Genomic DNA, 142,526 nt, shown 5'->3' with positions numbered 1-142,526 from the left:
CCTTGAAAGTTGAAACCTATCAAAATGTGTTAAAATTTTACCATTAACGAGAAATTCCAATTTTTCAACAAATTTAATGTATTTTTTTTTAGCATTTCTGAAGAATTTTGAGCTCAAAATTGAGTTATAAATTTGAGATAATAATTCATAATTGAAAAAAAGTCATGCAATGCAACCTGTTGGCTGCAATGGGTCGAAATTATGCGAGGAGTTTTTCAATTATTTTAAATACCTATTTTGAATTCTATTAAAATATGTTTTGAAATTTTTTAATTTTTAGAGAATTTTGAGTTCAAAATTGAGTCCTGATTTTAAGAGATAGGTAATTGAAAAAAACTCAAACAGTCATAGGTAGGTACAACCTATTGAAATGGATCAAAATTACATGAGGAATTTGAATTTGAATATTATGACGAAAATATGTTTTGATTGAATTTGAACATATTTGGAAAATTTTGAGCTCATGAATCATGATTTTGGGATAATTGAAAAAGTGTCAGGTGACCTATCAAAATGAGGTGAAATTACATGAGAAATTCAGCTTCTACTAAACTTTTTTCAGCATTTTTGAAGAATTTCAGCATTACAATGGTGAAAACATAATTAATTAATCATCCAAAAGCTTAGCAAAGCACAATTTTCCAGCAAATTAGAACATTTTTTGCATTTTTTCAATTTATTCTACTTATTCTACTTATTCTACATATTCTACGTAGAATAAAAATTTATTCTACTTTACATATTCTACATTTATTCTACATGTTATTCTACGTTTTACATTCTACGCTGACAACCCTGCTGGTAAGGTCGTTTACTAGTAAATAGCTATTAGACCATTACTGTTCAGTAGGCAAACATGACTGTGGAGTGGTGCATTGTGTAGTAAATAATTATTGATGTGTAGTAAAAAACTACAACACATCTACTGAGTTGTAGTAAGTAACTACTGAGCCATATTATTCTGTAGGTGAACACCATTGTTGAGTGGTGCATTGAATGGTACATTGTGTGGTAAATAATTATTGATGTGTAGTAAAAAACTACAACACATCTACTGAGTTGTAGTAAGTAACTACTGAGCCATACTACTCTGTAGGTGAACACCATTGTAAGTGGTGCATTGAATGGTGAAATATTACCAATGTGTAGTTGAAAACTACTAATCTACCACTAAGCTGTAGTAAATAGCTACTGAACCACTACTACTGAATAGGTAAACACCACTGTTGAGTGGTGTATTGAATGGTGAAGTATTATTGAGTAGTAGTTAAAAACTACTACTCTACTACTAAGCTATAGTAAATTACTGCAGAAGTCATACTGCCCTGCAGTGCAACACTACTGTCCAGTAATGAATCAAGTACTGAAATCACTACTGATGTGGTGTGAATTACTACTTAGCACTACTGTTAAGTAGTGAATTACCAGTGCCCTCTGTAAGTTTTTTCTACGTGGGCAGGGCTTCTGTCTTACTAGGAACCTCGTGAAGTGTTCTTCAGGGATTTGGATGGATGATGGAAAGTGGTCTCAGTGCAGGTAGATAGCTCTTGGCCCAAGTACCATATCATTGAAATTTTAGCTGGCAGTTTTAGTTCAGCTTCAGCTTCAGCAGTAAATTTTGAATTTTAAAATTCTCACAAATCGCTACCCCAGCGCTCAGATTTTTTTTCTCACGGCGTTCTAGTGGGAAAATTCTGACCCACGCGCTTGACTAAGGAGCGTGTATCATTTTCCCTTTTAACTAAATTTTTTGTACTATACTTATCCAAGAATACATATTCTAATTCTTTATTTTTGATGAAAATTTATGTTAGTGCGATTTTCGCTTTCAATTCGCGGTCGAATAGAATGCGAAAATCGCATAAAAATCCTGTAAAAACATTCCTCTAATTTCGTATTCTATTCGAATGCGAATTGAACGCGAAAATCGCACTAAAAAATGGAAACGTTCCGCTGACAAATTCATGACAAATTCAGCGAGTAATTTTTAATAAATTTCTCGACAATTTTCAAGATAAATTTTCCATCGGTGACTTGAAATTTCATTTTTCAAATTCGATCTTCGCGATTTCAAACTGATTTAAAATTTGTTTCTCCATCGTTGAATTTCAACTATTGTTTTTGAGTAATTACAAAGAATTTTTTTTTGCGATGATTTCGAGTGCAATTTTTATTACAACTTAGAATAAACTGTCTGGCTATTGATTCTAGTTCGAAATTTTTTCGTGTAGATTTCAAATTAATTTTCTGAGGTGGGGGTCCCAAATTAATTAGATGATTTCTGATGATATGCGTTTTTGATACATAATGAATTCTAATAATTTTTCTGGGCTTATCAGTCCGGCATATGACAATAGGAGTAATCGCCCCCCCCGCCGATCCTCCGGGACAACTTTTTACTTAAACGGGACACCCTAAGGAACATTTTAAAGCAAACTTGCCCAAAAAAAAGTTGGCCTTACTTACAAAATGGCGGCCATTTTGATTGACAGGTCAGCCGAAATCGCAGATTTTGCGATTTAACGTAGGACTTGCACGAAATTTTTCAAACTTTACAAAAGTAGATCGAAAGATCATGCAAAAATTCATCACCGGTCAAAATTTCAAGTGCTAAAGTGCGTTTTTCTACTTTTGGTGAATTTTTGAAAATCGAATTTAGGCCAAAAATGAGAGAAAAAATCAAAATCTTACCAAATTGACCAAAAAAGCTGAAATTTGGGATATACCCTATTTTCGACATGCCAAATCGATTGGAAACGGTTTCAACCCGTTTTGAGCAGTTCTGGAGCCTCCAGCAGGTTTTTGAAACTCGAAATTCCCACAAAATTCCATCAAATTGGAGTTGTAAAGCTAACATTTATTCTAAAAACTAATTTCAATACGCTACGAAGTACTGCAGGAGAATTTCAAGTCGTCTTGGAGCTTCCAGCGACTTTTTGAAAATTCCTGAAGCCTCCAGCAGATTTTTGAAACTTTAAATTTTCACAAAATTTCATCAGATGGAGATGGAAAGCTGAAATTTACTCTACACTCCAATTTTAACACCCTCTGAAGACGACTTCAGGTGGGTTCAAATAATTTTGCAGACTACAGCGACTTTTTGAAAATTACTAGGGTCTCCAGTAGATTTTTGAAACTTGAAATTCCCGCAACATTTCAACAAATGGAGTTGGCAAGCTGAAATTTACTTTGCAAACTAATTTCAATGCGATATGAAGTCGATTACATGGTGGTTTCAAATGATTTTAAAGCTTCCAGCTACTTTTTGGAAATTTTAATTTTCCAAAAAACACCATACGACCTCTCAAAAAGTCGCTGGAGGCTCCAAAACGACTTGAAAGTCACCAGCAGTCGACTTCGTAGCGTATTGAAATTAGTTTGCAGAATGAATTTCGGCTTTCCATCTCCATTTGGTAGAATTTTGTGGGAATTTTGAGTTTCAAAAATCTGCTGGAGGCTCCAGAACTGCTCAAAACGGGTTGAAACAGTTTCCAATTGACCAAAAAAGCTGAAATTTTGGATATACCCTACTTTCAACATGCCAAATCGATTGGAAACGGTTTCAACCCGTTTTGAGCAGTTCTGGAGCCTCCAGCAGATTTTTGAAACTCGAAATTCCCACAAAATTCCATCACATTGGAGTTGTAAAGCTAACATTTATTCTAAAAACTAATTTCAATACGCTACGAAGTACTGCAGGAGAATTTCAAGTCGTTTTGGAGCCTCCAGCGACTTTTTGAAAATTCCTGAAACCTCCAGCAGATTTTTGAAACTTGAAATTTTCACAAAATTTCATCAAATGGAGATGGAAAGCTGAAATTTACTGTACACTCCAATTTTAACACCCTATGAATACGACTTCAAGTGGGTTCAAGTCATTTTAGAGCCTCCAGCGACTTTTTTGAAAATTACTGGAGCCTCCAGTAGATTTTTGAAACTTTAAATTTTTCCAACATTAATTTACCAAATGGAGTTGGGAAGCTGAAATTTCCTTCGCAGACTACATGGTTGTTTCAAATGGTTTTGAAGCTTTCAGCTACTTTTAGGTAATTTCAATTTTCCAAAAAAAAGTCATACTTACAACCTTTCAAAAAGTTGCTGGAGGCTCCAAAACGACTTGAAATCCACCAACAGTCAACTTCGTAGCGTATTGAAATTAGTTTGCAGAATGAATTTCGACTCTCCATCTTGGTTTGATAAAATTTTGGGGAAATTTCAATTTTCAAAAATCTACTGGAGGCTCCAGTAATTTTCAAAAAAGTCGTTGGAGGCTCTAAAATGACTTGAACCCACCTGAAGTCGTCTTCAGAGGGTGTTAAAATTGGAGTGTAGAGTAAATGTCAGCTTTCCATCTCCATTTTGATGAAATTTTGTGAAAATTTCAAGTTTCAAAAATCTGCTGGAGGTTTCATGAATTTTCAAAAAGTCGCTGGAGGCTCCAAAACGACTTGAAATTCACCTGCAGTACTTCGTAGCGTATTGAAATTAGTTTTTAGAATAAATGTTAGCTTTACAACTCCAATTTGATGGAATTTTGTGGGAATTTCGAGTTTCAAAAATCTGCTGGAGGCTCCAGAACTGCTCAAAACGGGTTGAAACCGTTTCCAATCGATTTGGCATGTCGAAAATAGGGTATATCCCAAATTTCAGCTTTTTTGGTCAATTTGGTAAGATTTTGATTTATTCCCTCATTTTTGGCCTAAATTCGATTTTCAAAAATTCACCAAAAATCGAAAAACGCACTTTAGCACTTGAAATTTTGACAGGTGATAAATTTGTGCATGATCTTTCGATCTACTTTTGTAAAGTTTGAAAAAGTTCGTGCAAGTCCTATGTTAAAACGCAAAATCTGCGATTTCGGCTGACCTGTCAATCAAAATGGCCGCCATTTTGTAAGTAAGGCCAACTTTTTTTTTTGGCAACTTTGCTTTAAAATGTTCCTTAGGATGTCCCCTTCAAGAAAAAAGTTGTCCCGGATGATCGGCGGGGGGGGGGGGTGCAATTACTCCTATTGTCATATGCCGGACTATATATTTTCGCTTTCGATCAATATCACTGGGTGAACAATTGATACAAACACTACAAATACCCCATATGTGTTGTTTTACAGAGCAAACGTTTGCGACAACCCCAACCTTGATGGACTTTGTGAAACCCATTTCTTTATTGGAATTACAGGCGAATGTGAAGAAAAACGGATAAGATTCTCAGATAATCAAACAAGTAAAAAAAACATTTTAATTTGCCGAGATGCAAATAACGAGGTTAAAGGATGCCTGTATAATAAAAACGGTACCGTTACAAAAACTAAGTATACAGGCGGTGAGTGCATCTAAAATACACTAACACAAAGAAAACTGATTTCCATCCCCAAGTATTTTGAGATAATTCTTTAAGACAGCCTCGTGTATCATATCTGCTATTTTGAACAATTATCTCAAAGTACCTATGTAGCTAGTGGAAATTGCTCCTCTTTGTATCCTTTTGAAAAATTTTAAGCTAAGTTTTATTGTTATTACCTATTTTTATTCGATTACCTATATTCATTTAAATAGTTTATATAAATTTTCACCAACGTGAAGTACGAAGTAGTTAAGTATAAGTATATTTACTATAATCAAATATTTCCTCTAAGGCCACGTTTTGTTTAGATTAATAATTAATTTTACTTGTTTAAATATATCTATAAGCGCAATTAAGTAATTTTATAATTTATTTCATCATATCATCATTTAACTGCATGTACTTACGATTTGAACGAAATGGAACTAGATCGAAAGGAAATAATCTCCTAAGACCCCCGAGACCAGAATTTCAGGTAAGAATCGGAGTTTTTTCGAGTCGAATGATCAGAAGTAGGCACAGGGACGATACCTTGTCAAAAAAACTGTGACTGTGTGAATCTTTTTGAATTTTTTTTCAAACAGCTTTTCTGTGAAATTCAAAGAAGAACTTTGGGACCAGAAAATTTGGTCTGCGTGGAGTTTTCGGGTTTATAAGTACGATTTCGTAACAATTTTCAATTTTTCATTTAGGTACAATCATAATAACCTATTAGGTACCAATATTTCAGAACCCTAATCTAATCATGATCAATTTTTGAGATATTTTGGCCTTTTTTTCATGACTATCCAGACAATAAAATATCATTATTTCTAGCAAAATTTCACTATGCAATAAATCATTAACATTATAAATTTTTCTGGATTAAAAATCGCAATCATTTTTCATAAAGTTAATACGATCAAACTCGTGTGCTGATTTTTTCAATATTTCCAAATTAAAATCACATTCCTATAGGCTCCAGTTCAATGAACTTCACTCCATTGTCACAATTTCCTCGAATCTTTCACTCGAATCTTTCAAACTGATATATAAGTACAGTATAACAATAACTTATTCATTTTTTTGTAAAACTACCTAATTCACAATATTCTCCAACTTGATTTTATTTTCACCAAGTCACAAGTCTGCCACTTTTCAAAAACCATACCCACAGACTTCTTACAAATATTCTGAAGAATAAAAGTGATATTAATATAGATAAGAGAAAGGGCTCGAAACTCTACGCCGCGCTGAAGAATAAAGTCTGAAGGAATTTCAAGGAATACATAGGACCATCAATCCATCATTAATTATTTTGCAGACACGTCAGTTGAATAAATCTCCCACACAAAAGCATAGTTCTATTTTGTATTCACGTGTCTTTCTTTCACTCATAATCAGTAATCACAAATTGATTTTCTAGAAACTAAACTCGAAACCTCGAAATGAGACATCCTACAACTTGAGTAAAAAAAATCACTGAACACTTCAAAACTTGATAAAACTTCTCCCTCTTCCTTCCACCTACCTAAAATAACACCCTGAATCTTACAAAGATCAGATATGAGATTTAAGTCATCAGTATTCGAATATCGTAGGAAATTCAAATTCTTCATATCGTGGGAGATTTCGAGGTGAAAAATGGACGCGTGGGAAAAAGGGGAAAAATGGGAAAATCGGTCAAAAATGCAAAATACGGGGAAAATTTGGGAAATATAAAAATCCATTCAAAAAAAATTTCAATTTCATGTTTTCCTTACATTTTTATTTTTTTTTATTCTTTGTTTCGGGTACTTCATCCTCTAATTAATGATCTATACTTAATCCGTGTTTTGTGTTCTTGACCACATTTTCCCACATTTGCAAAATCATAGCCAGAAAAATAGAATTTATCGTAGGTAAATTCATTGACAAATTGGAGAGGGAGGAGGGGAGATTTTTTCTCATGTCCGTCTACATAATGGTGAAATATTTCAAAAGTACGAAAATATATTTTTTAGGTTCCTATAGTTTTGTTCAAAACGGTGGCGAAATTTTATCAATAATGTTTCAGTCTCAAAATTATGGCACAAAAAATGGTATTTCTCGTCAATTCGTTGACAAATGTGGGGGGGAAGGGAGATTTTTTTTACATGTTCGTCTACACCTCTACACATTGGTACATACAATGTCTCAAAATGCAAAAATTTTCATTTTTTAGGTTTCTCTGATAGTATTTTTGCAATAAGGTGTAAAACTTGTATTTTTTTTTCTCTAAAATGAACAAAAAAAACACCAGTTCAATTTTTTGATATGTTATTCTACGACGTAAAAAGGACTAAAAGACTAAAACTAAGAATTTTTTCAGAATTTTTACTCGCCAAAGGGTCATTCCATGTCAATTCGACCAACGTTTTTGAGTCATGTCTTTAGATTTCGCTCAATTTTTTTTACCATATCTACCCACCCAGTAAGTAAGAAACCAGCAATCAGTTTGGTCCCAGCCCCCTCAAGGGGTGGGTGGGGGCCTCCATTATTTTCACATTGTCTCGAGGTACTCAACTTCAGCAGCGCATTCCTCCAAAACTATGATACATTTATCAAAACTGATTTAACAGTTCGAAAGGGTATTGAATTTTGAACTTTTTAAGCATTTTGAAAATTTCAAAAGTTGAAAGTTCGAATTTTGAAATGGCGCTGTGAGTGGGAGCTACTATTTAAATTTCTGAAAAAATCTCCATAAGATGAACCTTTTGATGCTATTTTGAAATATTCAAGTTTCGAGATGGGATCTCTTAATGGAAAGAGAGCACCCCCACCCCCGATTTTGGGCAAAACTTTTGAAAAAAATATGGGGCATGTGATATATCGAATTGCATGTTTTTGGTAACACTGAACACGAATATGACGTTAGATTTTCGATTGGGCCCCATCCACGGCCCCCAGCACCTCCCCAAATGGGGTAAAAGTTCTAAACAAAGTTTTTTTTCGTGCGACACATCAAATAGTATCTTTTTGGGGACGCTGAATACGCATATGACGTCAGATTTTTGATTGGACCCATCCACGGCCCCAGCATCTCTCCAAGGGGGTAACCTAAAAAAAAAAAATGGTTTCAATCGTGTGATACATGAAATAGTAGATATGTTTTCGATATCTCTGAACACGAATATAGCCTTAGTTTTTCAAATTGACCTCACCTGTGCCTCCCAGAACTTCCCCCAATTAGTAAAAGTCCAAAAATTTTGTTAGAGGCCGAAGATCGGGTCCAACTAAAAATCTGACGTTATATTCGTGTTCAGCGTCACCAAAAACACACTATTTGACGTGTCGTACGAAAAAAAACACATTTTGAACTTTTACCCCATTTAGGGAGGTGCTGAGGGCCGTGGATGGGGCCCAATCGAAAATCTAACGTCATATTCGTGTTCAGCGTTACCAAAAACATGTAATTCGATACATCACATGCCCCATATTTTTTTCAAAAGTTTTGCCCAAAATCAGGGGTGAGGGTGCTCCCCCTCCATTTAGAGATCCCATCTCGAAACTTGAATATTTCGAAAAAGTATCAAAAAGTTCATCTTATGGAAATTTTTTCAGAATTTTAAATGGTAGCTCCCACTCACAGCGCCATTTCAAAATTTGAACTTTCAATTTGAAAGTTCAACTTTCAACTTTTGAAATTTTCAAAATTCTTAAAAAGTTCAAAATCCAATACCCTTTCGAACTGTGAAATCAGTTTTGATCAAAGTATCATAGTTTTGGAGGAATGCGCTGCTGAAGTTGAGTACCTCGAGACAATGTGAAAATAATGGAAGCCCTCCAACCCACCCCCTGAGGGGACTGGTACCAAACTGATTGCGGGTTTCTTACTTACTGGGTGGGTAGATATTGTAAAAAAAAATTGAGCAAAATCAAAAGACATCAGACATGACTTTCAAAATCGAATTTTTTTGGTCAAATTGACATGGAATGACCACAACACTGATTTTGATATCATTCAAAATTCTATACCACGCATAACCGGAGCAATTTGCAACTGAAATTTTTCCATTTTTGGCCATTTTGAAAAACTTTGAAACCTCTGCACAGCTCCGCCAAAAAAAAAATCGAAAAAATATTCTGTTTGCGTCATTCGTCATCGTTTGATGACCTCTCTCTACACATGATCTGATTTTGAAAAAAATCGAAGACCCCTCGTGCAAAAATCAGTCGCGATTTGGCATATGAAATGACCATCCAGCTGCAATTTAATTTTCGAATGACCTTTGAGGAGCTATGAACTACTTTCATTCAATTTTTCGGCCTTTTCTACCCTAAAAAATTGTCTTTCAGCTCTTGAAGGTCATTTTCTTCTTATAGGTAATGGTTAATTGTGAGAAGATTAATTAATTACTGCACCCTCTCAAAAAATATGAATGAAGGGAGCTACGACAACGAGGTACCTAATTAAATGAATCACCCCCTACTGCAACAAAATATTGTACTACCTGTAGGTACCTACACTGATAAAAATACCCCACCTCACCTGATTATCAGTCAACTATCGTCTCTCGTCGTTGTACAAGTTCTAACTTGTAGGTCTGATCGAGTCCTTCATGCACTGTTCTTGATACGTTATCTCAGTTATCTCGTTACTCGTCAGTCGCCTCGCCTCATTCTCGTCGTTCATCCTGATCTGAACACTTCAAAAGTATAGTAAACGTGAAAGCATTTTTAAAGTTCTTAACTTAGTTCGTTATTTAACAAAAAGTGAGAAAGTTTTAATTAAGTTACATAAGTACCTTGGGCTTACCATTACCAGTCTAACGTTCGCATTTTTTTGGAATTCCTTTGTTTGGGTGCTGCTATCGGTAAATTGGAAATTCGAATTCGAATCGGAATGGCTTGTGTAATGAAAACAGCTTGTTGCGGAAAATCTCTTCTACATGTTGCTCATGTGTTGCTTTACTTCAATTTGGTGAGTACCTATAGTAACGATATCTACTTATGTTTTTTATAATGATATTTTGTCAGAAATTATTACTGGAATCGATTAATTCTGGTCTGGTAGATAATGGACTAATGGTATCTACTTCGTCATTATCTACTTATACCAGTGTTGAGAACCGTTTGGAACCACAACCGTTTGGAACCACCACAACCGCTTTTTTAGGTCAATTGAAACGGGACCCAGAACCATCAGAACCGTTTCAAAATTTGGAAAAGAGAAGTACCGAAAGAACAACCATATAAAATGATTTTGAAACAATTTAGAACCATTTAGAACCGATTGAGTTTTTTAAGGAAACTAAGGAAAGAACAACCAGAACAAGAACCAGAACAAGTTTCAAATAAGAAGAACCATCAGAACCCTTTTCAGGAATCGGTTCTTTTTGGTCCTCTCATCATTGAAACTTTGTTTTTTTTTACCAAAGTGAAATAAGAATTCATGTTTTTCATGCAAAATAAGCGAGGTAAAGGGGAATTTTTACAAATTTTCAATTTTTTGCCAATTTTTTGCACCTGGAACCATTTGGAACCATTTTTTAATTGGTGGAACCAGGGCCGGCGGAAGTCCATGTGCAAGCAGGCGCTTGCACTGGGCGAAGATTTTCACCCGGTGCAACGCACCGGGCGAAAATTTCAAAAAGTAAACCTATTTTTTGTATACAAATCAAATCAAAATCCCTCAAATTTAAAAAACATTTCAATTTTTAAAAAAATATAGCAAAACATTTCCAAAAATAACCCCATTTTTTGCATAAAAATTTCAAAAAAAATCAAAATTCGCCCCTCAAATTGAAATTTCAATTTGAAAAAAAAAATGGAAGTTTCATTTCTGTTGCATAGATTGCATAGCTGACCACTCTGTCATGTAAAGAAGTAGTAAGTAAAAAGAAAAATAATATCCTGAATTTTTATGAAAAATTGGCGACGAAAGTTGTAGGAGGTTACTCAGAAAATGAGGTCCTTTGTGTAAAAAAAAATACACAAGTTTTTATACAAACCCCTCCCCCCAAAAAAAGGCCAAAACTGATATGATGATTCGAATTATACTTTTTTGATTACGTAGTTGTAGGTAGCTCACAATATTTTTTCGGAGTTCCAGTTTTCATCATTCTCTTCTTTTAAAAATCATTCAATTCTTGTTGAAAATTGAACCTGAGTTCCTGCCTATTGAATTTTTTCGAACTTGGAAAAACTTGTTGAATGAAATCTAATGTATTATGTAATTTTTTATATTTTTGAAACGTCCCTCATGCATACTTGAGAAAGTTGTGAAAAAATTGGGCCGATCTCAACAAACAATTTCGGAAGATGGGGAGTTTGAAGCTACATTTTCAACATTTTGTATTAAATAAATTCCAAAGTGTAAAAAACTTCATAAAAAAAAACAAAAAAAACAGTTGATTAAAAACCTGATCATTTTTAGATCTTCTGAAAATTCATTAAAAATTAAGGGATCAATCGATTTTTTTCAGCTCAAAAGAAATTCTGAATTCAATTCAAAATTTTGTTCAATCCATATCAGAATTTGAAAAATCAAAACAATAGAAACATTTTCAGTTTTCTTTCCATGCTCAGGTGTTTGTATAAAAAACGCAGTGGTACTGCTGCAATCTCACCTCCTTTCCTTTCATCACAGCTAATCATCGACAAGATTTTTGTGCTTTTTGTTTACCCCCCCCCCCCCTACAAAAGTGAGTCACACTTTTCACCAAATTATGAACATTTAGAGTTTGCACTGGGCGAGAAAATGAAAAAGTGCCAGCCCTGGGTGGAACAACCAGCACCACCAGCAAAATATCAAAGAAGGAGTAAAAGGAACCACCAGAACCGTTTGAGTTTGAGAAGAACTGAGAACCATTTTGGAAGAACAATGTGAAAGGTATCTTTTGGAACCAAAACAAAACCGTTTCAAAGCCACAACTGGGAACCTTTTGAGAACCGAAACCAGAACCACTTATTTTCAAAGGTTCTGAAAACCACAACCATCACAACCAATTCAAATCCAAACGGTTCTCAACACTGACTTATACTTACCCTGTAAATTTCGCTTTATGGATATGGTGATGAGGACGAGGACTTGATAACAGTCAAATGTGAATACTTGATGAATATAAATTTGAAATTATTTTGAATTCATGTTGCCTGCCAAAGCTGTCATTCATGGGTCATTCCACGTCAATTGGACCAAAAAGTGGTAGGTGGGTTCGGCGATTTTTTTGAAATTTTTCCTGTAGAAAGACCTTCCGAAGGGATGACCAATGGCGCAAATCGCAGCCCTCTAGCCCATTTTTAACGGCAGCCAGGGGTTGTCAAAGTTTTCTTTGAACCTAAAATATCATCCATTTCAGCAGTGGATTGCTCGATTACCGCGATACCTACCGAAATGGAACTTTTCCCAATAGTTAAGGGTTTTGAAAGGCTTTTTGGTGATATCATAAAAATCAGTGTTGCCACTTTTTTTTGTACAAAAAATTAGCTCAAAAAGTTTCAAAACGTAGTTTTCATATCGTTCCGACTCTCAAAAATTCTAAAAATAATATAATGGACAACTGTTCATGCTGAACAACATATTAAAAAATTGGGATGGTAACTTGTAACAAAGTCGATTTAAAAAAATTTAAACTTTGCGAAAAAATGCGATTTTTTGATTTAAAACATGAAAAAAAGTTTTGATTGGTAAAGTTGACCCATTTGACCCCTATTTTTACGTATCCGTTGAAAAAGTTGAAAAAACCCCTTCACTCGGTGAAATTAACTTATCACAAAAAAATCAAAATTCAAAAAAAAGCAAATTTTATTTTTTTGCTGTGAGTGAGATTTTTATCAACTTTTTCATGAAATAGGTCAGAAAGTGGTCAAAATAAGACAACTGAATAACTTTAAACTTTTTTTGATGTTTGAAATTGAAAATTGAATTTTTTCAAATTTTGATTTTTTGTGATGAGTTCATTTTATTGAGTGAAAGCGGGTTTTTCAACTTTTTCAACAGATACCTAAAAATAGGGGTCAAATGGGTCAACTTTACCAATCAAAACTTTTTTTCATGTTTTAAATCAAAAAAACGCATTTTTTTCGCAAAGTTTAAATTTTTTTAAATCGACTTTGTTACAAGTTACCATCCCAATTTTTTAATATGTTGTTCAGCATGAACAGTTGTCCATAATATATTATTTTTAGAATTTTTGAGAGTCGGAACGATATGAAAACTTCGTTTTGAAACTTTTTGAGCTAATTTTTTGTACAAAAAAAAGTGGCAACACTGATTTTTATGATATCACCAAAAAGCCTTTCAAAACCCCTAACTATTGGGAAAAGTTCCATTTCGGTAGGTATCGCGATTATCGAGCAATCCACTGCTGAAATGGATGATATCTTAGGTTCACTGAAAACTTTGACACCCCCTGGCTGCCGTTAAAAATGGGCTAGAGGGCTGCGATTTGCGCCATTGGTCATCCCTTCGGAAGGTCTTTCCACAGGAAAAATTTCAAAAAAATCGCCGAACCCACCTACCACTTTTTGGTCCAATTGACGTGGAATGACCCTCATCTTATTACCTCCTCGTAGTTACCTACACCTTCCACGTTGTTATTATCAACCTTATTTTAAGCTGGTAAATCAATCCAAATGAGTAGGTAATTCAAATAATTTTTATTATGTTTTTGCAATAGATCGTCGATGTGCTGGTATTGTGGAATACGAGTACGAGTAGTGCCCGTAGTGGAGCTTCGAACTACAATCCGATTGATTCGTATCTCCTAGGTGAGTAGATGATTCATTTTTTCAACTAAAAATATATTTTGTCATAAAGACTACTTACTCGTGAAAATACCAGAACTATGTACCACTGGCAGTAAATTTTTGTTTTTTTATTTAGATTTTCTGACTTCCGATGGATATATATTAGCACAATTGTTGCATCGAATCGTAGAAATTTTTATTTTCTTTGGCGCTATTATATCGATCCGTAATGTGAGTTTGTTTGTGAAATTTTCATTCAGAAACTGCTTTAAATTAATAATTATATTCTTACGTATATCAATCATAGGTACATATGTACCTACTTACCTAACAATGTTGCTAATTTTTCATTTCGCTTTCAGAGAAAACCTTCCAGTCCTTTATTAGTCGTTTGTGTGGTATTTATAATGCTGGAAATGTTCTTTTGCATTTATGCGTTGATCGAGTTGAATTGCAAACACAGCTTTGAAGAGTTTTATCGTACTAAGCCAGAGTCGATTATGAGATTCTGGGGTCAGATCCTCTTCGGGATTCAGAATGATCGATTTGAGAATAAGTTGTATACGACAAAAAAATTGGATAAGGCTATTCGGGAATTACGTTACATCTATTTGATTACTCTATACATTTTGGACTTCTTATTCGCTTTGATCCTGAGTAAGTAATTTTCAAAAATTACGTAGATTTATCTGTATTTTTTATTCCTTGGTGAAAAAATTCTACCAAAAGCTGAAGTTGAATGCAACTTTTATGACCCGTACTGACTGTGTTCGAATCGAAATTTTATTCATTTGAGAAGCGAACGAGCTTTTAGAGTTGTTTTTTTCAAATTTTGACGGATTTTGAAAATTATCGAAATAATTCATTAGAATATTTGCCAACATATTTTTGTAACCATTTGAAGCGGTGATAAAATCTGTCAACATTTCATCAGTTTTTAATAACTTTAATTTTCAATGATTTCTTTACATAAGTAGTGTGGTTTTTTTGGATTCTTTTTTTTTTCATTTCGATGATTTTGTAACTTGGCAAAATTTTGCTGTTTAATTGATGGTTTCTCAAAATTTGTGATGGTTTCAATGCTTACCTACTTTTTTTAAAATTGTTTTTGTATCATCTTTATGTGCTTTTATCACAATGCTTTTTTTTTTTTTTTTTTGTTTTTTAACAAATTTTGAATAATTTTAATTCGATTGTTTTTACGTAACTTAAGGTTATATTTTAACATGATTGAACAACGATTTACAGGGCTCGTGCTCGGTTACTTTTCAAAAAAGTTACGGAAAGTAACTTTTGGTTATTTTTTCAAAACTTTGGTGACTAAAGTTAGTTACTTTTTTAAAATAAAACTTCAAGAATTCGACTTTTCCAAATCTTGGCCCAACTTTTTGAGAGAAAAATAGGAAAAAAATGTTTCTTAATAGGTACATACTCGTATATCATGTTTTATTCAAAAAATCGCTTTTAATAAAAGACGCTTTCTGCAAAATGTCTCAAAAATTCTCACTTTTTTTTATTATATGTACTTAGTTGTCATAAAGTTTTGCCTTTCTACTAAAAATTTCCAAAACTTCCTTTTAATGAAATTAAATATCACCTTTTTTGCGTCAAATTGTGCAAAAGGTCAGCTTTTTTGTCAATAATTGCCAAAATTGCCTATTTTTTGTCTAAAATTTCCCATAATTTTCATATTTTTTACCTAAAATTTACAATTACAAGTCTCACTTTTTTCTGGAAAATACCGAAAAGTCCTGCCTTTTTTTGAATTTGACAAAAGGTTGCTTTTTGGCCGAAAATTACTATAATCTCACCGTAAGTCAAAATTGTTGAAAAAATCTCTTTTTTGTAAAAAAATATGCTCAACATTAACTTATCGCTTTTTTGAAATTTTTTTTAAAAAAAGTTCATTTATTTATTTTTTTGAATGCCAATATTCTCGCTTACCTATTTCTAAAAATTGCTATAAAAAACTTGTTTTCTTGATACCAAAAAAAAAATTGTCAAGATCGCTTACTGTTTGTCCAAAAAGTTTCGTTTTCTACCAAAAAAATTACGAAAAAATCTCATTCTTCGACAAAAAATGAAAGTTTCGAGAAAGAGGTTTTTTGCCATTAATTGAGAAACACTTGCTTTTTACTAACATGATTTTTGAAGCAATTCCATTAATGCTTCATATTTTTGCTAAACATCGTCAAAAGATCTCACCTTTGTCACATTTTTGATCAAAAATAGCAAAAAATCTTGCCATAAGTCGAAATTATCAAAAAAATCTCGTTTTTGTCGAAGACTACTCAACATTTTCGTTTTTTTGCAAAACATTTTTTTAATGTCAAAAATTTTGCATTTCTTCAAAAATTGCTGAAAAAGTCTTGTTTTTTTTCAAATTGTCAAAATCTTACTGTTTATCCAAAAATTTCCAAAAAGTTTCGTTTTCTACTAAAAAATTGCGAAAAGGTCTCATTCTTCGACAAAAAATTCGAGAAAGTGTTTTTTTTTTTTGGTCATTAATTGAGAAAACATTTTGCTTTTTGTTAACATTATTTTTGAAGTATAAATTGTAGAAAACTTCTTTACCAAAAATTTCCAATATTGCCTAAGATTTTCGCTGAAAATTGTCAAAAGATTTCACTTTTTCACAGAAATTATAGCCAGAAGTCTCTTGTTTTGGTCAGAAGTTACCAAAAAGTCCTGCATTTAACCGCATAAGTACCTATAAAATTGTCAAAATCTGGTATTTTTTTATTCATTCATTCAATTAAAAAGTGCTAGAAATCCCATGTTTCTTCTCAAATGGGGCTGTTTTTTGTTAAACTGTCAAAGTCGTGCTTATTTTTACCAGAAATTACTCTAAGCTATTGCTTTTTAGTAAAAATTGCAAATAAATTTCACTTTTTTGCCGAAAATTTCGAAAAAGTTTCACATTTCTGTGCAAAATTCTAGTCTAGCTTTCTGCAATAAAAAAGAAATCGAAATCGAAAAGTCTCAATTTGTTCGAAAAATGCTCAAATTTTGCAAGAAATTAACAAAAAGTCCAGCCTTTCTCTAAAATTATTCGCTTCGCTTTTTGTTGTAAATTTCCAACAAAAAAAAATCCTCAATTTTTTCGAGATTTTTGGTCACCTACCAAAATCACGTTTTCTTTGAAAAAAAAACGTGAGTATGAGCCCCGAGTTTTATGAAGGTAGGTATTTGAATCATGTTTGTTGAAATATTATCAGTTTTTTTTTTTTTTTTTTTAATTCTAATAACGTTTTGTGCAATTTTTACGAGTTTCGTAATGACTGGTGTTTTGTGGTATTTTTAAAATGTTTTTAACAAGTTTTAGCAAGGCATCAACATAGTAAGTTTATCAATTAAATTTGAACGATACTTATTTGTCAAAATTTAATAAAACGTGGTTTGATACTGGTTTATTGGCACATATAAAAACACAAAAACCCCATTAAAATCATTGAAAATTACGTAAAAATCGAAGACAATTTCACTAAAATTCAGCGTTAGAATCATTTAAAATTACAGAAAACCGAATTTCCAGTAAAATTTGAAAAATTGGCAAAAATAGAATACTTATCCTTAAACACGATTAAAAATTGATTTAAAAATTAAAAGTTACAAATCTATCATTAATTCAATAGACACTAGAAATGATAAAATTTCAATCATCACATAATTATGTAGATACGATACTATTTATACATACCTACTCTTAATTATCAATTTAATCACTCCGTAAATTGGTTTCATATTTCAGTTTTTAAAGCCTACTCAGCGATGGTGATTTACAGCAGCGTTGTTGAATTGAAACAAATAACTTCTCAACATGTCCATTATAATGTTGAAAGGAATGCTGCCCAGTTCATCCAACCTCATACTCATCTCAATTCCTATCCCAATTCCCCACCATATCTTCAATATCCTGCTCACCCTTCTGTGAGTGGAGTTCGGTACAATTGATTGATTATTCGTGACTTTTCGAAGGTACATTAGTCTTTTTAGAGATTGCGGTTGAGTCTCTACGAATGTGATTTTTATTGATTTTGTTCTTAATTTCGTATAAGTATGCTGAAGATTTCCCATTTTTTTGTTTTGATTTTTTGATTTTTGTTTTTTTTTATCATTCATTTTTTTTCATGTAAATAATATCTAAGTATTTACTTAATAAATGACGTAGGTTATCTTATTAAATTGTTTCATTGTAATTTTCGTTATTTTTCATAGGTTCCTAACTTGTTTTATTTTCAAGATATTCGATGTCGTTTTGTAGAGATTGCAGTTGAATCTCTTGAGTAACTATTTTTTTGATTAGTTTTTATCGTATCATTTAAGCAATTTTCCTATTTTTTTAATTTTTTTATTAATTTGGTTGGATTTTGTTTGATCCATGCACCGAAGGTAATTTTAGTAGACTTTTTTCAATAATTTTACCTATTTGCTTTGTAATTTGGAAGTAGATCCTCTCGTTGTTTGAAAAGTCAAGATTAAAGCATAATTATTATCTACAATAAATTTTTTCAAATATAATAAATAATATACCTATTGTTGTAAATTCGTGAGTACATGTGTAACTTTTGTTTTAAAACTGTCTAGTCGAAAATATCGATCACAACGTTTTTGAAAAATTATAGGTACATAGGTGAGTATACACTTACGTAAATTCTTGGAGTAATAGATTCCCATGATTTTTTTGAAAAATATTCAGCAAAAATTTCATTTGAAATTTTTTCCATGCTCAAATGTTTCCAATATTTTGATCTGTAATTTGAAAATGTTGAAAAAATCCACGAAGCGTACATTTTTAATTTCCGTAATACTTACAACTACCTATGAGCTTTTTGTGATAAGATCTTTGAAACCATGGGGAGGTCCGAAGCCCCCAAGTTTTGTTCGAAATGCAACAAAAATGTCAAATATATTGTGACATATCATTTTGCATGTTTTCGAGGGCGCTGAATATACGAATATTAACTCATTTTTTTCGATTTGAACTCTTCAAAGCTTCCTCTCCCCCCCCCAATTGTTTTCAAAATTTTGCGAAGATTAAAAAAATTGTATGATATGAGTACCTACCTACTTATGGTTCAAACTTCACAAAAATTCAATTTTCAATTCCAAACATCAAAAAAAGTTTGAATTTATTCAGTGGTCTTATTTTGACCTCTTTCTGACGTATTTCATGAAAAAGTTGATAAAAATTACACTCATGGCAAAAAAATTAAAATTCGTTAATTTTTTCAATTCAGGGTCATTCCATGTCTATTCAACCAAAAAATTCCAATTTTGAAAGTCATGTCTCTCGATTTCACTCAAATTTGTTTTACAATATCTACTCACTCACTAAGTAAGAAAACCGCAATCAGTTTGGTCTCATCCCCTCAGAGGGCGGGTTGGGGGCTTCCATTATTTTCACATTGTCTCGAGGTACTCAACTTCAGCAGCGCATTCCTCCAAAACTATGATACTTTGATCAAAACTGACTTCACAGATCAAAAGGGCATTGAATTTTGAACTTTTCAACCATTTTCAAATCTTCAAAAATTGAAAGTTGAACGTTCAAATCGAAAGTTTAAATTTGAAAATGGCGCTGTAAACGGAATCTACAATTTAAAATCCTGAAAAAATTTTCATAGATGTGCCTTATGATGTTTTTTCGAAATATTCAATTTTCGAGATGGGATCTTCTGCCCCCTCCCCCAAAATTGGGCCAAACTTTCGAAAAAAAATCAAGGGCATGTGAGGTATCGAATTATATGTTTTTGGTGACGCTGAACACGAATATGACGTCGGATTTTTTATTGATCCCCATCAACTGCCTCCAGCACCTTTCCATCTTCAAACGATTATTTTTCTTGAAAGTGAAGAGGTAGTCGGGGGCCCGCTAAGGATCAATTGCACCCTCCTGGGATCCTCTAGGACAAATTTTTTCCTAAGGGGGAGTCCTAAGGAACATTTTTAGCCCTTGTCCTCAAGAAAAAAGTGGCCCTACTTACAAAGTGGCCGCCATTTTTTGATTGACAGGTCAGCCGAAATCGCAGATTTTGCGTTCCAACAAAGGACTTGCACGAAAATTTTCAAACTGTACAACGGTAGGTCGAATAATCAGGCAAAAATTTATCACCTGTCGAAATTTCAAGCGCTAAAGTGCGTTTTTCGATTTTGGTGAATTTTTGAAAATCAAATTTTGGCCAAAAATATGGGAAACAATCAAAATCTTACCAAATTGACTTTGAACTCTGAAATTTGGGAAGTGCCCTATTTTCGACCTGCCAAATCGATTGGAAACCGTTTCAAATCGTTTTAAACAGTTCTGGAGCCTCCAGTATATTTTTGAAACTTGAAATTTACCAAAAATTTCATCAAATGGAGTTGCACAGCCGAAATTAATTCTGCAAATTAATTTCAATACGCTAAGAAGTCGACTGCAGGCGAATTACAAGTCGTTTTGGAGCCTCCAGCAACTTTTTGAAAATTACTGGAGCCTCTAGTAGATTTTTAAAATTTGAAGTTTCCCAAAAATTTCATCAAATGGATTTGGAAAGCCGAAATTCATTCTGGAAACTAATTTCAATACGCTAAGAAGTCTACTACAGGTGAATTAAAAGTCGTTTTGGAGCCCCAGCAATTTTTTGGAAATTACTGGAGCTTTCCAGTAGATTTTTAAAACTTAAAATTTTCCCAGATTTCATTAAATGGAGTTGGAAATCCGAAATCCATTCTGCAAACTAATTTCAATACGCTAAGAAGTCGACTACAGGTGAATTAAAAGTCGTTTTGGAGCTCCGGCAATTTTTGGAAATTACTGGAGCCTTCCAAGTTCCAGTAGATTTTTAAAACTTGAAATTTCCCCCAGATTTCTTAAAATGGAGTTGGAAAGCCGAAATTTACTCTGCAAACTAATTTCAATACACTATGAAGTGGACTGCATGGTGGTTTCAAGAGGTTTTGAAGCTTCCAGCTACTTTTTGGAAATTTTAATTTCCCTAAAAGCCCCATGAAACCATTCAAAAAGTCACTAGAGGCTCTAAAATGACTCTAACCCATCTGAAGTCGTCTTCAGAGGGAAATTTATTCGGCTTTCCATCTCCATTTGATGAAATTCTTGGGAAATTTCAAGTTTCAAAAATATACTGGAGGCTCCAGAACTGCTTAAAACGGTTTGAAACAGTTTCCAATCGATTTGGCAGGTCGAAAATAGGGTATATCCCAAATTTTTCCCCATACTTACCTAAGTACCTATTTTTGGCTAAAATTTGATTTTTAAAAATTCACGAAAAGTCGAAAAAGACACTTTAGCACTTGAAATTTTGACAGGTGATAAATTTTTGCCTGCTCTCTCATTCTACCTTTGTACAGTTTAAAAATGTTTCGTGCAAGTCCTTTGTTGGAACGCAAAATCTGCGATTTCGGCTGACCTGTCAATCAAAATGGCCGCCATTTTATAAGTAGGGCCACCTTTTTTTTTTGAGGACAAGGGCTAGAAATGTTCCTTAGGACTCCTCCTTTAAGAAAAAAGTTGTCCCAGAGGATGGGTATGGGGGTGCAATTGATCCTTAAGCGAGCCCCCGACTAAAAATTCAATTTCACGACTTCACGTTTTTCAATATTTCAGAAATTTTGAAGGTCGTTGGGGGCTATATTATGGTGAAAAGAAGTTGGATCCAAAAAAAAATATGTAAGTTTATACGTGTAGCTATTCTGTATTCAGGCCATACCACATTTAACATTATTCAAGTACATACATTTGGGTCCTCCTACTCGCATCCTCTCCTCCATGGTTTTGTGAATCTCATCACGAAAAGTTCATTGTTGTGAATACCTGGATAGTGGGTACCTCTACCTACTACCTACCTACCGTAACAATGCTTGCAAGCTTTGAAGTTTTGAAAATCGAGTTTTAAAAAAGCCAAGCTTTGAACTTTTGAAATTATTGGCAAATATTTTTGAAACTATTCTCAATTGACTTTGAAATGCCCTAAATAGATGTTCTGAAGGTTGGCATATGACAATGGACGTTTTCAATTAGGTAGGTAACTGAAAAAAAAAACTTCCCCAATGATTTCGATTTCACCTACATATGTACTTGATATCCTACAGAACCCACACTGAAATCTTAAGCAACATCAGAGTACCTGAACCTGAATCTAGAATAAAACCAAGCTGCGATTTTATTTTCGAACAGCCCATTAGGAGCTCTGAACTACTTTCATTAGATTTTTCGTTGTTTTTTACCCTGATTTTTTACGAAAAAAAATCGACCTCGAAAACATATCAATTGACATAAGTAGGTATTACACATCGATGAGGGTCGAATCCTAATTATCGCCGTTTTAGGGGGGCCGGCCAGGGCCCATAGTGGGGGGGGGGATTGAATTGAGGCTAACACTATAGAGAAGGGATCTGGGACACCTACTTAAGTATACAAATGATTCCCACTTGAAATTTTCCAAAAAAATGATTTTTGTTTTTCAAAATTATGCACATCAAAATTGACCTTTTTTTTGAGAATTACTCAGGTTCCTTTTTTATATGTACTTATGTACTATTAAGTATGGGCAATTGTAAGAAGAGTAATTAATTGCTTCATTTCATCAAAAAAGGTGGGTTACAAGATTATGACTCACCGTACTACATCGATAAAGATATAAATATACCCTCCCTTGGCTCCCTTACCCGAAGATCAGTCAACTATCGTCTATCACCATGCAACTTCAAGTCCTAACCTGCAGTTACGTCTGATAATGATCGTGTGATCGAGTACTTGATACGTTGCATCGTCAATTTAATCGCCTCATTCAGTCATTCGTCATTCTCCTTGTTCATTCTGATATGAACATCAGTAGTACGAGTATATCGTTTTTTTTAAACAAAAGTGAGAATATTTTAATTAAATTATACAACTTTGATTTACGATTACTGGTCCAACGTTCGCATTTTTTGGATTTCGTGTTTTGGGTGCTCTTGCTGTTGTGTGTAAATTCGAAGAAATGGCTTGTGCAATGATAAAAGCTTGTTGCGGAAAATCTTTACTGACTGTTGCTCATGTCTTACTTTACGTTAATTTGGTGAGTACCTCTACCTCTACTGACGATACTTTTATTTTTTTTTGTTTTCATATTTTGTCGAGCATTTTATTTAGAATTTGATCAATTCTGGTAAATCTTACCCTGTAAATTTCTGTTTATGGATAGATAGATGTGGAGGACTTAATAATATACCCTAATCAAATGTAAATAAATGAATTTGAAATGACAAATTATTAATTTGAATTCATCTTTCCTTGCTTGTCAATCATCTTATTATCTACATACACTATACTATGTTATTTTAATCTCGTACCTAAGTATAAATCAATCCAAATGAGCAATTACTAATTTTTGTTATGTTTTTTCAATAGATCCTCGATGTACTGGAGTCCTGGTATAGCATAATTTCGAAAGATGACCCGATTTACTCTTATCTCTTAGGTGAGTAACTGAGTACCAAGATGATTTTTTTTCAACCTAGCAACCACCAGCAGTAAACTTTTTTTTTCTATTTAGAATATTCCATGGCTTCGAATATTTACATAGCACGCATGTCGAGTCGAGTGGTGGAAATTTTGGTATTCCTTGCTGCTACTTTAACGATCATTAAAGTGAGTTTTGTGAAATTTTCGTATACTTAGAAACTGCTTTTATTTAATTATTATTCTTATTATAGCTTATCATAGATACCTTGCAATGTTGCTAATTTTTTCCATTTCGCTTTCAGAGAAAACCTTCCAGTCCCTTATTAATAATTTGCGTGGTATTTGTACTGCTGGAAATGTTCTACTACATTTACGCGTTGATCGAATTAAATTGTGCAAATATCACCAGCTATGAGGACTTTTCTCAAGGTATGGTGACAATCGAAGACAAGGAGGAATACCCAGACAGCAATGACGAGTTTTACGACGATGAATTATTCTCAGAAAGCCCGGAGGAGTTTTTTCATAATCGTATGTTGACGATCAAAAACAAGGAGGAATTCAAAGATACCATGAAGGAGTTTATTATTCGTACGGCGATTCATAAGGCGATGATCGGAAACAAGGAGGAATACTCTGAAGAATCAGATCCACTTCAGCGCTCAGAATACTCGAGTACGACGACAGCAAATCCGGAGGACCAGTTACACAAAATTCGTATTGAGTATTCGAATACTCTGTACGGTTTGGACTTGGCATTCGGTTTGATTCTGAGTGAGTAATTTTCACAAATTCTGTACTTAGATTTATCTAAATTTATTCCTCAGTGAAAAAATTTGCCAATGCTGAAGTTGAAGACAACTTTTACGACCCGTTGACCGCGTTCGAATCGAAATTTTATCCATTTGAATCTCTGAATAGCTTTTGGAGTCGATTTTTTTAATTTTTGACGGATTTTTGAAATTATCGAAATAATTTATTAGAATATTGCCAACATATTTTCGTGACCATCGAAGCGGTGATAAATTCTGTCAACATTTCATCAGTTTTTAATAACTTCATTTTGCAATGATTCTTTTTTGACTTCTTTTTTTACATTTCGACGATTTTTTACCTTGGCAAAATTTTGTTGTTTAATTGATAGTTTCTCAAAATTTGTAAACTAAAGATACTTTTTTTTTGAAAAAATTTCAAGAATTCAATTTTTCCAAATCTTGGTCTGATTTTTTTTTTAAAACTTGTTTGGTTCCAAAAATCTCTAAAAAATTACGCTTTTTGCAAAATGTTTCAAAAATTCTTACTTTTTTTTAATAAGTTGCCATAAAATTTCCCCTTTCTACTAAAAGTTGTGCAAAAGTTCAACTTTTTTGTCAATAATTGCCAAACTACCTACCTGCTTTATGTCAAAATTGCCCATTAAAAATTTCTACTTAGGTACGTAATTTTAAGTCTCTGAAAAGACCTACCTGCCTTTTACTAAATTTGACAAAAGGTTGCTTTTTAGCCAAAAATGACTACTAATCTCATCGTAAGTCAAAATTTTCGTCAAAAATTGCTCAACATTTTGAAACTTTTTTTTAAAAAGTTCATTTCTTTTTTTAAATGCCAAAAGTCTCGCTTTTATTCCCAAAAATTGCTAAAAAAAAACTCGTTTTCTTGGTACGTAAAAAAATTGTCAAGATCTTACTGTTTGCTCAAAAAGTTTCATTTTCTACCAAAAAATTGCAAAAAGATATCATTCTTCGACAATGAAAAATTAAAAATTTCGAGAAAGTGGTTTTTTGTCATTAATTGAGAAACACTTGCTTTTTGTTAACATTATTTTTGAAGTATAAATTATAGAAAACTTCTTTACCAAAAATTTCCTTTAATGCTTCATATTTTTGTTAAAAATCGTCAAAAGATCTCACTTTTTCACAGGAGGTTGTTTTTTGACCAAAAATAGAAAAAAATCTCGTCATAAGTCAAAATTGTCAAAAAATCTCGTTTTTGCTAAAAATTGTTCAACATTTTCAATTTTTTGCAAAAAATGTTAAAAAAGATATTTTTTTGGAAAAAATGCCAAAAAGTGTCGCTTTTCCCCTCAAAAATTTCTATAAAGCTTTGTCCTTTTTTGGTGAACAAAATCGTAGAAATTTCACTGTTTGCCCAAAAATTTCCAAAAAGTTTCGTTTTTTTACCAAAAAACAGCGAAAAAATCTCATTCTTTAACAAAAATTTCGAGAAAGTTGTTTTTTTTTTTGGCATTAATTGAGAAAATACTTGAAGAGTGATATTCCAAAACTCGCTTTGTCCATTTTTATCAAAGTTGGGTTTTCAGTGGTACCTGGTAGATGAAGTATTAACTCACATTCCTACATCATCAACCTACCAAAATGAGGTGTTAAACTCACCTAAATAGCCAATTCAATAAAAATTTAAAAAAAAATAATGTTCCAAAACGCGCTTTGTTCATTTTTATTGAAATTTTTTTCAGCAGTATTTAGTGGATGAAATGTATACCTACGTCCTACACTCCTACATCATAAATCCACCCAAATAAAGTGTTAAACTCGCCTAAAAAGCCAATTTACCCGTTTAAAGGGAAACTGTTTTTCCTCTCTCCTGAAAAGTTGTGAAAATGGACAAAGCGAGTTTTGGAATATCACTCTTCACTTGCTTTTTGTTAGCATTATTTTTGAAGTACAAAATTACAGAAAACTTCTTTGCCAAAAGTTTCCAATAATGCCTCACATGTTTGCTAAAAAGTGTCAAATGATCTCTAATAGAATTTTTTTTTTGTTCAGAAGTTGCCAAAAAGTCCTGCTTTCCACCGCATACCTATAAAATTAACAAAATATTTCATTCATTTATTCAAAAAATGCGAGAAATTTCAAATTTCTTCTCAAATGGTTTTGTTTTTTACTAAATTGTCGAAGTCCTGCCTTTTTTTTTACCACAAATCACCCAAAACTCTCGCTTTCTTTCTATTAAAAACTTGCCAATAAATAGCTCACTTTCATGACGAAAATCTCGAAAAAGTTTCACATTTCTGTCCAAAATTGTTGAGAGACAATATGTCTTCTGCCAAAATTGTCGACGTCTAGCTTTCTGCAAAAAATCCAAAAGTTGCTCAAATTTTGCCAGAAAGTAACAAAAGGTCCAGCCTTTTGGCTTTTTGTTGAAAATAGCCAAAAAAGTGTGTATTTTTTTTCTGCATTTGAAACTGGTTAAATGGTATAAAAACACAGACATCCTATTAAAATCTTTAAAAGTTACATAAGACCGACGGCAATTTTACCAAAATTCAGCGTTCTAGAAGAATCATTTCAAAGTACAGAAAATCGATAAATTTCCTATAAGAATTGAAAAAATTGGCTAAAATAGAATAAAATAAAAAATGATTAAAAACTGATTTAAAAGGTATAAAACGATCATTAGGTAATTCAATAGATACTTGGGCTTACTATAGATACGATAAAATTTCATCATCACATATGTAATGTAGTAGATACGTAGGAATGTATATTATATCATCTTAGTCACTCTATATTGGTTTCTTATTTCAGTTTTTAAAGCTTACTCAGCGCTGGTGATTTACAACTCCATCGTTCAATTGAATCAAATAACTTCTAACGATTTACCACGTGCTCAGCAAGATTCCCATCGTAATGTAGAAAAGAATGTAACCGCACCTCCACCTGCCTTTAATGCTGCCCAGTTCATCCAATCTTATCCTCATGTTCATCTCTATCCAGCAGGTGTACAGTGTACTCAGCTTCATCCCAATTCTCAACCAAGTCCTCTGTATCCTGCTCAACCTTCGGTGAATGGAGTTGGGTCCAATTAATTGATTATTCGTGAATCTACGAATGTTATTTTGTATTGATTTTGGTCTTAATTTCGTACGAGTGTGCAGAAGATTTTCTATTTTTTTTTTTTAATTTTCATTATAATTTTTGTTTTTATGCAAATAATATTTAAGTACGTACCTATCTCGTACTTAATGCATATAATTTTATTAGATTGTTTCATTATAATTTTCATTAGGTATATATTTTTCAATGGGTACCTACCTAGTTTTATTGTCAAGAAATTGGAAGTATCTAATTTTGTGCAGATTGCAGTTGAACTTCTTAATGTATGTGTGTTTTTTTTTTTTTTTTTTTATTATTATTATTCATTTTTATCATCTCATATGTAACTGTGAGCAATTTTCATTTTTTTTTTTCGATTTCGTTGACTCCATGTATCGAAGGTATAATGGTTTTAGTTGACTTTTTTCAATAATTGCATTTTGCTTTGTGAGTTTGAAGAGTCAAGTTAGATATTACAATTTTATACTGAATATAATATATTGCAAATCCGTGAGCACATTGTAACTTTTGTTTTGAAACAGTGTACCTACTCGAAAGTATTCACAACGTTTTCGAAAAATTGTGCGTAAAGTCTTGGAGGAATAAATACCTATGATATTGAAGGTATCGTAATAAAACTAGTTTTGAAGATTTTATTTTAAGGAATCTTAGACCGACGATGGAGAAAAATGGTTTCGGGTATGAAATTTTGAATTCAATTTTTGCTTCGACTGAAAAAATTCATTAAGGATGGTTTTGTGGACTTTGGCCACAAATCAATGAGTTTATTTGTTTAGTGACATGAGTATTTTGCTATACCTACCTACTTGGAAATTCTCGGTCACTCATCGTCAGTCAACAGACGCAAATTTTACTCTTTTTTTTAAAATTTTTTTATTAACAAAATATGGGGAACTACTTGTATGTGAAGGTGGTTTTTAAAAAATTTCAGCTGCCCATAAACAAAAAATAATTGGTCCTGTAAGTAAGTTACGATTTTTGATCAATCACACGTTATTCTGGTCTCCAGTAAGATATTTGATGAAATTAACTTCTAAATTACTGGGTAGGTACTTTGCCATTACGAGACTCAAAATATGAGTCAAGATGAAGTGGGTATGTGTCCGTTTTTAATTACATTCAACATCGCATTTCCCATTCTTGGGGAAAAAGAAAAAAAAATATTTTTTTGATCGAACAATAAGTGCCTATAAAAAAATGGAGTAAAATGTAGAACGTGAAATTTTTAATAGATGAAGTCAGAAGTTCGGTACTTAGATTTTTTCTAAAGAGATTAATTTTCAAAGTATTTGTGACTGAGGATGAAGTTGATGGATTTTGGAACTAACTCCAAGTATAACTACATAATATGGGCAGGTAAGCACTAAAATTACTTAAGGAAGCACAAATATGCACATATATATGTAGTTGTAGGTACTTCGACAAATCGACAATAAATACGTCTCATCTTAAGAGTGGAATGTGGATGTTTAGTCATCTATTGAAATTGGACAAACTGCGGCCAGCGAGATAGGGGAAAAACATAGAAACGGACGTTTTTCGGAGAAATGTATAAAAATACACAGTGGTGTGACGCTACGTGTGCTGTATACTGTAGTGGGAGGGAGCGGTGCAGCGTACAGCCACGATATTAAAAAGTATAAAACTGACGACGATAGCGAATATTTTAATACTTATTCGAATTGTTTTTATTATCTATATTATTTTATAAAAATATATACTTTATAGTATTAAAATTGCTCGTGTCAGATAAAATCTGTAGACGAATTCACGTGCGTCTAGTTACCTACTTATAGCTACGAATGTGAAATCGAATATGATATGGATTAATCGTTTCAGCATTTTGTATTGTATATTGTATGAGGTTGGTACATGCAAGTTGTTCACTTGTTACGTCTTGTTGCAGTGCAGTGAGTGTTGACTCGGGGGTAATTTTACTTCAAGTTTGATTTAATTATTAGCTTTAAAGTTTGAATTGAAATTGACGTGGACCTTTTTTGAGTTTGTGTTTTTGTTGCTGCTGTTATAAATTATAATACTTAAATTCCAACAGTCAACCGAAATGGATCCGGATAAACTTGAAGATAAACCTTTTCCTATTTGGTTACTTTGGGGACATTTGGTGAGTACCGTAGACAGTGTTGAGTGTACCCAGACACTTGGGGTTTTTGTACTCGTATTAATTTGTGAAAAATTATTGTTTTATCGATTCGTTGATAATTGTGATAAGTGATAATTGCGAAGTTTTGATCGTCATTAACCTTATAACTTGACAAATCATGTAAAAAATTACATCAATGGTGCCAAGTTAAGGTGAGCGATGTAATCTTTACTAGTGAGAAAATGTTTTACATTTACAGTAGTAGATAAACATATTTTGCATTTATTATTAATGCGTAGACGTAGGTAGGCATTAAAACCTTCACTAAAACTAAACAAAAACCATCATTTTAGTTTGGAATTTAGCCCCATCAATATGAAGAGTCAGACATCCCACAAACACGTAACTCGAGGCATAGTAGGAGAAAAATACAGCGATAAGCCAGTTATTGAGTTGACATGTCATTCTTTTCGTCAAAAAATCAAGCAAAAATCCGAAAAATTAGTGTTTTGCAACAACTTTTTGAGTTCGCAGAATGAATTTTGGCTTTCCATCTCCTTTTGATGAAATTTTGGGGAAATTTCAAGTTTCAAAAATGTACTGGAGGCTCCAAAACGACTTAAAACCCACCTGTAGTTAACTTCGTAGCGCATTGAAATTCGTTTGCAGAATGAATTTTGGCTTTCCAACTCCATTTGATGAAATTTTGTAGAAATTTCGAGTTTCAAAAATCTGCTGGAGGCTCCAGAACGGCTCAAAACGGGTTGAAACAGTTTCCAATCGTTTTGGCATGCTGAAAATAGGGTATATCCCAAATTGCAGCTTTCTTGGTCGATTTGGTCAAATTTTGATTTTTTCGCCTCATTTTTGCCTGAATTTGATTTTCAAAAAATTCACCAAAAATCGAAAAAGGAACTTTAGCACTTGTAATTTTGACAAGTGGTGACTTTTTGCCTGATCTTTTTAACTACAGTTGTACGTTTTGAAAAATTTTGTGCAACTCCTGTATAGGAGTTGGAACGCAAAATCTGCAATTTCGGCTGTCGCGTCGTCGGCTGACCTGTCAATCAAAATGGCCACCATTTTGTAAGTAGGGCGACTTTTTTTTGAGGACAAGGGCTGTAAATGTTCCTCAGGACTCCCTCTTTCCGCGACGCGGCGGCCACTCGGACAGTTGAATGTATCAACGCAAGTGACCTGCATTTCGTGAGATAGAATGATATTATGATAGGTACCTATTGAAATAAAAGCATGTATTTTTTTCAAATCTTGGCTCCATTTTGAAAACACCTAGATACTCATTTTTTCCATCCTTTTCTAGCTGATCACTCTGCCTTTTCAGCGTTCTCTTTGTCTGAAAATGACCGAGTCTGGTTTTCTGCCAAACGTAGCAAAAAAGTTCGTTTTTTGTAAAAATAGTCAAAGTTTCATTTCTTGCCAAAAATTGCTAAAAATTTCAAGTGTTATCTATTTTATCTCTTACCTACTTATTTTACTTTGAAACTTGCTGTTTTATTTCGATGTATTGTTAGGTAGTTATATTTTATTCCCCCCCCCCAAATTTCGTTCAAATTTTCCATTAAACTTTTCAATTCGTAGGTAATAGGTATTATGTACTTTATTTTTGGCATCCGCGTTTGCTTGAAAAAAATCGTTAGATGTTTGAAGACATTGGAAACGTGAAAAATTCTAATGTAAAATTCTGCCTCGCCCATCCCTTCTCTTTTCTTGAGAAATTAATGACATTTTTGAACTGAGCTAGTATAAAAATGTTTATGGAGAGGCGATCATATAGGTAATTAAATTTTGAAAAATAAAGAGCCGAATCTTCATGGGCCCTTCAGCCTTCTTGTGAAGTTTGACAATTGATTCTCGTGCCCAAAAAATTCCTTTTGAAGTCGTAATACCTACATCACACACCATATTTCATTTTTTCTATCATAAAATGAAATTTATACCAATGCCCCTAAATTACAGTTGCCATTGGTCTATGATGTAAAAAAGTATCTACCTATGTCTCGAGAGTAAAATTTGAATTTGAGGTTTTTTAAAAATAATTTTATATAATTCATCTCACGAGCCATTCTTTTTGATACTCGATGAAGTTTGAGTAAAATCGAGTAGGTAGTTAGTGTCCATTAAAATGATTTTTTTTTGTTTCTTTTCCAATACTTAGGCTACTATCGCGGTTAAAAACCTGATGACGCATGTATTTCATTGGCTCAATACTCCGGATATTGCCCACTTCGTAGGTGAGTATGATTTGTTCGTGAGAACTTGTGATCAAGACTAAGAAGAATGATGGTACGCGAGCGAACAGTTAATGTTAATTTGTTGTTTTTGTTTAGGTGCTGATACTATGTTAGTCTATTATATAATTATGGGATTCGATTTCGTACAATTTGTGATCTTTTTGGTCGCTGTTATGTGGGTTAAAAAAGTGAGTTTGTTGTGATGTTATTATCGCACAAGACTTGAGATAATCGTAGATTTGATATTTCAACCATTGGTAATCTTTTTGCTCGTTTTCAGATTCGGGCAAAGCTTCCCAGTTCCTTGTTAATAATTTGTGAGATATGTATATTCTTGGACATATTACTCACGATTCGTACGGCTTATGAACTAAATTTTAGCGAGACAGAAATTGAAGAATCGCGTGAAGACGAAACGACTTATGAACTAAATTTTAGCGAGACAGAAATTGAAGAATCGCGTGAAGACAAAACGACTTATGAACTAAATTTTAGCGAGACAGAAATTGAAATATCGCGTAAAGACAAATACAAGCTGAGTCGTTTGTGCTTCACGAAGATAGGTATGTAAGTATTTCGTACCTATATTCTTAAAGAACATCAACAAAGGTTTTAGATTTTGCAACGTCTTAAAATTATGCATAAAAATCGCGTTCCTCTTAGAATATAGATTCTTAAAAAATTCTCATTGGAGATATCCAAATATAATCCATCATAATTGTCCAAATCTGGGAACAGGGCCATTTCGCTTAGATTGGTTCAAGAAAGTATCGTGTACAGAAAAAACTGTTTCAAATCACAAGTTTTCTTTTGCTCTCTCTTCGATTGGGAAACTTGACTTTTATTCAAAGTTTTTGAAAAATGCTTGTTCAAAAACAATGAGATACTTGAGTAGTTTTACAAAATCTGGAGCAAGGAGAGAAATTAAAATTTTGCAAATCGAATTTTTTTTAATTCAAAAAAGTAAATATACCTAGTCTAAAAATGTCTTGACTCTGGATTTCAATGATCTGTACAACCCTTGTTATAGGTTGCGTGAAATTTTTTCCACAATTCTTTCGTTCTTTTGAATGAAATTGGTGGAGAGGGGCGAGAAGACGTGATGGGGGGAGGGAGGTTAAATATGTGTAAATTTGACGACATTGACGCCGTACAAAATTTCATTTTGGGAGTACGAAAAAGGCGCGAAAAAGCTCGAAGGTAGCTCTCGTGGATTTCAGTAGACAGTAGACACTCTGTTACTACTCTTGCAATGTTCCTGGTTATAATCATTACTCACCATTGTAATGTTGTTGTCTGAATTTACTTTCAGGTATACATATAATGTCCGGATTATTAATTTATTGCTGCAATGGAGAACTACCAGCCACTCAGCGAGACGTCCATTGTGAAGAAGGGGATGTATCAGCACTTGCTTTGAATGATGTCTTCTTGACTCGCACCCATCCTCTATATCCTGTTCAACCTGAAGGGAATATATCTGCAGCTGCACCTACTTTAAATGCTCCTCAGTCCGCTGTTATCCATCCACAATATCCTGTTCAGCCTAAAAGGAATTCTGGGACCATCTTCCGGATCTGGTATCCCTTCGTATAGTCACAATAGTTGAATTCAAATGATTCGTCATTCTTCAGGAGTAGGTAAATATATGTACATAGGTGTCTGGTTTTGTAATAATTGTGGTTGAATCTTTACGCAGATAGGTATTGTTTGGTTAAATTACTATTCTCGATCATAAAAATGTGATTTTCGAGCTTTTTAGCAGTTGAATCTCTACAAATGTAATGTTTATTTTGATTTTTGTTGTTAATGTCGTAGGTATAGTATGCAGAAGATATTTTACATTTTTTTTTTCGTGTAAGTGCCTGCATTCTCAATTAATGCAATCTATAATTTATTACGTGTTGTTTCATTGTAGGTCATTTTTGTTATACATTTTTCAATACCCAGGTAGTTGTATTTTCAAGAAATGTGCTTTTCTGATTCGTTTTTATCGTCTCATAATATAACTTATAAACAATTTTCATTTTTTTTTTTTCGATTTCATTCAATCTATATATTATCCAAAGTAATTTTCAGTAGACTCAATTCAATAATTTTATTTGCTTTGTGAGTTGAATGTAGGTAGATACCTACTTCCTCTCGTTGTTTGAAGAATGAAGTTAGGTAGAGCATATTACAATATTTTAATAGGTATACATGTAAATCAGTGAGTACATTTGTAACTCTTGTTTTGAATTTTGAAACTGTGAAGCTGAAAGTATTCGCAACATTTTTTGAAAAATTGTGCCTAAATTCTTGGAGGAATAGACAATAAGACTAGTTTGAAAAATATTCGTCAGGAATTTCAAAGTTGAGATTTTTCAAGGGCTCAATTTTTAAAACGTTTCCAATATTTTGATATGTAAACTTGATTTGAAAATTTTGAAAAAATTCACGAATCGTACATTTTCATAATATTTACAACTATGAACTTTTTATTATAGGATTTGTAAAACCATGGAGAAGTAACGGAGTCCAAAACATTTGGTCAAAACGCAACAAAAATATCAAAATATTGTTTGATGTATCATTTTATATGTTTTCGAGAGCACATGAATACGAATATTAACTCAGTTTTTCGAATTGAACTCTCCAAAGCTCCATCCTCCCCCAATTGGTTCCCAAATTTTGCAAATATTGAAAAAATCGCGTGACAATGGTTTATTAGGTATTTGAGAGTTCCGTATTCGAATCTCAGCTTGCTTTTCGATGATCTCGTAGGTAGGTCCTTGTGGTTTAGCGCCGAATACGAATTTCAGCTTATTGTTTTTTCGATTCATCGCATGCTGAGACGCCATCATTGGCTTTCAAAATTCTATTGCTATAACTGAAAGAAGAAGTAAATTCGACTGATTGTGAGTCACGACTTTGGCAACTAGTCAATGAGTTTATTTGACCTCTGGGTCATTCCATGTAAATTCGACCAAAATGGTATTTTGAAAGTTGTGTCTTTCGATTTCGCTGATTTTTTTTACAATATCTACCCACCCAATAAATAAGAAACCCGCAATCAGTTCGGTCCCAGCCCCCTCAGGGGTGGTGGGTGGAGGAGCTTCCATTATTTTCACATTGTCTCGAGGTACTCTGCAACTTCAGCAGCGCATTACTCCAAAGCTATGATACTTTGGTCAAAACTGATTTCACAGTTCAAAAGGACGTTGCATTTCAAACTTTTCAAGCATTTTGAAATTTTCAATAGTTGAAAGTTGAATTTCAAAATGGCGCTGTAAGTCGAAGCTACCAACTAAAATTCTGAAAAAATTTCCATAGTTGTACCTTATGATGTTTTTTCGAAATATTCAATTATCTAGATGGGATCTTCTAATGGAAGGGGAGCACCCCCTCCCCCAAAATCGGGAAAAACTATCAAAAAAAAATCTGGGACATGTGATATATCGAATTGTATGTTTTTGGTAACGCTGAACACAAATATGACGTCAGCTTTTCGATTAGACCCTATCCACGGCCCCCAGCTGCTCCCCAGCTGGGGAGAAAATTCAAAAAAGTGTTTTGTTCGTGTGACACATGAAATAGTATGTTTTTGGGAACGCTGAACACGAATATGACGTCAGATTTTTGTTTCGATACCATCCACGGCCCTCAGAACCTCCCCAAAGGGGGTAAAAGTCCACAATATTTGTTTCATTCAGTCCAATAAAAAATATGACGTCATATTCGTGTTCAGCGATATCGAAAACATACTATTTCAATTTCATGCGTCAGTCACACGAATGAAACCATTTTTTTGCCTTTTAGCCCCTTTGAGGAGGTGCTGGGGGCCGTGGATGGGGTCCAATCAATAATCTGACATCATTTTCGTGTTCATCGTTACCAAAAACATACAAATCGATATATCACATTGCCCCAGATTTTTTTGAAAGTTTTGCCCAATTCTGGGGAGGGGGTGCTCCTCCTCCATTAAAAGATCCCATCTTGAAAATTAAGTATTTCAAAAAAACATCTAAAGGTACATCTATGGAAATTTTTTCAGAATTTTAATTGGTAGCTCCCACTTACAACGCAATTTTAAAATTTGAACTCTCAATTTGAAAGTTCAACTTTCAACTTTTGAAAATTTCAAAATGCTTGAAAAGTTTGAAACGCAATGCTCTTTTGAACTGTGAAATCAGTTTTAATCAAAGTATCATAGCTTTGGAGGAATGCGCTGTTGAAGTTGAGTATCATCTCTAGACAATGTAAAAATAATGGAAGCCTCCGGCCCCCACCCACCCCTCGAGGGGTTTGGGACCAAACTAATTGTGGGATTCTTACTTATTGGGTGGGTAGATATTGTGAAATTTTTTTTAGCTAAATCGAAAGACATGACTGAAAAACGTTGGTCGAATTAGAATTAACATGGAATGACCCCTCTGAATAATTCTTCAAACGATTATTTTTCTTGAAAGTGGAGACTGGAGACCTGTTAAGGTATTTTAAAATTCCACTTTACATTTTTTTGATTTCTTAGAAATTTTTAAAGTCGTTGGAGGCTATATTATGGTGAAGAGAAGTTGAATCAAAAAAATAAGTTGATAGCTATTCATGTACTTATTCAAGCCATACCACATTCAACATTTTTTACATTTTGTCCAGAATTTGGGTCTCCCTACTCGCACCTCCTCCTCAATAGTTTTGTGAGTCTCATCACGAAAAGTTCATTGTTGTGAATAACTGAATACATATACCTAGGTATCTAACCTACCCTAACAATGCTTCCTTACTCCTTTTTTAAATTATCGCTACAAAACTTAGTAGATCTAGGTACCTGAGGTTTTGAAAATCGTGTTTTAAAAAAACCACAGCTTTGAACTTTTGAAATTATTGGCAAATATTTTTGAAACTATTCTCAATGGGCTGCAAAATTACGACTCACCGTACTACACCGATAAAGATTTACCCTCCCTTACCCGAAGATCAGTCAACTATCGTCTATCATTGTGCAAGTCCTAACCTGCAGTTACGTCTGATACGTTGTCTCGTCAATTCAATCGCCTCATTCTCCTTGTTCATTCTGATCTGAACGGATCAATAAGTGTGTCGTGCGAGTACTTGGCGATAACGTTTAAGCATTTTGAAAGTTGATCGTTTTTTTGACAAAAAGTGAGAATATTTTAATTAAATTACCTGTACAACTTTGGTGTACGATTACCGGTCCAACGTTCGCGTTTTGGGTGCTTGTGCTGTTGTGGGTATAAATTCCAATTTCGAAGAATGGCTCGTGCAATGAGGAAAGATTGTTGCGGAAAAACTTTACTGATTGTTGTTTATGTCTTGCTGTACGTTAATTTGGTGAGTACCTCTACCTACTGACGATACTTTTGTTTTTTTTAATAGCCTATGTGTACCTATAGGTATATTTTGTCGAGAAATACATTTATTAGATAAGTACAGAGGACGAGGACTTGATAATACCGTAGCCAAATGTAAACAAATGAATTTGAAAATGAGAAATTACTAATTTGAATTCATCTTGATCGTCTTATTATCCTACATACACGATGTTATTTTAAGCTCGTACCTACCTGATCAATCCAAATGAGCAATTACTAATTTTTGTTGTTTTTTCAATAGATCGTTGATTTATTGGAGTCGTGGCTTAGTACAACTTCGAAAAATGACCCGATTTACTCTTATCTCTTAGGTGAGTACCAAGATGATTTTTTTTTTCAACTAAAATTTGTCACAAAACTTCTAGTCCGGCATATGACAATAGGAGTAATTGCACCCCCTCCCCTCCCGCCGATCCTCCGGGACAACTTTTTTCTTAAAGGGGACATCCTAAGGAACATTTTAAAGCAAACTTGCCTCAAAAAAAGTTGGCCTTACTTACAAAATGGCGGTCATTTTGATTGACAGGTCAGCCGAAATCGCAGATTTTGCGTTTCAACATAGGACCTGCACGAAATTTTTCAAACTTTACAAAGGTAGATCGAAAGATCATGCAAAAATTTATCACCTGTCAAAATTTCAAGTGCTTAAGTGCGTTTTTCGATTTTTGGTGAATATTTGAAAATCCAATTTAGGCCAAAAATGAGGGAAAAAATCAAAATTTCACCAAATTGACCAAGAAAGCTGAAATTTGGGATATACCCTATTTTCAACATGACAAATCGATTGAAAACGGTTTCAACCCGTTTTGAGAAGTTCTGGAGCCTCCAGCAGATTTTTTAAACTCGAAATTCCCACAAAATTCCATCACATTGGAGCTGTAAAGCTAACATTTATTCTAAGAACTGATTTAAAATACGCTACGAAGTACTGCAGGTGAATTTAAAGTCGTTTTGGAGCCTCCAGCGTTTTTTTGAAAATTCCTGAAGCCTCCTGCAGATTTTTGAAACTTTAAATTTACACAAGATTTCATCAAATGGAGATGGAAAGGTAAAATTTACTCTATACTCCAATTTTAACACCCTCTGAAAACGACTTCAGGTAGGTTCAAGTCATTTTAGGACCTCCAGCCACTTTTTTGAAAATTACTGGAGCCTCCAGCAAATTTTTGAAACTTTGAATTTTCACAAAATTTCATCAAATGGAGATAGAAAGCTGAAATTTACTCTACACTCCAATTTTAACACCCTCTGAAGACGACTTCAGGTGGGTTCAAGTCATTTTAGAGCCTCCAGCGACTTTTTTGAAAATTACTGGAGCCTCCAGTAGATTTTTGAAACTTGAAATTTCCCCAAAATTAATTTATCAAATGGAGTTGGCAAGCTGAAATTTACTTCGCAGACTACATGGTGGTTTCAAATGGTTTTGAAGCTTCCAGCTACTTCTAGAAAATTTCAATTTTCCAAAAAAAATGTCATACAACCTTTCAAAAAGTCGCTGGAGGCTCCAAAACGACTTGAAATCCACCGGCAGTCCACTTCGTAGCGTATTGAAATTAGTTTGCAGAATGAATTTCGATTCTCCACCTCAGTTTGATGAAATTTTGGGGAAATTTCAAGTTTCAAAAATCTGCAGGAGTATTCAGGAATTTTCAAAAAGTCGCTGGAGGCCCTAAAATGACTTGAACCCGCCTGAAGTCGTCTTCAGAGGGTGTTAAAATTGGAGTGTAGAGTAAATTTCAGCTTTCTATCTCCATTTGATGAAATTTTGTGAAAATTCAAAGTTTCAAAAATCTGCAGGAGTCTTCAGGAATTTTCAATAAGCCGCTGGAGGCTCCAAAACGACTTGAAATTCACCTGCAGTACTTCGTAGCTTGTTGAAATCAGTTTTTAGAATAAATGTTAGCTTTACAGCTCCAATGTGATGGAATTTTGTGGGAATTTCGAGTTTCAAAAATCTGCTGGAGGCTCCGGAACTGCTCAAAACGGGTTGAAACCGTTTTCAATCGATTTGGCATGTTGAAAATAGGATATATCCCAAATTTCAGCTTTCTTGGTCAATTTGGTGAAATTTTGATTTTTTCCCTCATTTTTGGTCCAAATTCGATTTTCAAAAATTCACCAAAAATCGAAAAACGCACTTGAGCACTTGAAATTTTGACAGGTGATAAATTTTTGCATGATCTTTCGATCTACCTTTGTAAGGTTTGAAAAATTTCGTGCAAGTCCTATGTTGAAACGCAAAATCTGCGATTTCGGCTGACCTGTCAATCAAAATGGCCTCCATTTTGTAAGTAAGGCCAACTTTTTTGGGGTCAAGTTTGCTTTAAAATGTTCCTTAGGATGTCCCCTTTAAGAAAAAAGTTGTCCCGGTGGATCGGCGGGGGGCGTGCAATTACTCCTATTGTCATATGCCGGACTATTCAGTAAAATAGGTACCAGAGCGACCACCAGCAGTAAAATTTTGTTTTCTATTTAGGATATTCCATGGCTTCCAATATTTACGTAGTCGTAGCACGCATGTCGATTCGAGTGGTACAAATTTTGGTATTCTTTGCTGCTACTATAACGATCATTAAGGTGAGTTTGTGAAATTTTTGTATAGGTACTTGGAAACTACTTTTAATTAATTACTTATTAGTTTTTTTATATCATACCTAGATACCTGACAATGTTGCTCATTTTTTCCATTTCGCTTTCAGAGAAAACCTTCCAGTCCCTTATTATACATTTGCGCGGTATTTGTACTCCTGGAAATGTTCTACTACATTTATGCGTTGATTTCGTTGAACTGTGAAAATATTACCAGCTTTGAGCAGTTTTCTCGTATCCGAGCAATCGAAGACAAGAAGAAATCCCCAGATAGCAATCACGAGTTACACAAAGAGAAATCCTCAGATAGCCTCGACGAGTTTATTCGTAATTTGACAATCCAAAACAAGCAGGAATTAGATAGCTGGAAAAAGTTTATTCCTAATGCGGTCATCCAAGACAAGGAGGAATCCTCAGATAGCAATAATCACGAGTTTTACAAACAGAGATCCTCAGATATCCTCGAGAAGTTTTCTCATCGTAATTTTACAATCCGAAACAATAAGGAGAAATTATCAAATAGATGGAAAAAGCTTTTGCTTAAAGCCAAAGCGGCCATTGAAGACGAAGAGGAATCCTCAGAAAACAATGACCAGTTTTACGACGAAGAAGAAACCTCAGATAGCCTTGAGGAATTTGATCGTAATTCGACAATCCAAAACGAGGAGGAATTATCAGATAACTGGAAGAAGCGTATTTTTAATTCGGTCATCGAAGACGATGAGGAGGAATCCCCAGATAGCAATGACGAGTATTACGATGAAGAAGAAACGGAAACCTCAAATGGTTTAGAGGACTTTCTTCGTATTTTGGCAATCAACAAGGAGGTCTTAGATAGCGTGAACAAGGTTTTTCGTAAGACGGTCATCGAAGTTCAGCACTCAGAATACTCGAGTACGACGACAGCAAAACCGGAGCATGAGTTTCAGAAAATTCGTATCGAGTATTCGAATACTCTGTACGGTTTGGACTTGGTATTCGCATTGATTCTGAGTAAGTAATTTTCAAGAATTATACGTTTACGAGTCCTTGATTGGTTGCGTTAGAATCGAAATTTTGTTCAAATAGCAAAAGAGGTTTTGGTGTTGGGGTTTTTTCAATTTTCGACTGATTTTGAAAATTACCGAAATAATTTACTTATTCGAATATTTCCAACATATTTTCGTGACCATCTGAAGCGGTGATAAAATTTGCCAAAATTTCATCAGTTTCTAATACTTAATTAACTAATAATTTCTTTAGTGTGTTGTTTTTTTTGGATCCTTTTTTTTTATTTCGACGATTTTTTACCTTGGCAAAATTTTGCTGTTTAATTGATTTTACGGGCATGTGCTCTTTTATTACGAGCTTTTTTTTTAAAAATAAATTTTGAATAATTTTAATGCGATTGTTTTAACGTCATTTATACTTAGTAACTTTTGGTTACTTTTCCTAAATTTTGATAACTATAAAAGTTACTTTTTTTGAAAAAATTCCAAGAATTCTATTTTTCCAAATCTTGGTTTAGTTTTTTGAGAAAAAAAAAAATAAAAAAATGTTTTTAATATCTCATTTAATTCCAAAAATCGCTGAAAAATTTCGCTTTTTGCAGAATGTCTCAAAAATCCTCACTTTTTTTTTGAATAACTTGCCATAAAATTTTGCCTTTCTACTAAAAATTTCCAAAACTTTCGTTTAATGAAATTAAATATCCCTCTTTTTATATAGGTAGAATTGTGCAAAAGTTTAACTTTTTTGCCAATAATTGCCAAACTACTGGCTTTTTGTTAAAAGTTGCCCATAATTTTCATATTTTTTTACCAAAAATTTCCAATTGTAAGTCTCAATATTTTCTGAAAAATACTGAAAAGACCTGCTTTGTGCTGAATTTCTCCTTTTTGTCATAAACTGCTCAACATTTTTTTTCAAAAAAACTTAAAAATTTTTTTTAAATGTCAAAAGTCTTTCTTTTCTCCAAAAATTGCTAAAAAACCTTGTTTTTTTTTTTAAAAAAATTTATTGTCAAAAGCATTAGGTAGGTACTGTTTGCCCAAACATTTCGTTTTCTACCAAAAAATTGCAAAAAGATCTCTCATTTTTCGAAAAAAAAAATTTCGAAAAATTGGTTTTTTGTCATTAATTTGAGAAAACACTTACTTTTTGTTTACATTATTTTTGATGTATAAAATTATAGGAAACTTCTTTAACAAAAATTTCCAAAACCTAATAGCTCACATTTTTGCTAAAAATCGTCAAAAGATTTCACTTTTTCACAGAAGGTTGTTTTTTAGCCAAAATAGTGAAAAATCTCGTCATGAGTTAAAATTGTCAAAAAATCTCTTTTTTGTCAAAAACTACTTGAATTGTCAAAATCTTACTGTTCTTTCAAAAATCCTCATAAAGTTTCATTTTTCACCATAAAATTGCGAAAAGATCTCATTTTTCGACAAAAAATTTCGAGGAAGTGGTGTTTTTTTGTATAATTAGTTGAGAAAACACGTTAACATTTTTCAAGTATAAATTACAGAAAACTTCTTTACCAAAAATTGTCTATAATGTCTCACATTTTTACTGAAAATTGTCAAAAGATCTCACTCTTTCGGGAAAATTAGACAGAAGTTTGTGTTTTTGGTAAAAGTTGTCAGAAAGCCCTGTTTTTACTGCATGTAAAATTGTCGAAATCTTGCATCTTTTTAATTCATTCATTCAAAAAGTATACTGGAAATTTCAGGTTTCTTCTCATAATGGTTTTGTTTTTCACTCAACTGTCGAAGTGTTGCTATTTTTTACCATAAATTATCCAAAACTCTCGTTTTTTTTTCTAGCAAAAATTTGTAAATAAATCTCACCTCGTTGCCAAAAATTTCGAAAAAGTTTCACATTTCTGTCCCAAATTGTTAAAAGACATGTCTTTTGCCAAAATTGTCAACGTCTAGCTTCCTGCAAAAAAAAAAAAAAAATCAAAAAGTTTCTCTTCGTTCAAAAGTTGCTCAAATTTTGCCACAATAGGTAATTCGAACAAGATTTGTCGAAATGTAGAAAAAAAATTGAATAAAAAATGGTTTAAAACTGATTAAATGGTATAAAAACACAAAAATTAAAAATTACGTAAAACTGACGAAAATTTTACCAAAATTCAGCATTAGAAGAATCATTTTGCAAAACGCAGAAAATCGACGTATATGCAATAAAAATTGAAAAAATTGTCTAAAATGGAATAAAATAAAACATAATTAAAAACTGATTTAAAAGGTACAAAACGATCATTTATTTGATAGATATATTTACATAGATACGATAAAATTTCATCATCACTCCATATAGTTAATGTATTATTGGTTTCTTATTTCAGTTCTCAAAGCTTTCTCAGTGATAGTGATTTATATCTGCATCGTCGAATTGAAACAAAGAGAAGTCCATCCATCTACCGTCAATGCTGCCCAGTTTATCCAACCTCAAGCTCATCTCTACCCCTATCCCGAAGCTGTACGGTCTACTCATCTTCATTCCAATTCCCAACCATATTCTCAATATCCTGTTCAGCCTTGTGTGAGTGGAGTTGGGTCCAATTGATTCATTAGGTATGAGGTTACGAAAAATTGTCAAGCTTTGTAGAGATTGCAGTCGAATCTGTTACGAATGTGATTTTTATTGATTTGTTCTTAATTTCGTATATTATGCAGAAGATTTTCTATTTTGTTTTGTTTTGATTTGTTATTTTTTAAAATATTTTTTTTTGAGTATTCACTTAATGCATGTAATCTTATTAAATTGTTTCACTGCAATTTTCTGTAGGTACCTATTCGTTTTTCAATACTGTACCTAGTTTTATTGTCAAGAAATTAGAAGTCATTTTGAGGAGATTGGAGTTGAATCTCATGTGTTTTTTTTTTAATTCGATTTTATCAACTCGTATAAGCAATTTTCATTTTTTTTTTCGATTTCGTTCGTCAATCCATATGCATATCAAAGGTACTTAATAATTTTAGTTGACTTTTTTCAATAATTTTATTTGTTTTGTGAGTTGATTGTAAGTACGTATACTTCCTTTCATTGTTTAGAGAGTCGAGTTAGAGCATATTATTACAATATTTTATAATTTTTATAATCTTAATATAGGTACTTGTAAATTTATGAGCGCATTTTAACTTTGTTTTAAAACTGTGTAGTCGAAAGTATTCGCATTGATTTCGATAAATTGTGGCTAAATTCTTTGAAGAATGGATACCTGATTTTGTCGCATGCGACACTCCAATTCGCTTTCAAAGTTCATACTGATACCTATTCGTATTTTAGGGCTTTCAAAAACCTGATATCTAAACCACATAAATCACACGATTTTTTTCAATCTTTACAAAATTTGAAAATCACGATCAAATGGGCTAAAATTAAAAATTCTTCAAAAACGCTCGAAAAATTTCGCGTTGAAATATGGGATTTTCTCACGAAGTTTTAGCCCATTTTTAAACGATGACGAGGTCACTTTTGAATGATGCTGCGATAGTTTATTTTTATTGTAAGTTGGAGTGGTGAGGGAAGGAGTGAGATAAACTCCAAAATTCGACTGATTGTGAGTCATATTGTGCAGCAAGCAGTTTTTCGCGAAGTCTATATTCTCTGTAGATGTTATTTCCAATAAAGTTGAAGTGACAATGGAAACAAAATATGGTCCCAAGTTTTGAATTTTGAATTCAATTTTCGCTCTGATTGAAAAAAAAAATGTAAGAGGATGGTTTTGGGGAGTGGGGACTTCGGCTACAAGCTACAAATATGTTTCAATCAGTTTAGGGTTCGTAATTGGAACCTCTCGGTACTTTGTCTTTCCGAGATCCAAAATATGAGTCCAGATGAAGTAGATAATGTGTCCGATTTCAATTATTTTCAACTTTGCATTCTCCAACTCTCGCGAAAAAAAGAAAAGAAAAAAAGGATTTTGTTGATCAAGCAAAGTAAAATTGTAGGACGTGAAATTTTTAATAGGTGAAGTCAGAAGTTGGGTATTAGTCCGGCATTTATGACAATAGGAGTAATTGCACCCCCCCCCCCGCCGATCCTCCGGGAGAACATTTTTCTTAAAGGGGACATCCTAAGGAACATTTTAATGCAAAGTTGCCAAAAAAAAGTTGGCCTTACTTACAAAATGGCGGCCATTTTGATTGACAGGTCAGCCGAAATCGCAGATTTTGCGTTTTAACATAGGACTTGCACAAACTTTTTCAAACTTTACAAAGGTAGATCGAAAGATCATGCAAAAATTTATCACCTGTCCAAATTTCAAGTGCTAAAGTGCGTTTTTCGATTTTTGGTGAATTTTTGAAAATCGAATTTAGGCCAAAAATGAGGGAAAAAATCAAAATTTTACCAAATTGACCAAGAAAGCTGAAATTTGGGATATTCCCTATTTTCGACATGCCAAATCGACTGGAAATGGTTTCAACCCGTTTTGAGCAGTTCTGGAGCCTCCAGCAGATTTTTGAAACTCGAAATTCCCACAAAACTCCATCAAATTGGAGTTGTAAAGCTAAAATCCATTCTAAAAACTAATTTCAATACGCTACGAAGTACTGCAGGTGAATTTCAAGTCGTTTTGGAGGCTCCAGCGACTTTTTAAAAATTCCTGAAACCTCCATCAGATTTTTGAATTTTTTAAATTTTCATAAAATTTCATCAAATGGAGATGGAAAGCTGAAATTTACTCTACACTCCAATTTTAACACCCTCGGAAGACGACTTTAGGTGGGTTCAAGTAATTTTAGGGCCACCAGCGACATTTTTTGAAAATTACTGGAGCCTCTAGCAGATTTTTGGAACTTTAAATTTTCACAAAATTTCATCAAATGGAGATGGAAAGCTGAAATTTATTCCACACTTCAATTTTAACACCCTCTGAAGACGATTTCAGGTGGGTTCAAGTCATTTTAGGGCCTCCAGCGACTTTTTTGAAAATTACTGGAGCCTCCAGTAGATTTTTGAAACTTGAAATTTCCCCAACATTAATTTATCAAATGGAGTTTGCAAGCTGACGTTTACTTCGCAGACTACATGGTGGTTTCAAATGGTTTTAAAGCTTCCAGCTACTTTCAGGAAATTTCAATTTTCCAAAAAAACGTCATACAACCTTTCAAAAAGTTGCTGGAGGCTCCAAGAAGACTTGAAATTCACCAGCAGTCAACTTCGTAGCGTATTGAAATTAGTGTGCAGAATGAATTTCGACTCTCCATCTTGGTTTGATAACATTTTGGGGAAATTTCAAGTTTCAAAAATCTACTGGAGGCTCCAGTAATTTTCAAAAAAGTCGTTGAAGGCTCTAAAATGACTTGAAATCCACCAGAAGTCGTTTTCAGAGGGTGTTAAAATTGGAGTCTAAAGTAAATGTTAGCTTTCCATCTCTATTTGACGAAATTTTGTGAAAATTTAAAGTTTCAAAAATCTGCTGGAGGCTTCAGGAATTTTCAAAAAGTCGCTGGAGCCTCCAAAACGACTTGAAATTCACCTGCAGTACTTCGTAGCGTATTGAAACTAGTTCTTAGAATAAATGTTAGCTTTACAGCTCCAATGTGATGGAATTTTGTGGGAATTTCGAGTTTAAAAAATCTGCTGGAGGCTCCAGAACTGCTCAAAACGGGTTGAAACCGTTTCCAGTCGATTTGGCATGTCGAAAATAGGGAATATCCCAAATTTCAGCTTTCTTGGTCAATTTGGTAAAATTTTGATTTTTTTCTCTCATTTTTGGCCTAAATTCGATTTTCAAAAATTCACCAAAAATCGAAAAACGCACTTTAGCACTTGAAATTTGGACAGGTGATAAATTTTTGCATGATCTTTCGATCTACCTTTGTAAAGTTTGAAAAAGTTTGTGCAAGTCCTATGTTAAAACGCAAAAGCTGCGATTTCGGCTGACCTGTCAATCAAAATGGTCGCCATTTTGTAAGTAAGGCCAACTTTTTTTTGGCAACTTTGCATTAAAATATTCCTTAGGATGTCTCTTTTAAGAAAAATGTTGTCCCGGAGGATCGGCGGGGGGGGTGCAATTACTCCTATTGTCATATGCCGGACTATATGTACTAAAATTTTTTCTAAAGAGGTTAATTTTCAAAATACCTATTTGTGACTGAAAATGAAGTTGATAGAACAAAAATTACTTTAGGAAGCACAAATACTTCGACAATACCTACGTCTTATCTGAAGAGTGGAATGTGGATGTTTAGTCACCGGAATTGGACAAACTGCGGCTGCGGCTTGCGACCAGCGAGACAGGAAAAAAACAGAGAATCAGACGTTTTTCGGAGAAGTATAAAAAAAATACACAGTGGTGTGTGTGAGGAGTGGTAGAGTGTACGTGTGCTGTATTCATCGATAGCTGTAAAAGTGTAAGATTCGCGCTAGACGCTAGATCATCCAGAAACTGAAACTACACTTACAATTGTGGCAAGTGTGAGTAGGGTACTGTGTGAGATGAAGAGCGAAGAGCGGAAAAGGTATTACTATAGGAAAAGGGTTCGTTCTTGCTGTGTGCACCACCGCCAGTCCATGAGTCCACCTCCACCATTGTTGAATGTTGATTGATTTCATGATTGATAAATAGAGAACTAATAAAACCTCCGCAGTTCGTGAATTTTGCCTTGGTCGTTCGCGAAGTGAATCACACACTAACACATCGATTACCTAAAATTATTAATCGTTTCAGTATCTTGTCTTTGTCATATTGTATGTATTTGGTACAAGGAAGTTGTTAGTGTTATACTAACTTACATATAGTTTTTACAGTGAGTGTTGACTCGGGGATGATCTTACTTCAAGTTTGATTTAATTAGCTTTAAAGTTTGAATTCAAATTGACGAGGACCTTTTTTGAGTTGTGTATTTGGTGCTGAAGACCTGAAGAATTAATAAATTCCAACCGTCAACCGAAATGGATCCGGATGCAGGAAAACCTTTTCTTATTTTTTTACTTGGCGTACATTTGGTGAGTACTATAGACACTTAAAAAGTATACCCAGACACTTGAGTTTTTGTACTGATATTTTGTGAAAAATTATTGTTTTGATTTATCGATTCGTTGATTATTACGAAGTTTTCCTCATAACCCTCAACTTGACAACTCGTGTAAAAAATTTCATCATGCATGGTGCCAAGTTAAGGCGAGCGATGTAATTTCTTTACAAGTATACTGTACATCATGTTCACGCTGTGGAAAATGTTTTAGAGTAGTACGCATTATAAACAAATACAAAAACCATTATTTTAGAATTTTAGCCCCATCAATATGAAGAGTATCTACTCTGAAAGAAAACAGACAAGTCACGTTTTTTTTAAATGTTGTGTTACGGCGTTTCAAAATATCTAAGTATCAAAATGCTCCAATTTTGTAGGGAATTTGAAACGAATTGGCATGTCATTCTTTTCTTGAAAAAATCAAGCAGAACCCCGAAAAATTAGTGTTTTGCAACAACTTGACTTCGATGAAAATCGATTATTATGATGTCATGACTCATGATGAAAATTATTCGAATTCTAAATGGATAGTTATAACCTAATGATGTCGACATTTTCTTCCTTTTGTCTCAGATTTGGTCTCGGACCATTTCTCTATCCCCTCCACTATTTTTTAAATGACATTTTTACCACGAAAAATCAATTTTTAAAGAAAATGTAAAATGGACTACATTTTTTCACTCCTTAGCGTAAATTTAATAATTAATTCGGCCCTAAACTCATTTTTGAAAATTTTCGACATTATCTGGTTCTTTCCGCGTGGTTTTCATAAATGTACCGAATATTCGGGGTCCGGCATAAGGATCTATTGCACCCCCCCCGTGGATCCTTGGGGACAGCTGTTTTCTTGAAGGGGAGAAGTCCTAACAAGGGAGCTACCCAAGGTCTGACACGCGGATCGAAAAACTTTTTTCACAGGTGGATAGAGCATCAAAAAATATGTTATGAGCCAAAATTTTAGCTGCTGAAGTTGAAATGGGGAGAAACCATGGGGGTTTGAATATCGAAAAATCACAAAAATACGCAAAAATATGCTGAAAAAAGTATAAAAATTGAAATCATTCGGCACCCTGTTCGCTTCAGCAGCTAATTTTTTGGCCACGATCTACCATCGATATATGACGACTTATGGTGGACAAGTCGCCGCGATCTGCGTGTCAGACCTTGGGTAGCTCCCTTGTAAGTAACATTTCTAGCCCTTGTCCTAAAAAAAAAGTGGCCCCACTTACAAAATAGAGGTCAATGATTAACAGGCCAGCCGAAATCGCAGATTTTGCGTTCCTACAGGACACTTGCACGAAATTTTTTAAACTGTAATAAAGTACCTCGAAAGGTCAGGCAAAAATTTATCACCTGTCAAAATTTCAAGTGCTCAAGTGCCTTTTTCAATTTTTGGTGAATTTTTGAAAATCAAATTTAGGTTAGAAATGAGGTAAAAAATCAAAATTTCACCAAATTGACCACGAAAGCTGAAATGTGGGATATACCCTATTTTCGACCTGCCAAATCGATTGGAAACTGTTTCAAGCCGTTTTGAGCAGTTCCGGAGCCTCCAGTAAATTTTTGAAACTTGAAAATCTTCCCAAAATTTCATCAAACAGAGATGGAAAGCCGAAATTTACTCTACACTCCAATTTTAACACCCTCTGAAGACGACTTCAGGTTTGGGTTCAAGTCTTTTTGGAGTCTCCACCAGATTTTTGAAACTTGAAATTCCCATACACAACATTTTATCAAATCGAAGCTTCCAGCTACTTTTTGGAAATTTCAACTTTCCAAAAAACGCCATACAACCTTTCAAAAAGTCACTTGGAGGCTCCAAAGCGACTTGCAATCCACCTGCAGTCGACTTCGTATAGCGTATTGAAATTATTTTGCAGAATGAATTTCGGCTTTCCATCTCCGTTTGATGATTTCAAGTTTCAAAAATCGACTGGAGGCTCCAAAACGACTTGAAATCCACCTGCAGTCGACTTCGTAGCGTATTGAAATTAGTTTGCAAAATGAATTTCGGCCTTCCATCTCCATTTTGATGAAATTTTGTAGGAATTTCGAGTTTCAAAAATCTGCTGGAGGCTCCAGAACTGCTTAAAACGGTTTGAAATAGTTTACAGCCGATTTGGCAGGTCGAAGATAGGGTATATCCCCAGTTTTCTTGGTCAATTTGGTAAAATGTTGATTTTTTCCCTCACCTTTGGCCTAAATTTGATTTTCAAAAGTTTACCAAAAATCGAAAAAGGCACTTTAGCATTGGAAATTTTGACAAGTGGTAAATTTTTGCCTGACCTTTCGATCTACGTTTGTACCTACAGTCTAAAAAATGTCGTGCAAGTCCTATGTTGGAACGCAAAATATGCGATTTTGGCTCACCTGTCAATCAAAATGACCTCCATTTTGTAAGTGGAGCCACTTTATTTTGAGAACAAGGGCTAGAAATATTCCTCAGAACTCTCATCCCTTTAACAAAACCGTTGTTCCGGAGGATCGACGGGGGAGGGGTGCAATAGATCCTTATGCCGGCCCCCGACTTAAAGATAACGTATACTCAACTGAGTTATCACCATCGCCCATTCCTGCGGCGACTCGGACAGTTGATGTATTAACGCAATTGAACTGCATTTCATGAGATGGAATGATATTATGATACCCAGAAATAGAAGCATGTATTTTTTTCAAATCTTGGCTCCATTTTGAAAGTACCAAGGTATACTCATTTTTCCATCCTTTTCTAGCTGATTATAGGTACTCTGCCTTTTCAGCGTTCTCTTTGGCTGAAAATGACCAAGTCTCGTTTTCTGCCAAAAATAGCAAAAAAGTTCGTCTTTTGTAAAAATAGTCAAAAAGTTTTATTTTTTGCCAAAAATTGCTGAAAATTCCAAGTGTCTCTTGTCGCCCCCCCCCCTCCAATAAAAAATAGCACGAACTGTCAAAAAGCCATCCTTTTCTCAAAAATTGTCAGTCTCGTTTTTTTCCCAACACTTTAAAAATAGTTTGATTTGTTCGCCAAAAGGTTGCAAAATAGTTGGTGTTTTGAAAAAAATTGCAAAAAGTACTTTTTGTTCGTGGGTAATTTTTGTTCGTCCAATTCAAATAATTCCATTGCATTAGCAAGAACTTTGTTGCTGAAAATAAAATCAAAAATTGAAATGATAGAATTATATTTTCGACATCTGCTTGCTTAAGAAAATCGTTAAGATGTTTGAAGACATTGGAAACGTGAAAAATTCTAATGTAGGTACCTACGTGAAATTTTGCCTCGCCCATTCCCTTCTCTTTTCTTGAGAAATTGATGACTTTTTGAACTCAGCAAGTATAAATGTTATGGAGAGGGTCCCATTAGCACGATCATATAATTAAATTTTGAAAAATAAGGAGCCGAATCCCCCCAGTGCCCTTCAGCTTTCTTGAGGAGTTTGACAATGATTCTCGTGCCCAAAAAATTCCTTTTGCAGTCTTAATACATATGCATACATCACACCAGATTTCATTCGTCTATCATGAAATGCAATTTGTACCTGCCAATTCTTCCTAAAATTGCAGTTTGCCATTGAACTACATATGATGTAAAATATATCTTGAGAGTAAAATTTAAATTTCAGATTTTTTAAAAATAATTTTACGTATAGGTACTTAATTTATTTCACGAGCCATTCTTTTTGATACTCGATCAAGTTTGAGTAAATTCGTGTCCATTAAAATGATTATTTTTTTTTTGTTTCTTTTTCAAATACTTATAGACTGTCGCGTTTAAAAACGTGCTGACGGATGTATTTAATCTGATTAACCATCCGGAAATTGCTGACATCTTAGGTGAGTATAATTTGTTCGTGAGAATTTGTGATCAAGACTAAGAAGAATGATGATACGCGAGCGAACACTCAACTTTTTGTTTTTGTTTAGGTGCTGATGAAATGTTAGTCGCTTATATAATTATTGCGTTCGAATTCGTACAACTGGTGATCTTTTTGGTCGCTATTATATGCGTTAAAAAAGTGAGTTTGTGATGTGATCGCACGACACTTGAGATAGATTTGATATTTAAACCATTGATAATTTTTTTACTCGTTTTCAGATTCAGGGAAAGCCTTCCAGTTCGTTGTTAAACACTTGTATGATATGTATACTCTTGGACACATTACTCATGATTGTAATGATATATAGACTAATTTTTGGCGAGGCACCAAACCAGGTTCAATCACTTCTACGCTCAAAAGATTTGGACGCGGATGATAAAGAAGTGGCTGAAAAAATGCTTAAAGACATGAACAAGCTGAGTCGTTGGTGCTTCATGAAGATGTGTAAGTATTCGGTATTTTTAAAGAACATTACCAAGGTTTTAGATTTTGCAGCGTCTTAAAATTATGCATAAAAATCGTTTTCCTCTTAAAATCGATATCAAACACGAAGGTAGCTTTCGTGGATTTCAGTAGACACTCTGTTACTACTCTTGCAATGTTCCTGGTTATGTACCTATAAACACCATTGTAATGTTTTGTTTTCTAAATTTATTTTCAGTGTTCGATTTATTCTCCGGGTTATGTATTTATTTATACAATGCAAAATCACCATCTACTCAACAAGACGTTAATTGTGAAGAAGGGACAGCATCAGCACCTGCTTTGAATGATGTCCACTTGACTCGTACCCGTCCTCAATATCCTGTTCAACCTGAAAGAAATGTATCTGAAGCTGCACCTACTTTGAATGCTCCCCAGTCCACTGTTATCCATCCTCAATATCCTGTTCAGCCTAAAGGAATTCTGGGACCATCTCCCGAATCTGGTATCGCTTCGTATCGTTACAACTAGTTGAATACAAATGATTCATCGCTTTTCCAGGTTTAGATAGGTATTTACCTGAGTATTTGTAATGATTGAGGTTGAATTTTTACGCAGATATTGTTTGGTTAGTTCGTACTTTCGATCATAAAAACATGATTTTCTAGTTTTTTTTTTTTTTTTGTAGTAGTCGTTGAATCTCTTTCGAATGTAACGTTTATTGATTTGTTCTTAATCTCGTATGTGCAGAAGAGTTTTTATTTTTTTGTTTAATTTTTTTCATGTAATGTACAAGTACACCTACTTTACTTACTTAATGCATATAATTTTATTGGATTGTTTCATTGTAATTTTCATTATATTTCGATGCCATACTTACTTAGTTTTGTTTTCAAGAAATTCGGTACCTATTTTGTAGAAATTGTAGTTGAATCTCTTGATGTGTTTTTTTGATTAGTTCTTATCGTCTCATTATTAAGTATAATTTTACAATAGCTAACATGATATGTAAATCCATGAGTACATTGTAACTTTTGTTTTAAAACTGTGAAGCCGAAAGTATTTGCAACGTTTTTTGAAAAATTGTGCCTAAATTCTTGGAGGAATAGACACCTATCATTTTGAAGGTAAATATAGGTACTCGTAAGACTAGTTTGAAAAATATTCGTCAAGAATTTCAAAGTTGAGATTTTTCAAGGGCTTGATTTTTAAAACGTTCCCAATATTTCGAAAATTTTGAAAAAATTCACGAAGCATACATTTTCATAATATTTACAACTATGAACTTTTTGTGATAGGATTTGTAAAACCATCGGGAGGTACGAAGCCCCAAAAATTTGGTCGAAATGCAACAAAAATGTCAAGTATTGTGTGACATACCATTTTATATGTTTTTGAGAACGCTGAATACGAATATTAACTCATGTTTTCGATTTGAACTTTCCAAAGCTCCATCCTCCTCAATTGGTTCCCAAATTTAGCGAAGATTGAAAAAATCGTGTGACATATGGTTTATGTATTAGGTTTTTGAGAGCGCAGAATGCGAATATCAGCTTGTTTTTTCGATTCAGCGCATGCGAAGTTCTCGTTGGCTTTCAAAAATTCTTACTAATATGTATTCGCATTTAGTTATCTCAAAAACCTAATATTCTGACTGAGCCACATATTGCACGATTATTTTCAATCTTCGTAAAATTTGAAAATCATGATCCAATTTTGGGATAAAAATTCTTGAAAAATGCTCGAGAAGAATTTCGTTGAAATGTTGGATTTTCTCGCGAATTTTTCACCAATTTTTACAGGATGGTGAGTCTCCTCTGAATAATGCTGCGATAGCTTATTTTTATTGTAAGTCAAAGAGGAGGAGAGAGGGTGGGGCAAATTCTAAAAATTCGACTGATTGTGAGTCACGTTGTGCAGCAAGCCGTTTTTCGCCAAGTCTATAATATATTCTCTGTAGATTTTATTTCCAAGAAAGTTGAACATGACGATGGAAAAAATGGTCCGAAGTTTGAAATTTTGAATTCAGTTGTTGCTGTTTAGTCGGGGAGCTCACTTAAGGATAAATTGCACCCCTCCCCCGTCGATCCTTCCGGACAACTTTTTTCTTAAAGGGGGAGTCCTAAAGAACACTTCTAGCCCTTGTACTCAGAAAAAAAAGTGGTCCTACTTACACAATGGCGGCCATTTTGATTGACAGGTCAGCCAAAATAGCAGATTTTGCGTTCCAACATAGGACGGGCGCAAAATTTTTCAAACAGTACAAAGGTAGATCAAAAGATCAGGCAAATACTTATCACCTGTCAGAATTTCAAGTGCTAAAGTGCGTTTTTCGATTTTTGGTGAATTTTTGAAAATCAAATTTATGCCAAAAATCAAAATTTTACCAAATTGGCCAAGAAAGCTGAAATTTGGGATATACCCTATTTTCGACATACCAAATAGATTGGGAAAGGTTTCAAACCGTTTTAAGCAGTTCTGGAGCCTCCAGCAGATTTTTGAAACTCGAAATTCCCACAAAATTTCACCAAAATGGAGTTGGAAAGCTCAATACGCTACGAAGTCAACTGCAGAGGGATTTCAAGTCGTTTTGGAGCTTCCGGCGACTTTTTGAAAATTTCTGGAGCCTCCGTCAGATTTTAGAAGCTTCAAATTTTCACAAAATTTCATCAAACGGAGATGGAAATCAAAATTCATTCTGCAAACTAATTTTAATACGCTACGAAGTCGTTTGCTAGCGGATTTCAAGTCGTTTTGGAGCCTCCAACCACGTTTTGAGAGGTCATATGGTGTATTTCGGAAAATTGAAATTTCCAAAATGTAGCTGAAAGCTTCAAAACGATTTAACACCATTTGAAACCACCATGTAGTCGTCTTCATATCGTATTACAATTAGTTTGCGAAGTGAATTTCAGCTTGCCAACTCCATTTGGTAAAAGTTTCAAAAATCTACTGGAGGCTCCAGTAATTTTCAAAAGGTCGCTGTAGTCTGCAAAATGATTAGAACCCACCTGAAGTCGTCTTCAGAGGGTGTTAAAATTGGAGTGTAGAGTAAATTTTCGCTTTCCATCTCCGTTTGATGAAATTTTGTGAAAATTTAAAGTTTCTAAAATCTGATGGAGGCTCCAGGGATTTTCAAAAAGTCGTCGGAGGCTCCAAAACGACTTGAAATTCCTTTGCAGTTGACTTCGTAGCGTATTGAAATTAGTTTGCAGAATAAATTTCAGCTTTCCAACTCCATTTTGGTGAAATTTTGTGGGAATTTCGAGTTTCAAAAATCTGCTGGAGGCTCCAGAACAGCTCAAAACGGTTTGAAACAGTTCCCAATCGATTTGGCATGTCGAAAATAGGGTATATCCCAAATTTCAGCTTTCTTGGCCAATTTGGTAATATTTTGATTTTTCTCCTCATTTTGGCATAAATTTGATTTTCAAAAATTCACCAAAAATCGAAAAATGCACTTTGGCATTTGAAATTTTGACAGGTGATAAATGTTTGCCTAATCTTTTGGTCTACCTTTGTACTGTTTGAAAAATTTTGTGCAAGTCCTATGTTGGAACGCAAAATCTGCGACTTCGGCTGACCTGTCAATCAAAATGACCGCCATTTATTGTAAGTAGGGCCACTTTTTTTTGAGTGTACAAGGGCTAGAAATGTTCCTCAGGACTCCCCCTTTAAGAAAAAAGTTGTCCGGGAGGATCGACCGGGGGGGGGTGCAATTTATCCTTAAGTGGGCTCTCCGACTAGTTGCTCTGACTGAAAAAAATAATAAATTGAGGATGGTTTTGAGGACATTTCATTATCACTCAAAGAGGGTGGTGTCGCTCTTCAAATGGGGTGGGGGTGGGGTGGGGTGTGGAAGTCATTTTCTAAAAATCTCGGCTGCCCATAAACAAAAAATAATTGATCCTGTAAGTTATGATTTTTATATAAGATATTTGATAAATTAACTTCTTAAGTACTAGGTTAGGTACGAGGAATGTCCCAAAAGTATGGTACAAAAAATTCTGTAAAATTGAGTAATTTATTTATCAGAAAACTGAATACACCACGTTGAACAAGACTCAAATTCACTACTTTTACACGTAATCACCTTCATTTTCTATGCATTTTCCCCATTGTTATTTTAGCTTGAAAATGATCTCATCAAAAAACTGTACACTCTCTTTCTTGAAGAAATTTTGGATTCAAACTTGAAAAATTTCGTGGTCGTCGGACGTTTTACCACCAAAATGTTGTTTTAGAAGTCCAAAGAGGTGAAAATTAAAGGTTTCCACGTCTGGGCTACATGGGGAGAGGTCCATAACTATCCATTTCACTTTGTCTAACCAAACCTTTGTTTTTATCGCCATGTGAAAAGTCTAGTTATTACAAAAAGGACAAACTGATCGAGCTTGGAGGCATCCACAATGATTTTTATTGAACCAAATATTGTTTCGCAGCTTCTTCAACACCTCAAAGATATTGATTGTTTCATTTGTTTCGCCACATTGGAGAAATTTTATCCAAAACGACACCTTGTCTTTCCGAGACAGCGAGACCCAAAATACGAGTCAAGATATGAAGTATGGTAATACATACATACGTATGTCCGTTTTTAATTACATTCAACATCGCATTTCCCATTCTCGCGAAAAAAGAAAAGAAAAAAAAGATTTTGTTGATCAAACAAGTACCCATCTTATGGAGTAAAATTGTAGGACGTGAAATTTCTAATAGGTGAAGTCAGAAGTTATAGGTAAGATTCTGTTTAATGAGATTAATTTTCAAAATATTTGTGACTGAAGATGAAGTTGATGGATGATGGACCTTGGGACTATAGGTAAGCACTAAAATTACTTTAGTAAGTACAAATACTTCGGCAATACGTCTGAGTTTGCGAGACTGCGACCTCTGCAGCTGCAGCCAGCCATGAGCCAAGCTGCCAGCGAGACAGGAAAAAAATAAAAAACCGACGCTTTTCGGAGAAATACGTAAAAATGCACGGTGGTGACTGTTGTGTGTGTGTAGTAGTAGAGTGTACGTGTACTGTTTCATTTTCATCGTTGTCGTTAGTTGTAAAATTCACGTTGGACCGTCCAGCTCCAGACTCCAGAAACTGAAACAGTGAAACTATGCAGTAATACACCTGGCAACTGGCAAGTTTATGATTAAGAGCGGAAGAGGGTTCTGTTACTTCTGTTGCGTGCACCACCATCAAATCATTTGTGAAGTTTGGTCGTTCGCGAGGAGGCGAAAACCACTAGTCTACAACCACTCGAATGTGAAGTGAAATCGACATAAATCGTTTCCATTTTGTACTTATGACGTTGACGTGTACATGAAATTGTTATTGTTGGTGTTTACTCGGAGGTGATCTTACTTCAAGTTTGAGTTACCTAATTAGATTTAAAGTTTGAATTGAAATTGACGTGGACGTTGTTTTCTGTTTGTGTTTTTGGTGCTGCAGTTATATATTATTGTAATCAATTCCAACCGTCAACCGAAATGGATCCGGATAAGGGGAACCCTGTTCTTCTGTTTGTACTTGGTATACATTTGGTGAGTACCGTAGACAGTGTACCTAGACACCTGAGTTTTTTTGTACCGATATTTTGTGAAAAATTATTGTTTCATCGATTCGTTGATACCTAATTATGATAATTGCGAAGTTTTATTACCTTAACTTGACTAATCATGTGAAAAATTACATCATGCATGGTGCAAACTGCGAACAGTTTTTGGTAATTTTTATTTTTTTTTTAAACCTTTACTTGCATTCAGAGGAAATTTAAACGATATTTTGCACCATTTTGCTAAATTTTACTGGAATTTTGTATTCGATTCTCGCTCAAAACCAGTAATACTGAGTTATCGTCCATTCCGTCGGCTGCATTTCATGATGGATTCAGGATTGATAGAAGCATGGATTAAATTAAATAAAATCCATTTTTTTTTTCAATATTTTGTCTCCATTTCACAAGTAGCTAGTACTCATTTTTTCCATCCTTTTTTAGCAAAAAAGTTCATCTTTTATCAAAATAGCCAAAAATTTTTATTTCTTGCCAAAAATTGCTGAAAATTCCAAGTGTCTCACGTTCTCTTCCCTCCAGAAAAAATTGGTCAAAAGTCTTGCTATATGTTATCCAGAACTAAAATTACCAAAAAGCTCTTCTTTTTTTCAAAAATTGTCAAATTCTCGTTTTTCATCAACATTTTTTAAAAAGAGTCAATTGTTTACCAAAAAGATGCAAAATAGTCTCACATTTTCAGTTTTTTGAAAATAATTGCAATTGAGTAGGTATCACCTCTTGCTCTTGGATCGTTTACAAAAAGTCTGGGTTTTCGCAAAATCGACAAAAAATCTCACTTCTTACAAAATTGTTTAAAAATCTTGATTTTTCGCCTAAAAATGACCAAGTCTCCTTTTTCCGCTCAAAATTCCTATAAAGTTTCACTTTTTAACCAAAAAATTCCAATCATTTGCTAAATTTGTCAAAATTCAAGCTGTCAAACGGTCCTGCTAGTCGTGCTAGAATCCTGTTTTTTTGTTTTTTTTTTGCCAATGAGTCCTGCAAGTCCTGCAGTTGTCCTGCTTCTCATCAAAAAGTATATATAATTATACTGTTTTTTTCTATCAAATTTCAAAATTTCTCCTTTTTCCGGAATTTTGAGAAAATTTTGTAGGAAAGAGCTCATTTTGTCGACTTTTTTTGAACTTGAATTACACTTTTTGAGAGCTTTTGCCTTCGCTTCGCTGGGCTATTTGCTCTTTTCTCAAATGAAATCTTATTGTTCAAATTCCAAAAAATATTCAAAGCTGAATCAGAAAAATGAACTCCTCCCTGTTTAGTAAAGCATCTGTTGTTTTTTTTTTTTTTTACTTCTCAAAACATGAATTTTTGATATGTAGATTTTGACCTCGTTTCACTGGGGCTCGTTTGCTTTTTTTCAAGTTTGAATTTTTTTTCCAAATCATCATTCAAATTTTAAAATTTTGAACTAAAAAAAGTAAACTCCTTCATTTATTTTATTGTATGTAATGTACAAAGGAAACATCGTTTTTATACCTCTCAAAATACTATGTTTCGAGAGCTTTTGCCCTCTTTGAAAAATACGTAGCTGAACCCCCGAGTGCCCTTCTTGTAGAGTTTGACGAATGCTTCTCGTACCTAAAAAAAAATACTTTTGAAGTCCTGGACTATGATGTAAAAAATCATGTCTCGAGAAGGTTTTAAAATAGCTACCTACTTGCTTAATATTATAGTAACATTTGAATCTGAGGTTTTTTAAAAATAATTTTTCATCTCACAAGTCATTCATTTTGATAGGTACTCGATGAAGTTTGAGTAGGTAAATTCATGTCCATTAAAATCATTTTTTTTTTGTTTATTTTTCAAATATTTGTACTTATAGCCCATTGCGATTAGAAACCTGCTGATGGATGCATATCATCTGTATGAAAATTCGGATCATATCCACATCTTGAGTGAGTAATTTGTTTGTAAGAATTTATGATCAAGACGAAGAAGAATAATGGTACGCAATCGAGCAGTCAACTTTTTGTTTTTGTTTAGGTGCTGATCTATTCGTACTCAGTGGTGTACTATTCGAATTCTTACAATTTGTGTTCTTTTTGGTCGCTTTTATACGCGTTGAAAATGTGAGTTTGTGATGTAATTGCACAAGACTTGCGATAGATTTGATATGTACTTACTACTTATACTTCAACCATTGATAATTTTTCTGCTCGTTTTCAGGTTGAGGGAAAGCCTTCCAGATCCGTGTTAATCAATAGTGCGATATGTATATTCTTGGACATGTTATTCCTGATTGGTGTGATTTATAGACTAAATTTTGGCGAGGTAGCAAACCGAAATGAATCAATTCTACGTTCCGAAAATTTGGACGCGAATGTAAAAAAACAGCTAGAAGAATGGCGTCATGACGTGTTTCAAGCGACTCATTGGGATGTCATACAGATTTGTAAGTACCTATTCAGTACCTACCATATTTTTAAAGAACATATAGCACGGTATATGACAATAGGAGTAATTGCACCTCCCGTCGATCCTCCGGGACAAATTTTTTCTTGAAGGGGACATCCTGAGGAACACTTTAAAGCAAACTTGCCCAAAAAAAAGTTGGCCTTACTTACAAAACGGCGGCCATTTTGATTGACAGGTCAGCCGAAATCGCAGATTTTGCGTTTCAACATAGGACTTGGACGAAATTTTTCAAACTTTACAGAGGTAGATTGAAAGATTATGCAAAAATTTATCACGTGTCAAAATTTCAAGTGCTAAAGTGCGTTTTTCGATTTTTGGTGAATTTTTGAAAATCGAATTACTTAGGCCAAAAATGAGGGAAAAAATCAAAATTTTACCAAATCGACCAAGAAAGCTGAAATTTTGGATATACCCTATTTTCGACATGCCAAATCGATTGGAAACGGTTTCAACCCGTTTTGAGCAGTTTTGGAGCCTCCAGCAGAGTTTTTAAACTCGAAATTCCTACAACATTCCATCAAATTGGAGTTGTGAAGCTAAAATTTATTCTAAAAACTAATTTCAATACGCTACGAAGTTGACTGCTGGTGGATTTCAAGTCGGTTTGGAGCCTCCAGCAACTTTTTGAGAGGTTGTATGGCGTTTTTTTTGGAAAATTGAAATTATTTTTTTTGGGGGGGGCGGGGTGGGGTCACGAGCGTGACCCTGGATTTCCTAAAAGTAGCTGGAAGCTTCAAAACCTTTTGAAACCACCATGTAGTCTGCGAAGTAAATTTCAGCTTGCCAACTTCATTTGATAAATTGAAGATCTCTATTCCAAAGTGGGTTAAGTCATTTCAAAAAAAGGCACGTTTTACGGAGATGTTTACTTCAAAAGTGGATTAACTCATCGATTTTTCAAAGTAAATTTTTCTACAAGTAATTATTCTATGTCCAATGAAAGAAAAGGTGCAACAACCTTTGGAAACAGAACAAATTTCAGCATCAAAAACTTTGAACGCATTTTTGGGAGGAAAAAATGACCTAACCCACTTTGGAATAGAGCTCTTCAATTAATTTTAGGGAAATTTCAAGTTTCAAAAATCTACTGGAGGCTCCAGTGATTTTCAAAAAAGTCGCTGGAGACTCTAAAATGTCTTGAATCCACCCAAAGTCGTCTTCAGAGGGTGTTAAAATTGGAATGTAGAGTAAATTTCAGCTTTTCATCTCCATTTGATGAAATTTTGTGAAAATTTAAAGTTTCAAAAATCTGTTGGAGGCTTTAGGAATTTTCAAAAAGTCGCTGGAGGTTCCGAACCGACTTGAAATCCACCAGCAGTCAACTTCGTAGCATATTGAAATTAGTTTTTAGAATAAATTTTAGCTTCACAACTCCAATTTGGTGGAATTTTGTGGGAATTTCGAGTTTCAAAAATCTGCTGGAGGCTCCAAAACTGCTCGAATTGGTTCAAAACCGTTTCCAATCGATTTGGCATGTCAAAAATAAGGTATATCTCAAATTTCAGCTTTCTTGGTCAGTTTGGTAAAATTTTGATTTTTTCCCTCATTTTTGGCCTAAATTCGATTTTCAAAAATTCATCAAAAATCGAAAAACGCACTTTAGCACTTGAAATTTTGACAGGTAATGAATTTTTGCATGATCTTTCGATCTACCTTTGTAAAGTTTGAAAATTTTCGTACAAGTCTTATGTTGAAACGCAAAATCTGCGATTTCGGCTGACCTGTCAATCAAAATGGCCGCCATTTTGTAAGTAAGGCCAACTTTTTTTGGGCAAGTTTGCTTTAAAATTTTCCTTAGGATGTCCCCTTTAAGAAAAAAGTTGTCCCAGAGGATTGGCGGGGGGGGGGGTGCAATTACTCCTATTGTGATATGCCGGACTAATATACGAAGGCAGATAAGTGATTGGTCCCACTTGAACAGTTTGGGCAGTTTTCACAAAATTCCAGGGGTGCAAGTTCAAAAGATGCGTTTTTCACCAAGCTATACAAAAGCACGAAAATAGTAGATACAGAAGTTGCTTCCGAAAGCACGATTTTTTTTTAATGGCTTCATTATCAGAACTGTAATTTTTTTAAATTTTTATTCAATTTTTCCTCTCTTCCATAATAATATACTTTTTAAATCATAAATTTTCAAAAGTTTTTGCCCTGGCTTCGTTTGGGTTACTTCTCCCTTTTTTCCAAATTAAATTTTCTAGAATACATACTACAACCTTCAAATCTGAAAAATTCAAGTATACATATAAAACCGATTTTCATGTCAAAAATAATGAATTATTTTTTGTAAATTACCCAGGTACCTATTTTTTAATCAGTGAACCGTATAAGCAAAAACTTGAAGCACCAAAAATTTGAAGAATGAATTTTGTGACCGATTTGCTTTTTCACTATCACTATTTTAGCAACTAACTTTTGAAATTCAATTTTTTTTTGCGAATTCAACAGTGTTTTTCTCAATTTTTTTTCCATAATGGTTTAAGAAAGTACGCAATGTTCCTGATTATAATCACCCTTGCATAATGTCGTTTTCTAAATTCATTTTCAGTTATCGATATTTTCTCCGAATTCGTTATTTATCGTATCTACAATGCAAAATCACCATCTACTCAGCAAGACGTCCATTGTGAAGAAGGGACAGCATCAGCACCTGCTTTGAATGATGTCCACTTGACTCGTACCCATCCTCAATATCCTGTTCAACCTGAAAGAAATGTATCTGCAGCTGCACCTACTTTGAATGCTCCTCAGTCCGCTCTCATCCATCCTCAATATCCTGTTCAACCTAAAGGAATTCTGAGACCATCTCCCGAATCTGGTATCCCTTCCTATCGTTACACTAGTTGAATACAAATGATTCATCACTTATCAGGTTCAGATACCTGAGGCTGAGTATTTGGAATGATTGAGGTTTAATTTTTGCGCAAATATTGTTTGGTTAGTTCCTACTCTCGATCATAAAAACATGATTTTCTAGTTTTTTAGCAGTTGAATCTCTTCGAATGTCATGTTTACATTGATTTGTTCTTAATACGATGTATATGCAGAAGATTTTCTAGTTTTTTTGTATTATTATTTTTTCGTACCTTTCTACTTAATGCATATAATTTTATTGGATTGTTTCATTGTCATTTTCATTATACATTTACATAGATATCTAGTTTTATTTTTAAGAAATTAGATGTAATTTTGCGGAGATTTCATTTGAATCTTTTTGTTTTTTATTATTATTATTTTTTTTCAACATCTCATGTAAGTAATTTTTATTTTTTTTGTTTCAATTTCGTTCAATACATATATCTAAGGTAACTGTGAACTTTTTGTGGTAGGATTTTTGATAACCATGGGGATGTAACAGTCCCAAAAATTTGGTCAAAATGCAAAAAAAATGTCAAATATTGTGTGACATATCATTTTATATGTTTTCAAGAGCCCTGAATACGAATATTGACCCATTTTTAAAATTTGAACTCTCCAACGCTCCCTCCTCCCTCCCAATCGGTTCTCAAATTTCACGAAGATTGAAAAAATCTTGTTACATATGGTTTATTAGATTTTTGGGAACGATTAGGTAGGAACTGAGATATAGGATATAGTTCTACACTGTCATGAATTTGTATCGTTATTACTGCTACTGAAGCACCATAACCTATTTCACATCTGTTGTAAGTTTTTAGACGTATTACCTGCACCTGCGTATTTGCTCTCACTAACGTCACGACCATTTTGCTCATCACCTACTGGCCAAAAACACCTGTAACCGAAATAGTGATCGCGATGAGTAATCCGGCTCGAAACTTACAAATCCTAAAATCCATGCGCGTGAACAATTACTAAATAATATTATTGAGAAGCTATAGTCATTCTATGCCCACATCATCAGTTTGCGACGACGGTGGAATTGAAATACGAGTACCTACGGGTATAGTGAATTTGTAGGGTTTGTTTTCTTTTGACATTTTCTTTTCAATTTTTCTCAAGAGGTGTGGAATGTTTAAATTCGAAATGGAAGTAGGCCCACGCTTAAAGAACGTAGTGGGCGGTTGGTCATTGCGATCGGGTACTCTGATGTTACTCGTTTTTCATCTGGTAAGTCTTTTAATTTTTAAATGGGCACTTACAAAACGATAAAACAGTAAAATATTGTACTCGTGGATAAGGAATGAATTGATCGATTAATTAAAATTAATTTTTTATTTTTAAAATATTAGATGAATAATGGATGGAGGGTAATTTCTACCTTGCCCAATTTTGGTCATGTGATTTACAAGTATATAAGTAAGCAAGTTTTTTCTGAATAAGTTTTTACTTCTTACTGATACAAAATTTAAAAAATGAGCAGGTAGAGGTAAATGAAGTAAGTATTAGGTAAGTAATTATATTTTTTAGGGTGGTTCTTATTATTGGGCTGGTTTGCTCATTTTCCAAAGTTCTACTCGTTTCCAAGGTCAAAAAAAAGTTTTTCTCGATTTTTTTTTTCAAAGCTCATTTGCCTTTTCAATTTCAAAGATAGGCAACTTGTCCTACGAGTAATAACGTTTTTTTAAAAGTCGTACCCGGGTACCTATATCCAAATCTGAAGTTTTGACCTTTTGACATCCACTCACCAGACACCCTGTAGATGCAACATGATTAAATATAACGCAATTTTGATTTTGATGAGTTTCAATAAATTCAAAAATACTAAGAGAAGTTTAAAATATTGCCAAGTGGAGCGAAGGCGAAAATTTCTTGACGAATTTAGTTTGAAAAATAGTGGTTTTTAACTATTTAAACACAATTTACAAATTTCAGAGATGTCAGTTCATCATTGAACATTCAAAATTGCCAAAATGCCAACTTGTCACTCAGAATTTCCAATTTCCAAAATGACTAGGAGGGGGCACAGCCTTCCCCTGGTAACTTCGCCCCTAGCTTCTACTTGTGTAATGATCATATGTGACGCGGCCAGCGATACCATACCATCTGTCGGCAAAAATTTTTTTCGTTTTATTGTGGTTTCTGGTAGTGTTTTTCTTCCTCTTTTCAATGGTGCAAACAGATTTTCAAAATATTAAAATCTGACAAATTTTCAAAATTTCAAAGTTGCGTATTTTTTGAAATTCAAAAACCAAAATTCTGAGAAAAACGTGTTTGAAAGTTTGGGTTATTTTTGTAACATTTTTAAATTTTTTTTTTTTTTTTGATTTTCTTCATCTTTTAATGGTTTTACATCATAATATTTTTTTTTTTTTTTTTGACATTTTTTTATGAAAAGCACTTTTGTAAAACCGGTTTTTCACCACTAAAACGACGTGTTTGAGATCGGTGGGTACACCCATTCCAAAGTATAGGCTTCATAGTATATGAATCGACAAAAAATTTTTTTTTGATATTTTCTGACTTTTTCCATGAAAACGCGATTATCTCAAAAAAAAGTTTTCCGACATATGGTATGGTATCGCTGGCCGCGTCACATATATATTTCCAAAATAGGATTTCGTAAATTTGGAAAATATGATGTAAAAATTTACCCTATAGAATGAAATTGTCAACTTTGGAATGTAGGTCAATGTGAGATAAAAAATTCCCAAACTTGATCAATATTGCTCAAACTGGATGTAATGGACCGGTATTCTCAAAATAGGATCAGAAAGCTTGTACTTAAAAGTTCGAACTTTTTAGCGAAAATTTTCACAAAAAGATGAAAACTTCATTTTGAAATTTTGGGTCGAAGTAATGATACTATAGAGTCTCACATCGATGCTAACTTTGGGAAAATTTCTACATTTTAAAAAGTTCAAACTTTTGTGTAGCCTAGAAGTTTTTTGTGAAAAATTTTCAAAATTTGTAGAATCCTATTTTGGGAATACAAATACATAGGTATTACACTAAGGTTATTGGCCAAAATGCATACTGGTTTGAGAATTTGTTAGTCCATTTCCAGCTTTTTGTGAGAAATTTTCAAAATTTATAAGTACCTACCTATTTATTTGGTCCAACAATGGTATTGAGGTGAGGTACTTAAATCGTACTTCGACCCAACATTCCAAAATGAAATTTGACCCCAGTGAGTGAGCTTTCACATTATAGATTCTTTGAACTTTCATATCTGAGATTTCTGTGAAAATGTTTCAAAATTTATAAAATCTCATTTTACAAAAAATTATATTATTTATTGATCAACCTCCAATCTCAATGTCCAATATATATATTTTTTAAGAGACGTTTTGAGCAGTTCTGGAGCCTCCAGCAGATTTTTGAAACTCGAAATTTCAACAAAATTTCATCAAACGGAAATGGAAAGCCGAAATTTACTCTGCAAACTAATTTCAATACGCTACGAAGTCAACTGCAGGTGGATTTCAAGTCGTTTTGGAGCCTCCGGCGACTTTTTGGAAATTACTGGAGCCTCCAGTAGATTTTTTGAACTTGAAATTTCTCCAAAATTTCATCAAACGGAGATGGAAAGCCGAAATTTACTCCGCACTCCAAGTTTGATACCCTCTGAAGACGACTTCAGATGGGTTCAATTCGTTTTGGAGCCTCCAGTGACTTTTTGAAAATTACTGGAGCCTCCAGTAGATTTTTGATACTTGAAATCTCCCAAAATTTCATCAAATGGAGATGGAGAGATGAAATTCATTCTGCAAACTAATTTCAATATGCTACGAAGTCGACTGCTGATGGATTTCAAGTCGTTTTGGAGCCTCCAGCGACTTTTTGAAATGCTGTATTGCGTTTTTTGGAAAATTGAAATTTAAAAAGTAGCCAGAAGCTTCAAAACTATTTGAAATCACCATGTAGTCGACTTCATGTCGTATTAAAATTAGTTTGCGAAGTAAATATTGGATTTCCATCTCCGTTTGATAAAATTTTGTGGGAATTTCGAGTTTCAAAAATCTGCTGGAGGCTCCAGAACAGCTCAAAACGTTTTGAAACAGTTTCCAATCGATTTGGCATGTCGAAAATAGAGTATATCCCAAATTTCAGATTTCTTGGTCAATTTGGTAAAATTTTGATTTTTTCCCCTCATTTTTGGCCTAAATTTGATTTTCAAAAATTCACCAAAAATCGAAAAAGGCACTTTAGCACTTGAAATTTTGACAGTTGATGAATTTTTTCTCCTATGTTAGAACGCAAAATCTGCGATTTCGGCTTACCTGTTAATCAAAATGGCCGCCATTTTGTAAGTAGGGCCACTTTTTTTTTTAGGACAAGAGCTTGAAATGTTCCCCAGGACTTCCCCTTTGAGAAAAAAGTTGCCCCGGAGGATGAGCAGGGGGTGCAGGTGATCCTTTGCGAGCTCCCGACTAAAACCTCAATTTTTAAAAAAAAGCTATTCTTCTCGGGTCTCAAATGGGTTAACGTGAAAACAATAATTTTTATTACAAAATTATAATTATTGGTACTTGAATACCATAGTAGGTACTTATACTTAGGTACATGAAGTAATATAAGTACTTATTCATTTTTGTTAATGCTTATAGGTACCACTCCTCAGCTGTATTATATGAATATATTTATCTCAGTGATAGGAGGATTAATTTTCTTGGCCACAATCATATCCATTATTAATGTAAGTTCAACATGATGTGCTTTTAAAAATAAAACGCTCTATAGTCTATAACTATTGAAGATCATTTATAGGGTGCAAAAATATCGTGAACCCCAAAGAAAGTTTTTCAATAAAAATATAGGTTGGCAACGTGAAATAGATACATATGATTGGTGGAATGTTATCATCCCAGTCTAACAACCAATCATATGCTATCATTATTATCATTCACTGTCAGTGGCGTAGCCAGGATTTTCTAAAGGAGGGGGCAAAACCAGATTTTTAGGCATAAAAAATCGAAATGAGGAGTAATTTTCTGGAAATCTATCGTGATGTGTGATGATATCATGAAAAGTAAGGCAAAATTACTGCTGGAGCGAAGCGAGAGCGAAAATTTTTTAGAAAAAATGGGTCCAAACAACAAAAAAACGTCCATTTTTGCATGTTTTCTTTCAAATTTTTGCTCGCGAGGGGGGGGGGCCATGGCCCCCTTCGCCCCCCCTTGGCTACGCCACTGTTCACTGTGACCAACCGAAATGTTTAGCAGAAAACTCTCCTAAGGGTACACGATATTTCTGCGCACCCTGTATTTAGGTAATTAGGTATAGGTAGATATAACTCCTAATATTTATAAGTATACGTATTTTCAGGAAACACCCTCCAGTTCTTTGTTAAGCACGGACATCGCATTTTTGCTCTTGGGAATAGTCTACAGCGTATGTACGATGGTAAAGATTCTTTTATGTGATGGTTTTAAGGAATTTTATAATAAGACAGTGAACGAAGAAGCACAGAAAAAACCTTCAGAAGATCAAGAGGCATATTCAAAAGAAATGGGCGAGTTGTATGAGCCGTTATTAGTACTTTATTCCCTCGTTATATTAGTTGACATTGGTAAGTTATCATTTATTTATATGAGTAGTCAAGTTGAGTACCTATCTAAATGAACACTGCCCTTTATTTTGTCTCAATTTAAGTAAAACACATTTTTTGAAAAGTGATTATTATCCCTCGAAATTAATTTCAGTCGACAGATTTTTTTCGAAAATGTTATTTCTTTTGAGGGCCCTCGTATTCCCTCCGTGGGACCTTCCGGAGCTAAAAATGTTTCTGAATAAGTACCTATCTAATTTTCAGCTCAAAATGGAAGTCTCAGCTGAATTGGCTCAAAATCTACTGACTTCTTGTTTAGCAGTGTACCACATTTTTGATCATGTATTATGTCATTACTAACAATAAGCATGCAATTGAGCAATGTTTTTGTTTTATTATTTCAAAATTCATCGTATAGGTAGATTAGGTACCTCATGAAAAAAGTTTAGACGACGTTCATCAAAAATATAAATATCTAAGTACATACACTACATACTTAATTACTTACCTACTTAAATATATTGAACTAATCCTACCTAATCATTGTTTTTTTCAATCTTAGCTTTCTCACTCTGCACAATTCTAGTTTTCGACTGCTACAGCGAGTCTGCAGAGGTGAGAAAAAATATCGGAAGTGGTGTGTCATTTACCATAAGAAATGTTAATTCTGAAGAAAATGATTCATCTGCATCTGCACCTCCACCTGAATCTGCAACTGCACCTCCAGCATATACCCTGGAGTATACCACAAGTACCACAACCACTCAATGCCAGTACATTGTCGATATTAAGATTTAAAAAGTGATATTCCATTTTTTTAATAAAATTATTGTATGAATGGGGTTGAACAGTTTAAAGTTTTTATCACCTTAAGCTGATTTTGTTATTTACGAAGGTACTTGCGCTGTCAATTATTTTATTTTATTTTATTTTTTTTGGTTTCTATTTAATGAAGATAATTTTATTATTAGATTGTTATTGGATTATTATTTTCTTTGTATAATTTTTTCAATTATTTTAGTATTTAAAAAAATCATGTTTATAGGTACCTGGTACCTAATAATATGTAGTCGAATCTCAAAAAACGTGATATTTGATTCGTTCTTACTCTTATTATAAGGAAGAGCAATTTTTATTTTAAAACGTGATTACCTATTGTGATTCCATTTAATTGTACATATGAGACTGTTGAATTAAAATTTTCTTCATGCATATACGAGTACCTATCTATCGACCTACTTATTTCGCCACAATTTTATTTTAAAGAATTTTTTTTCCAAGTTGTTGTTTTCTTGAAAATGCTGCTATGACTGAGGAATATGGGATAGTTCTACATGGTCTTAAATTCATAACGTTACTACTGCTACTGAAGTACCTGACACCTATTCCATATCAGTAATGAGTACTGTACATAGACGTACATATGTGTTATCTGCACTGCACCTGCGTATAAGTATGCTCTTACTTTCCAACGTCGTCGTCGCAACGTCATTCATGGCGAAAAATAACTGATATAGTCATCGCTGAGTAATTCGGTTCGAAAATCAAAACACACAAATGCTAAAATTCGCGCGCACATGAACGCAATTAAATAATATTATAGATAAGATACGCTAAAATAATCATTCTATACCCACACATCAGTTTAATTCAGTCGAATTAAAATATACCCAGTGAATTATTTTGTTGGTTTTGTTTTCTGTTAAATTATTTTTCCGAACACTCGATTCTTGTTCAGTTTTACTCAGAGGTGAGCAAAGTGTACAATTCAAAATGGCAGTAATTAAGAACGTATGTTGTTTGTCATTGAGAACGGGCACTCTGTTTTTACTCTATGTTCACCTGGTAAGTCACTTTATTTTTAATTCACCTACCTACATAAGTAGGTATGTCATGTGTGTGTCGGATTAATACTCGTATGTACCTAGAATAAAATCGATGTAAATTTCACTTTGACTTGTTTCGTTTCATTTTTTCCTGTGTTTGGAATTTGACTAGAATTGTTTGAAAAATCGTAGAAGATCAGTCTTTCTTATAATTCGACTGGGGAGGGGAGAGAAAAAAAGATCGGCTGTGATTGCAAAATGTACCGAAATATGAATTGATCAACTAATTAAAATAATATTTTTTATTTCAAATAGATCAGTAATGTATGGAGCGTGATGTCCAATTTGACTAGTTATGGCGATACTACGTTCAACAAATATATAGGTAAGAAAATTCAACTTTTTTTATTATTCAGTAAATGATGAACGTTTTGAAGTACTTATTCATTTTTGTTAATGCCCTACAGGTTCAAATCCTCCGTTGTTTTACACGAATTTATTTCTCTCAGTAATCGGAGGATTAATTTTCTTGGCCACAATCATATCCATTTCTAATGTAAGTAGTTCATCACGTGCACGAGGGGCATATTCGTCAGCTATATACCTATCAAAATCAGCTTCCAACACAATATGATGTGCTTTTAAATCGTTCTATACTTAAGTTCATTTATTTGCGAGTACAGTAGCTCTTAAGTCCTAATATTTATATATTTTCAGGGAACACCTTCCAATTCTTTGTTAAGCACGGACATTGCATTTTTAGTCTTGGGAGTGGTCTATGGAGTTTACGAGACGGTGCAGATTAATTTGGATGATAGTTTTAGGGAATTGTATAATGAGGCAGTGAACGAAGAAGCACATAAATTACGTCCAGAAGATCAAGAGGAATTTTTAAACTTAATGAATTCGATGTATGGGTCGGTTTTAGCATTTGTTTGCTTCATTGTATTCATTGGAATTGGTAAGTTATCAATTAGTTTCATTAATATTTAAATAGTCAAATTGAGTATCAAATGAGCACCTAAAAGTATAGTCTTGGATTTTGCGCGAAATTGCATAGATCGACACAGAATCTTAAATAGGTACTTTCATTTGGGACTGGGCCATTTTTACCAAAACAGTTTGGGTTCGTATAACGACAGAAGTGAAAAAATCACGTTTTTTTTCAAAAATGTCCACTCTTTGAGAGCCCATGTCTCCCCTCCATGAGCACCTACTGAGCTAAAAATTTTTTTGAGTAGTTACCCACCTAACTTTTAACTCAAAATGGAAGTCTCTGCTGAATGGGGTCAAAATCTGCTGACTTATTTTTTCACGGTGCACCATATATTGGTCATGTTTTTCATTACCTACCAAGCGATCAAGCATGCAATTTGAGCAATATTTTTGCTTCATTTAAAAATTTATCGTAGCGTTTAGGTAGGTATCTGATGTAAAAAAGTTTAGATGACGTTAATCAAATTCAAAAATATGAATATCTACACCACATAGGTACTTGAATAATTATATTGAACTACGTAATAAAGCGAGAGTACCTCTACCCACCTACCTAATAATTGTTTTCTTCAATTTTATAGCTTTCACAATCTACTCGATTCTGGTTTTCCACAGCTACAACACTGAGGTGAAAAAAAATATTGGAAATGGCATGTCGTTCAGAATTAACAATTCTGGAGTAACTAATTCATCTGCAGCTGCACCTCCAGCGTACTCCTCGCAGTACCCCGGCCAATTTCCCCAGTACTTCGTCGAAGTCGATATTAAAAAGTGACTTTCCGCATTCATCTTAAATACAACTACCTATGAATGGAATATTGAACAGTTAAAAGCGTTTGATTTTATATCATATAATCACCTAAGCTGATTAGTAATTACCTTACCTACTTGGCTTGTTGATTGATTTTTTTCTTCATTTTTACGAAACGAAATATATATTTTTTCAATTATACCTATAGCCCTAACACATATTTATTGTTTTATATTTAGATATGTAATTTTACGAGGAAACACTATACAATGCTATAGGGGGTCATTCCACGTCAATTTGACCAAGAAGTGGTAAGGGGGGGGGGTCAGCAATTTTCTTGAATTTTTTCCTGTGGAAAGAACTTCCAAAGGGATGACCAATGGTGCAAATCGCAGCCCTCTAGCCCCTTTTCAAAGGCTGCTAGGGGGGGGGGTGTCGAAGTTTTCAGTAAACTTGAAATACCATCTATTTCAGCAGTGGATTACTCGATAACCGCGATACATACCAAAATGGAACTTTTTCCCATTGTTAGGAGTGTTGAAAGGCTTTTTGATGATATCGTAAAAATTAGTGTTGCCACTTTTTTTCATACGAAAAATTAGCTCGAAAAGTTTCAAAACGTAAGTTTCATATTGCTCCGACTCTCAAAAATTCTGAAAAAAAATATGTGATGGTCACGTTTTCATGCTGAACAACATATTAAAAAATTGGGATGGTAACTTGTAACAAAGTCGATTTAAAAAAATTTAAACTTTGCGAAAAAATGTGATTTTTTGATTTAAAACATGAAAAACGGTTTATGATAGGTTAAGTTGATCCATTTGACCTCTATTTTTACGTATCCGTTGATAAAGTAAAAAAAAACCCTTCACTCGATAAAATGAACTCATCTCAAAAAAATCAAAATTCAAAAAGATTCAATGTTCAATTCAGAACATCAAAAAAAGTTTAAATTTATTCAATTGTCTTATTTTGTCCTCTTTTTGACGTATCTCATAAAAAAGTTGATGAAAATCACTCTTACCTAGATATAATAGCAAAAAAAATTAAAATTCGTTTATTTTTTGAATTTTTTCGAATTATGATTTTTTTGTGATAAGTTTATTTCATTGAGTGAAAGGAGATTTTCAACTTTTTCAACGGGTAAGTACGTAAAAATAGGGGTCAAATGGATCAACTTCACCAATCTAAACTTTTTTTCATGTTTTAAATCAAAAAATTCAAATTTTTCGGATATGTGGAAAGATTTTGGTAACAGGTCATCAGGAAAAATCTAAAAAGTTTTAAATGTCAACTGGGAAAGCTTCTGGAGCAATTTAAAGCTCAAAAAAGCTCAATAATTATCAAAATTTTATAATACTTAGCAAATAAAATGCCCCATTCAAATATAACCGAAAACTTTGTTGTTTATTTAAATCAGCGATTATTTTCTGACATTGCAATTTTGAATACTGTGCAGATGTGACCTTATAATTCGATTTTGTTTACCTACCTATTTAAATAATTATTTGAAATATTTTATCGTCGGTTCTCTCTGTAACCTTTACTTAACTATTTCGAAACTTTTGGACGAAAAATCGAGACTTTTTGACAATTTTTTGGCAGCAAAGAAGGAAAAGATTTTGGCAATTTCTGACGAAAAGGGCAATTCTAGGAAAAATAAAACGAGGCTGACAATTTTAACAAAAGGAATGGTTTTCTGAGAGTTTCTGGCAGAAAAACGAGACATTTGGACAATTTTTTTTTAAAATAAAAAATTCGAAACTTTCTGAAAAACTACTAAGTAAGTAAGTATGTTTAGAAATTTTGTTAGAAAGCGAGGATTTTTTATTTTTGGCAAACAGCAGGATTTTGACAATTCAAACAAAAAGAACTTTGTGAGAATTATTGCCAAAAAAAGATACTTTGGCAATTGGCAATTTCTGGCAATTAATACTTACCTAAGCTTAGCTTTTATAGATAATTTTGAAAGAGAACAAATTTTAAAGCCAAAATTAGATAATTTTAGTAAAAATGAACAATTTTTAAAAATAAGAAATTAAGTACACCTTTTCGGAATTTTTTTTCCAAAAATTGAGATTTTTCACTTTGAAACTTTTGGCAATTTAACGTTGAAAATCGAAACTTTTCAACTGCAAAAAAGCTAGAATTTTCAGCAATAGGAAAGAAGGAAAGCACGAATTTTTGATTATCATTGGAAAAAATAATGATTTTTTAACCGCTAAAATAATGGGCAAGTTTGCAAGTGGAGTATGCTCACGAATGAGCTTTAACTTTAAGTGGTTTCGAGCTTTGATTCCAAAAATGTGGAATTTTGGATTCGAAAATAATTTTTAATGGAAGCAACGTACAAATCAGTTGGAAGCCCTACTTTTAAAGGGGGAGGGGGAGAAGCATCGATAAGATTTAGTGGTAGGGAAAATTACAAACGACTTACTACAAAATTATCTTAATTCAGAGACCAAAATGAAGGAATCATCAAAAATAAAGCCCATTTCAAAAACTGTAGGAGTGTAGGTAGAAAAAATTAGAAAATTTCAGTCATTGATATTTTCAAAAATCGCCGACCCCCCCCACAGGGAACAACCGGCACAAAAAATTTTTAACCTGACTGAGATTTTTGAAGAATTTTAAAAAAATCAAATTTGGGTCCTAGCGCTTTTGATTTTCCTCTGTCTGGCTCAAAAATTTTCGTGCCAGTTGAGCTATTTTCCAATTAAAATCTACATGTTTCTAACTTGTGGTATCGTCATCTCGTGCCTCGTGGTTGTCTCTGGATGATTCCAAGTATTTCACTCGGCCAAGATGCCAAACTACATTTTTAACAAAAAAAATTTCTTTAGGAGTAGGTAAGGTACTCGATATTTCTGCGCACCCTGTACCTTGGTCAAAAATATTTACTCCCACTTTCCATTTTGCGTATCAGTTATCTTATTCTTATCGCTCATTGGTCATTGCGGAAAACAATCTAAATACTACACATCATCGACTACTCGAGTAGGTAATTAAATTCGGTTCGAAGTGTTTAGTTTATAGTACAGATCTTCAGAATTTATGCGCGTGAACATTCTCAATAAAATGCTAGTTCAGTCAGTTTTTTAAAACGAAAAAGATTGAATTGGAATAGCTGATCGATTGTTTTCATTAGAAATTATATTTTCTCAACACGTGCTCTTCGTCTAGTGTTTAAGTTTTTTCATATTTAGTTGTGGAAAATCTACCTACTTTAATTCAAGATGGTTCTAAACAAAGTCTGTTGTTTATCATTGCGAATGGGCAGTCTGGTTTTACTCTATATTAACCTGGTAAGTAACTAATTGCTTATTTATGATTTACATGTCACGTGGTGTAAGTTTTATTAGGTACTCGAATAAAAATAGGTATAGACCTACGTATACCGTACCTACCTAAAATCTTTACATGCATGTAAATTTCACTATGGCTTTTGGCACTGTAGCAGTTCAAAAACTTTTGATTTGATTTGTTTCTTTGTTTGGAATTACATATACCTACCCAATAAAAAAGTGAAGTAATCGCAATGCAATATTGGTTCAATTTTTTCACATTCTGTTTGATATTTGAATGCTATTTACAAGTGATCAGTCTCTCGGGTAGTAATTTAAATTGTGGAAGGAGCGTAAAAGAGAAATTCAATCTATCGTAAGTTATATGGTGTTTCGAAACATGTGCCAAATTGCAATTTTCTATTCAACTTCAACTGACTTAAGGTTGTTTACTCGTACTTTCTAGATACCTACGAGTAATATCTCAATTTCACAATAATATAAAAAATGTACCTGTGTACCTTATCATGAAATGAGTTGGTTCCATTAAAATAATTTTATATTTTTTCAATAGATCAGTTGTGTATGGAACGTGGTGTCTATTTTGTCAGTCACTGTAGGCGATCCCACAATCGGTGACTTTATAAGTAAGTTTTTTTTCCTGATACATTTTCATTCTTTACACAAAAAAAATGAACATAGTTGATAGTAAAAATAAAGTTGGTACATAAGTAAGTATAAATTATTAACCTAAAATGTCTCGGTAGCTATATTAAAGTATTCAGGTGGCTCTTATTTTGAAAACTCACGTTTTATCGCTTCTTGTATCGGTTCTATTACTGCCAAGAAGTAAAAAATCTTTAAATACCTACTCATTCAAGTTGAACTCAGAAAATTAATTTCAAACCCGAAAGAAAATTTTTTACATCGGACCAAATGCGAAAATATCAAAATTTCACCAAATAGACCTACAAAGCTGAAATTTAGCTTGTGTCCTGTTATCGACTTACTCCCTTGGTTAGAATCGGTTTCGAAACATCTAGCTGAAAAGTTCTGAAGCACACAGCTGATTTTGATGTTTTAAGATTGAAATTTCCACTAAATTTTACCCAATGAACTTGGGAAAATATGGAGTAGGTAATCGCGGTTAAAATGGCTGAAATGCCACTGTTTGCAAATTTGGGAAATTATGCCGATAATTACTGTATTGGGTACCTCTAAACAGAATTTTTAAGATGAAATTTCGCCCCCTTCCTGACAAGGGAACCTCTTGAGGTGTCCGTCTCCGATTTGAACGGGACCGTGATTTTTGGAAAGAGCCTGTTTTAAAACCCCCAAATCCAAATTTTCAGCGGCCCAAGTTCATTATTCGAATTTTGGCGAATTTTTGAAAATTCAAAATTGATTATTTTTGGCGATTTATGCTTTTTTTTAAAAAAAAGTATGTACTTGACCAATAAAAATGGTCAGAATAAGTCCTAAAACTAATAATAATTCCCCTAATCTAAATTTCACCATTTCCAGCCATTCTGGAGCCTCCAGCGCTATTTTTAAATTTCTCCAGAATTTTGAATTTGCTTCAGAAGGCGTGAATATGCAATTGGGCAGCTAAAAATTGAGTTGTGTGTTATACTCGATCTGTTTAACGAGTTTATCCACATTTGAGTCGGTTTTGGGAGGGACACCTCAAGAGTGGCTTTTTGACCAGCTTTTTTCAAATAAAAAATCCAAAAAAATCAAAAGTTTTCCATTTGCGAGGAAATTTTTGAAATTTGCGCGAATCGCTGTATTTCGTTCACAACTCACCTTCCGAGACCGAATTCCGCCATTTCCCACCGATCTGGAGCCTCCAGCGCGATTATTAAATTTCTCCAGAATTTTGAATTTGCTCCAGAAGGCGTGAATATGCAATTGGGCAACTCAAATGTGGATATTAACTCGTTAAGCAGATCGAGTATAACACACAACTGGATTTTTAACTGCCCAATTGCATATTCACGCCTTCTGGAGCAAATTCAAAATTCTGGAGAAATTTAAAAATCGCACTGGAGGCTCCAGAATGGCTGGAAATGGCGGAACTCGGCCTCAGGGGGTTTGTTGTGTTCGAAGTACAGCGATTCGCGCAAATTTGGAAAATTTCCTCGCAAATGGAAAACTTTTGATTTTTTATTTGAAAAAAACTGGTCAAAAAACCACTCTTGAGTTGTCCCTCCCAAAACCGACTCAAATGTTGATAACCTTGTTAAACAGATCGAGTTTAACACACAACTCGATTTTTAGCTGCCCAGTTGCATAGTCACGCCTTCCGGAGCAAATTCAAAATTCTGGAGAAATTTAAAAATAGCGCTGGAGGCTCCAGAATGGCTGGAAATGGTGAAATTTGGATTTGGGGAATTAATATTAATTTCGGGACTCATTCTGACCATTTTTATTCGTCAAGTACGTACTTCTTTAAAAAAAAGCATAAATCGCCAAAAACAGTCAACTTTGAATTTTCAAAAATTCGCCAAAATTCGAAAAATGAGCTTGGGCAGCTGATAATTTGGATTTGGGGGTTTTAGAATATGCTCTTTCCAAAAATCGCGGTCCCTTTCAAATCGGAGGCGGACACCTCAAGAGGTTCCATTGTGATATAATGCTAGATTGAAACAGCATGTCTAAAAAACCTCAAATTCATGTTCCTAATTGTTTTCATTCATTTTTCGATTTTTTTTACCAATTTTTGATTTTTTTTTTCAATTTTGAACTTGTAAAATACTGTCTGAAAATACGTCCACTGATATCTCATCAACTGGAACCTCTCCAATCCCCATGCCCACAATGAATAAGGCGAGACATAGAAAATTCATAGAATGTAGGTTGTGGTCTTGTTGCCTTTTTGAAAATTTAAATTTCGAGAAGTAAAAAACATTTATTTTCTATGTGAAGAGTTTGGGTTTTCTTTTTAAAAGGGACTATTTGATGAATTATTGTGACATTGAAATTGAGAATTTTTGAAAAATCACCACAGATTTTCCACAACTTTGAGGAGGGGAAGGGAGAACTGTACAGGAAGACCAGACCAACACTGTTTGGAGAACATGGGTGATTTTTTTCTAAAAAAATATACCTAATCTTTTGAAGAATTTTGTCGAAAAAAAGAAGATTTTTCAATATTAAAAGTACCTACACTTTTTTTCAAATTCGAGGGGAAATTCAAAATAAAAATTAAGTAATTATTTCCTCATAATATAATCATGGCTGAAAACTAAACTTCAAAATAAGAACCAGCAGCTTAATTCCTTCGTATCTGTGTACCTAATATATCCAAAGGGCCATTCATACAAAAATGTATGGGTATGGTACCTACTCGTATTGTTAAAGTACTTATCTGTAATCTGTATGTATATTGGTACTTATAATGTAGGTAATTGATTTTTATTTACTTATTTCTAGGCGAAAATGCTCCATTGTATTACTCGAATATGCTTCTATCAGTAATAGGCGGATTGATTTTCTTGGCAACCATCGTATCCATTACTAAAGTAAGTTTATCATGACTCGAGGTATCCGCCTCCGATTTGAACAAGAATGTGATTTATGGAAAGAGCTTGATTGTTCTGCAGTAAAATTGACGAAAAACAGTTTTTGAGTTAACGATAAGTAATATCAACTCCTTTCAAATCGAATCCCATCATTTAGTTATAGGTACAGTTATTTTGAGCTTCCTAACTTCAGAACTGGTTTTCCTCATTTTCAGTGGCATCATTCATTTTTTTTTTAAATCAAGAAATTCTCCTTTTTTGCATTTTTTTAATGTGCCAAAAAGTCGAAACGTAAATTTAGGCAGAAGGTACGAGTATTCTGTATGAATGGAGGTTTTAAAATATTGATATTGATATGCACTCTCTCTAAAAATCACGTTTCTGTTCAAATCGATCACAGACACTTCGAGTGATTCCTTTATAGACATAAGGAAATGGGAACACTTGGCTCCCGACAGCTGATGTGCTTTTGAATAGTTTCATTTTCAACTTCGATCATTTGTTGCTAAATATTTCCTTAATATTTACGTGCGTATATTTTCAGAAAACACCCTCCAATGCTTTGTTGACTGCCTCCATATCATTTTTAATCTTCGGAGTGATCTACTGCGTTTGTGTGATGGTAATACTTAATTTGAATGATTCTTTCAAGAACTTTTACTATGAGATGGTGGACAAGGAAGCGCAGAAGCACACATATGATCCGAAGGTTCGAGAGGAATATGTGAAACTGATGCATGCTTTGTATGGGTCGCTTATGACTTTTACTGTCCTCCTTCTGGTTTGTAACATCGGTAAGTTATCTTCAGTACCTATTTAATTTAATCTATTTTTGAATAAGTATTTCAATAGACAGACGATGTTTACGTATTACAAGGTGTACCTACTACCATACGTATAGGAAACTTTTGTGATTAAATAACTTTGATTTCCAAAATAGTGAGGAAGTTTATCGTCATTTTTTTAGAACCACTTTTAGAAAGTTTTTCACGATGAATTGCGATGATTAAGCGTCGCGTCGCGAGGGCAATTCTGAAAGCGTTATCGATTTTATCCATCACTCCGTCATGTCAGCATTCTAAGAATAAGACTGGTAGCAATCAGATGTGTGAGTAATTATGCGAAATCGACGGTATGAATGCCTTCAACAGCAATAGAGATGAAATTGATGATTGAGCGTAGTCGAGGGTACTTTTGAAAGCGTTATCGTCTTATCGAGTTTATTTTTCAGCATTCTAATAGTAATAATAAGACAGGCATCCATCCGGTGTGTGAGTAATTTTACGAATCTATGGTATGGAATGTCTCCAACAGCAATAGTAAAATTGTATATGTACATACAGCATGTGCATACCTTATCTATATCTATAATGATAATTTTACATTTATAAATGCTGTATTTTTCAACTTGGTTTTTTTCTTTTTATCATATGAAAAACATGTTGGTTTTGTACAAAGTGGTAATCATTTGATAAAAATATTTAAATTCGATATCAATTTAACTGATTGGTATTATCGTCAGTCTCCTCTCTGACTCACTATTTAGTTCTTACACCATTAAAATCTATACATATGACGCCAATTCATTCAGTTGATAAAATATCCCATTATGTAATTGGTAATTTGTATTATCTAGGTAGGTAGTTAGGTACTCATTTTTTTTAAATTTAATTTTTTTACCACCTCAAAACACTTACCTGTTCATATATATTTTTTTCAAATAAAAATCCCCACCATATTATCAATCTCTTAGTTTTTGACCAAAAATTTTTTAGATTCGAAAATTACATCACTCGCACATTTGTAATTGTCACAAATTGTGCAGAAAATCATGTCCCTACATCGAAAATTTATTTTGGGAATTGGGATAGAAAAAATGTCTATTTTGAACATTTGCTCAAATTCCAAAATTAAATTTTTGAGTAAAATTCCATCAAAAAAATCTGCGTAACGTATGTACCTACACCTAGTATACCACCTTCCCATAAGTACCTATATAACATGAAATTTTTCAATTTGTATCCGTTAGATTCTTCTCGGGTCTCAAAGGGTACCTAAATACATAAGATGAATTTGTTTCAGAATTTAAGAACTTGAAAAAGTTTCCATCTGTTTAAATACCTAATAATGTTCTTAACTTCAGTTGAAACTGAAAATCATTCGTCAAAAATACGAGTATAAATGAACACATTTTAATAAAATAAAATACACTATCAAAAATGACGACATTACAGCGGGGAATTTTATTTGAAAAAAAAAAACATATTTTGTACATTGAATTTCAAAGTCGTTCCATGAAAAATATCTTATCATTTGTTTGTAAAAATGGGATTCTATAAATTTTGAAAATTTTCATAGAAAGCTGAGATATAAAAGTTGATTACAAGAATAAACTCTTGATTCTCAGATACTTAATTATTTATTAGTGCAAAGCGTTTCAAACACCAAGTGTTCATCATCAGGCTTATCTGAGAAGCAAGAGTTATTTTTATAATCTAATCATTTCTCGCCAAAAGGCTCTTTATTTATCTTAATGGGTATAAATGTTCAAAGAATCAATAATGTGAATAAAGCTAACTCACTGTGTGGAAAAATCCTCATTTTTACAATAAATGATAGATATTTTTCACGGAACAACCTTAAAATCAATTTCCAAAATATTGTTTTTTTCTCCGAAAGAAATCCCCATCGCCAATCTCTTTATTTTTGACAAATAATTTTTTTGATTTTAAAATTAATGTCACTCTCACATTTACTAATAATTGTCACAACTTGTGCAGAAAATCAGTTTTGACTTATTCTCAAATAATTTTTGTAGTCCGGTATATGACAATAGGAGTTATTGCACCCCCCCCCCGCCGATCCACCGGGAAAACTTTTTTCTTAAAGGGGACATCCTAAGGAACATTTTAAAGCAAATTTGCCCAAAAAAAGTTGGCCTTACTTACAAAAATATGGTGGCCATTTTGTAAGCAAGGCTAACTTTTTTTTGGGCAAGTTTGATTTAAAATGTTCCTCAAGACTCCCCCTCTAAGAAAAAAGTTGTCATGGAGGATCGGCGGGGGGGGGGTGGGGTGCAATCACTCCTATTATCATATGCCGGACTATAATAGATATAGGTATAATGTAGATGTACCCATTGATGTACCTATTATTCAAAATGTTCTGATTTTCATGCTTGTATTCACCTAGAGGAACTTTTCGGAAAATTTTCGTGTCCCTACATCGAAAATTTATTTTGGAAATTGGGATAGAAAAAGTGCCCATTTTGACCATTTCCTCAAATTTCAAACTGAAATTTTGAGTAGTCCTCAATTTATTTTTAAAATCTGCTTAGTGAAGTTTTATACCTACTCCTTCTCATAAAAATAATGAAAATTTTCAATTTTCATTTCATCCTTCAGATTCTTCTCGGATCTCAAGGACTTAATCTGAATGCATAAAATGAATGTGTGTCAGAATTTAAAAACTTGAAGAAGTTTCCTTTGAAAATTATAATAAGTTTTACACAGTTTTGAGCAAAAAATAATCTCGAAAATTGATTTAAATTTTTTTTTTTCAATTTCCAGACACAATTGTTCTTATAGGTACCCACTACATCAATCTTTTCTCTCTCTCTCTTTTTTTTACAGACATTTAAATTATCAAACCTCAATTTACTGGAATAATCTCTTAACTTCAGTTAAAATACGTTTGTCAAAAATATAAATAAGCATTTTAATAAATGATACACTGATAAAGTATTAGTACCAAACTAATAATCGACGTTTGTTTTTTAAATTTCAGTTTTTGCTCTCTATTCAGTTCTGGTTTTCTACAGCTACATGGCTGAGATGAAAGAAAATATGGCAAATAATGTGCCACGTGATGGAAAAGCCAATCCTGAAGAAGGTTACGGTCGGATATTACCTCCACCTTATACTTCACAGTACGACGACACTCAACGTCCCCAGTACTTCGTTAATGTCTAGCTTAAAAAATGATCTTCCACTTTTTAAAATAAAGCGATGAATTAGGTAATTCATACAGTTCGGAAGCGTTTAATTTTGTAAACTTATTCTTAAGTTGATTATTTGCTCGTTTTTTAATTTTTTTAATTTCATTTTTATAAAGAAGAATACACATTATATTTTCTCAAATCATTATATTGAATATTTTAACTAGCATTTCTCGCCTATTTTAATTCATCGATTAATGTAACAATGCCAGAAAGGTACACTCAGTTTTCCATCCGCAGCTCACGCTCACTGGAGTGGGTGATGCCTCTTTTGATTCGACTGCTCCAAAATTGCATTTGAAATTAAAAATCGTGATCGCTCGAGTTTATAATTCAGTATTTTTGGATGTACAATTCAGACTGGAAAACAGTCAAATTTTAAAATTTTACTTTCCCCCTTCTGTGGCGTTTTTTGGAGGGGATTTGAATTTTATTTTTGATTGATTGCGATGGTTTAATAACGTATTTCAAATTTTGAGTATAATGTTTAATTTAACAAAATTTTGATTTTTTTCAAATTTTTTTAGCTCCAATTTGATTTTTAATAAGCGACAAACTGGCATCCTGTATACCTTGGTTAGAAATATGTACCCCCCCTTTCCATTTTGCTTGTCAGTTATCGCCCATTGGCCATTGCGGAAATCAATCGAAATAATCGTGTACAGAGTTCGGTTCGAAGTGTACGGATCTAGAGACACAGACAGCGCCATAGGTACCACCTACTACAGATCTTTAGTGAACTTATGCGCATGAACAATTTGAACGTTCTCGTTAAATGCTTGTGACATGTGACGATGAGTCAGTTCAACACTGAAACGGTTGAAATTAAATAGCTGAAAGCTGATTGATTGTTTTCATTAAAATTTTTTTTCTCGACCCGTACTCTCTGTCTATTTTTTCTCATATTGAGTTGTGGAAAATTTTCTTTCATTCAAAATGGTTTTAAGAAAAGTGTGTTGTTTATCATTGCGAATGGGCAGTCTGGTTTTACTCTATATTTACCTGGTAAGTACTAAGTAGATACCTTAACTAATAATTTACCTATGAATTGTATGTCATGTGGTGTCAGTTTAATTGCTAGAATAAAAATTGAATTACGTACTGTACCTTTACAATTTACATGCTTAAATGCATGCCACCTTCACATGGCTTTTCACACTGCAGCAGTTAAAAAAAGTTTGAATTTGATTTGTTTCTTTGCTTGGAAATAAATTCTTCATTTTTTAATATAGATTGGTTGTGCGTTGAGCGTGTTGAGTGTTTTACCGGGTGTAGGCCATCCTAGGATCAATAAGTTTTTAAGTAAGTTTTTTTCTGATATGTTTTCATTCCTTATTGATACTTACAAAACAATGAACGTAGTTATATGAAGTACCTACCTATACATTGGTACCATCGTACCAACATAATTAAGGTGGCTTTATTTTGAAAACTCACATTCTATCGATTCTTGTACCGGTTCATTTTCGGCAAAGAAGTAAAAAAATCTAGCTTTAGAACTCAAAAAATTAATTTTAAAATTAAAACTAAAAGCAAATTTTTATATCGAACAATGGACAAAGCTAAATCGCAAAGGAACGCAAATCTCGATTAAAATTTTTGAATTTTTGGAAATGAAATGTGGAACCAAATGCTAAAAAATCAAATTTTCTCCGAATGGGCCTACAAAGTTGAAATAGGTAGGTATGCATTTACAACGTCAGAGAGTGGAAATACCTATAAAAAAAATCAAGCTAAAAACGAAACTACAAAATAAGAACTACCTTAATTCATACCGGTATGCTAATTTTCCATGCATATAGATTATCAATACTCGTATAATTCTTGAAATATGTACCTGCGTTAGTACTTCAACTAATTGATTTTTGTTTACATTTAGGTGAAAATGATTCATTGTTTTACTCGAATTTGTTTCTATCGATAATTGGAGGATTGATTTTCTTGGCAACTATCATATCCATTACTAAAGTAAGTTTATCCTCTTCGACATAAAGAAATAGGGAAATTTTGCTCCCAGCAGCTGATGTGCCTTTTAGGTACCTAAATATTTGTACATACAATAGTTTTACTTTCAACTAAAACAATTTGTTGTTAGGTATTTCTTTAATATTTATGCGCGTATATTTTCAGAAAACACCCTCCAATTCTTTGTTGATCGCGACAATGTCATTTTTAATCCTGAAAGTGATCTGTGGCGTTTGTGTGATGATACTACTTTATTCGAATGATTCTTTTAAGAATTTTTACAATGAGGCGGTGAACGAGAAAGCGCAGAAACTCGTAATAAATCCGAAGGATCGAGAGGAATATGTGAAACTAATGCATGCAATGTATGGATCGGTTCTGGCTATTATTTGCCTCGCTCTGCTGTGTAGCATCGGTAAGTTATCTTCAGGACCTCTACCTACCTATCTAACTATTAATACCTACACAAAAATTGGAACCATTTCCTACCTTTTGCGCCGATTGTACGGCCGTTTTTGGTTTTTGCGAATTAATTTTGACATTTTTAGACATATTCGTCACTGTGCAAATGCCTTCGAATCTAATTGAAAATTTACATTTTTCCAATTCCAAAAAAAAATGGAATTAAAAAAATGTCGGGAAAAAAATCAAAATTTTACCAAATCGACCAAGAAAGCTGAAATTTGGGATATACCCCATTTTCGACATGCCAAATCGATTGGAAACGGTTTCAACCCGTTTTGAGCAGTTCTGGAGCCTCCAGCAGATTTTTGAAACTCGAAATTCCCACAAAATTCCATCAAATTGAAGTTGTAAAGCTGAAATTTATTCTAAAAACTAATTTCAATACGCTACGAAGTATTGCAGGTGAATTTCAAGTCGTTTTGGAGCTTCCAGCGACTTTCTGGAAATTCCTAAAGCCTCCAGCAGATTTTTGAAACTTTGAATTTTTACAAAATTTCATCAAATGTTGATGGAAAGCTGAAATTTACTTCGCAGACTACATGGTGGTTTCAAACGGTTTTGAAGCTTCCAGCTACTTTTAGGAAATTTCAATTTTCCAAAAAAAAACGCCATACAACCTTTCAAAAAGTCGCTGGAGGCCCCAAAACGACTTGAAATCCATCAGCAGTCAACTTCGTAGCGTATTGAATTTAGTTTGCAGAATGAATTTCGACTCTCCATCTCAGTTTTATGAAATATTGGGGAAATTTCAAGCTTCAAAAATCTACTGGAGGCTCCAGTAATTTTCAAAAAAGTCGCTGGAGGCTTTAAAATGACTTGAACCCACCTGAAGTCGTCTTCAGAGGGTGTTAAAATTAGAGTGTAGAGTGAATTTCAGCTTTCCATCTCCATTTCATGAAATTTTGCAAAAATTCAAATTGTCAAAAATCTGCTGGAGGCTTCATGAATTTTCAAAAAGTCGCTGGAAGCTCCAAAACGACTTGAAATCCATCAGCAGTCAACTTCGTAGCGTATTGAAATTAGTTTGCAGAATAAATTTCGACTCTCCATCTCAGTTTTATGAATTTTTGGGGAAATTTCAAGCTTCAAAAATCTACTGGAGGCTCCAGTAATTTTCAAAAAAGTCGCTGGAGGCTTTAAAATGACTTGAACTCACCTGAAGTCGTCTTCAGAGGGTGTTAAAATTAGAGTGTAGAGTAAATTTCAGCTTTCCATCTCCATTAGATGAAATTTTGCAAAAATTCAAATTTTCAAAAATCTGCTCGAGGCTTCAGGAATTTTCAAAAAGTTGATGGAAGTTCCAAAACGACTTGAAATTCACCTGCAATACTTCGTAACGTATTGAAATTAGTTTTTAGAATAAATTTCAGCTGTACAACTCCAATTTGGTGGAATTTTGTGGGAATTTCGAGTTTCAAAAATCTGCTGGAAGCTCCATGAACTGCTCAAAACGGGTTGAAACTGTTTACAATCGATTTGGCTTGTCGAAAATATGGTATATCTCAAATGTCTGCTTTCTTGGTCAATTTGGTAAAATTTTGATTTTTTCCCACATTCTAGGCCAAAATTGGATTTTCAAAAATTCACCAAAAATCGAAAAACCCACTTTAGCTCTTGAAATTTTGACTGGTGATAAATTTTTGCATGATCTTTCGATCTACCTTTGTAAAGTTTGAAAAATTTCGTGCAAGTCCTATGTTGAAATGCAAAATTTGCGATTTCGGCTGACCTATCAATCAAAATGGCCGCCATTTTGTAAGTAAGGCCAACTTTATTTTGGGCAAGTTTGCTTTAAAGTGTTCCTTAGGGTGTCCCCTTTAGGAAAAAAGTTGTTCCAGAGGATTGGCGGGGGGGGGGGTGCAATTACTCCTATTGTCATATGCTGGACTAAGTAGTTATAATTTGATACATACTTACTTACATATCTGAACTCGATATCAATTCTACTGATTACAGTTTTCGTCAGTCTCTGACTCACTGGTTATACCATTAAAATCTATACACACGACGTCAATTTATTCGGTATATCGTAGGTACGAGTACCTACTAAAAATAATATGAAATAGCAAAATTTATTACATTTTTATTTCACTTGAAAAAAAATATCAACTTTTTTATTTGTTCAAAATAATTTTTTATAGTCTGCACAATTGAATAAAAGCTTGAAAAATAATCAATAATCATAAACCCTGACACCCGAAAAGAATCTGACGGATGAAAATGGAAAAATTTCATTATGATGGGAAGGAGTATAAAACTTCGTTAGGCAGATTTTTAAAATAAATTGGTGTTTTTTCCAAAATTTCATTTTGGAATTTTAGGCGCAATGCTCAAAATAAACATTTTTCTATCCAAAATTTTTAGAAAAAATAAAAATTGATTTTCTGTACAAGTTGTGACAATTAGATGAAATCTCTCTCTCCATTCCTGACAACCCTTCCGAAATAGAAAATTTATTACCTACTTACTTGTGTTAAAAAACACAACCTGACAAATTCAATATAATCTGACGTAGGGTGTAATAATCTAGTAATTATAAACACCCAAAAACAAATACCAAATAAAAATCCCCGCCGTCAATCTCTCTATTTTTTACTAGAAATTTTTTTGTTTGAAAATCAATGCCGCTCTCACATTATTTTGTAACTGTCACATCTTGTGCAGAAATGAATCATTTTTGATTTTTTCTCAAAATTTTGAATTTTTACTCCAATAATTTTTGACGTACCTAGATAATATGATAGGTATTCAAAACTTTCTGTTTCTTATGCTTGTATTACCTAGACGAGGAACTTTTCGGAAAATTTTCATGTCCCTACGTCGAAGGTTTACCTATTTTGGAAATCGGGGATAGAAACAATGCCTATTTTGAGCATTTCCTCAAATTTCAAAATGAGATTTTGAGTATAAACCTCAAATTTTTTTTAAAATCTGCTCAACAAAGTTATAGTCCAGATTCTTCTTGGTCTCAAAGGCTTAATCAGAATGCATAAAATGAATGTGTGTCATAATTTAAAAACACGAAGAAGTTTCCAATGAAAATTATGATACAGTTTTAAGCAAAAAATAAACTCGAAAATCGATTTAAAAAAATGTTTTCAATTTCCAGACACAATTCTTCCCTATCATTTTTTTTTATTACAGAAATTAAAAATATCAAGCCTCAATCTACTTAAATAATTTTCTCAACTTCAGTTCAAATACGTTCGTCAATAATATAAATAGGCACATTAATGATACACTAATGAAGTAGCTACCTATTACTTAGTACAAACCTAATAATCGACGTTTGTTTTCATTTTCAGCTTTTTCTCTGTATTCAGTCCTGGTTTTCTACAGCTACAGGGCTGAGATGAAAGAAAATATTGCAAATAATGTGCCACGTGATGGAAAAGCCAATCCTGAAGAAGGTTACGGTCGTTTATCTCCACCTTATACTTCACAGTAGGACACTCAACGTTCCCAGTACTTCGTCAATGTCTAGCTTAAAAAATGATCTTCCACTTTTTAAAATAAAGTGATGACTTGATTTATACAGTTCGGAAGCGTTTAATTTTGTAAAATTATGCTTAAGTTGATTATTTGCTCGTTTCTTGTAACAGGATGCAAAAAAATATTGAGTAGGTACAAAGTAAGCACCTCCAAAAAAGTTTCGTGCCACATCATTCGATTGGTCACAATAATAGGTAAATTAATAATAACGATAGCGGGTGATTGCTTGATGGACTGATTCGAGTGATGTGATAATATTCCACCAATCATGCGTCTATTTCACGTTGCCAAGTACCAACTCACATTTAAAAAAAAAAAAAACTTTCTTTATGGTATGTAGGTACTCGATATTTCTGCGCATCCTGTACCTTGGTGAGAAATATTTACCCCCTTTCCATTTTGCTTGTCAGTTATCGCCCATTAGCCATTGCAGAAAGCAAACGAAATAATCATCAACAGGTTAGGTCTGAAGTGCGTATATGTACACTGTAGAGAGACAAGACAGTACAGAGTACAGACTACAGATTTTTAGTGAATTCATGTGCGTGAACAATTTGAGCATTCTCGATAAATGCTTGTTCAGTCAGTTTAAAACGGAAACGGTTGAAATTGGAATAGCTGATTGATTGTGTTCATTAGAAATTATTTTTTCTCCACGCTTGCTCTCTGTCTAATTTTTCTTATTATTGTATCGAGTTTTGGAGAATTTTCTTTCATTCAAAATGGTTTTTAAAAAATGGTGTTGTTGTTTATCATTGCGAATGGGCAGTCTGATTTTACTCTATATTTACCTGGTAAGTAGATACTCAACTAATAATTTATGAATTATATGTCATGTGGTGTCAGTTTTATTGCTAGAATAAAAATTGAAATACGTACTGTATCATTACATGATACATGCATGCCACATTCACTATAGCTTTTGGCATTGCAGCAGTTTAAAAAAGTTTGATTTGATTTGTTTCCTTGTTTGGAATTAATGAAAAGGTGAAACAATGCAATATTGATCCAATGTTTTCCAAATCTGTTTGATATTTGAATGTCATTTTATTTTCAAGTGATCTGTCTTTTGGGTAATTTTTACTGGGGGATGGGTGTTTCGAAACATGTGCCAACTGCCAAATCGCAGTTTTCTATTCACCTTCAACTTTATATTGACTGACTCGTACCTACTTTCAAGATACCTTGATACCTACGAGCAATATCTCAATTTCACAATATAATAGAAAAAATGTGACTGTATAATACCTATTATGAAATATTTAATCCATTAAGCATAATAAATTCTTCATTTTTTAAATAGATTGATTATGCGTGGACCATGTTGAATGATTTGTCCAATGTAGGCGATCGTAAGATCAATACGTTGTTAAGTAAGTTTTTCTGATATGTTTTCATTCCTTATATTGATACAAATGTATATTTAGTGGAGGCAAATAAGAAAAAATAAAAACATTTTTGGCTACCCAAGCTTTTATGATGAAAAATTGTCAAGGGTGGTCCCCTGAATAATTCCTGAGAACTACCACTCCACAGACCCCTAGCTAATTTTTTTATGGGGGGTTGAACCCCCCCCCCCAAATGGGTTTTTTGCACTTTTATCCTCAGGGGTTGATTTTACGTCGAATATAGCTTTATTTTTGAATTCTACGTCAAATTTCCGATCTAGTGATATGTGATCTGTCACGAGAAAACCAGGTTAGTGTCCAAAACGTAAATTTTACAGGACGGGCATTTGAAGTTTTGAATGTATGTGTTCGGCGATCTATGATTCGCAGGTCCGTGAAACTTGGACCACTTTTGGCCACAAAGGGTGCCAACATAACCTGACAATTTTTTTTAAAATCAGGGTTGCCAAAGGCCGATAATCGAAATTTCCCCAAATCGATTTTTTCGTTTTTTTTAAAATTTTGAGCCAAAAATGTCGCGAAAACTACTAAAAATGAATAATTAATATAAAATAAAGTTATTTATTGAGTTTTTCAATTTTTACAAAAATTTTGTTCAAGGTGAAAAGAGTTGATTTTTCCAGCTTAAGCCTCATTCAAATTTCAATAAAATGGCACTAATCCTCCAAATGTGGGCCGATTGTCCCAAAAATTTGCATGTTGACTCCCCAGAACATACTTTTCAAGAAAATCACAAAAAAAAAAATTTTCTTACTTTTTTTGTAGTTACTCTTTTTTTTAACCTTGAATTTAGGGTCAAAAGAACCGTTCGCGAACGTTTTAACCACCACAGGCGGATTCTGCACTCTGAGTACTACCAATATCCATAAAAAAAACCAAATCGATTTTTTGGACACTAACCTGGTTTTCTCGTGACAGATCACATATATCAACTGTCCTTCTACTCCCAAGGGGGTGGGGCTAGAACCATTCAATTTGGAGGGGTTTTCTAAAAAACACAAAAAGGTTATCGGCGCATAAGAGGGGTGAAATGGCCCCCGAGAGCGTTCGGGTTGATAATAGCATGGAAGGTGGGTACCATCGAGAAACTACCGCGTGAAAAATTTCAAATCCACACCAACTCCCCTTTTTGGGGAACCCCCCTTTTCTGAAATTTCAATAGCACTTTTCTCAGCCCCATATTAACCGATTTTGAAAAGTTTTCAGTGTGTTATGTATATCCTTGATAGGTATCCCCACAAAAATTTTCAGCCCCCTCCCTTCATATTACCTACCTACATTAGTACTTATATAGGTCTAGGTATAGCCTATAACTAATTGATTTTTTTGTTTACATCTAGGTAAAAATGTTGCATTGGTTTACTCGAATTTGTTTTTATCGATAACAGGAGTATTGATTTTCTTGGCAACTATCATATCCATTACTAAAGTAAGTTTATCATGAGTCAAGCCCGTATCCAGGATTTCCTCCTGGGGTATGATAAATGAGTCATAGGTAGGGAACAAAATTCCCAAGGACTATAGGCACAGTTTAGACATTTTCCTGTTTGAATTTCAATCAATTTCAACCACTGTAAACGTGTTGATTTGAGTTTTGAAACTCCCAAAACCAAAATTTCAGCAGCCCGTATCGATTTTCGATTTTTAGTAAATTTTTTAAAATCCAAAAATTGATATAGGCCTAGGTATTTTTTAAATATATTTATGCGCGTATATATTTTCAGAAAACACACTGCAAGTCTTTTTTGATCGCGACCATGTCATTTTTAATCGTGAAAACGATCTATGGCGTTTGTGTGGTGATACTACTTCTTTCGAATGATTCTATTAAGAACTTTTACTACGAGGCGGTGGACGAGGAAGCGCTGAAACTCATAAAAGATCCGAATTATCGAGAGCAATATGTGAAAATAATGCATGCAGAGTATGGATCGCTGCTGACTCATATTTACATCGGTACGGCGTGTAACATAGGTAAGTTATCTTCAGTACCTAGACCTACCTTGAATATTTCAAAAGGCAGACGATTCTAGTCGACGTGAGTGAAAGTACCAGGCTGGGAAACTTTCGTGTTTTACGTATTTTCAAATGTACTATAGGGGGATTTTAGGATTACTGTAATAACTTTGATTTTCAAAATAGTGAGGAGGTTTAATCGTTTTTTTTTTTTTTTTTTTTTTTTTAATGGTAAATTTTGAAAATTTGTCATGATGAATTGAGGAGTAGGTACATAATTCCCTCGAGGGTAAATTTTTAAAGCATTACCGATTTTCTCCATCAGCGTTCTTTGCTAATCTACTCGTACGATATGGAATGCTTTCAACAGCAAAAGTGATAGCTAAGTACAAGCATTGCACTTTATTTTTCTCAGCTTAAGTAAAACCATTTTTTAAAAAGTGGTTATAATTTGATAAGTAGAGTAAATACATATCTGAACTGGATATCAATTCTACCGATTAGAGTTTTCGTCAGTCTCTGACTCATTAGTTATATATATTAGTCCGGCATATGACAAAATAGGAGTAATTGCAACCCCCCCGGCGATCCTCCGGGACAATATTTTTCTTAAAGGGCACATCCTAAGGAACATTTTAAAGCAAACTTGCCCCAAAAAAAGTTGACCTTACTTACAAAATGGCGGCCATTTTGATTGACAGGTCAGCCGAAATCGCAGATTTTGCGTTTTAATATAGGACTTGCACGAACTTTTTCAAACTTTACAGAGGTAGATCGAAAGATCATGCAAAAATTTATCACCTGCCAAAATTTCAAGTGCTAAAGTGCGTTTTTCGATTTTTGGTGAATTTTTGAAAATCGAATTTAGGCCAAAAATGAGGAAAAAAATCAAAATTATACCAAATTGACCAAGAAAGCTGAAATTTGGGATACACCCTATTTTCGACATGCCAAATCGATTGGAAACGGTTTCAACTCGTTTTGAGCAGTTCTGGAGCCTCCAGCAGATTTTTGAAACTCGAAATTCCCACAAAATTCCATCAAATTGGAGTTGTAAAGCTAAAATTTATTCTAAAAACTAATTTTCAATACGCTACGATACACTGCAGGTGAATTTCAAGTCGTTTTGGATCCTCCAGCGACTTTTTGAAAATTCCTGAAGCCTCCAGCAGATTTTTGAAACTTTAAATTTTCACAAAATTTCACCGAATGGAGATGGAAAGCTGAAATTTACTCTACACTCCAATTTTAACACCCACTAAAAACGTCTTCTGGTGGATTTCAAGTCATTTTAGAGCATCCAACGACTTTTTTGAAAATTACTGGAGCCTCCAGTAAATTTTTGAAACTTGAAATTTCCCCAAAATATCATCAAACTAAGTTTCAATACGCTACGAAGTTGACTGCTGGTGAATTTCAATTCGTTTTGGATCCTCCAGCGACTTTTTGAAAATTCCTGAACCCTCCAGCAGATTTTTGAAACTTTAAAATTTCACAACAAATGGAGATGGAAAGCTGAAATTTACTCTACACTCCAATTTTAACACCTTCTGAAAACGACTTCTGGTGGATTTCAAGTCAATTTAGAGCATCCAACGACTTTTTTGAAAATTACTGGAGCCTCCAGTAGATTTTTGAAACTTGAAATTTCCCCAAAATATCATCAAACTAAGATGGAGAGTCGAAATTCATTCATGCAAACTATGGTAATTTCAATACGCTACGAAGTTGACTGCTGGTGAATTTCAAGTCGTCTTGGAGCCTCCAGCGACTTTTTGAAAGGTTGTATGACGTTTTTTTGGAAAATTGAAATTTCCTAAAAGTAGCTGGAAGCTTCAAAACCATTTGAAACCACCATGTCGTCTGCGAAGTAAATTTCAGCTGGCCAACTCCATTTGATAAATTAATGTTGGGGAAATTTCAAGTTTCAAAAATCTACTGTAGTCTCCAGTAATTTTCAAAAAAGTCGCAGGAGGCCCTACAATGACTTGAACCCACTTGAAGTCGTCTTCAGAGGGTGTTAAAATTGGAGTGTAGAGTAAATTTCAGCTTTCCATCTCCATTCGGTGAAATTTTGTGAAAATTTAAAGTTTCAAAAATCTGCTGGAGGCTTCGGGAATTTTTAAAAAGTCGCTGGAGGATCCAAAACGACTTGAAATTCACCTGCAGTGTATCGTAGCGTATTGAAAATTAGTTTTTAGAATAAATTTTAGCTTTACAACTCCAATTTGATGGAATTTTGTGGGAATTTCGAGTTTCAAAAATCTGCTGGAGGCTCCAGAACTGCTCAAAATGAGTTGAAACCGTTTCCAATCGATTTGGCATGTCGAAAATAGGGTGTATCCCAAATTTCAGCTTTCTTGGTCAATTTGGTAAAATTTTGATTTTTTTCCTCATTTTTGGCCTAAATTGGATTTTCAAAAATTCACCAAAAATCGAAAAACGTACTTTAGCTCTTGAAATTTCGACAGGTGATAAATTTTTGCATGATCTTTCGATCTACCTTTGTAGAGTTTGAAAAAGTTCGTGCAAGTCCTATATTATTAAAACGCAAAATCTGCGATTTCGGCTGACCTGTCAATCAAAATGGCCGCCATTTTGTAAGTAAGCCCAACTTTTTTTTTTGGCAAGTTTGCTTTAAAATGTTCCTTAGGATGTGCCCTTTAAGAAAAATATTGTCCCGGAGGATCGCCGGGGGGGGGGGGTGCAATCACTCCTATTGTCATATGCCGGACTATATGACACCAATTTATTCGGTACCTATATAAACTTGAAATTTAATAATATAAAATTACAAAGTTGGTGGAGCATACTCAAAATTTCATTTTGGAATTTGAGGAAGAAATGGGTGCTTAAAATGGGCATTTTTTCTATCCCGATTTCCAAAATAAATTTTCGATGTAGGTCTACGAAAATTTTCCGAAAAGTATCTCTCTAGGTAATACCAACATAAAAATAAAAATATTACGTCAAAACTTCTTGAAGGCAAAGCTCAAAATTTGGAGAAAAAATAAAAAATGATTTTCTGCACAAGTTGTGGGACAACTACAAATGTGAGAGTCACATGATTTTAAAATCAAAAATTATTGGTCATAAATAAAGAGATGGGGGGGGGGGGTTTATTTGAAAAAAAATTTATTTTGGAAATTGAGTTTCAAAGTTACTCCATTAAAAATGTAATTTTTTGTAAAAATGAGATTCTTTTTGAAAAATTTTCACAGAAATCTGAGATATAAAAATTCAAAGAATTCATAACGTGAAAGCTGACTCATTGGGTAGAGCGGGAAAATAACGTAAACAAGCCGGGGGGGGTTAAAAGGAAAAAATTGGCACATGAATTTTTTTCTTCGGAAATGTGTTCAGATGGACCCCCTGAACTACCAAAAAAAAACCGACCCTCTTACCCCTGCAGCTAATTTTTTTTAGAGGGCTAAACCCGGTTCCGATTCGCGTTTTTTGCGATTTACTCCGAAAATATTAGGTTTACGAGAAAAACTACCATAACTAAAAATGTTCCCCTTCAAATTCTCGACAATTTGATACTACACTCGATACCCATCTCTCAAGGGGAGTGTTTAAAAACAGGGGTGGAAAGAGTAGGTGTTTCAAAAAAAGCCAGTTCAATAAATTAATCAAAATTACCACTCAATATCATTCGTTTTCACTCAAATTTTTTTTACAAAATCTACATACCCAACTATTAATGAAACCACTATTGATTGGTCTTCAACCCTCCCCGGGGGTTGGTGGGGGGGTGCTTGATTTTTCAAGTAACTCACAACTGAATCATGTGTTTGAAAAACGAATCTGGACGTGCGATATATCGAATAGTATGTTTTCGAAATCGCTGAATACGAATATGAACTTATTTTCTGGGTCCAACCCCTCAAAAGCCCTCTGCGCCCCGAAAAGGGGGTCAAAAAATCGTGAAAAGTCGAGTGATATATCAAATGGTATGTTTTTAAGTACGCTGAGTACGAATATGAACTTATTTTATGGGCCCAACCTGTCAATGTCTCTCTGTGCCCCAAAAAGGGGAACCAGAATTTTGAAAAATTGTGAAAAGTCATGTGATATATCAAAATAGTACTTTACCTATATGTTTTCGAGATTTTTTTCGAAATATTTGACCAATTTATGAGCATTTCAAGCAAAAAACATTGTAAATAGGTAATTAATTTTTTGGAAATTTCTATTAATTTGAAGTTTTTTCGTTCCTTATTATGAAAGGCTGGTATTTTTATCAAGTGATTCTTAATTATATACGTGGATAAGAAATGAGTATCTTTTACCAGGTCTTGAGACTTTTATTTATTTTTTTTCGGAAATGAGATGGAATCTAATAAAGAAATGATGTCTCCCTAAAAAAATATGATTCCAGTGGCACAGTATACCTTGGCAAAATTTCGTCGTCGTTGTCGTTTCCTTATAAGCGGTAGGCCTGTTGGCCTGTCTGCTGCGGTGTGGAACCTGTTGAGGATGAGCCTGAGGTATCCGTGAGTTTCCTCCTTGGTCTCCCTCTGCCTCTCTTCCCCGTTGGTGTATATTGGAGGACCTGTTTTGGTGATCTTGTTTCCTCCATCCTTTTGACATGATTTCTCCAATCTTTCCGATACTGTTTTATCTTCTTCATGACTGGCTTCACTCCGAGATCTGCTGTTATTTTCTCAGATGGGACTCTGTCTGCGAGAGTCACCCCTGCCGTTCTCCTCATGAACTTCATCTCTGCTGCCGTTATTATTCTTTTATCAGATTTCTTCAGTGCCCATACCTCGCTTCGCTAAAAATAGAAATAATTCCTGATGGTTGCACATCTGAAAAAAATATATATATATAAAAGTCTCAAGACCTGGTAAAAGATACTCATTTCTTACCTACTACATATGGTACTATATAAGTAATTAAGAATCACTTGAAAAAAATACCAGCCTTTTAATAATAAAGAACGAAAAAACTTCAAATTAATAAAAATTTCCAAAAAATGAATTACTTACCTATTTACAATGTTTTTTGCTTTCTCATCGGTCAGATTCATTCTTCTCGGGCCTCAAAGGCTTAATCAGAAATCAGAATGCATAAAATGAATGTGTGTCAGAATTTAAAAACTTGTGGACGTTTCCTTTGAAAATTATGATGCACAGTTTTGAGCAAAAACAAACTCGAAAATTGGTAAAAAATTATTTTTTTCAAATTCCAGACACAATATTGTTCCTATAGGTACCTAATATACCTATCTTTTTTTCTATTTTTTTTTCTACATAAAATTCGAAATATTACCTTAGCCTCAATCTATTTAAGTAATGTTCTTAAGTTCAGTTAAAAGTCTTTCGTCAAAAATATAAATAGGTACATTTAATAAATGATAAACTAAGTAATAAACTACATATTAAGTACCAAGTTACCAACCTAATCGACGTTTGTTTTCAATTTCAGCTTTCGTTCTCTATTCAGCTCTGGTTTTCTACAGCTACATGGTTGAAGTAAAAGAAAACATTGCAAATGATGTGCGACTTAAAGAAAAAAGCAATCCTGAAGAAGGTTATAGTTGTAAATTACCTCCACCTTATACTTCACAGTATGACACTCAACATTCTCAGTGTTTCGTCAATGTCTAGCTTAAAAAATGATCTTCCAATTTTTAAAATAAAGTGATGAATTGATTTATACAGTTCGGAAGCGTTTAATTTTGTAAAATTATGTATTCTTGTTGATTATTTATTGCTCGTTGTTTAATTTCTTTTTAATTTAATTTTTATAATAAAAAATACACGTTACCTATTACCTACCTATTTTCTCGAATCATACTGAATTTTTTTAACTTGCATTTCTCGCCTATTTTAATTCATCGATTAATACAACAACGCCAGAAAAGTACACTCAGTTTTCCATCCGCAGCTCATTGGAGTTATGCTTAGGTACTTTAATTCTATTGCTCGAAATTATTGCATTTAAAATGAAAAATCCACGATGGCTCGAGTTAAAAATTACGTATTTTTGGATAAATTTGAAAATGGAATAAAAATTTCACATTTCCCTTTCTGTGGCGTTTTTGTTTGGGGGTAGGAAGGTTTGGATTTTATTATTGATCAATTCCGAGAGTTTTAAAATATTTCAGATTTTGAGGTTAATTTAACAAAATGTTGATTTTTTCAACTTTTTTTAGCTCCAATTTGATTTTTAAAAAGTGACGAAAATTGGAAAATGAACCCTAGCCCACGAATTTTGACTAAATTGTTGTTGAACAATATTAAAAGTGCTAAATTTTGTAGCATTATAGGTTGATTATATTAAAAAATATTTTTTCAGATTTATACCAACACTTTTTTTTGAAAATCCATCGAGCAACGAAGTGTCTTGTCACTAGTTATTCGAAAATTTTGATCATTTTGACCATATTAAAAGCAGGAAAAGATCTTCATCCATGCTTCCAAAAATATCGTCCTACGAGTTTGGCGACCCAACAGAAGAATTTGTGACTATTTTCAGGAAAAACGTTTGAAAAATGCATTAAATAAAAATGGCCAAAATTTTATGCCATGAAGTACATTTTTAAAAAAATGGACAGCTCCTTACTTATTTTTCAAAAAATCAGTACCTAGCTTACAGAACTTACAGGAGAAAATTTTGGATTTGAACCGACACAAAAATATTTTCATAATATGTGCCTAAATCGGTAATCAATAATTTCATTCATTCATTACGAGTACATTCGAGTTTATAGGTGCTGAATTTCATTTCCATCGTATTTACTTACAGCGTTTTTTCGAAAACTGAGAGAACCAAAAATCCGCTGGAGGCTCTAGAACGGTTTGAAAATGTCACCAATCGACTCGAATGGTCGAAAATGGAATGTAAACCAAATTTCGACTCTCTAGGTCGATTAGCTGAAATTTTGATTTTTTTTTTCAAAATTTGGTCTTTTGAATTTTTGAAAAATCACCAAAAATCGAAAAATGAATTTCAGCCCCTTAAATTTAGTCTGGGGGTATATTTTGGGGTTATCTTTCAAGTTTCGATTCGCCTTTGTCTGGATCAAAATTTTCGCGCCAGTTGGGCTACTTTATAGTTGAAATCCGTATGTTTCTCACTTGAGGTCTCGTCTCGTAATTCCTGGATGGAATCGTTGCTAATTGCTATTGCATCACAATTCCATATTCATTATCGTCACTCGTCGGTTGTGCACTCATGTACTTAGTATCTTGGCGTTGGTAAAAAATACTTCACCCCCACTTTCCATTTCGTCATAATTCAGTTATCGCCCATTGGCCATTGCGATTGCCGGATTGCGAAAACAATCGAATAAGTGATCGAAATACATCAACGAGTGATTCGGTATTCGGTTCGAAGTGTTTGTTTAGAATACGGGGTGGCCAAAAGTCGCGCCCCAATTTGAAGAAAAAAATTTAGTACCGTAGCGTGACCGTATTACGTAACGCAACGCAACGCTGGACGCAATATTCATTCCTTCTTGAAAACGATTAGTCCGGCATATGACAGTAGGAGTAATTGCACCCCCCCCCCCCCCCCCCCCGATCCTCCGGGACAACTTTTTTCATAAAGGGGACATCCTAAGGAACATTTTAAAGCAAACTTGCCAAAAAAAAAGTTGGCCTTACTTACAAAATGGCGGCCATTTTGATTGACAGGTCAGCCGAAATCGTAGATTTTGCGTTTTAACATAGGACTTGCACGAACTTTTTCAAACTTTACAAAGGTAGATCGAAAGATCATGCAAAAATTCATCACTTGTCAAAATTTCAAGTGCTAAAGTGCGTTTTTTGATTTTTGGTGAATTTTTGAATATCGAATTTAGGCCAAAAAATGAGGGAAACAATCAAAATTTTACCAAATTGACCAAGAAAGCTGAAATTTGGGATATACCCTATTTTCGACATGCCAAATCGATTGGCAACGGTTTCAACCCGTTTTGAGCAGTTCTGGAGCCTCCAGCAGATTTTTAAAATTCGAAATTCCCACAAAATGTCATCAAAATGGAGTTGGAAAACTGAAATTTACTCTGCAAACTAATTTCAATACGCTACGAAGTCAACTGCAGGAGAATTTCGAGTCGTTTTGGATCCTCCAGCGACCTTTTTGAAAATTCCTGAAGCCTCCAGCAGATTTTTGAAACTAAATTTTCACAAAATTTCATCAAATGGCGATGGAAAGCTGAAATTAACTCTACACTCCAATTTTAACACCCTCTGAAAACGACTTCTGGTGGATTTCGAGTCATTTTAGAGCATCCAACGACTTTTTTGAAAATTACTGGAGCCTCCAGTAGATTTTTGAAAGTTGAAATTTCCCCAAAATATCATCACACTAAGATGTAGAGTCGAAATTCATTCTGCAAACTAATTTCAATACGCTAAGAAGTTGACTGCTGGTGAATTTCAAATCGTTTTGGAGCCTCCAGCCACTTTTTGAAAGGTTGTATGACGTTTTTTTGAAAAATTGAAATTTTCTAAAAGTAGCTGGAAGCTTCAAAACCATTTGAAACCACCATGTAGTCTGCGAAGTAAATTTCAGCTTGCCAACTCCATTTGATAAATTAATGTTGGGGAAATTTCAAGTTTCAAAAATCTACTGGAGTCTCCAGTAATTTTCAAAAAAGTCGCTGGAGGCCCTAAAATTACTTGTGCCCACCTGAAGTCGTCTTCAGAGGGTGTTATAATTGGAGTGTAGAGTAAATTTCAGATTTCCATCTCCATTTGATGTAATTTTGTGAAAATTTAGTTTCAAAAATCTGCTGGAGGATCCAAAACGACTTGAAATCACCAGAAGTCGTTTTCAGAGGGTGTTAAAATTGGAGTGTAGAGTAAATTTCAGCTTTCCATCTCCATTTGATAAATTATTGTTGGGGAAATTTAAAGGTTTCAAAAATCTACTGGAGGCTCCAGTAACTTTCAAAAAAGTCGCTGGAGGCTCTAAAATTACTTGAACCCACCTGAAGTCGTCTTCAGAGCGTGTTAAAATAGGAGTGTAGAGTAAATTCAGCTTTCCAGCATCTCCATTTGATGAAATCTTGTGAAAATTTAAAGATTCAAAAATCTGCTAGAGGCTTCAGGAATTTTCAAAAAGTCGCTAGAGGCTCCAAAACGACTTGAAATTCACCTGCAGTACTTCGTAGCGTATTGAAATTAGTTTTTAGAATAAATTTAAGCTTTATAACTCCAATTTGATGAAATTTTGTAATTTCGAGTTTCAAAAATCTGCTGGAGGCTCCAGAACTGCTCAAAACGGGTTGAAACCGTTTCCAATCGATTTGGCATGTCGAAAATACGGTATATCCCAAATTTCAGCTTTCTTAGTCAATTTGGTAACATTTTGATTTTTCCCTCATTTTTGGCCTAAATTCGATTTTCAAAAATTCACCAAAAATCGAAAAACGCACTTTAGCACTTGAAATTTTGACAAGTGATGAATTTTTGCATGATCTTTCGATCTACTTTTGTAAAGTTTGAAAAAGTTCGTGCAAGTCCTATGTTAAAACGCAAAATCCACGATTTCGGCTGACCTGTCAATCAAAATGGCCGCCATTTTGTAAGTAAGGCCAACTTTTTTTTTTGGCAAGTTTGCTTTAAAATGTTCCTTAGGATGTCCGCCTTAAGAAAAAAGTTGTCCTGGTGGATCGGGGTGCAATTACTCCTATTGTCATATGCCGGACTAGATGTTCTACATGAGATGATAACACACTATGTGGTTGCAAACACCAACCAGTCCGAATAGAACCGAATCGAGCCGATGTAGGACAAAATTATACGCACTCGCGCTCGTTGCATAGCTACGTTCCGCGTACGTGCACGGAAGGGATTCTACCGTTAAGTGGGGCGCGACTTTTGGCCACCCCTATAGAACCTTAGAAGAATTCAACATTTCATGCGCGTGAACATTCTCGATAAATGGCATAGGTAAATGCTAGTTTTAGTTTATACTTTATTTAGTCAGTTTAAAACGGAAAAGGTTGAATTGGAATAGCAGATTGAATTGATTGTTTATTGTTTTCATCAGAAATTGTTTTTTCTCGACACTTGCTCTCTGTCTAATTTTTTTCATATTGAGTTGTGGAGAATTTTCTTTCATTCAAAATGGATTTTAGAAAATTGTGTTGTGACATATCAGCGCGAATGCTCAGTCTGGTTTTACTCTATTATTACCTGGTGAGTAACTAATAAAATTTATAAATTACATATACCTAATGTCATGTGGTGTCAGTTTCATTGCTAGAATACAAATTAAAATACGTATTACTGTAGAGGTACCTTTACGTGATACATGCATATATGCCACCTTCACTATGGCTTTTGGCACTGCAGTAGTTTAAAAAAGTTTGATTTGATTTGTTTCCTTGTTTGGAATCAATGAAAAGGTAAAACTTAGGTAAAACAAAGCAATATTGATTCAATTTTTTTCAAATCTGTTTGATATTTGAATGTAATTTCATTTTCAAGTGATCTGTCTTTTGGATAATTTTTATTGGGGTATGGGACGAAACAGCGAAATCCAATCTATTGTTATGTAATTGTACGATGTTTCGAAACATGTGCCAACTGCCAAATCGTAGTTTTCTATTCAACTTCTACTGTACTGACTTACTCGTACTTTCAAGTAAAGTGATCTTTCAAGATACGAGCAATATCTCAATTTCACATTAAAAAAATGTGCCTGTATTATATGAAATAAGTTGAATCCATTAAGCAAAATTAATTTTTAATTTTTTTAATAGATTGGTTCTGCGTGGGACGCGTTGATGGTTTTGCCCGGCGTAGGCGGTCCTAAGGTCATTAAGTTTTTAAGTAAGTTTTTTTCTGATATGTTTTCATTCCTTATTGATACAAAAAAATTAACCTGAGAAGATATGTTCATTTAATCTTTAAGTAGCTATATATTAAGTACATTTATTAAGGTGGATCTTACTTTGAAAACTCAGATTCTATCGCTCGTGTATCGGTTAATTTTCGCTAAGAAGCAAAAAATCTAGATTTTGAACTCGAAAAATTAATTTTCAAGCCGAAAGAAATTTTTTTATATCGGACAAAACTTCGAGGAAGAATGCAAATCTCGGTTTTTCAATTTTTGGAAATAAAATGTGGGGACAAATGCGAAAAAATCAAAATTTCTCCAAATCAACTTATACCAACCTAAAGCTGAAATTTGGCATGTGTCCCGTTTTCAACTTCCCGAGTTCGTTGGAAACGATTTCGAACTATTCTGAAAAGTTCTGAAGCATCCAGCTAATTTTTAAAAATTGAGATTTCCTCGAATTTTTGATTTTTTTTTTGTTGAATTTGGACTTGCGAAATTCTGTTTAAAAATACGTCCACTGATATCTCATCAACTAGGACTTCTACCTCCCCCCTCCTCCCGCTAATAAAGCCACATAGAAAATTTTTAGAATGTACGGTAGATACTTATGTAGGTACTCGTAAGTACATACGTAAGTACTAAGTAGGTATAATTATGGCCATATTATTTGCTTTTTGTTCCTGAATTTAAACATTCTTTTTATAAAGTGAACATTGAAGAATGATTGTGATCTCTTCTTGGGTGTTCATTTGGAGAGAGAGAGAGGAGATAATGTGGTTCAAAATTTTCAAAAAGTAAACATACCTATGATAGTAAGCCTTAGTTCGCTCTTAAGTAACAACGTTCCATAATGCATTTTAGCAAAGAAAGCACATTTAAGAGGTCGGTTCTTATTTTGTACCACTCTTGGAAATTGTTGCTGTTTCGGGTCTTTAAGAAAAAATAATTCCAAATCAAAGATTAAAAAATTAAATGAAAGAAAATTTAACGTAAAAAATGTTGGGGAAATGGTTTTACATACAGGGGTAATCATTGCTTGGGATTGAGGAACGTTTTTCTTTGTGATACAGACGGCAAATTTGTTTGACGACTTTGGAGGAGAGGGGAATGGTCCATCCCCTTTATTTCGTCCCTGACAGGAATACTCATTGTTAGGTAAGGGGAATGTGGGGGGTCGAGGAAGGGTTTTCTTTTCAAAAGGGGCTATTTGATGAATTATTTGTGACATAGAAATTGACAATTCATGAAAAATTACCACGTGATTTCTACAATTTTGTGGAGGGAAAGGGAGAACTGTACGGGGAGACCAAACCAACACTGCTTGGAGAACATGGGTGACTTTTTTCTAAAAAAAAAAAAAAACTGTAATGTTTTGAAGAATTCTGTCCCAAACATAGTAGTCCGGCATATGACAATAGGAGTAATTGCAACCCCCCCCACCCACCGATCCACCAGGACAACTTTTTTCTTGAAGGGGACATCCTAAGGAACATTTAAAAGCAAACTTGCCAAAAAAAAGTTGGCCTTACTTACAAAATGGCGGCCATTTTGATTGACAGGTCAGCCGAAATTGCAGATTTTGCGTTTTAACATAGGACTTGCACGAACTTTCTCAAACTTTACAAAGGTAGATCGAAAGATCATGCAAAAATTTATCACCTGTCAAAATTTCAAGTGCTAAAGTGCGTTTTTCGATTTTTGGTGAAATTTTGAAAATCGAATTTAGGCCAACAATGAGGGAAAAAATCAAAATTTTACTAAATTTACCAAGAAAGCTGAAATTTGGGATATACCGTATTTTCGACATGCCAAATCGATTGGAAGCGGTTTCAACTCGTTTTGAGCAGTTCTGGAGCCTCCAGCAGATTTTTGAAACTCGAAATTCTCACAATATTCCATCAAATTGGAGTTGTAAAGCTAAAATTTATTCTAAAAACTAATTTCAATACGCTACGAAGTACTGCAGGTGAATTTCAAGTCGTTTTGGATCCTCCAGTGACTTTTTGAAAATTCCTGAAGCCTCCAGCAGATTTTTGAAACTTTGAATTTTTACAAAATTTCATCAAATGGAGATGGAAAGCTGAAATTTACTCTACACTCCAATTTTAACACCCTCTGAAGACGACTTCAGGTGGGTTCAAGTCATTATAGGGCCTCCAGTGACTTTTTTGAAAATTACTGGAGCCTCCAGCAGATTTTTGAAACTTGAAATTTCCCCAACATTAATTTATCAAATGGAGTTGGCAAGTTGAAATTTACTTCGCAGTCTACATGATGGTTTCAAATGGTTTTGAAGCTTCCAGCTACTTTTAGGAAATTTCAATTTTCCAAAAAAAGTCATACAACCTTTCAAAAAGTTGCTGGAGGCTCCAAAACGACTTGAAATTCACCAGCAGTCAACTTCGTAGCGTATTGAAATTAGTTTGCAGAATGAAGTTTTATGAAATTTTGGGGAAATTTCAAGTTTCAAAAATCTACTGGAGGCTCCAGTAATTTTCAAAAAAGTCACTGGAGGCCCTATAATGACTTGAACCCACCTGAAGTCGTCTTCAGAGGGTGTTAAAATTGGAGTGTAGAGTAAATTTCAGCTTTCCATCTCCATTTGATGAAATTTTGTAAAAATTCAAAGTTTCAAAAATCTGCTGGAGGCTTCAGGAATTTTCAAAAAGTCACTGGAGGATCCAAAACGACTTGAAATTCACCTGCAGTACTTCGTAGCGTATTGAAATTAGTTTTTAGAATAAATTTTAGCTTTACAACTCCAATTTGATGGAATATTGTGAGAATTTCGAGTTTCAAAAATCTGCTGGAGGCTCCAGAACTGCTCAAAACGAGTTGAAACCGCTTCCAATCGATTTGGCATGTCGAAAATACGGTATATCCCAAATTTTAGCTTTCTTGGTAAATTTAGTAAAATTTTGATTTTTAGTGTGCGTAGCACACTATTGGTTTCGCTTTGAGAAATGAAATTTCATTGTAACTGAATGTTCTCTTAAGCTATCCAACCATTTTTTGTACCTATTGGACACCATTTGAGAATCATTAAGACGGAGGGTATAGATGTATTTTCATTCAATTCGGATGGGTAATTGCTGAGTAATTGCAATTTTAGTTCATTATTTTAATGCATAAATTCCTAAAAAATGGTAAAGGGGACTTATAAACCACCTGCCGCTCATTGTACCCTGCTATACCCCCAGCCATCATCACTTTATAAACACCTGCGTTGCATTGTACCCTGTTACACCCCCAGTCTGCCAGCTGTGTATTTCAAGTGGGAGTGGCTTGGTGGGGTGTTTCCTTCCAATTTATTTGGTTACCTCTGGCAGTAAAACAAATTGACAGTTCATTTTATGTGAAACCTTTGTGAAGTATACACCATTCTAGTTGGTATCCTATATGGCTTGTGTCTGTTAAGAATAGTGTTACCTATATTGTTCCTGTGTTGATTTAATGGTTGCAGCTTTGCAGTTAAAATAAACAGGTAATTATTACATCATTATTGTTTTTATTATTATCATTTTTTATTTAGTTGAAAATTATAAATGCATTTTTTATTATCTATTTTTTTTTTGAATTTTTATTTTTTTTTTAGACTAGTTCAAATTGAGTTTCTAATCTGGTGTTATTATTTACTTTTTTTTAAAATTTTTGTTTTTGTTTTTTTTAGACTAGTTCAAATTGAGTTTTTAATCTGGTGCTTTTTTAATTCAAATTTTTTTTTTTTGAAATTTTTATTTTTGTTTTTTTCAGGCTAGTTCAAATTCCTAATCTGGTGTTTATTATTCATTTTTTTTTGAAATTTTTGATTTTTGTTTTTTTTGGACTAGTTCAAATTGAGTTTCTAATCTGGTGCTTTTTTAATTCAAATCTATTATTTTTTTTTGAATTTTTTTTTTGTTTTTTTATTTAAATTAAATTGAGTTTCTAATCTGGTGTTATTAATTTTTTTTTTTAATTTTTGTTTTTGTTTTTTTTAGACTAGTTCAAATTGAGTTTCTAATCTGGTGCTTTTTTAATTCAAATCTATTAATTTTTTTTTTTGAAATTTTCATTTTTTTTTTTAGGCTAGTTCAAATTGAGTTTCTAATCTGGTGCTTTTCACCTCAAATTTATTAATTATCTATTATTATTATTTTTTTTAAATTTTCGTTTGTATTTTACACTAGTTCAAATTGAGATTTTAATCTGGTGCTTTTTTAATTCAAATCTATTATATTTTTTTTGAAATTTTGGTTTTTTTGTTTTTTTGTGACTATTTGAAATTTTGAGTTTCTAATCTGGTGCTTTTTTGATTCAAATCCATTATTTTTTTTTGAAATTTTTTTTTTTTCAGGATAGTTCAAATTCAGTTTCTAATCTAGTGCTTACCGAATAGGTTAGAAATTTATCATTTTATTTATTTTTTCTAATTCAAATTTTATTTTTTTAGGCAATTGAGTTTTTAATCTGGTGCTTTTTAAATTCAAATCTAGGTATAATTTTTTTTGAAATTTTCATTTGTTTTTTTCACTTTTTTAATTCAAATCTATTATTTTTTTTTAAATTTTCATTTGTTTTTTTCAGGCTAGTTCAAATTGAGTTTCTAATTGTGGCATAATAATTGAAGCCAATAAGTAGTGGCAAGTCAATATAATAGGTAGTAGCATAATAAAGTCAATATATAGGGACAAATGAAGCCAACAAGTAGTGGCATACCTAATTGAAGCCAATAAGTAGTGGCAATGTAGAGGCAAAATTAAAGTCAATACATAGGGACAAATGAAGCCAACAAGTAGTGGCATACCTAATTGAAGCCAATAAGTAGTGGCAATGTAGAGGCAAAATTAAAGTCAATACATAGGGACAAATGAAGCCAACAAGTAGTGGCATACCTAATTGAAGCCGATAAGTAGTGGCAATGTAGAGGCAAAATTAAAGTTAACACATAGGGACAAATGAAGCCAACAAGTAGTGGCATACCTAATTGAAGCCAATAAGTAGTGGCAATGTAGAGGCAAAATTAAAGTCAATACATAGGGACAAATGAAGCCAACAAGTAGTGGCATACCTAATTGAAGCCAATAAGTAGTGGCAATGTAGAGGCAAAATTAAAGTCAATACATAGGGACAAATGAAGCCAACAAGTAGTGGCATACCTAATTGAAGCCGATAAGTAGTGGCAATGTAGAGGCAAAATTAAAGTTAACACATAGGGACAAATGAAGCCAACAAGTAGTGGCATACCTAATTGAAGCCAATAAGTAGTGGCAATATAGAGGCAAAATTAAAGTCAATACATGAGCACAAATGAAGCCAAAAAAAAATGAAGGGCAAAAAAATGTACTTTAATAAAGAAAACTGAAAAAAACCCAAACTGAAAACCAAAATAAATTCTATCAGTTTAGGTTTCGGTTTTACTCACACTGCTTCATTATTTTTGTTATGGTTTTTTACGGTTTTTAAAAAAACCTATGAAATTTCGGTTTTTGTTTTCAGTTAGGATTTGAAAATGGCTAAAATTATGGATCTTGTTCGGATTTCGGTTACAGTTTTTGTTTTTTTGCGGTTACGGTTAGCACCCCTGTATGCATCGGTGAAATATTCTTTGAATTGGTATATTATGTTGATGAAAAATAAACAAACTTTTTCGAAATTATAACATCAAATTTGATATTTATTAAGCAGAGATTATACTTTTTTTTTTGAAACAGTTAAACAGGTAAAAGAATTTACAGATAAAATAATTACAACTATTAATTTTCAGAAAAATGAAGAAATCCTGCTGTACCTACATGGTACGTGGCGTATGGATGACGCCCTCCGTGAGTGGGAGTATTCCCCATCATCCAACCTGTATTAAAAGTGAAGTTAAAAACTTGAAAAAAAAATTAGTTATTAAAATTGGGGAAAAAAAAGAGCTGGAGAATATTTTCATGTTTATGGCACTCAAGTAAACTGTTTTCTTCATGAACATTATTATATTAACAATACAAAATAAATAAAAGAAATATGGTAATTTTTTTTTTAAATTGATTGGCAAAAACTCTCTTGTAATCAGCGAATAGCTGATGGCTTGTTTTGCTATAAATTCCAAAAAACCTCATTTTCTTTAAAAATTATTGTTCAAAAATCTTATTATTTTCTGTTTTTTGCTAAAATTTAATTCTTATACTGAAGAATGAAGATGAAATTATTGTTCCTAGTACTAGCTTCTTTGCTAATATTTTTAAATAAATTTTTGTTTGTGTTTAGAATACAAAGGTTGTTTTTTTCTGTTTATAATTTTTGTTTTTCATATTTTATTTAGTTTTCACAAATAATATATGTATTTACTTTTGTTTACATTTAGCATTAAATAATTATTCTCAGTTTTGTTTTCACATCTTATTCAGTGTTTACAAGTACCAATATGATTATTTTTTGTAAACTATCAGTTAAAACTGTACAACTGTACACAGCTACGCACACTTTGCAGCTAAGCTGTGCTTAGCTGTCTAGTTTCCCTCATTTTTGGTCTAAATTCAATTTTCAAAAATTCACCAAAAATCGAAAAACGCACTTTAGCACTTGAAATTTTGACAGGTGATAAATTTTTGCATGATCTTTCGATCTACCTTTGTAAAGTTTGAGAAAGTTCGTGCAAGTCCTATGTTAAAACGCAAAATCTGCAATTTCGGCTGACCTGTCAATCAAAATGGCCGCCATTTTGTGAGTAAAGCCAACTTTTTTTTTGGCAAGTTTGCTTCAAAATGTTCCTTAGGATGTCCCCTTTAGGAAAAAAGTTGTCTCGGAGGATCGGTGGGGGGAGGGGGGTGCAATTACTCCTATTGTCATATGCCGGACTATAGAAGATTTTTTAATTTGAAAAATCATTTTTTTTTTTTAAATAGAAGCTTCCTGCTACTATTTAGGTACCTATTTTTTTTTCAAATTCGAGGCGAAATCCAAAAAAATAAAAATAAAATGAATAAAAAAAATGAAATAAAGCTAATTATTTTTTTCATCACATCCCTGGGGGCCATTCCATGCCAAATCGGCGGATTTTTGCACGAGGGGTCTTCAATTTTTTTCAAAATCAGATAAGAAAAATGTCGGTCCAATTTTTTGATATGTTATTCTACATCAAAAGCACTAAAACTGAGAATTTTTTCAGAATTTTTACTCGCGGACATCGTGGTTATATAAAAGTGTTTAAACCGGTTTTTTCTGGTTTTTGAAACTGGCAACACTGATTTTGGCATCATTTGTCACATTTGTCGAGTACCCTCTCAAAGTACTACAATTTGAAAAAAAAAGTTCAAAATTCTATACCACGTACAACCGGAGCAATTTGCCCCTGAAATTTCCTATTTTAGGTCATTTTGAGAACTTTGAAGCCCCACAGCTCCGCCCAAAAAAAAAAATCGAAAAAATGTCCGGTTTGCGTCATTCGTCAGCGTTTTATGACCTCTACACATGATCTGATTTTGAAAAAAATCGAAGATCCCCCTTGCAAAAATCCGCCGATTTGGCATGGAATGACCCTATAACAACTTTAATGAATGGAAATACTCGTATTAAAAAATCAGGATGAAAACCAAACTTCAAAATAAGAACCACCTTTTTTTTACCTTCGTATCTGTATACTTAATACCCAAATTAAGGGCCATTCATACATTTATGTATACTTCGTACCTATATCTATTGAAGTACCTGTATGTACTCGTACATTGGTACTTATAATGTAATTGATTTTTGTTTACGTCTAGGCGAAAATTATCTTCTTTACCCGTATCTGCTTCTATCGATAATAGGAGGATTGATTTTCTTGGCAACCATTGTATCCATTACTAAAGTAAGTTTATCATGACTCGGTATCCGCTTCTGATTTGAACAAGAATGTGATTTATGGAAAGAGCTTGATTTTTCTGCATTAAGTAAATCTGACGAGAAACAGTTTTTGAGCTAACTATCAACTCCTTATTCAAAATCGAATCCCACCATTTAGTTAAGTACAGTAAAGTTATTCCAGAGCTTCCTAACTTCAGAACTGGTTTTACTCATTTTCAGTGGCATCATTCAATATTTTAAAAAATCAGGAAATTCTCCATTTTTACATTTTTAAAATGTCACAAAAGTCGAAACGTCAATTTAGGCAGAAGGTATTCTGTTTATGGAGGTTTTAAATCATTTTCATGTTCAAATCGATTGCAGACACTTCGAGAGATTCTCTTTGATATAAATAAATAAGAAAACTTTGCTCCCAACAGCTGATGTGCTTTTAAATAGTTTCACTTTCAACTGAAACAATTTGTTGTTAGATATTCTTTTCATATTTATTCGCGCGTATATTTTCAGAAAACACCCTCTAATTCTTTGTTGATCGCGACCATGTCAGTTTTAATCCTGAGAGTGATCTATGCCGTTTATCTGATGATGCTATATTTGAATGATTCTTCTGAGGATTATGTTCACGGGGAGGTGGCGAAGAAAGCGCAGAAACTCTCTTTGGTGTGTAACATCGGTAAGTTATCTTCAATACCTCTACTAGAGATGTCATATCGATATAAAAAAAAATTATTGATAATCGATATAAAAATTCCATATCAATACATATCAAAAGGAACAAAAGATGGATAAAAACCCGGTTTTTTCTTGAAAAAACACCTTTTTTAAAAAAAAAACACAATTTTTTAGAAAAAAATTAAAAAAATTTTTTTTTAGAAAAAAGTGATCAATTTTCAATCAAATTTTGGTTGAACCAAGCCAACCATAATACCAAAGTCAGTCGTCAGTATTGTCAGATTTCCTATGTAGGTGTACGAAAATTTTTCAAAAAGTTTCTCTATATAGATAATCCCAACATAAAAATCAAACATAGGTACCTATTACTTCAAAAACTCTTGAAGCCAAAGTCCAAAATTTTGAGAAATAATAATAAATGAATTTCTGCATGTGACAATTGCAATGTTGGAGTGGAATGGTTTTCAAATCAAGAAAAATTTTGGTCATGTATGAAGAGATTTAAGGTGGGATTTTTGTTTCAAAGTCGTTCTATGAAAAATAAGTACCTATTATTTTTTGTAAAAATGAGATTCTATAAAAATGTTCAAAAATTTTCACAGAAAGCTGAGATACAAATATAAAAATTCAAAGAATCTATGATGTGAAAGCTGACTCACTGGGGACAAATTCTCATTTTTATACTACCTAAATGATATTTTTCATAGAACGACCTTGAAATTCAATTTCCAGAATAATTTTTTTTTTCAAATAAAAATCCCCACTGTCAATTTCTTCATTTTTGACAAATAATTTTTTTGATTTGAAAATTAATGTCACTCTCGCATTTATAATTGTTACAATTTTGTGCAGAAAATCAGTTTTGCTTTTTTCTCAAAATTTTGAATGTTAGCTTCATTAGTTTTTGACGTAATATATTATTCAAAATTTTCTGATTTTTATGCTTGTACTCGTATTTACGTAATAGAGGAACTTTTCGGAAAGTTTTAGTGTCCTTACATCGAAAATTTATTTTGGAAATCGGGATGGAAAAAATGCTCATTTTGAGCATTTCCTCAAATTCCAAAATGGAATTTTGAGTAAACACCCCAACTTTTAAAAAAATCTGCTCAACGAAGGCCTTACCTACTCCTTCCCATAATAACGAATTTTTTCAATTTTCATCCGTCAGATTCTTCTCGGGTCTCGAAGGCTTAATCAGAATGCATAAAATGAATGTATGTCAGAATTAAAAAACTAGTACATAGAAGTCTCCTATGAAAATTACATTATTATGATACAGTTTTGAGCAAAAAATAAACTCGAAAATCGATAAAAAATTACCTACTTTTCTTTAATCATACACAATATTGTTCCCATACCTACCCACCCACCTACTATTTTTATTTCTTTTTTAGACAGAGAGGAACTCAAAATAGGTACCTATTAAGCTTCTGTTGAAAGACTTTCGTCAAAAATATAAATAGGCACATTTTAAATGATACACTAATAAAGTAGGTACCTATTAGTACCAACCTAATAATCGACGTTGGTTTTCATTTTCAGCCTTTACTCTGTATGCAGTCTATGTTTTCTACAGCTACAGGGCTGAGATTAAAAAAAATATTGCGAATGATGTGCCACTTAATGGAGAAAGCAATCCTGAAGAAGGTTACAGTCGTGTAGTTCCACCTTATGCTTCGAAGTAGGTATGACACCCAACGTCCACAGTACTCCGTCAATGTCTAACTTAAAAAATGATCTTCCACTTTTTACAATAAAGTGACGAATCGATTTATACATGTTTGGAAGCGTTTAATTTTGTAAAATTATACCTAATTGTAAGTTGATTATTTACTCGTTTTTTTTTTTTTTAGTTTTTTAAAACATTTTTATAAAAAGAAATACATTAAGTATTTTCATTAATGATCTTCCACTTTTTATCACCTAATTGTAAGTTGATTATTTGCTCGCTTTTTTTATTTTTAAATTCATCTTTATGAAAAAAAATACATAATTATATTTTCTCGAATCATAGTGAATTTATTAATTTGCATTTATCGCCGGTTTTAATTCATCAATTGAAGTAACAATGTCAAAAAGTACACTCAGTTTTCCATTCGCACTTTCGCAGCTCACTGGAGTGATGCTTATTCTGATTCGATTGCTCGAAATTGCATTTGAAATGAAAAATCATGACCGCTCGATTTAACAATTCAGTATTTTTGGATAAAATTAAAATTGGAAACAAGTCAAATTTTAAAATTCAACTTTTCCCCTTTTGTGGCGGTTTTTTGAGAAGGGGGAGGGGAAGGGATTTGAATTTTATTGTTGATTGATTCCGGGAGTTTAAAAAAAAATATGTCAGATTTTGAGGTTAATTGAACGGAATTTTGATTTTTTCAATTTTTTTTAGCTCCAATTTTATTTTTAAAAAGTGACAAAAATTGAAAGATAAACCCTAGCTCACGAGTTTTGGCTAAAATGTTGTTGAACAATATTAAAAGCGCTCAATTTTGTAGCACTGTAGGTTGACAGATTTTAAAATATTTTTTCGGATTTATACCAACACTTTTTTTTTGTAATTTTACGAGTGATAGGTATTTAGTTGTAGTGTAAGGTATCGGTACTTGAAAATCCATCGAGCGACGAAGTGTCTTGTCACTCGTTTTTCGAAATTTTTGGATATTTGACCATATTAAAAGCAAGAATAGATCTTCATCCGTGCTCCCAAAAATACCGTCCTCCGAGGTTGGTGACCCCAACAAAACAAAGATAAATCAAAAGATCATGCAAAAATTCATCACCTGTCAAAATTTCAAGTGCTAAAGTGCGTTTTTCGATTTTTGGTGAATTTTTGAAAATCGATTTTAGGCCAAAAATGAGGGAAAAAATCAAAATTTTACCAAATTGAGCGAGAAAGCTGAAATTTGGGATATACCCTATTTTCGACATGCCAAATCGATTGGAAACGGTTTCAACTCGTTTTGAGCAGTTCTGGAGCCTCCAGTAGATTTTTGAAACTCGAAATTCCCACAAAATTCCATCAAATTGGAGTTGTAAAGCTAAAATTTATTCTAAAAACTAATTTCAATACGCTACGAAATACTGCAAGTGAATTTCAAGTCGTTTTGGATCCTCCAGCGACTTTTTGAAAATTCCTGAAGCCTCCAGCAGATTTTTGAAACTTTAAATTTTCACAAAATTTCACCAAATGGAGATGGAAAGCTGAAATTTACTCTACACTCCAATTTTAACACCCTCTGAAAACGACTTCTGGTGGATTTCAAGTCATTTTTGACCCTCTAACTGCTTTTTTGAAAATTACTGGAGCCTCCAGTAGATTTTTGAAACTTGAAATTTCCCCAAAATTTCATCAAACTAAGATGGAAAGTCGAAATTCATTCAGCAAACTAATTTCAATACACTACGAAGTTGACTGCTGGTGAATTTCAAGTCGTTTTGGAGCCTCCAGCAACTTTTTGAAAGGTTGCATGATGTTTTTTTGGGAAATTGAGATTTCCTAAAAATAGCTGGAAGCTTCAAAACCATTTGAAACCACCATGTAGTCTGCGAAGTGCGAAGTAAATTTCAGCTTGCCAACTCTATTTGATAAATTAATGTTGGGGAAATTTCAAGTTTCAAAAATGTACTGGAGGCTCCAGTAATTTTCAAAAAAGTCGCTGGAGGCCCTAACATGGCTTGATAAACCACCAGAAGTCGTCTTCAGAGGGTGTTAAAATTGGAGTGCACAGTACATTTCAGCTTTACATCTCCATTTGATGAAATTTTGTGAAAATTTAAAGTTTCAAAAATGTGCTGGAGGCTTCAGGAATTTTCAAAAAGTCGCTGGAGGCTCCAAAACGACTTGAAATTTACCTGCAGTACTTCGTAGCGTATTGAAATTAGTTCTTAGAATACATTTTAGCTTTACAACTCCAATTTGATGGAATTTTGTGGGAATTTCGAGTTTCAAAAATCTGCTGGAGGCTCCAGGACTGCTCAAAACGGGTTGAAACCGTTTCCAATCGACTTGGCATGTCGAAAATAGGGTATATCCCAAATTTTAGCTTTCTCGGTCAATTTGGTAAAATTTTGATTTTTTCCCTCATTTTTGGCCTAAATTCGATTTTTAAAAATTCACCAAAAATCGAAAAACGCTCTTTAGCACTTGAAATTTTGACAGGTGATAAATTTTTTCATGATCTTTCGATTTACCTTTGTAAAGTTTGAAAAAGTTCGTGCAAGTCCTATGTTAAAACGCAAAATCTGCGATTTCGGCTGACCTGTCAATTAAAATGGCCGCCATTTTGTATGTAAGGGCAACTTTTTTTTTGGCAAGTTTGCTCTAAAATATTCCTTAGGATGTCCCCTTTAAGAAAAAAGTTGTACCGGTTGATCGGCGGGTGGGGGGGGGGGGTGCAATTACTCCTATTGTCATATGCCGGACTACTACATTCGAGTTCATAAGTGCTGAATTTCATTTCCATCGTATTTACATACTTACAGCGTTTTTCGAAAACTGAGAGAACTAAAAATCCGCTGGAGGCTCCAGATCGGTTTGAAAACGTCACCAATCGACTCGAATGGTCGAAAATGGAATGTAAACCAAATTTCGACGTTTCTTGGTCGATTTGCTGAAATTTTGATTTTTTCTAATTTTGGTCCAAACTTTAATTTCTAAAAAATCGCCAAAAATCGAAAAATGAATTTCAGCCTCTTAAATTTTGTCTGGCGGTATAATTTGGGGTTATCTTTCAAGTTTCGATTCGCCTTTCTCTGGCTCAAAATTTTCGCGCCAGTGCCAGTCGCTCGAGGTCTCGTCTCGTAATTCCTGGAAGTCGAATCGTTGCTATTGCATCACATGACAATTCCATATTCATAATCGTCATTCGTCGGTTCAGTCGGTTGTGCGCTCATGACTCATGTATAGTATCGTGGTCTTGGAGTCTTGGCGAGTCTTGGTAAAAAATGCTTTACCCCCACTTTCCATTTCGTCTTTCAGTGATTCGGTATTCGGTTCGTTGTGTTTAACAGAACAGACGAACAGACGGAAAAAGTTGAATTTGGATAGCAGATTGAATTGATTGTTTTCATCAGAAATTGTTTTTTCTCAACACTTGGTCTTCGTCTCACCATCTGTAGCGTCTTAAGTTTTCGCATATTCAGTCGTGGAAAATCTACTTTCATTCAAAATGGTTTTAAAAAAAGTGTGTTGTACATCATTGCGAATGGGCAGTCTGGTTTTACTCTATATTCACCTGGTAAGTAACTAATAAATTCATTAATCACATGTCATGTGGTGAATTAGTTTTATTGCTGGAATAAAATAAAAATACGCACCTACCGTACCTTTACATGCATGCAAACTTCACTATGGCTTTTGGCACTACAGCATGTTCAAAAAAGGTTGATAAGTATTTGATTTGTTTCTTTGCTTGGAATTAATTCAAAGGTGAAACAATGCAATAGTGGTTGAATTTTTTTCAATTCTGTTTGATATTTGAATGTTACTATTTCGAAATGATCTGTCTTTCGGGTGCTTTGGGAGGAGACGAAACAGCGAAATCCAATCTATTGTTATGTAGTGTGTTATGGAATGAGTTGAATCCAATCCATTAAAATACGTAAATACTTTATTTGTTGAATAGATCAACTGTGTTTGCAGCAGCGTGTTGTCTGTTTTGGTGTCCGCTGTGGGCAATCCTACTGTCGATAAGTTCATAAGTAAGTTTTTTCTCATATGTTTTCCTTTTCATTCCTTATTGACTAAATGAAATGAGCGTAGTTAGCAGTAGGTAAATAAAGTAGATTATATCAATTTAATATCTAGATAGCTATTATTATAAAAGTATTCAGGTGGCTCTTATTTTGAAAACCTCACGTTTAATCCGTTCATTTTCAGCCAAGAAGTGATAAAATCTTGATTTAAGTTGAACTCGAAAAATGATTTGTAATTTTAAAACCAGAAGAACATTTTTTATAGGTAGGTACTAGATAAAGCTAAATCGAAAAATGAATCGAAAAATACACCACCAGCAAAATTTTGGGGTGCTAAAGTAACTAAAGAGTATTTTTTGATGTTTGGTGAATTTTCGGAAATCAAATGTGGCCAGTGGGACCAAATGTGAATAAATTAAAATTTTACCAAATGGACCTACAAAACTGAAATTTGGCTTGTGTCCTGTTTTCGACTTCCTCACTTCCATTCTGAAAAGTTTTGAAGCATTCAGCTAATTTTTTAAAATTGAAATTTTCATCAATTTTACCCAATGAAGAATGAAGGTGAAAGGGGAGTCCCAGGTAAGATAGGTAGCTAAAATGCCACTGTTCACGAATTTGGGAAATTATGATGAATAATCATTGCCCATTGGGTACCTCCAAATAAAATTTTCGAGAAGAAAGTCCAATCCCCTTTCTGAGGCGATTTATTCAGATTTTGATTGAAAACGCCAATTATTTCGGACTTGTGAAATTCTGTTTAAAAACACGTACTCAAAATTTTAGAATTTGAAAGATTTTTTTGTTTTTTATAAATTCCAAACTTGAAAAAAAAAAACTGGCTCGAACAAACTGAGGGCAGAAGCTTTCGAAAATTCGAATTTTGAATTTTGATAGGTGATACAGCTTTGTTTGTCTTTTTTTTTTTTTATACATACATATGTAAAGAGTTTAATGTTTTTGGTTTCAAAAATTTAGAATTTGAATAATTGTTTTTTATATATTATGTATGTTTAGAAAGCTTTCAAAAATTTGTAAAAGGGCTATTTATAGAATTCTGAAATTAACACAGAAATTGGAAATTTTTGAAAAATTACCATGGATAACTACCTATTTTTTCAGCTTTGTGGGTGGGGGAAGAACTGTTCAGGGAGACTAGACCAGCACTGCGTGGAGAAAATGGGTGATTTTTTTTCCTAAAAAAAAATGTAATGTTTTGAAGAATTTCTATTGCAAAAATGGAAGATTTTTCAATTGTATGTGTACTTTGCTGACTTTTCTTCCATTTTAGGAGACTCTTGCTACAATTTTTTTTTAGATTCGAATGGAAATTCAAAATAAGAAAAAAGAACTTTCTCCTGATAATGTCCAAGAACTTTAAAGAGTGGAAACATAGAAAAATCAGGCTATAAACTAAACTTCAAATTAAGAACCATCTTAATACTTTTTCTTCGTTGATAACTTATACCCAAATTAAGGGCCATTCGTACAAATGTATACTCGTATAATTGTTGAAGTACCTGTATGTAGATTGGTATACTTATACTACCTAATTGATTTTTGTTTACGCCCAGGTGAAAATGCTGCATTGTTTTACTCGGATTTGTTTCTATCGATAGTAGGAGGATTGATTATCTTGGCAACCATCGTATCTATTACTAAAGTAAGTTAATCATGACTCGGTGCAAGAGGCATTCATAAAGTTTTTAAAATCAAAATTACAGCAGTCCAAATTAATTGTTTGAATTTTGGCAGATTTCTCGAAATCCAAAGCTAACGATAATATCAACATTCAACTCTTTCCAAAAATCTCCACTTTATCACAACAAACCACGTGCACTTTCTCTAAAAATAGTATTTTCGTTCAAGTTGATTGTGATTGAAGACACTTTGAGTTTGAGTGATCGCTGAGACATAAGAGAATACCTAAGAAAACTTGGCTCCCAATCAGCTGATATGCTCTTAATAATTACGTTTCATTTTAAACTTCGAAAATTTGTTGCTTGGTATTTCCTTAATATTTATGTGCGTATATTTTCAGAAAACACCCTCCAATTCTTTGTTGATCGCGACCATGTCATTTTTAATCCTGGGAGTGATCTATTGCGTTTATGCGATGGTACTAGTCAATTTGAACGATCCTTTTAAGAAACTTTACCAAGAGATTGTGTACGAGAATGCGCAGACACTCATAGAGAATCCGAAGGGTCGAGAAAGATATGTGAAATATATGGATGGATTGTATGGATCGGTTCTGTCTTCTATCTACCTCTCTCTGTTGTGTGAAATTGGTAAGTTATCTTCAGTAACTATTTCATTTTATCTGTTGGTAGGTGGTTTTTATTTCACTTCAAAAAAAAAAATATATAACTTTTCCAATTCCTCAAAATATGTACCTAGCTACCTACCTGTTCATAGTCGGCAGGTGTGAATAAAAGCTTGACATATAATCATTAACCCTTTAAGACCCGAGAAGAATCTAATCTGACATATAAAAATGGAAACATTTCATTATATCGGAAATAGTATAAAATTTCGTTAAGCAGATTTCCAAAAAAAAATTGAGGTTTACTCAGAATTTCATTTGGAAAGAGGAATTTCTCAAAATTGGCATTTTTTCTATCCAGATTTCTAAATAAATTCTTGATGTGGAGGGTACGAAATAATTCCGAAAAGTTTCTCAAGGTAATAAATTAAAATATTACATCAAAAATTCTTGAAATCTAAAATTTTGAGAAAAAATAAAAAATGTTTTTCTGCACAAGTTGTGACAATTACAAATGTGCGAGTGACATGATTTTCATATCCAAAAAAATGTTTGGTCAAAAATAAAGAGATTGGTGGTGAGGATTTTCAATTGAAAAAAATTATATATCTTGAAAATTGAGTTTCAAGATGATTTCATGAAAAATACGAGTATCATTTTTTGTAACAATGTGATTCTATAAATTTTGAAAAATTTTCACATAAAGCAGAGTTATAAAAATTCAAATAATCTATACCAATGGGAAAAATCACTCACTGAGGTCAAATTTAATTTTGGAATTTTGGGTCGATACATTTTAGCCAATCTTGATGTATGTAATACCTAGATTTGTTTTTTTTTTTGAAGAGAGGAAAATTCAAAATATCAAGCCTCAATCTACACCAATAATGTTCTTAACTTCAGTCCAAAACGTTCGTCACAAATATAAATTGGCACATTTAATAATTGATACATTGATGAACTACGAGTACATAGTAATGTGTACCTAATAGTACATTACCTATCGACCAACCTAATCGACATTTGTTTTCAATTTCAGCTTTCATTCTCTATTCAGTTCTGGTTTTCTACAGCTATATGGTTGAGATAAAAGAAAATATTGCAAACGATGTGCGATTTGGAAAAAACAATTCTGAAGAAGGTTACAGTCGTGTAGCTCCACCTTATACTTCGCAGTATGACACCCAACTGACCCAACGTCCCCAGTACTCCGTCAATGTCTAACTTAAAAAGTGATCGTCCACTTTTTACAAAAAAGTGACAAATCGATTTATGTTTGGAAGCGTTTAATTTTGTAAAATTATACCTAATTGTAAGTAAGTTGATTAATGATTATTTACTCGTTTTTTTTTAATTTTTAAAAACATTTTTATGAAAAGAAATCCATAGGTATAAGTACTTTCATTAATGATCTTCCACTTTTTATAATAAAGTGATGAATTGATTTATATTTATACAGTTCGGAAGTATATTTTAATTTTGTAACATTACACCTAATTGTAAGTTGATTATTTGCTCGCTTTTTTTATTTTTTAATTCATTTTTTATGAAAATAGTACATAATTATATTTTCTCGAATCATAGTGAATTTATTAATTTGCATTTTTATCGCCAGTTTTAATTCATCAACTGAAGTAACAATGTCAAAAAGTACACTCAGTTTTCCATTCGCAGCTTGCTGGAGTGATGCTTATTGTGATTCGATTACTCGAAATTGCATTTGAAATGAAAAATCATGACCGCTCGATTCAACAATTCTGTATTTTTGGATAAAATTGAAACTGGAAAAAAGTCAAATTTTAAAATTTTACTTTTCCCCTTCTGTAGAGGTTTTTTGAGAAGGGGAGGGGGAGGGATTTGAATTTTATTTTTGATTGATTCCGTGAGTTAAAAAAAAAAAAACATGTCAGATTTTGAGGTTAATTGAACGGAATTTTGATTTTTTCAATTTTTTTTTTAGTTCCAATTTGATTTTTAAAAAGTGACGAAAATCGGAAAATGAACCCTAGCCCATGAATTTTGACTAAAATGTTGTTGAACAATATTAAAAGTGCTAATTTTTGTAGCTTTGTAAGTTGATAGATTTTAAAATATTTTTTCGGATTTATACCAACACTTTTTTTTTGTTGTAATTTTACGAGTGATAGGTATCTAGTTGGAGTGGGTCTTGTCACTCGTCATTCGAAATGTTTTGTTATTTTGATGATATTAGTCCGGCATATAACGATAGGAGTAATTGCAACCCCCCCCCGCCGATCCTCCGGGACAACTTTTTTCTTAAAGGGGACACATTTTAAAGCAAACTTGTCCAAAAAAAAGCTGGCCTTACTTACAAAAGGGTGGCCATTTTGATTGACAGGTCAGCCGAAATCGCAGATCTCGCGTTTCAACATAGGACTTGCACGAAATTTTTCAAACTTTACAAAGGTAGATCGAAAGATCATGCAAAAATTTATCAGCTGTCAAAATTTCAAGTGCTAAAGTGCGTTTTTCGATTTTTGGTGAATTTTTAAAAATCGAATTTAGGCCAAAAATGAGGGAAAAAATCAAAATTTTACCAAGTTGACCAAGACAGCTGAAATTTTGGATATACCCTATTTTCAACATGCCAAATCGATTGGAAACGGTTTCAATCCGTTTTGAGCAGTTCTGGAGCCTCCAGCAGATTTTTGAAACTCGAAATTCCCACAAAATTCCATCAAATTGGAGTTGTAAAGCTAAAATTTATTCTAAGAACTAATTTCAATACGCTACGAAGTACTGCAGGTGAATTTCAAGTCGTTTTGGAGCATCCAGCAACTTTTTGAAAATTCCTGATGCCTCCAGCAGATTTTTGTAACTTTACATTTTGTGAAATGGAGATGGAAAGCTGAAATTTACTCTACACTCCAATTTTAACACCCTCTGAAAACGACTTCTGGTGGATTTCAAGTCATTTTAGACCCTCTAACTACTTTTTTGAAAATTACTGGAGCCTCCAGTAGATTTTTGAAACTTAAACTAAGATGGAAAGTCGAAATTCATTCTGCAAACAATTTCAATACACTACGAAGTTGACTGCTGGTGAATTTCAAGTCGTTTTGGAGCCTCCAGCAACTTTTTGAAAGGTATGCATGATGTTTTTTTGGAAAATTGAGATTTCCTAAAAATAGCTGGAAGCTTCAAAACCATTTGAAACCACCATGTAGTCTGCGAAGTGCGAAGTAAATTTCAGCTTGCCAACTCCATTTGATAAATTAATGTTGGGGAAATTTCAAGTTTCAAAAATCTACTGGAGGCTCCAGTAATTTTCAAAAAAGTCGCTGGAGGCCCTAACATGGCTTGAAACCACCTGAAGTCGTCTTCAGAGGGTGTTAAAATTGGAGTGCACAGTACATTTCAGCTTTCCATCCCCATTTGATGAAATTTTGTGAAAATTTAAAATTTCAAAAATGTGCTGGAGGCTTCAGGAATTTTCAAAAAGTCGCTGGAGGCTCCAAAACGACTTGAAATTCTCCTGCAGTACTTCGTAGCGTATTGAAATTAGTTCTTAGAATAAATTTTAGCTTTACAACTCCAATTTGATGGAATTTTGTGGGAATTTCGAGTTTCAAAAATCTGCTGGAGGCTCCAGAACTGCTCAAAACGGGTTGAAACCGTTTCCAATCGATTTGGCATGTCGAAAATAGGGTATATCCCAAATTTCAGCTTTCTTGATCAATTTGGTAAAATTGTGATTTTTCCCTCATTTTTGGCCTAAATTCGATTTTCAAAAATTCACCAAAAATCGAAAAACACACTTTAGCACTTGAAATTTTGACATGTGATAGATTTTTGCATGTTCTTTCGTTCTACCTTTGTAAAGTTTGAAAAATTTCGAGCAAGTCCTATGTTGAAACGCGAGATCTGCGATTTCGGCTGACCTGTCAATCAAAATGGCCACCATTTTGTAAGTAAGGCCAACTTTTTTTTGGGCAAGTTTGCTTTAAAATGTTCCTTAGGATGTCCCCTTTAAGGAAAAAGTTGTCCAGGTGGATCGGGGGGGGGGGTGCAATTACTCCTATTGTCATATGCCGGACTGTATTAAAAGCAGGAAAAGATCTTCATCCGTGCTCCCAAAAATACCGTCCTCCGAGTCCGAGTTTGGCGACCCAACAAAGGGAAATAGAGAATTTATTTTCAGGAGAAAAGTTTATAAGATGCATTAAAATAAAGATGCCAGATGGTCGAAATTCCTCGTATTCGTTACTATTGCATCATATTTCCATATCCATAACCATCCATAATCTTTGTCGGTTGTGCGCACATTTAGTATCTTGGTAAGAAATATTTACCCCCACTTTCTTATTTTGCCTTTCAGTTATCGCCCATTTAGGCCATTGCGGAAAACAATCGAAATACATCAACGAGTGATTCGGTTCGAAGTGTTTACTGACTGTTACCTGTTCTGAATTCATGCGCGTGAACAATCTCGATAAATGCTAGTTCAGCCAGTTTAAAACGGAAAAGGTTGAATTGGGATAGCTGAGATTTGTTTTCATCAGAAATTGTTTTTCTCAACACTTGCTCTCCGACTGTGTGTGTCTCAAGTTTTCGCATATATTTAGTCGTGTAAAAATTTACTTTCATTCAAAATGGTTTTAAAAAAAATGTGTTGTACATCATTGCGAATGGGCAGTCTGGTTTTACTCTATATTAACCTGGTAAGTAGGCTAACCAATAAATTTATGAATTACATGTCATGTGGTGTATTAAGTTTTATTGCTAGAATAAAATAAAAAGTACGTACCTATGGTATCGTACCGTTACATGCATGCAAACTTCACTATGGCTTTTGGCACTACAGCATGTTCAAAAAAGTTTGATATTTGGTTTGTTTCTTTGTTTGGAATTAATTCGAAGGTGAAACAATGCAATAGTGGTTGAATTTTTTCCAATTCTGTTTGATATTTGAATGTTACCATTTCCAAATGATCTGTCTTTCGGGTACTTTTCATTGAGGGGAGGGTACGAAACAGCGAAATCTAATCTAGATTGTTATGTAATCGACATCATACGGTGTTTCGAAACATGTGCCAAATTGCAATTTCTACTTTACTGATTTACTCGTACTTTCAAGATATTCACAAGTACCTAGTTAATATCTCAATTTCACAATAGAAAAAATGTGCTTGTATGTTATGAAATGAGTTGAATCCATTAAAATAAATTCTTCATTTTTTAATTAGATCGATTGTGTGGTGTCGTGTGTTTTGTTGCCCGCTCTAGACAATCCTGCGATCGATAAGTTCATAAGTAAGTATTTTTCTGACATGTGTTTTCATTCCTTAATCCTTGATCCTTATTGACTAAAAAAAATGAGCGTAGGTAATTAGCAGTAGATAAATAAAGTACGATTATATTGATTTAATATCTAGTCAGCTATTATTGAGTAATATTATTCAGATGGCTCTTATTGAAAAATAACCCAAAAATACATGAGCAGCCAACATTTTTGGTGCTAAAGTAAAGATTATTTTAAATTTTTTGGAAATCAAATATGAGACCAAATGCGAATAAATTAAAATTTTACCAAATGGACCTACAAAGCTGAAATCTGGCTTGTGTCCTGTTTTAGACTTCCCCATTTCCCCAACATTGGTTGGAAACGGTTTCAAACCATTCTGAAATGTTTTGAAGCATCCAGTTCATTTTTTCAAGTTGAAATTTCCACTATAAATTTTACCCATGAAGTTGGGAAGGTGAAAGGGGGAATCCCTTGTGAGATGACTAAAATGCCATTGTTGGCGAATTTGAAAAATTATGATGGTCAATTATTGGGTACCCCTGAATAAAATTTTCGAGATGAAAGTCCACCCCTTTCTGAGGTGGTTCACTCAGATTTTCATTGAAAACGCCAATTTTGGACTTGCGAAAATCTGTTTAAAAACACCTACACTGATATCTCATCAACTGCATGGGATCTCTCCTCTCCCCATAAGCTTGATAAGGCCACATGGAAAATTTATAAGGTTAGAATGTAGGTAGACATTTACCTACTCGTATAGTTGTGGCCTTGTTGATTTTTTTGATCCTGAACTTGAACATCCTTGAGAAGTGAACATTGAAGAATGATTTTTGATCTCTTGGATGAGCCCATTTGAAGGGAACGAAAGTGGAGTCCACTCCTAGAAGTTGTCAGGGTATCTATAACGGTCATGAAAGTCATGAAAAAGTCACAAATTTTGCTCAAAACACCCTTAACATTTTTTAAATCGCCCAAAAATGAAAAAAAACAAACTAAAAGTGTTCAAAAAATCAGAAAAATGAAAAAACTGAAATTCACTTATTTGCCTACTAGGTTATTTTTTTTAAAAAAATGTCCTCGCAGTTTCGAGTTATTTAATTATTTTTTTTTGCTGGGGGGGGGGAGTATTTCCATGCGATAAAAATGTGAAAAATGGGTGATGAAAAAGGTCATGATTTTTTTTTGTCTGGGTAATTTGTTAGACACCCTGTTGTTGCGGTTTTGTGTTTTTCGGGGGAAAAATCCTCCAATCAAGGATCAAGAAACTGAATTTGGGGGGAAAATTCAAAAAATCGTCTGGTAAGTGGGAGAAGTTTTTCTTTTGATTCATTTCTTATTTTTTTGAGCTTCGAAAGTTGAGAAGAGGGGGGGGGGGTCAGTAAAAATGTTTCCAATTGATACCTATGAGAAAAAAAGACCGAATCTTTAGAAGCCTCAAACATGTAGTTTTTTATTCAGTAAAAGAGTAACAACAAGAAAATGTCATACTTATTATTTTGATTGGTGAAAAACCAACTTTTTTTTATGTGAAGAGTTTGATTTTCTTTTTCTTGGTTTAAAAATTTTGAACTTTGAAAGATTTTTTTAAAAGAAATTCCAACTTTGAAAACAAAAAGCAAACTGGCCCGAACGAACTAAGGGCAAAGCTTTCAAAAATTCGTACATATTTTGATAGGTGAAACAGCTTTGTTTTGAAGGAGCTTTTTTTGGTTTCAAAATTTTAGAATTTGAATAATTATTTTTTTTTTAGAAATCTCGACTTGGCAAAAGCTTTCAAAAATGTGTAATCCAAAAAAGTTGACAAAATAGTCTTTTTATTCGAACTTAAAATTTTCAAAATTGGCTGACTTTTACCAGCTTTATTAAGCTTTGACAACCTTGGGGAAGAGGTGTGTGCTTCACCTCCCTAACGTTAGTTTTGTCTCTGACAGGTATACTCATTGCTGGGGGGAGGGGGGTCGAGAAAGGTTTTCTGTTGAAAATGGGCTATTTGTTGGAATTCTGACACAGAAATTGGGAATTTTTTGAAAAATTACCACGAATAATTATTATTTTCAGTTTTGTGTGTGAGGGTAGGCGGCGGGGGGGGGGACTATTGGTGATTTGTTTTTCCTAAAAAAAAAAAAAAAAAAATGTAATGTTTTGAAGAATTCTATCGCAAAAATCAAATTTTTTCAATTTTAAGTGCATTTTTTAAATTGATTGATTGATTGATTGATTTTTCTAATTTTTTCCCCCATTTCAGAAAGCACTTGCTCCTACTTTTTTTTACATAGATTCGAGGGGAAATTCGAAAAAAAAAATCATTTCCTGATAATGTTTAACAACTTTAAAGAGTGATAACATAAAAATGCCCAAATTAAGACCATTTAACTCGTATAATTGTTGAAGTACATTAGTACATTGTATTCGGTACTTATACTAGGTACGTAATTGATTTTTGTTTACGTTTAGGTGAACATGGTCCGTTGTTTTACACGAATTTGTATCTATCAATAATAGGAGGATTTATTATCTTGGCAACCATCGTATCCATTATTAAAGTAAGTTTATCATGACTCGATGTAAGAGACATTCACAAAGTTTTTAAAACCAAAATTACAGCAGTCCAAATTAATTGTTTGATTTTTGGCAGATTTCTTGAAATCCAAATTTGTAATTTTTTAAAAATGTACATACATAGGTACCTACATCTGCAGTAAAACTGATGAAAAACAGTTCTTGAGCTAACGATAATATCAACTCCTTCCAAATCGAAGCCCACTACGTATTTACTCGTAGTTACAGCCATTCTGGAGCTTCCTAGATTAACAAGAACTGGTTTTCTTCATTTTCAGAGGCATCATTCTGGATTTTTAAAATATCACTAAAAAACCATACTTTCTCTCTAAAAATATCATTTTTGGTCAAATCGATTACAGACACTTTGAGTGATTCCTTGAGACATACAAAAGGCTAAACGTCAATTTTGGCAGAAGAATTGTTCTATTCGTGGAGATTTTACTTGGCTCCCAACAGCAGATGTGCTTTTGAATAGTTTCATTTTCAACTTCAAAGATTTGTTGCTAGATATAAGTATTTCTTTAATATTATGTATTTATGTGCTTATATTTTCAGAAAACACCCTCCAATTTTTTGTTGATCGCGACCATGTCATTTTTAATCCTCGAAGTGATCTATTGCGTTTATGTGATGGTACTAGTCAATTTGAATGATCCTTTCGAGAAACTTTACCAAGAGCTGGTGTACGAGAGTGCGCAGACACTCATAACGAATCCGAAGGGTCGAGAAAGATATGTGAAATATATGGATGGATTGTATGGATCGGTTCTGTCTTCTATCTACTTCTCTCTGTTGTGTGAAATTGGTAAGTTATCTTCAGTACCCATTTTATTTTATCTGCTTCGTAGGTATTAGGTGGGTAGTTTTTATTTTCACTTCAAAAAAAAATACTTAATCAACTTTTTTATTCCCTCAAAATACGTACCTGTTCGTTTTCGACAGGTGTGAATAAAAGCTTGACAAATAATCATTAACCCTTTGAGACACGAGAAGAATCCGAATGACGCATGAAAATGGAAACTTTTCATTATATCGGAAGGAGTATAAAATTTCGTTAAGCAGATTTTTTTTTAAAAATTGAGTTTTACTCGGAATTTCATTTTGAAATCTGAGGAAATTCTCAAAATGGGCATTTTTTAATCTCGATTTCTGAAATCAATTTTTGATGTGAGGGTACGAAAATTTTCCGAAAAGTTTCTCTTGGTAATACTAACATAAAAATTGAAATATTAAGTCAAAAGTTCTTGAAATCTGAAATTTTGAGAACAAATGAAAAATGTTTTTCTGATGTGACAATTAGGTACAAATGTGCGAGTGACATGAATTTTCAAATCCAAATTTTTTGGTCAATAATAAAGAGATTGATTAGGAGGAGGAGGAGGGGGGGGGATTGATTGAAAAAAAATTATTATGGAAAATTTTGAAAATTTTTTGCAAAAAGCAGAGTTATAAAAATTTAAAGAATCAGCTACAGTATGACACAAAAGTAGTGCTCGGTGGCTTTTATTCCCAAGTGGAAAGAGTTAGCGAGATGAATGAAGCGGCGTTGAGTAGGGACAAATAAGGTATATTTCAAAAGCGACCTTGAAAATTTCAGGCCCATACACAGGGTGCCCTCAAATTGTGAAACCGGTTTAGTCAAAAAATTCAAACTGGTTTAAATTGGCGCAATGTATTCTACACACGAAGGCGACAAAAACGAGGTATGAATTTTTTGAAACTGGTTCATTAATGTGCAACCAGTCAACAAAAAATATCCAAAAATAATAGATAGAGAAAAAAGCTTGAAAAAAAGTTGTAGAGCGTTAAAAATTGCACAATTCTGTCTAATCAAATTTTGAAACCGGTTCATTGGTTCGCATTTAGCAACCGGTTTTTGACAATCAACTAAAAATTGGAGATAGAGAAAAAAGCTTGGAACAAAAGTTGTAGAGCATGAAAAATTGAACCATTTTCGCTGATCAGATTTTGAAACCGGTTCATTAATTTGCAACCAGTTATCAAAAATTACCTAAAAATTGGAGATCGAGAAAAAAGCTCGAAACAAAAGTTGTAAGGCATGAAAAATAACACAATTCTATTCAATCTCATTTTGAAACCGGTTCACTGGTTCGCATTTAGCAACCAGTTTTTGACAAACACCTAAAAATTAAAGATTGAGAAAAACACTTGAAACAAAAGTTGTAGAGCGTGAAAAATTGAACCATTTTAGCTGATCAGATTTTGAAACCGGTTCATTAATTTGCAACCAGTTATCAAAAATTACCCAAAAATTGTAGATAGAGAAAAAAGCTTGAAACGAAAGTTGTAGAGCGTGAAAAATTGAACCATTTTTGCTGATCAGATTTTGAAACCGGTTCATTAATTTGCAACCAGTTATCAAAAATTACCCAAAAATTGTGGATATTGAAAAAAGCTTGAAACAAAAGTTGCAGAGTGTAAAAAATTACACAATTCCATTCAATCACATTTTGAAACCGGTTCACTGGTTCGCATTTAGCAACCATGTTTTTAACAAACACCTAAAAACTAGAGATATAGAAAAAATATTGAAACAAAAGTTGTAGAGTGCGAAAAATTGAACTATTTTTGCAGATCAGAATTTTGAAAATGGCCAATTAAGTTGCAATTAAGTAACTTTTGGTGGATTTTTGCGAATTAATGAACTGGTTTCAAAATCTGATTAGCGAAAATGGTTTAATTTTTCACACTCTACAACTTATGTTTCATTTTTTATTCTCAATCTTTAATTTTTAGGTGATTGTCAAAAACTGGTTGCTAAATGCGAAGCAGTGAATCGGTTTCAAAATGTGATTGAATAGAATTGTGTAATTTTTTACGCCCTACTACTTTCGTTTCAAGCTTTTTTCTCGATCTTCAATTTTTAGGTAATTTTTGATAACTGGTTGCAAATTAATGAACCGGTTTAAAAATCTGATCAGCTAAAATGGTTCAATTTTTCACGCTCTACAACTTTCGTTTCAAGCTTTTTTCTCTATCTACAATTTTTGGGTAATTTTTGATAACTGGTTGCAAATTAATGAACCGGTTTTAAAATCTGATCAGCTAAAATGGTTCAATTTTTCACGCTCTACAACTTCTGTTTCAAGCTTTTTTTGTCTATCTCCAATTTTTAGTTGATTGTCAAATACAGGTTGCTAAATGCGAACCAATGAACCGGTTTCAAAATGTGATTGAACAGAATTGTGTAATTTTTCATGCCCTACAACTTTTGTTCCTAGCTTTTTTCTCTATCTACAATTTTTGGGTATTTTTTGTCAACTGGTTGCAAATTAATGAACCGGTTTCAAAAAATTCATATCACGTTTTTGTCGCCTTAGTGTGTAGAATACATTGCGCTAATAAAAACCAGTTTGAATTTTTTGACCAAACCAGTTTTTCAATTTGTGGACACCTTGTGCATGGGCCTGAAATTTTGAAGGTCGCTTTTGAAATCCCTTATTTTTCCCTACTCAACGCCGCTTCATTCATGTCTCTAGCTCTTTCCACTTGGAAATAAAAGCAACCAGGCACTACTTTTGTGTCATACTGTAGATCTCCTCACAAAAAGCTTTTACACAAATGTTCAAACTTTTTAAGATGTGAAAATTTACCAGATAGAATCAAATGTAATTCTGGTATTTTGGTTGGAAATTGACTAGGTAATAAATTTTCACACCAGTATGAATTTTGGCCAACCTTGGTGTGTTACCTAGATTTGCTTTTTTTTTTTTTTTTTTTTCAAGAGAGAAAAATTCGAAATATTAAGTCTCAATCTACTTAAATAATGTTCTTAACTTCAGTCTAAAGAAGTTCGTCAAAAATATAAATAGGCACATTTTAATGAATGATAAGTAAACTAGTAATGTACCTACCTATTAGTACCAACCTAATCGACGTTTGTTTTTCAATTTCAGGTTTTGTTCTCTATTCAGCTCTGGTTTTCTACAGCTACATGGTTGAGATAAAAGAAAATATTGCAAACGATGTGCGATTTGGAAAAAACAATTCTGAAGAAGGTTACAGTCGTGTATCTCCACCTTATACATCACAGTATGACACCCAACGTCCCCAGTACTCCGTCAATATCTAGCTTAAAAAGTGATCTTCCACTTTAAAAAAAAAAAGTGATGAAAATTCATTTATACAGTTCGGAAGCGTTTAATTTTGTAAAATTATACCTAATTGTAAGTTGATTATTTGCTCGTTTTTTAATTTTTTAATTCGTTTTTATAAAAAAGGAATACAAATATATTATATTTTCTCGAATCATGTAGAATTTTTTAACTTGCATTTTTCGCCTGTTTTAATTCATCAATGTAACTAACAATGTCAAAAAGGTACACTCAGTTTTCCATTCGCAGCTCACTGGAGTGATGCTTATTTTGATTCGATTGCTCGAAATTGTATTTGAAATGAATTTGATTGATTCCGAGAGCTTAAAAATATTTCAATTGAGGTTAATTTAACGAAATTTTGATTTTTTTCAAATTTTTTTAGCTCCAATTTGATTTTTAATAAGTGACAAAAATTGGAAAATGAACCCTAGCCCGTGAATTTTGACTAAATTGTTGTTGAACAATATTAAAAGTGGTAAATTTTGTAGCATTATAAGTTGATAGATTAAAAAAATATTTTTTCGGATTCACGCCAACACTTTTTATTGTAATTTTACGAATGATAGGTATATCCAGTTGAAATGGAAGGTACATAAAAATCCATCGAGTGACGAAGTGTCTGTCACTTGTTATTCGAAATTTTTGGTCATTTTGACCATTTAAAAGCAAGAAAAGATCTTCAAGTTTGAGAAATGCATTAAAATGGCCAAAATTTGATTCCATATAAAAATGGACAGCTGTTAACTTATTTTCTCAAAAAATCAAAAACTTGCAGTACCATTTCATGAAAAATTTCGTAATTTTATATTCACGCGAAGTCAAGCTATTGATACCTATTTTTGAAAAGTAGGTACCAAAGTAGGTACATATCTACGTTTTTCCCCTTTTTATAAAACAATGTAATCGTATTCCCACTTCCCATGATGGGGATCATTTTAATCATAGCTGAGTAATTTTTGATATGACGCACACGAATCTGTTGGAAATATTGCGATTAATTCTGTACCATTCGATTCGATAAAGTGAACTGAAACTGTATTGGTTTGTACTTCATTAAGTTTAGTGTTTTTAAACAAAATCGGTTTTATTTTTTTCAACACTTGTTGGAAACAGAAAACTTGAATTCAAGATGGCTGCAAAAACATTTTGGGGTTTGTCATTGCGAACAGGCACTTTGATTTTACTCTATATTCATCTGGTAAGTTGAGTACCTACCTTCATCTCTTAGCTTGATATTAAATCGTAAATTAGGTACCTATTTGTAACGAATTCATTCATTGAAATGATTTCCCATTTTTCTACTCGTAGATCAATTGCGTGTGGAGTGCAATGTATTTAATGGCCATTGTCAATAATCCGATTTATAAAGAGTTTCTAGGTAAGTTTTTTGCTCACTTTTTCATCCCTTATGCCAACATTTTGAAAAACTGCAAAACGAAAAAATAAAATATTTATAAATTAATTATTAGCCTATTCTAAAACCATCTAACTACTTATCATTTACCTACTTTGGTTTTTGTTGAAATCTACAAATAGCTGAGAACATTCCAGCGTATTATATGAACTTGTTTTTTTCGATAATTGGTGGAATCATTTACTTGGGCTCGATCATCTCCATTGCTAATGTAAGTTCAAATACCTACCTACCTCCTGGTTTTCATAGCATAAAATATACCTATAGGTAAAGAAAGAAAGAAATTTTAGGAAACTTATCAATGTATCTTAAGACTTTTGGAATTCTTAAATGCCTACGTAAACTTTTATTTTCAGAAAACACCTTCCAATTCTCTGTTAAGCATAACCATTGCGTTTTCCATCATGAGTGTAATCTACTCTATTTATTGGATGGTACACCTTAATCTGTGCGATAATTACTTGACAAAAATGGCTCGTGAAGCGCAATCTGATTTGAAGAAACTCCACGAAATACACATTGTAGAAAAACATTTACAAATGTTGTACCTCTGTAATATGAGTAAGTAATTTAAGAATCAACTTACGCAGGTATGTAGGTATGGGTACCTACTTATCAATCAAAGTAGGTGCTTTGGTACCTAGATCAGATTATTTTTGGCTGATTTTTGAATATTATTTTTCAAAATCGATTTCAGTCTGAGTACTTGCGTCTTTGGACTGGTAAAACAGCAAAAACTTCATTTGATTTGCAATACCTATGTATTTGCATAAAAATTTGTTATCAGTATTACTCATTTTTCCATGAATATTATTTCGTTGTTACATTACCTAATCATGTAATTTACGTCAAACACAGTTCCTGAAAATGTTGATTTCCATCTGGTTATATCCATTTGGAATTTACTGATACCTAATAAGGATATCTCTATCAATTTCGTTTTCACAATTCTGATTATACAACGATGATTTTTTTTTCAATTTTGTTTTCGATTTTTTTTTTCAATTTCTAAAACATTTGTTCATGTTTTAAAAATTTGAAATAGCTGATCTTTGTTAGCTAATCATTGATTGGTGCAAAATGAAGTAATATTAACACTAATTTATATGTTAGACAATTAGATACTCGTACGTATAGGTTGCAATGAGTAAGTATTTTGTTTGCTTCTCATTTCAGTTTTCGAACTCTACTCCGCTTTGGTTTTCCAAAGCTATTACGCCGAAGCGAAGAAAAATGTATCGCCTGGAAAAAATAATGACGAAGAAGCCAACTTATCAGCTCCACCACCGTACAGCGTTTAACTTTCGTCGAGTTGAAGTTTAATAAAAACAATGATGTTTCACACTTTTCATTCCCATGGAGAATGAATTGATAGAGTTGAAACCATTTCATTTTATAATATTGAGCTTAATTTTATTTTCGTTTTTCATTGTTTTATGCGATGAAAATATTTTTTAACCTACAATTAATAACTTTTTTTTTAAATTATTAATTTTATAATATATGTAGGTAGGTAGTAGGTACGTTACCTACCTACCCATGTTTTTATTACTTACTCAAGCATTTCAAAAATAAACTCATTATGCTGCGTTTCTTGAAAATGTATCAGTTTCTTCACCTTTAAGAAATCTTGATCAGATCTGCCAAAATGATTGAATTTTCAGATTGAAAACAAAAACAACAAAATAAATAGTTCGATGCCATGCCATTGAGATCATTCCATACCAAATCAGTCCAGCATATTCAGGGTTAAGTCATCTGATTCTGCACAATTTTTTTTTTTTTTCAAGTTTACTCACATTATAATGAAAGAAAGAAAATCGCTATCATTGGCCCTCCATTTTAAAGTCTCTTGAAGCAGGTTAGGGTTGGGTATGTTTTCCAGAAGTTGAAATTTCTCGCCATAATGCCCTGCTTTGGAGTTTAATTGCTCGGGACTGCTTCAACTTGCAGAAAATCTGTTAGCAGCGTTTTGAAGATGAATTGGAACGGTTTTAAAAAATATTCATCAAACATTTTCATAGTTCAAAAACTGATATTTTCTGAGAACTCAATTTTTAAAATCTTACCGAATTTTGGAGCTGTAATTAAAAAAATAGAAAAAATCTAGGAACACAAAACTCTTATATGATATCTCCACTGTGATGAATTTTTCTTGATGGATTTTGCAATACAATGTGAATTTTGGGCAGTTTTAACTAAAAGTAAGAATTTTGACAGTTATGTTGGCGAAAAAACAAGATTTTTTGAAAAAGTAAGATCTTTTTGGTGGTTTTGGCCAAAAAAGAAAAACCTGTTCACAATTTTAACCAAAAAAAACAAAAAAAAAAAACAGTACCTACCAAATTGGAATTTTCTATCAATTTTTAGCGATTTGGGCTTTTTTTTTTGAAATTTCACAAAAAAACGTAGATGGAAAATTTTTAAAATTGAAAATTTAAGGGTAATTTTTGAAAAAAGTTGGATTTTTGACAGTTTTGTAAAAAGCAAAATTTATTAGGTAGGTAATTCTGGAAAAAGAAAGACTTTGTTATGGTGCAATCTGCCTCCACCTGCTTGGTGATTATTCTTAGGGTTACCTTTTACGCGATGTGATTTATCTTTATTGGGTAATAAAAGGTACCGAGTACGCGGGAAAGTATTCAAATATTAGGGTGTGAAAGACATCTGTCAATCGCCAAGGAGGCACGAGCTTCTGGCGATACGAGTGTCTCTTCACTTGGTTTCTGCAATCGGCCGTGGTAGGATCCTCGTCGAAGTATGTGGTCAGGGAGTAATCTGTATACGAAGACAGGCCTCGGCCTAAGTAGTATTATTTTATTATTTAACCCACCTCGCGTGTGGACTAGATTAAATTAAAGTCTAATCGTAATCGTTGCTTGATAATTACCATGGTGATAATCCGACGATTATACCTAATTTTGCAGTCTACTCGAGATGTACCTAGGCATTGAGAGGGATGCGTGTGTTACATGAGTCTCTTCAAAGTAAAGCAGCCACCGACAGCCACTATTATTGGGGTAGGCTACGGAAAAGAGGTGGTGTGACGGTCAGCAGTGTTAGGTAAGTGCGTACTTACATGGTGGTGTCTCCACTATATTAATTATAGTTGTATTGTAATTAATAGATGAAGTCATTCGTCGTAAGGGATGGAGCAGAGATTCCTCACTTACGCACTATTCGACATATTTCGCTTACATGGTTGTTGTACATTGCGCAGCCAATATGGTCTCAATTCCTTGTATAATTGGCATGAGTCACCTAGGAAAAGTACCTTTAATACTTTCCTATTTGTTTAGATAGAGCACATTCGTTGAAGTAATAACATATCTCAATATGTTATAAATGTAGCCAATGTAGTGAATATCTTCTCAAAATAAATCTTGTGTACATAAATGGTATTTAAATGTTGATTATTTATGTACTTGATGACTTAGAAGTATAGTGATTACTCAACTAGACTCCCATCTGAGCTAGCTAGGAGTCGAATAAATGTCCCCCCTTTAGGTGATATTTATGAGATGGACCATCAACCCATTAGTTATGAGAACAATCATCATCAGCTAATCCCTATCATTTCTAAGATAACAACTTTTTGAAAATTTTGACCAAAAAAACAAAACTTTTTCACAATAATTTTAGCAACAAAAAACCTGGGTAGGTACAACTTTTTCACAATTTTTAGCGATTTCTGCAAGAAATCAAATTTTTCGGAAAGCAAAACTTTTTTGAATTCAACTTGAAAAGGCAATTTTTTTTACAAAATGAAGGACTTTCAATTCCTAAAAGGAGGAGTATCCATAAGGCCATTTTTTGGCACCAGACAGTTATCGACTGAACCCCTCTTAAAATGTTTATAATGAATGCTCCAAATACGAATCCGTGGTTATTTAACCCAAAATGACCATTTTTTGGGCTCCAGGGGTCCCCAAAGTTGTGAATAAAACAAGAATTTTAGGAACCACACGAGTATTATTTTCAAAAACTTTTTCAACGTAAAATATCTGTTTGAACCCGTTAAACATTATAATTGAGGCAACGTTTCCATTTTCGACCTTCGGGGGCAGAAATTGGGGGGTTTTAATTCTTCAAAAATTTTGGAACCATCATTTTGAACCTACCCCTCTGAACCTCGCTAAGAAGCTTTTTACAGTTTATTAGTATCTGAAAGACCTCCGTCCTACCAAATTTTAAGCTCAATAAAATTTTGCGCTGGTACTCAAAAATCCAAATTTCCAATTTTTTGTAATTTGGTTTTTTTTGGAACCCCTGGATAGCTGGAAACCTCTGATTTGCGCCAAACGTAACGTTTTGAGGCATATATTCAATTACCTAGGTGAAAAAGTTTAATTAAGCTCCCTGTATATTCGTAATTTTGAACCCTTTTTTTGGAGCCCCCCACTTTGGGCACCCCTGAAAAAGGCGATTATGCATATTTTTTTCAAATAAATTGAAGAATTTACATTTGGAACACACTTGCAAGAGCTCGATAAGTTTTCACTCGATTTTACCAGTAACTTTCAAAATTTAGCTTTTTTGGGCCAAATTCTGATTCTGAGATTTTACTTCGTTGAAATCATGAAAACGTGATTTTAACGTTTTTTTGAAAGACAAACAATTTTTTCATTACAAAATGAGTTATTTTTTTAGAAATTTTTTTTTAGCAGCCCAAATTTTATTTGGACGTGGATTACATTTTCTTTCATCGTTATGAAATCGAATGGTCGTTCGTATTAAGTACCTAAATTGTCGTTGAAATACCCTATTTTGTCGTTCGAATCACTTTTTCTGTCGTGCCAATTTATATTCCCCTTATCAATTTTTGAGAGAGTTGATCGCTGAATATGAATATCATCAGCTAGTTGAATTTTTTCCAGAAAATTTCAGATCATATAAGTATATTTTTATTCAATTTTCAGGAAATTTCGGAAGCCAATAAAAAACCATACGTCACACGATTTCTTAGATTTTTAGTAAGTTTTGAGGGTTAATGAGGGCGTTGGAGGGGCCAAATCAATAAAATGAGTTGATATACTCGTATTGAATGCTCTCTAAAATGTACCTACTTATGAAACAATTTGTCATTTGTATGACACATTTTTGCATTTTTACCAAAATTTTGGAGTTCTTTCTCACCCAGGGATGCGAAACTAAGCATTCTCTGGGTGAGGGGCGGGGGGAAAGATGAGAAGACAATTCTGCCAATTGATATGATGTCTATAGTGACTTATACAAAATTTTTCGTTTTGATTTTTTCTTAAACAATATTAAAAAAAACAAAAAAGAACTAGCCCGAGCGTAGCGAGGGAAAAAGCATTTGAAAATTCCAATTTTGATGAATGAAAGAACGATGTTTTTTCTATGGAAGGAGATTGATTTTTTTAATTTGAAAATTTCAGAGTTTGAATGATTTTGTTTAAAAATTTCAAATTTGTAAAAGAAAAGAAAATAGTGATAGAGTGAGATCAGGCATGATTGATATAGATGGTTATTATCATAATTCCTACCTACGTGATTGAATCAAGAAATATTCCCTAAGGTAGTGAATTTATGCCTCGCCTGGTTAGCTCAAAATATCGGAGAGGTTTCAGTCATGCAGCTCATTCTTCACAGAAATAATCTCTAATTACCAATAAAACTCATATTAATTACACTAAAGTGATAATATGTTTATTGTTAATCAGAAATAATGAAATCAAATACATATTAAAATGGGTATAAAGATCAAAGAGTATAGAATAACTATAGAGTTATTTTATAATAGGTACATGCACAAGCTTATACCTTACGACACGCGTTAGTTAATTACAGAGGATGGGTAATTAAGTACCCTAGAAATTGCATGCAATTTCGGAAATAGTGGTGAAGTTACTCACCAAGGCTCACATAATGTCCGCTTCTACTGTCTCTTTCAGGGTGGCTCACTAATACTAGGCCGGTCGACAGCAATGTATTACACGAGGTACCTATTCTTCTAGGATAATCATCGATGGCCAGCATAATCGGATGATTTCCGGTGTGAACGCGATTAATTACGTATACGATAATTTAAATCACGAAACGAGAAACATATTAACCACTAAAAGTGGGTGAAGACTGAATAAAAGGGATGAATGACCCATAGAGGACCTCATCTACTCGTATCTACATAAATACACTTTTTGACCAAGAACTACTCTTCGCGACGAGCTTTGTTCAAGTTCAACTTGATTAAGATACATCTAGTTTGGCTCGCGTCCGTGTTGCTCTATTTATACTATTTTTGGGTGCATCGGATGCGTTCTATGCGTTTGCTGCGCGCGATTACGTTATAGCTACGTAGTAGGAGTAGCACAGTAGTAGGAGTTAACACATTACCGAACTTGCAGTTTAAGGGAGTTATTTTATTCATCATCTCTATGGTGATGATTAATTTAATCATCGCTTAGGCGATGAAGGCATATTTCCTCATATCATATGCCCTTCCGGGGGTTGACCCCTACAGCAGGTCACGGGGGGAAGCACGGATCACGAAAAATAAGAGGAAAAATATGCCGTAACCCCGCTTTCCCCTCCCTTCCAAGACAAGGGAGGCTCCACCACCCTGCCCCTCCGTACTTTGCTGCGTTGATCTGCAGACTATTTTGAGGTGACAGGTTTTCAAGAGATGGGTCGGAGGGTGGGATTTTTGAAGTGGAAAAGTTGTTAATATGCTCCTGACTACTAAAGGTGTCTATAATTTTTTGAAGTCAATAATGAGGGATCGTTTACTCAAATTTATAACCAATCAACAGGATCGAAAGATGGTAATGTGTTTTACAGAAAATTCTAAAATTTTTTGAGTTCCGAAATGGCCCTTCTCTTTTTGTTTTGTAGCCAAATGTATCCTAAATGCCTTAATGGGTATGAACTGAAGGTTTTCCTTATAACTGGATAGAATAAATACGCGAAGTATGTGCTCTGCCAACGAGAGTGGTTCTTGGTCATTAAGTAGCATTATGTTAATTTGGCCTATAAATTTATGAAGATTTCCTATTCCTTGCAAATATGACGGCGACGAAAAGCTAGCTTCTTTTATGGAAAGTTTTACAATTGTCATATTGCAGATTTTAAATTTTAATTCCCTAATTTTTGTTCAGATGTGACGACCAAAAGTATAAAGTTGAAAAAGTTCGAAAGCTAAGAAAAGTTGATTAATGTCACTTTGTGTTCTAGTTTGTACATTATGCGGCCCTATCTTTCCGAAAGTGCATACAGTTTCGAAAATTTTGCTTAATTCTACCGTTTTTGCGTAATTCTAAGATTAATTTTAAAGGCATACTATATGTATATGGCATGAAAATAAATGCATAGAAACATGAATCTAACATTGTAGAGAACATAGAATAAATGTAAAAAGTAATATAAAAAATTGCGTAAAGTTTCATGGAGAAAAGAAAAAATTTTGCTTAACTCTAGGATTTTGCTTAATTCTATTGTTTTGCGTAATTCTAAGATATTCGTCTAATTCTACAGGGATAATATATGTGCATGGCATAAAACTATATGTATAAAAGTAGACACATGATGCAGGATTTGAATATGAATGCATATAAAAGACAAATATTGTAAAGAATGCAAAAATATGAACTATTGAATAATGTTGGTTTGTGAAAATTTCTGTTGAAGAAGTAGTGGTATTGTATGATGAGAAGTTGTAGTTGTTTAGTCACCGACAGTATCATTATCAATGAATCTCAGCTTTTTTCGAGTCAAACATCTCTCAAAGTCGTCAATTAGCATAGGATCATTACTCTGGACTGCGTTGTTTTTGAGTCATAATAATTCTGTGGGGAAGCAAACTATTAGTATGTTTTTCAAAAAATACTTACTTGTTGGAGTTTGTCTATAGATGAGAGTCTGAAACGTTAGTAATGTTCTACTTTTATATTTAAATCTAGGGTTAAATATAGTTAATTAATAAGTATATAGAAAATACAATTTTACAACAGCGATCCAATCCCAGAGGTCCAGAGCTCTACTGGTTTTGGCCTGACAAATTGGTCTCTTTCTCAGCCTCCTCCTTCTTTATCTCATCATCTCGTGATGGTGTTCGATGATCATTTAGAGATGACCTGGAATCAGAAGCAAACATACGAGCCGCGCGGTCGCGTGGCACATTAACTGGCGGCATGCTGGTTTTTTCCACCTGCTCTATAGCTTCTTCTACCATACGCACGATGGGATCGGTGCGTCGTCTTACATTTCGAACTAAGCTTTCCTCCTCCTCGCATTTACGACGTTCTACACGACGTGGTTTACCTTTCTTTCCGAGATTATTTGCATTCTTTTCGGTGGAAATTTGTACACTGTGCACCACTAGATCTGTTCTGCTTGAACAAGAAGAGGTAGAGGGGGTGGAAAGGGTTGTAGTTTGGGATAATTTAGTAGATGAAGTCGTGGTAGGAGGAGGATCTATTTTAACAGGGGTCAAGCAAATTCTGGGAATTCGGAGGTCCAATGGTAGTAGTGGAAGAATATTATTTGGAGGGATTTCAACATCAGGTGTAGGGGGTCTGGGAGATTAGCTTGTAGAGTGTCTGGGAAGTACGTCTGGGATAAGCTCATTTCTGAGGGCTAGAAGTACGTTGGCATATTGGTTGGAGGGGTAGAATGGGCCATATTGGTCGATTCCTGCCCTATCTGTATGAAATTCTTCGAAAATATGTGGAATTCTAGTTATTCTAGCTCCAAGAGTTCTTTCCCAATCGTAATTTAAGGCTCTGTTAATTTCTGAAAATTGTTCCTGGTTGACTTTCTTGTGCGGGATGAGTGGAAGGATTATGAGTTCTTGCACTTTTAGTTTTTTGAATAATAGAATAATAGCTTGGAATATATTGAAGAATTGTCCATATGACGTACCTCTTTGTACGTCAAAATTGCCAATTGACATCATAATTCGTTTTGGGAGTTTTAAGAACGTTTCGAGATATAAGAGTAATTCAGAAGCTAGAAGGTCTCTACGGTACATTTCTATGTCAACCAGGTTTTCATAGGGTTTAGATACACTTAAGTATCTTGCGATACCATCAGCGTGTCCATCCCCCATAATTAGGATATTATAGGCCAAAAATACGATGATATAAGCATCGTCCAAAATTTCGTATCCTGCTGCCGTAAAGCCATGCGGGTACGAATTAATGGGATAGAAAGGTTCTATTTCAGCTGAATCGGAGCCGAACCGGGCTCTATAATTTTTATGAAAAAAGGCGCTTGTCAGCAGAAGTGCCCTTTTTTGGCTTTGGGGGGAAAATTTTGGATCGTAGTGTCGTAGGAGCTACGCGATCCGAAGTCGTACTAATGCCGGAACCTGAGGCTCTAGAGCTGTCTGACGAAGTGGAAGGTGTTCCAACTACGTCTACATATTTGAGCTGAGAGATTATGGGTTGGGTTAATGAACCAGCGTGGACAGTTTGTTGTCGAGGAGTGACAATCGTTGGAATTGGGGTCTCTACAGGCTCTGGTCTTTGAATCAGTGCAGAATCACAAGAAGCTTGTGGTTTTGCGAAGAGAGGTTGTGCTGAACTTTGAAATTTTCGCCACAGTGGTGGGGGGGATGTAAACTGCGGTACATCGGAATTTGAAGTCGAAGATTGTGGCATGACGGATGCAGTTTGAGAAGAAGAGGGTTGAGGATTGTTTGACGAATTTATTCTCGGGCGTATGTTCGAAAATAGGTTGCCTATTTGATGATCTAGGAGCAAGTTGTATCGAGTCATTAAATTGAAGTGTTCTCGTCGATACTCCTCTAGCTGATTTTTAGTTCAATATTCTCGTTAATCATCACCATCTCGATACGTGTGATGTAATCTCGTTGTAATGCGAGTTGATTCACGAGAGACTGGACTCTAGAGTCAGTGTTGAGTACTTGGAATATTCGTAAGGATTGGTCCACAAAGAAAGAATCAGATCCTAAGATCATTTGCTTACAT

The 142,526-nt window shown here is 33.6% G+C and overlaps 11 protein-coding genes across 16 annotated transcripts; all 11 read left to right on the top strand.

Annotated features, from left to right (window-relative positions):
- The first annotated feature begins 9,817 nt into the window (after nt 1-9,817).
- Nucleotides 9,818-18,540, top strand: LOC135834609 (uncharacterized). Of its 2 annotated transcripts, XR_010556710.1 has the most exons (6): nt 9,818-10,056; nt 10,209-10,264; nt 13,965-14,055; nt 14,171-14,265; nt 14,397-14,691; nt 17,786-18,540. XR_010556710.1 is itself a non-coding variant. In XM_065348533.1 (5 exons), exons 1-5 carry the CDS (start codon nt 10,187-10,189, stop codon nt 17,986-17,988), a joined length of 762 nt encoding a protein of 253 aa, XP_065204605.1. In that variant the 5' UTR covers nt 9,822-10,186; the 3' UTR covers nt 17,989-18,540. The 2 variants fall into 2 exon arrangements, 1 of the variants encoding a protein (XP_065204605.1); XM_065348533.1 differs by having other exon boundaries at nt 9,822-10,264.
- Nucleotides 18,541-22,778: 4,238 nt separating this feature from the next.
- LOC135834608 (uncharacterized) lies at nt 22,779-27,823 on the top strand. Its single transcript, XM_065348532.1, has 5 exons — nt 22,779-23,093; nt 23,426-23,495; nt 23,571-23,665; nt 23,782-24,253; nt 27,028-27,823. Exons 1-5 carry the CDS (start codon nt 23,016-23,018, stop codon nt 27,306-27,308), a joined length of 996 nt encoding a protein of 331 aa, XP_065204604.1. The 5' UTR covers nt 22,779-23,015; the 3' UTR covers nt 27,309-27,823.
- A 1,282-nt stretch (nt 27,824-29,105) lies between these two features.
- LOC135834607 (uncharacterized) lies at nt 29,106-33,720 on the top strand. 4 transcript variants are annotated; one of them, XM_065348529.1, is made up of 6 exons: nt 29,106-29,458; nt 31,614-31,689; nt 31,786-31,877; nt 31,970-32,150; nt 32,202-32,252; nt 33,002-33,720. In XM_065348529.1, the coding sequence occupies exons 1-6, from the start codon at nt 29,399-29,401 to the stop codon at nt 33,283-33,285; spliced, it is 744 nt and encodes a 247-aa protein (XP_065204601.1). In that variant the 5' UTR covers nt 29,106-29,398; the 3' UTR covers nt 33,286-33,720. The 4 variants fall into 4 exon arrangements, with proteins under 4 accessions (XP_065204601.1, XP_065204603.1, XP_065204602.1 ...); XM_065348531.1 differs by having other exon boundaries at nt 32,202-32,256; XM_065348530.1 differs by having other exon boundaries at nt 31,970-32,256.
- Nucleotides 33,721-36,575: 2,855 nt separating this feature from the next.
- Nucleotides 36,576-43,763, top strand: LOC135834606 (uncharacterized). The gene is made up of 5 exons (XM_065348527.1): nt 36,576-37,020; nt 37,303-37,372; nt 39,538-39,638; nt 39,761-40,643; nt 42,982-43,763. The coding sequence occupies exons 1-5, from the start codon at nt 36,943-36,945 to the stop codon at nt 43,200-43,202; spliced, it is 1,353 nt and encodes a 450-aa protein (XP_065204599.1). The 5' UTR covers nt 36,576-36,942; the 3' UTR covers nt 43,203-43,763.
- A 3,472-nt stretch (nt 43,764-47,235) lies between these two features.
- On the top strand, nt 47,236-52,976 carry LOC135838248 (uncharacterized). The gene is made up of 5 exons (XM_065353868.1): nt 47,236-47,594; nt 51,361-51,433; nt 51,524-51,615; nt 51,696-51,921; nt 52,139-52,976. Exons 1-5 carry the CDS (start codon nt 47,541-47,543, stop codon nt 52,429-52,431), a joined length of 738 nt encoding a protein of 245 aa, XP_065209940.1. The 5' UTR covers nt 47,236-47,540; the 3' UTR covers nt 52,432-52,976.
- A 16,836-nt stretch (nt 52,977-69,812) lies between these two features.
- On the top strand, nt 69,813-72,069 carry LOC135834605 (uncharacterized). The gene is made up of 5 exons (XM_065348526.1): nt 69,813-70,140; nt 70,437-70,506; nt 70,589-70,677; nt 70,839-71,082; nt 71,699-72,069. Exons 1-5 carry the CDS (start codon nt 70,069-70,071, stop codon nt 71,890-71,892), a joined length of 669 nt encoding a protein of 222 aa, XP_065204598.1. The 5' UTR covers nt 69,813-70,068; the 3' UTR covers nt 71,893-72,069.
- A 2,783-nt stretch (nt 72,070-74,852) lies between these two features.
- Nucleotides 74,853-97,745, top strand: LOC135834604 (uncharacterized). Of its 2 annotated transcripts, XR_010556709.1 has the most exons (11): nt 74,853-75,173; nt 75,727-75,799; nt 78,588-78,676; nt 79,221-79,470; nt 82,463-83,678; nt 83,906-83,975; nt 84,553-84,641; nt 84,804-85,053; nt 88,409-89,389; nt 89,899-89,968; nt 91,345-91,433. XR_010556709.1 is itself a non-coding variant. In XM_065348525.1 (9 exons), exons 5-9 carry the CDS (start codon nt 89,318-89,320, stop codon nt 97,573-97,575), a joined length of 663 nt encoding a protein of 220 aa, XP_065204597.1. In that variant the 5' UTR covers nt 83,173-83,678; nt 83,906-83,975; nt 84,553-84,641; nt 84,804-85,053; nt 88,409-89,317; the 3' UTR covers nt 97,576-97,745. The 2 variants fall into 2 exon arrangements, 1 of the variants encoding a protein (XP_065204597.1); XM_065348525.1 differs by lacking the exons at nt 74,853-75,173; nt 75,727-75,799; nt 78,588-78,676; nt 79,221-79,470 and adding exons at nt 91,729-91,978; nt 97,394-97,745 and having other exon boundaries at nt 83,173-83,678.
- A 4,090-nt stretch (nt 97,746-101,835) lies between these two features.
- On the top strand, nt 101,836-113,266 carry LOC135834603 (uncharacterized). The gene is made up of 5 exons (XM_065348524.1): nt 101,836-102,120; nt 102,687-102,756; nt 110,497-110,582; nt 111,086-111,251; nt 112,796-113,266. Exons 1-5 carry the CDS (start codon nt 102,049-102,051, stop codon nt 112,936-112,938), a joined length of 537 nt encoding a protein of 178 aa, XP_065204596.1. The 5' UTR covers nt 101,836-102,048; the 3' UTR covers nt 112,939-113,266.
- A 2,762-nt stretch (nt 113,267-116,028) lies between these two features.
- Nucleotides 116,029-120,677, top strand: LOC135834602 (uncharacterized). The gene is made up of 5 exons (XM_065348523.1): nt 116,029-116,493; nt 116,881-116,956; nt 118,525-118,613; nt 118,992-119,241; nt 120,256-120,677. The coding sequence occupies exons 1-5, from the start codon at nt 116,425-116,427 to the stop codon at nt 120,438-120,440; spliced, it is 669 nt and encodes a 222-aa protein (XP_065204595.1). The 5' UTR covers nt 116,029-116,424; the 3' UTR covers nt 120,441-120,677.
- Nucleotides 120,678-123,560: 2,883 nt separating this feature from the next.
- LOC135834601 (uncharacterized) lies at nt 123,561-131,313 on the top strand. Its single transcript, XM_065348522.1, has 5 exons — nt 123,561-123,898; nt 124,424-124,490; nt 126,937-127,025; nt 127,600-127,849; nt 130,962-131,313. The coding sequence occupies exons 1-5, from the start codon at nt 123,830-123,832 to the stop codon at nt 131,135-131,137; spliced, it is 651 nt and encodes a 216-aa protein (XP_065204594.1). The 5' UTR covers nt 123,561-123,829; the 3' UTR covers nt 131,138-131,313.
- Nucleotides 131,314-132,158: 845 nt separating this feature from the next.
- LOC135834600 (uncharacterized) lies at nt 132,159-134,177 on the top strand. Its single transcript, XM_065348521.1, has 5 exons — nt 132,159-132,360; nt 132,471-132,540; nt 132,699-132,787; nt 132,933-133,137; nt 133,753-134,177. Exons 1-5 carry the CDS (start codon nt 132,292-132,294, stop codon nt 133,875-133,877), a joined length of 558 nt encoding a protein of 185 aa, XP_065204593.1. The 5' UTR covers nt 132,159-132,291; the 3' UTR covers nt 133,878-134,177.
- Nucleotides 134,178-142,526: the final 8,349 nt, after the last annotated feature.

Source organism: Planococcus citri, chromosome 2, assembly GCF_950023065.1.
Source record: "Planococcus citri chromosome 2, ihPlaCitr1.1, whole genome shotgun sequence".
Lineage (NCBI taxonomy): Eukaryota > Metazoa > Arthropoda > Insecta > Hemiptera > Pseudococcidae > Planococcus > Planococcus citri.
The sequence above is the reverse complement of the archived record's forward strand: the minus strand, read 5'-3'. Positions and strand labels throughout refer to the sequence as shown.

Coding starts and splice junctions, on each gene's coding strand:
- LOC135834607 (XM_065348528.1), top strand. CDS start 29,399: ATGGATCCGGATAAACTTGAAGATAAACCTTTTCCTATTTGGTTACTT. Junction 29,459..31,613: donor GGTTACTTTGGGGACATTTG/GTGAGTACCGTA, acceptor TCCAATACTTAG/GCTACTATCGCGGTTAAAAA. Junction 31,878..31,969: donor CTGTTATGTGGGTTAAAAAA/GTGAGTTTGTTG, acceptor GCTCGTTTTCAG/ATTCGGGCAAAGCTTCCCAG.
- LOC135834600 (XM_065348521.1), top strand. CDS start 132,292: ATGGCTGCAAAAACATTTTGGGGTTTGTCATTGCGAACAGGCACTTTG. Junction 132,788..132,932: donor CGATCATCTCCATTGCTAAT/GTAAGTTCAAAT, acceptor TTTTATTTTCAG/AAAACACCTTCCAATTCTCT. Junction 133,138..133,752: donor GTTGTACCTCTGTAATATGA/GTAAGTAATTTA, acceptor TTCTCATTTCAG/TTTTCGAACTCTACTCCGCT.
- LOC135834609 (XM_065348533.1), top strand. CDS start 10,187: ATGGCTTGTGTAATGAAAACAGCTTGTTGCGGAAAATCTCTTCTACAT. Junction 10,265..13,964: donor TGTTGCTTTACTTCAATTTG/GTGAGTACCTAT, acceptor TTTTTGCAATAG/ATCGTCGATGTGCTGGTATT. Junction 14,692..17,785: donor CTTATTCGCTTTGATCCTGA/GTAAGTAATTTT, acceptor TTCATATTTCAG/TTTTTAAAGCCTACTCAGCG.
- LOC135834605 (XM_065348526.1), top strand. CDS start 70,069: ATGGCAGTAATTAAGAACGTATGTTGTTTGTCATTGAGAACGGGCACT. Junction 70,141..70,436: donor TTTTACTCTATGTTCACCTG/GTAAGTCACTTT, acceptor TATTTCAAATAG/ATCAGTAATGTATGGAGCGT. Junction 71,083..71,698: donor CATTGTATTCATTGGAATTG/GTAAGTTATCAA, acceptor TCAATTTTATAG/CTTTCACAATCTACTCGATT.
- LOC135834601 (XM_065348522.1), top strand. CDS start 123,830: ATGGTTTTAAAAAAAATGTGTTGTACATCATTGCGAATGGGCAGTCTG. Junction 123,899..124,423: donor TTTTACTCTATATTAACCTG/GTAAGTAGGCTA, acceptor TTTTTTAATTAG/ATCGATTGTGTGGTGTCGTG. Junction 127,026..127,599: donor CCATCGTATCCATTATTAAA/GTAAGTTTATCA, acceptor TTATATTTTCAG/AAAACACCCTCCAATTTTTT.
- LOC135838248 (XM_065353868.1), top strand. CDS start 47,541: ATGGATCCGGATGCAGGAAAACCTTTTCTTATTTTTTTACTTGGCGTA. Junction 47,595..51,360: donor TTTTACTTGGCGTACATTTG/GTGAGTACTATA, acceptor AAATACTTATAG/ACTGTCGCGTTTAAAAACGT. Junction 51,922..52,138: donor TTGGTGCTTCATGAAGATGT/GTAAGTATTCGG, acceptor ATTTATTTTCAG/TGTTCGATTTATTCTCCGGG.
- LOC135834608 (XM_065348532.1), top strand. CDS start 23,016: ATGGCTTGTGCAATGATAAAAGCTTGTTGCGGAAAATCTTTACTGACT. Junction 23,496..23,570: donor GATTTACTCTTATCTCTTAG/GTGAGTAACTGA, acceptor TTTTCTATTTAG/AATATTCCATGGCTTCGAAT. Junction 23,666..23,781: donor CTACTTTAACGATCATTAAA/GTGAGTTTTGTG, acceptor TTTCGCTTTCAG/AGAAAACCTTCCAGTCCCTT.
- LOC135834606 (XM_065348527.1), top strand. CDS start 36,943: ATGGCTCGTGCAATGAGGAAAGATTGTTGCGGAAAAACTTTACTGATT. Junction 39,639..39,760: donor CTACTATAACGATCATTAAG/GTGAGTTTGTGA, acceptor TTTCGCTTTCAG/AGAAAACCTTCCAGTCCCTT. Junction 40,644..42,981: donor GGTATTCGCATTGATTCTGA/GTAAGTAATTTT, acceptor TTCTTATTTCAG/TTCTCAAAGCTTTCTCAGTG.
- LOC135834604 (XM_065348525.1), top strand. CDS start 89,318: ATGGTTTTTAAAAAATGGTGTTGTTGTTTATCATTGCGAATGGGCAGT. Junction 89,969..91,344: donor TAAGATCAATACGTTGTTAA/GTAAGTTTTTCT, acceptor GTTTACATCTAG/GTAAAAATGTTGCATTGGTT. Junction 91,979..97,393: donor CGGTACGGCGTGTAACATAG/GTAAGTTATCTT, acceptor TTTCAATTTCAG/CTTTCGTTCTCTATTCAGCT.
- LOC135834603 (XM_065348524.1), top strand. CDS start 102,049: ATGGATTTTAGAAAATTGTGTTGTGACATATCAGCGCGAATGCTCAGT. Junction 102,121..102,686: donor TTTTACTCTATTATTACCTG/GTGAGTAACTAA, acceptor TTTTTTTAATAG/ATTGGTTCTGCGTGGGACGC. Junction 111,252..112,795: donor CTCTTTGGTGTGTAACATCG/GTAAGTTATCTT, acceptor TTTCATTTTCAG/CCTTTACTCTGTATGCAGTC.
- LOC135834602 (XM_065348523.1), top strand. CDS start 116,425: ATGGTTTTAAAAAAAGTGTGTTGTACATCATTGCGAATGGGCAGTCTG. Junction 116,957..118,524: donor TACTGTCGATAAGTTCATAA/GTAAGTTTTTTC, acceptor GTTTACGCCCAG/GTGAAAATGCTGCATTGTTT. Junction 119,242..120,255: donor CTCTCTGTTGTGTGAAATTG/GTAAGTTATCTT, acceptor TTTCAATTTCAG/CTTTCATTCTCTATTCAGTT.